Source organism: Vulpes vulpes, chromosome 4 (genome assembly GCF_048418805.1).
Source record: "Vulpes vulpes isolate BD-2025 chromosome 4, VulVul3, whole genome shotgun sequence".
Lineage (NCBI taxonomy): Eukaryota > Metazoa > Chordata > Mammalia > Carnivora > Canidae > Vulpes > Vulpes vulpes.
Window position 1 is genome coordinate 130,995,031 of NC_132783.1, and position 107,677 is coordinate 131,102,707.

At 39.5% G+C, this 107,677-nt stretch overlaps 2 protein-coding genes and 1 pseudogene across 5 annotated transcripts; 2 read left to right on the forward strand and 1 right to left on the reverse strand.

Annotated features, from left to right (window-relative positions):
- Positions 1 to 968: 968 nt before the first annotated feature.
- SKP2 (S-phase kinase associated protein 2) lies at positions 969 to 34,448 on the reverse strand. Its single transcript, XM_026016699.2, has 10 exons — positions 34,153 to 34,448; positions 33,414 to 33,685; positions 22,019 to 22,130; positions 18,973 to 19,116; positions 17,125 to 17,259; positions 15,518 to 15,616; positions 14,080 to 14,210; positions 7,753 to 7,804; positions 7,475 to 7,582; positions 969 to 2,860 (listed from the first exon to the last, which is right to left on the reverse strand). The coding sequence occupies exons 1-10, from the start codon at positions 34,194 to 34,196 to the stop codon at positions 2,647 to 2,649; spliced, it is 1,311 nt and encodes a 436-aa protein (XP_025872484.1). The 5' UTR covers positions 34,197 to 34,448; the 3' UTR covers positions 969 to 2,646.
- A 23-nt stretch (positions 34,449 to 34,471) lies between these two features.
- On the forward strand, positions 34,472 to 77,961 carry LMBRD2 (LMBR1 domain containing 2). 4 transcript variants are annotated; one of them, XM_072757093.1, is made up of 18 exons: positions 34,472 to 34,862; positions 42,871 to 43,107; positions 43,368 to 43,465; positions 45,243 to 45,338; positions 47,952 to 48,119; positions 49,106 to 49,316; positions 54,118 to 54,192; positions 55,364 to 55,477; positions 55,849 to 56,032; positions 59,565 to 59,746; positions 60,274 to 60,407; positions 61,150 to 61,255; positions 62,088 to 62,185; positions 66,129 to 66,232; positions 67,436 to 67,482; positions 68,829 to 68,934; positions 71,293 to 71,422; positions 72,336 to 77,961. In XM_072757093.1, exons 2-18 carry the CDS (start codon positions 42,934 to 42,936, stop codon positions 72,418 to 72,420), a joined length of 2,112 nt encoding a protein of 703 aa, XP_072613194.1. In that variant the 5' UTR covers positions 34,472 to 34,862; positions 42,871 to 42,933; the 3' UTR covers positions 72,421 to 77,961. The 4 variants fall into 4 exon arrangements, with proteins under 4 accessions (XP_072613194.1, XP_072613196.1, XP_072613195.1 ...); XM_072757095.1 differs by having other exon boundaries at positions 34,473 to 34,862; positions 72,360 to 77,961; XM_072757094.1 differs by having other exon boundaries at positions 34,473 to 34,862; positions 71,296 to 71,422.
- Positions 77,962 to 78,676: 715 nt separating this feature from the next.
- LOC112933543 (UDP-glucuronosyltransferase 3A1-like) lies at positions 78,677 to 97,452 on the forward strand (annotated as a pseudogene).
- The last annotated feature ends 10,225 nt before the right edge of the window (positions 97,453 to 107,677 follow it).

Consider the following 107,677-nt stretch of genomic DNA (forward strand, 5'->3'; position numbering starts at 1 on the left):
GATAATGTGACATATAAATGATATAATGAAAAAAATTAAATTGGTGGGCGGGAAGGGATAACAGTAATATACAGATGAACTGCTGAGCTACAAGGAGAAATGGTTTCTTTCCAATGCAGTATATTCTCGACCTTAACATTAAAAATAAGCATGAGGGGATTAGGGCATAAGTCAACAAGAAGGCTTATTAAGTTTTCTACGTTAAGGAAAACATGAAGAGTATTTGTTTTTAAGTGTCATGGACCCAAAGATACATTTTTAAGAAAATTACTGACAAAATAAAGAACTAAAGAGAAAATTAGAAAAGAATATTTTAATTTGAATATTTTATAGGAGTACTCAGTAAGGCATGGATTGGAACTAATTTTATTCCTCTTTTTAAAAAAGATTTATTTATTAGAGAGAGAGAGAAAATGCAGCAGGGAAGGGCAGAGAGGAGGGAGAAAGAGTCACAAGCAGACTCCACACTGAACATGGAGCCCAACCTAGGACTTGATCTCACTACCATGGCAATATTACCTTCAGTCTAGGGCTTTTTGCTGCTGAACCTATGGAAATAGGGAACAGATTAATGAGAGTAAGATATATAGTATGAGCTGGTCCCGTCTATATTTAAAAAGTCCTACTAGCTGCCTTTTATTAGTACTTTAGTATATTAATCACTTGAATTTCAAATGTTTTATAAATGTTACTATTTTAGAAGCACTTTAAAGATAAGAATAAACCTGTACTTAGTACCTTCTCAGAAAGCATTCACACTATCATTTTAATTTGACAAAAAGCAGATGATGTGGATGGAACAAAGGGGACCATTGTTGGGGTCCTTTTGTAGCCATAACCAGAGGGCTGGGACCAAAGACACCCCAGATGAAATGCTAATTTTAACCACAGTACTTAGGGAAAAAAAAAAAAAAAAAGAGAGAGAGAGAGGGAAAGATCAAAAGAATTCAACTTAGTGGAAGTACTCATTTTTATAAAAATGTGTTTTATTTTAAAACAGGTCTATAAAAGTAGAAATCACATACAAAAATACAGATCACTCTGACATGTTAGCAAAATAGCTTATGGCTGGACTTGAGTTTGGAAGTACTGTACATTTGAGGGCATCTGGAAATCACAGCCCAGTTGGGTACTATCATCAGCCCTTGTCTCTAATCTGTAAACAATAATTTCATGTAGTATATGTAGCACTTTTTAATCAGTACAAAATCAAAACATAATTATTTCCTGCATAAGTCCACTTTAAAATGTTCCTCCTTAGGTCTGGGCAGATAAGGGCACTTCGAATTGTTGTTTCTGACATTTGAAGAATCTGATTTAAAAACAATTAATAGAAATAACAGGTTTTAGCTTTTTTGTTCATTTTGAACATATGGGAAGATCATCAATTTAAATTAAAAAATTAGTGTTTTGTTTTAAAATAGAATTTAATCCTTTTTCTTCTAGACATTAAAAAAAAAAAAAAAAAAAAAGCACTGTTGCTATCAAAAGATTCCACACCTGAGTCTTAACCTTGATGTCATTTCAAGTTGTCTCACTGCTTAGAAACTGCATGGAACTCACACCTACTTCTAATGTGTATTTCTGAGTGAATGAACTCTTCTTGGGCAACTCCATGTCCAGTAACTTTAGAAAATAATGACTTTCAATTATTGTGGGGGACATTTTTTTTAAAAAGGCAATTGAAAATACTTGATTCCAGAGTAATATAAAAATAACTTCAAGAACTTGGACAATAAAGGAAAAATGGCGGGCAACTTCAGTTTGGCATTCCATCCAACATTTCAAGAATAAAGACTGACCAGCTACTAGCATCTGTCTGAAACAAAGCGAGCCATTTTAAAAGCGAAAGAACCCATGTTAACGTCATTTGATCACAAAGTTAGAAGACCACAATGATATTTCCTCAGCTAATTCGGAATTCTGTGAGCACAGGACATTATGGAAACTTCACTGATGTGTATGAGAAGATACTTCAGATTGACCTGTCATAGAAAACTGCCTCTTGAGCTTTCAAATTCTATACCAATTCTTCACCTCTGATTGGTCAGTCATTTGTCATTTAGTGTGAATTGCCCAGAGCTATTTGTTTCCATGAACCTAATTTCATATCTACAGGCAAAGCTGAAATGCGTATTTTTCTATCTCCAGAAGAGGTTGCCACAAATGCTACTATCCTATGATTCTCCTTTTGTTCCGTTCACAACACAAACACTTCTAGCAGTCTATGTCTCATAAAGCAATACTGAAAAATTAAATAGAAGTCACCATATAGATTGTGAGAACGATTTGCTGGTGGTGATTCTTACGCTTGATTCTAAATAGATTTAATAAGAAGGGCACTTGAAAGAGGTGGCTCAAATCTTGCTGCTTAAGGCATCCTGAAATTACAGGCTCTCCTAAAATTCCCAAAGGCCTTAAACTTAGGCTCCTAAGTGTACAAAAGCAGTGACCGAAGCTTTTCTGGTTATTTAGAAAAAGCAAAACTTCATAGTCTTCTCTCTCAAATGGCTGTCTAACATACTTGCAGAATGAAGGCAAAGGGAAAACCAAGAATAAAAACAGCTGAGTGCTCCAGCAAGCGGGCTTCCTGCCTATTTTCCCTGTTCCAAAGAAAAGAGGAGACACCATCTTGCGATAAATACTTCATAGACAACTGGGCTTTTGCAGTGTCAGCCGGCATCGGATGCCCCATATCTCCTGGTTCTTTTTGTTGCCGGTGGTCGGCCTGGCGATGGTGGTGAAATGGGAACCATTAATCTGCAGATGAGGAAGGGCTTCTTTTAACAGTTGAAGGGTACCATCTGGCACGATTCCAAAAACTTGCAGTGTTTTTAGTGTGGGGATTTCTCCAAGTTCACTGGAAAGGAAGAGAGACTTCTCAGAATAGCAGTATCTATGGTAACTGATCCACCAGAGTTACATGACCCAATTTTTACCATTTGTTTCATATTCTACAAAATGCAAACTGAAAACATAATTTGCAATCAATGATTTGAGAAAATAGAATAGATGAATCAAACCAGAAAGCACAGACCTTTCTGTGTTCGGACAACATGGCCCCAGGACCCACGCAGGCGCGTTTTGTTAAATGTTTTCTCACAACCTAAAAATGCTGAGATTTCTTTAACATCCAACCATAGTTGCTTCCTGTTTCTATTCTTTCTTTCTTTTTCTTTTTTTTTTTTTTTTTAAGATTTATTTATTCATGAGAGACATAGGGAGAGGGAGAGGCAGAGACACAGGCAGAGGGAGAAACAGGCTTCATGCAGGGAGCCCGACGTGGGACTCGATCCCGAGACTCCAGGATCCGCCCTGGGCCGAAGGCGGCGCTAAACCGCTGGGCCACCTGGGCTGCCCATCCTTTTTCTATTCTTGATCTAAAACTGAAAGGAGTTCAAGTGTCGTGAGAAGCTGGGAGCTAGTGATGGCAAAGAATCACCACAGGTTACATGTAATTTCAAAATATGGACTTGACCTTTATTTGAACCAGGCTCTTCCTCTCAAAAGAGGAGCAACAGAAGTTAAAGTAACTTCTTAGTAGGTCCATTACCTGTGATAACACCTAACAGCGACTTTGCTATGGTATTTAGGACAGGGCTGCATAGGTGGGTGCAGATGGGAGTAGTTGGGCACAGATGGAGAAAAGGAGTCATTAGTCACACCTTTTCTACGAGAGGCAAAAGCCATCTGACTTCTTTACATATTTTTTATTTTTTTGGTCACATATATGCCAATCCTCTTCTTAGCTATTTCCCATTAAGTGAAATACAACTCTGTCAACAGAGAAATTCTGGTCCACAAAAAAGAGAGCCTATTTCCCCAAAGCAAATACTTTTAGGTAATGATTCTTTCTTCTTAGCTCAGATCTATGTGCTTAGGAATTCATCTCTCTGATCTGTATTTGCTCCAGGTTGGGACACACAGTACAAAGTCTTAGGAAAGGGAATATTTAGTTTGGAATATCAACAAAATCCCACTACAGATCAATGAACACATCAATGACCTAGAGTTAGAAGCATCCTTTATATTTTCATATTGCCGATTAATTACTAAAAAAACCAAACGTTCCTCATAGTAACTGTAACCTGGCCTCCAATCTTTTCTTCCTTCCAGCCTATTCTATGTACCTATGTTCAAGGCATCTTCCCAAAGCCTAGGAAGATTATGTCACCCCCCAACCCCCTCCACCCACCCAAGCCTTTGATGCTGTCCTCTTGTTTACGGAACTCAAACCGTTCAGCTGGCCTTAGGACTTTCCACGTTTTCAATCTGCTCTCCCAGTCACCCCATTACCCTCTAAATGGATTTATTCTACATTCAACAAGTGTATTAAACACCACAGAGGCTAATAAATGTTAGCTGAATAAAGATGGAGGGTAATTTAGAAAATAAAAGTACTACCTAAGTAAAGCAAATATGCTTGGTGTTCATAAAAGGACAGCAACAAGATCTGGAGGTTACAACAGACAAAAAAGAAAATCAGGAAGAACAAAGTACTTTTCTTCTTAAAGTAAAGTAACCTCTGGAATATAGACACGGGAAGGCAGAGAAGGTCACAGCACATAGATGTTTATACTCACCATCACCTGACAGCAATTCTGCTTAAATCCTCTTACGTGAAATCTGAGTATTTGAGAACTTTATTGTAAGAATTTGGGTGCTGGGATATCCGAATTAGCCCAATTATAAGTCATCCTACAGTGGACAGTATTAGAAGCAGAAACTGTAGGTGGGAGGAAGGGAAGGAGGTACAGCAGACGGCAGGAGAGGAAACATTCTTGCCAACGGCCTGGGAAGGAGCCTAGCTGGGAGTAAGGAAATGGTGTCCTAGGTGACAAAGGAGTGAGCTGCATAGCATAGGATGGTCTTCTAAAAGTTTAAGGGGACTAAAACATTAAAAACACTGATATCAAACCCCTTAGTACATGCGCCATCTATAACACAGCGGAACCCATGTGATAAGCATCTCTTTAGACTGAAAAGCAACCAAAGGACAGGAAACAGAAATGAACAGTTGAAGAGCCATTATTTCCAATTTAAGAAGCATACGAGGACTCTGGTAATGTCTTGTGTATCTTTGTTCCCTCTTAGAAAAGAGAAGATTTCACAGGTTCACACCTTACCCCTCAACTACATAATCCTGTTTTCCTTATAAAATCAAGTAAATGCCTGACTTCAAATTCTCCTACCACAGACTTTTTCTTTAGTCTCTCCTAATCTCAGGTCAGTTTACAATCTCCAGTGTGGCTTTCTTACTTGAATGAGAAATACGGAATAATCAGAAGAAAATTTGGACACAAGAAATATGATCAATTCAGGCTGAAGGGAATACATACAATGCGGGCATATCCTGAGGAAGAAAAACCTACAGTTTCCCAAGATCATTATAGAAAAAAGGCACTCAAATTTTATTCTCCCACTTCTGAGATAATAAATAAAAATTCTTCAGCCTAAGTGGCTTTCTCAAAATTACTATTGGCAATCCTAGAATTCTTACTATGAATTTTGAGTACATCAGGTGCCAGAATGAAAGTAGAGAAAATAACACTTTATAAACTTCTAAGGATAAGGTACAGGCAAAGTCATCCTAATGGATTCATAAGGTTAACCAGTATATTGTTTATATAATGCCTGAAGAAGCATACTCTTTTACCTTAAAGTATAAAGAGAGCATCTTTTTTCCCCTCTCTGTTCTCATTCTTTTTTGCAACTAAACTCCTGATGCCTGGTTCTTATTTCAAGACAAGGTTTGGATAAGTCATAAGGCAGTGAAGGTTCAAACCTAGGTCCGTGCTCTTAACCATCAATTCACACTGCCTGCAGGCAGGACTAGGCAAGTGTTACTATCCTACTGGATAAAAATATTAAACTGTCAGAGCTCACCACCTTCCCCTAGCCTCTGCCTAAGAAAAGGCATTTGGGGATTACCTGCTTAGCTTCTTTCCCTGGAGAGAAAGCACAAAAGTGAGACATGTGCATAGAGTCTCTTGTGACAAGCAACCAAAGAAGACTGATCGCTGTCATCCCCAGGAGCTGCATGGGCAACGCAGCTGAAGCCCAAATGGCAAAGACAGGGGGGACGGATGACAGAGATGTCTCTCTAGGTGGATGCCAGAGGCTCTCAGGAGTTCTGGATACCAGAGGCTGCAAGACGTTAATAAAGGCTCCATGTATACGAATTTACACCCTACCATCTAAGAGCCATGGAAGTAAACACTGCCATCCCTTTTAGACAGTGCTTTTTCAAATGAAATATCAGCTGGGACCCTGAGCCCAAGATTGATTAAAGTGATTAATTAAAAACATAATTATCGGATTATCTAATACTACCAGTTAACCCCGTAGAGCTGAAGTATCTGATCTATTAATTGAAACTAACTTAGAAGATCCACACCAATCATTCGAGGATTACATAAATTCTTTGTCCAAATTCACCACCCTCCTTTGGTACGAACCAGTAGCCAAACTACCTTTGTCTGGATAGTGAGCTACACGAGGGCAGCAGCCTCAGTCAGGGCATCCGGACTGGAAAAACGTAAGAAAGAAGGGCACCTGACCAAATGCAAGATACTGACTTCCGGTGGTTTTTAATAAAATTGTTATGCATTTATATCCTACATGAGGATGGATTTTTCAGCCCTTTGGGGATAAAAGAAACTTTAAAAAAATAAATAGTGTTATTCCTAGAATGACTTCACAACAGCACTTTCTCAAAGAGAGACAGACTAGACTCTTTTTTTTTCTTTGCACTCCCTTGACTTTTGTGCAAGTTGCTGGGCAGGTACAAGATTAACCCCCTTAAGAACTGCTGGATTAGCTATAGACTATCTTCATCAGTCCAGAAAACCTAGGATGCAGACCTAGCTCAGCCATTAACTTACTTTATAGCTTCAGGTTAAGTCACTTCATTCTTTTAGACTTCAATTCTCCTCCTATTCCAAGATAGCACTGGACTCATGACATTTACTGTTGACACGATGCCATTCTTCCAATTCTTTGACCACCGTCCAGGACAGACATCACTAGTAAAACTTTCCTCTATGCCCAGAGGGAGCCTTTCAGAATCAGCTGGAGTTGATTTGAAAAATGTGGGGGTAGGGGGAGGAATGCCCCCACTGGGTCTGCTTCCCAGTTATACTCGGAGCTCCCTGGAGGTTAAAAATGGTCTTCTCTTTGCAAGACTTCCAGATACCAGAATACTATATTCTAATATTTAAACCTGCTTCTAGCTAAATAACACATGTTTATAGTAAACTATCCTAGTCAACTTCCCAAGATATTTTAAGCACAAAATTTTGCTTTGGTTTTTCTGTCTTTCTGGACTTCCCTAGCCTATTTGTGGTACACCACAAATACCGAATATTGTTGTTCAAGTTTTAAACATCTGCTATTAATAGTAACAGCTATTAACACCAAGTAACATCTCTTTTGTTCCCCATCTTTTCCTACTTTTAGAAAATGAAATACTTACAGTAAAGTTTCAGGTATTATATCATAGCACCGACTGAGTGACAGATGTTGGAGGTAGTTAAGCTGGTAAAATTCCGGAAAGCAGTCATTCTTCAGCATGACACTATCGCTGTAACAGAGCAGAGGGAAGATTCAAAACCCATCCATCAGTTCAGATGGAGAAAACAGAAATAACCAACTGCCTGGTTCCTTCCATTCAACATGCTAAGATCCTTTCCTCCTTCAGTGAGCAGTCATGATTTTTCAATTTTTGTTTTAAAATAAATTAAAAAAAAATACCTTAAGTCTAGATGCACAAGATTGGGACATCTTCCAACTAAGGTAGAGACATCTACAGGAAAAAATGATGGTCATTATTAAAATGAGGAACAAGATAAGGATATCTGCTATCAACACTATCATTTAACTTTGTGCTCGAAGCTTGAAAAATGAAGGCGATTGAAGTCACATTATTGGAAAGAAGACACAAAATCATCATCTTGGCATATAAGATTTTGAACCCAGAAAATCCCAGAGAAACAACTGGAAATTGTAAAAGAACTACGTAATAAGGTAAGTTAATAACCATGTATAGCTTATCTATGTATCTGCAATACCTAGCTGGGGAAAAAAAAAAAAAAAACCCATTCACATTAGCAAAATGCAAAACCAAACACCACCAGCTATAAATAAGCAAAGTATTATAAAGGTAGCACTTAAAATCAATATGGGGGGGAAATCATGGATTATTTTTAAAAAATAACATTGCTACTATGAGCAGAAAAAAACCTAGTTCTCCAACTCAAATAATATATCCAAATAAATTCCACACATATTAAAAAGTCCTAACTGCAAAAATATGGGTGATTATTCATTGGATCTTGGGATAACTAAGGATTTTCTAAACACAAGAAAACATAAAGGAAACCACTAATAATTTACTACATAAAAACGTTAAATCTACCCTGTTAAAGCAAAACAAAAGACAAACAAAACTTAAGTATCAGAAAACTGGGAATGTTTCCAACATACATTAAGCAGAGAGTTAATGGTCTTATATGAAGAGTAAAGAAAAACAGAAAATGAGCAAAGAATGTGAAACAATACTTGGCCTAACAGAGAAAAATGGAGCAAGAAAGATAAAGTAAAATTAAACTACTGCTTTTCAGCCATCAAATGAAAAAAATTCTATCATAATACCCAGATTTGATTAAATATAATAAAGCAGGTCCCACATATACTACGAGTGAATATTTAACTTTAAGCAGACTTTCAGGAGAGCAAACTGATTTTTTTTTAGGAGGAATGGATTTTTTTGTGTGTTCTGAGATTATACACTTGACTCTTTGGCTCAGTAATTCCACTTTTAGAGAAACAACTAGGTGTGCATGAAGATATTCATTTTAGCTATAGTTATAATAGCCCTTCCCCCAATTATTTTAATTCATTAACCTCCATCCATTCTGTGGAACACAATGCCAACAGTGGTCACTCAAGAGCTTTTAAATTAACATTTCACAACATGAAAATATGATATATTGTGTAGTGAAAAACAAAACAAAATACACACAATCACTATAATCTCAATTTAGTAAAAACACACTCAAAAACTCATATTTGCACACAAATTCACAGAGAGAAAAAGGTTCACGGGGTGGTGGTCTGGAGGGAAGGCTGGAAGGAAATACACCCAAGGGTGGTGGGATTACAGGTAACTCCAGAATTTGGAAGAGAGTCCCATGTGCTACTTTGCCATCAGAAAATGAATCAACAGGGGCACCTGGGTGGCTCAGCTGGCTCAGGATCTGGCTCTTGATTTTGGCTCAGGTCATGATCTCAGTATTTTGAGTTCAAACCTGCCTGCCTGCCCAACCGCCTCACCTCCAGCACCAGGTTCTGTTCTAGGTCTGGAGCCTGCTTAGGATTCTTCTCTGCCTTTCTTCTGTACCCCTTCCACTTGAGCCCCCTCTCAAAGGAAAAGGAAAGAGAAAAGAAAAGAAAAGAAAAGAAAAGAAAAGAAAAGAAAAGAAAAGAAAAGAAAAGAAAATGAATCAATAAATATTATTTGTTTTTAAAAATAAACAAGCTTCATTCACGGTTGGGGTTTTTCCTTTCCACAGTTCTGTCTTCAGCCCCCTCCCCTCCCCTGAATCCTAGACTTGCATTTTATTTTATTTTAAAAGATTTTATTTATTTATTCATGAGAGACACAGAGAGAGGCAGAGACGTAGGCAGAGGGAGAAGCAGGCTCCCTCTGGGGAGCCCAATGCAGGACTCGATCCCAAGACCCCGGGATCACGCCCTGGGCCGAAGGCAGATGCTCAGCCACTGAACCACCCAGGCAGCCCTAGACTTGCATTTTAAACTGTCTCCTCAACACGCCCACTGGGATGTGGGACAGACATCCAAAATTCAGCCTAAAAGCAAGTACTTCATTTGTCCTCTAAATCTGGTCCTTCCCGAATGCCTTCCCTGGCTCCGAGAAAGTGCTCATGTCACAGATCCAGCGGCTGAGGCCGAAGCCTGGGAGTCGTACCCAACTGTTCTCTCACATCCCACATCCAGTCTGTTGGCTTTTTAATGTCTGATCACTTCTTACCATGCCCAATGTCACCACCCAAGTCTTTTTACAGCCTTTTCTCAACACAGCACTAGAAGATAACTTTTATTTTATTTTTTTAAAGATCTTATTTATTCATGAGAGACACAGAAAGAGGGAGGGGCAGACACAGGCAGAGGTAGAAGCAGGCTCCAAGCAGGGAGCCCAACACGGGACTCGATCCCAGGTCTTCAGCATCATACCCCGGGCTGAAGGCGGCGCTAAACCACTGAGCTACCCGGGCTGCCCTGGAAGACAACTTTGAAAGGTGACTTAAATCATGTCATTTCCTGCTCAACATGCTACAGTGGCTTTCCATCTCACTCAAAAAAAATCTGAACAAAGCTTCTGTCTTGGCTTAGAGAACCCTGGGCTAGCTTACCTCCCATCACTGTCCTCCTCGCTCCCTCTCACTCTGGCTCCCATGTCAAAGCCTCTGCACTGGCTGGTTCCAGTTCCAGAATGTTCTTTATCTATATACCTCTTATACTTATCTATATACCTCACACCTTCACTCAATCAGGCCTGCGCTCAAGTGCTACTTCCAGGGACAGGCCCTCTGGCCAGTTCTCCGTCTGGTCACTCTGTTCCATTTCCCGTCCCCGCATTTCACCTCCTCTCCTCACTTTTAGCTATTTGTTGACTGTCTGGCCTTCCCCCCAGAATGTAAGCCGTGCAGGGGTGACTTCAGCAGTTCTGTTCAAGGCCACAGTTCCCAAGTCGGGAACAGGGCTCTGTGCATGATAGGTGCTCAATAAACATTTGTTTAATGAGTGGCTAAAAAAGTGAAGGCGTGCACAGTACAATTTTGAGTGACCTGTCACCTAGCCAGCCAACCGGCCATCAACAAAATCCCAAACTGGATACAATCTCATTTTGATGCCATGTAGGAAAGAATAAAACCCTGGCAGGTAGGACTGGTTAGTCTCCCCGGCATCCCTCAGTGGGAAGGTCAGGAAATGGTCATTGCTGCTAAGATTCCCTCTACCCACCGCCCCCTTCGTTTCCACGCGCTGGAGAGCCACCTGAGCCAGCAGGCATCTGACAAAGCCCCAGATCTAACCTGTCATTTTCAGTGAGAGGCAATTTCTTCTAGAGAAGTCAAGGTCAAATCCAAGACCAGGAGCTGGGTGCTCCAACACTCGGGGGCAGTGCTTCCCAAATGCCCCATGGTGGTGGCAAAGTAACAGCCCACAACCACTGCACCCTCATCAGGGTTAACGCGCTCCATGGGATTAACCCATTTCTTCCTTAGACTCTAAGAGATGCCTTCCTCTACTATCTCTGTTTTACTGATGAGGAAACTGAGGAACAGTGAAGTTTAGCAACTTGCTCAGGACTACCCAGCAAACGGCACAGCAGGAACTTGAACCCGGGAGGACCGGCACCAATCTAGATGCCCGTTCTAGAGCTAAGATGATGTTCGTATCACCTTCGGAATAGTGAAGTAGTGGGTGCCACTGTTAAAGACATTTAAAAAAAATCTCTGATTCCCACTGTAATACTATGAAAACACACACTTCAACTTAAACTCCAGACCTTTGTCCTTGGCCCGAATGTGTCTAGCAAGCAGGATTTTATTACCTATTATTATTGCCAAAGCTTGGTAAAAAAGACTCTCTATTCTTTTCTGGAAGAACAAAGAGAAGGGTTTTAAGCCAAACTTGGACAAATTAACAGCAGCCTGCTACAGCAGAGTTTCTCAACCTTGCACCCAGAACCTTGCTGCATTCAGAAAAACTCTCAATAAAGAAACAGGAAATTCAGATATGGAAAGGAAATGCAAATGAGGCACTGCCTTTTCTTGGCTTGGGGACGGACAGGGGAGAACTGGTGGTGGTGGTGGTGGGACTCCATGTGAAAGGCTGCTTGCTGGTGGGAGTTTAAAATCCTTGGAAGGCAATTTGGCAAGAATGACCCAGAGCTTCAGAACAGAGCCTCATCCTTGACTCAGCAATTCCACTTTTAAGAATCCACCCTTAGAAATGCACTCCATTTGTCTCTGTCCATGACAGGGTTGTTTATAAAAGGAAAAAAAACTGTAAAGACTCTAAAAGTCCACTAAAAGGAGACCAAGTGAAGAAATTATTATTAAATCAATATAAATTATTCCACCTCTATATGACGGAATATCACACAGCCACTGAAAATGATGTGATGTAGCTACTAAAAATGGGATTATCTGGGGGGGGGGGGGAGAAAGCAGCATATTACAAAGTATTTCATGCACTATGGCCCACTTTTAAAAGCACTTTTTTTTAAAATAAAGTTTTTATTTATTTATTCATGAGACATACAGAGGCAGAGATACAGGCAGAAGGAGAAGCAGGCTCCCTGAGGGGAGCTTGATGGGGGACTTGATCCCAGGACCCCAGGATCACACCCTGGGCAGAAAGCAGATGCCCACCACTGAGCCACCCAGGCGTCCCTTTAAAAGCACTTTTATGCAGGAAAAAGACCAGCAGGACCTTACTGAGATTACTGATGATTTGATTTTCTTGGTGCTTTCCCATAATTATGTATTTTTAAGAATGACTATAGAATACTACAATCAGATTTAAAATAGTGTTCAAAGGGAAAAAATATAAATATTGCATGTATGGTAGAGCAGGAAAAGAGATGCACTGTTCCTTTCACAGATGTCTAAAGAAAATATTCCCCTCTGAGAAGATGCAGGCAAAGGACTGAACACGCTGGCCGCTCCGAAGAACCCAGCTCCTCTTCTCCGTAGCCTGATAAACACATCTCGTCCTAGAGAGGCAGTTTCCAAATACTACTTAAATTCTAAGAAGACACAATCTGAAAATGTTTGGCTCAAATCTTTTAAAGTATAATAAAAACTATAAAAACAAAATACTCTTATGAGTCAACACCAAGGCCCGAAGATATAGCTGAGGCGTGCTGCTAGCTTAATGAGGCTCTGGGGAGCCCACAGCCTGAGATCGCATGGGGAAGCCGTTACAAAACCAAACCAAACCAAGCCATTGGCAAACACTGACCTCTGCCAATCACGATTCTGCCAATAAGACAATTAAAACAAAGCATAACTGAACACTGAGGCTCTTAACTGTCACACATGACCCCTAGCTTCAAACCCCGTGTTCAACCAAACTACCTCACTGTTCTTGTAGACTCAACAAGAAAAGAGCTGTAGATACGAACTTATAAGAAGAGTTTGTAACAGGGTTTTTCAACCTTGGCACTACTGACATTTTGGATCAGATTATCGTTTTGTGTTATTCTGCTGTCCGGGGCATTGCTTACCAGCATTCCTGGCTTCTGCCCACTAGATGCCAGTAGCACCCCCGCGGCCGTGGCAGCCAAAAATGTCTGCAGACCCCCCCCCCCCCCCACCTCCCTGCCAATGTCCCCTGGCAGGAAAACTGCCTCTGATTGAGAACCACTGCTCAACCCTGATCAAACACTGCATTCAACTATTTTATCTCTAACAATTTAGCTGATTAAAAAAAGTTCTCTTTAAAAATAAATTGGAATAAATAAATAGATAAATAGATAGATAGGTAGGTGGTTTAGGGCAGCCTGGGTGGCTCAGTGGTTTGGCGCCACCTTCAGCCCAGGGCATGATCCCGGGGTCCAGGATCGAGTCCCACATTGGGTTCCCTGTATGGAACCTGCTACTCCCTCTGCCTGTGTCTCTGTCCCGCACCCACATCCCCCGCCCTCTCTCTCTCTCTCTCTGTTTCTCATGAATAAATAAACTCTAGATAGATAGATAGATGATAGATAGATAGATAGATAGATAGATAGATAGATAGATAGATAGATTTAAAGTATAAAGGTTTCCAACTTCAGATTCTGGACTCAGGTCTTGATGCTACCTCACCAGCTGTCTACCTTTACCTAACCTTTCCGATCCACTGCTACCTCATCTGAACAATGGGGCTAAGAACACATGCACTGGATTAAATGAGACGAGTGATGCAGGGCAGGACTTAGGGGCTCTTCAATAAATCAGATCTACTATTGGCGTGGTTGCCGCGGAGGCCCCAGTGCCTAGACAGGCTCACCTGATCTCTGGAGATTCTTTCGATAGCCGCTGAGATTCAGCTGGGTGATGGTCTCTGACACATGCGCCACAGCCACCTGCACGTGCTTTTCAGTGAAGTCATAACACCAGGAGAGGTTCAGCTCATCCAATCTGCAGGCCAGAGGAGAAAGAAGGAAAGTATGAAACCATGACACAGGGATGAATCCTAGCAGCACTGTCTCAAGCTGCAGGGACAACACAAAGCCACAGGTTCCTTACCATCTCATGCAGAGAACCCCTGCTTCTCTCAGCAACTACCTTTGCTCACCTGAGCTGCCTTCTCCCCTCCTGACATACTCTCCTGCCCTGGTTTGCCCCAGAGAGTTGCCAGGGGATCTGAGCCAAAGTCTTAGTGAGTGATGCCCCCTTCTGGAAATGGAGGGAACACTCTCCTCTCCTCCTGATGGCTCAAACCTCATTACAAGACTCAATGGGGCAGTTCTAGCCTGTTTTCTTTCTGAGCCACCCAGGTTGTCGGCAAACAACCACAGAGACTGAACAGTCATTCAAGATGTTTTAAAAATTTGATGGGTTAGGGGCACCGGGTGGCTCGGTGGTTGAGCATCTGCCTTTGGCTCAGGTTGTGATCCTGGGGTCCTGCTTCTCCCTGTGCTTATGTCTCTGCCTCTCTCTTATGAATAAATAAATAAAATCTTGAAAAAAAATTTGATGGGTTATACCAGGGATCCCCAATAAAGAGAGGATTAAATAAATTGCAATCCCCAATTGCAAAAGGCCACTTACATGGCTTCTGTTGACTGAGCAAATGAAGAATTCAAATATCTAACCATTAAGCCCCACACCTCATTCCTGACATTGCTGAATAAACGTAGGGTTATACATGTTACCTCATGGATCACATTCTTATCCAAAGGCAACCTACTTTCAGCAAGTCATTAAAGAGACGCAGATACAACACTATAGCAGAAAGATCAGGGATATTAAAAAGGGCGCGCACACACACACACACACACACACACACACACAGTATTCTGTGAGCCACATCCTCCTCTCACTTAGTAACATCTGTAACTGTAGCCTGTACTTATATACTGACATCATCACATGATATAAAGATGTATTTAATGGAGTCACTCAAACTTAGGATATCTGTATAAGTTAGGTCTACAGACTATACCTGTATAGTCAGGTATGAACAGATTAATTTCAAATATACTGTTGATAAACACATTACTAAGTTTTCCTTATTTTAATAATAAAGAAAAGGGGGGGATCACTACCTAAGTATCCTCTGCAAACAGTCTGAACAGAAAGTTTAAAGGGTAAAGGACACTGCATATCACCAACAGCTCGGAGTTAGGAATAGCTCAAGAAATAGATCCAATTCCTCACTCATGTGGGGGACAGTTGTGGATTTGCAAAAACAGTTCTATAATCAAGTCTCAAATCTTTCCCACCTGGAACAGCTGCTCAGCAAGGTCTTCAGGGCAGACTCGGAGAATCCAGAACACCCAGAAAGATTTAGTCGCACTAAATTTGAGTTTTGTGCAAGATTACTGGAAAAAGAGAAAAATGTCAGAGGAAGGCACAGTTGTTCAATTCCTAAGCATTCTGAGGAAAGCAGGCTAGAGGAGTAGGTAGGTAAGCCCACAGCCTGCGAACCACAGGTGAGTTTCAGTTCATGTTTCACTCTCTGTATGGTACCAAGTGGGATGCTTTGCCTCAGTTTACTCATCGGTGCAACGGCAGAATCAGTACCTTCTTGGTAGGGTTGTTAAGATTAAATTATACACTGTGATAAAGAGCTCAGCATAGTGCCTGGCACAGAGTTAAGCACACAAGCAACACCTAGCAATGTAGTTTTTAAATTAAAAAAGAGTGCTGGAATAAACATTCTTTCTCTTTTACCATAATTAGAATTAGCTTCTAGGCACACTTCTACTTGTCAAGTCTCCAGGTTCTTCCAATGAAACATCGCTCAAATTTGCCCTCTCCTCTCCATTCCCAAATGCCTGTGTAGTGGAACTCCGTGATTAAGAGTGAGAGTTCTGGAATCCTACTCTATTGCCAAGTTCAACTCCTGGTTTTGTCACCTCCTAACTGTGTGATCTTGGATAAGTTATTTCAGCCTCTTTGTGCCTCAGTTTCCATATCCATAAAAAGGGAACAATAAGAACTTACATCCTGGGTTGCTGTGAGAATTAATGTGATTACCTTTGAAGAACTTAGTATTTGGGACATAGTAAGTGCTCAATAAATGTTGGTAGTTATCATGATGAGGATGATGGTTTTTTTTTTTTTTTATTTACATCAGGTTTCATCATTTTTCACCTGAATGAACACAACAGCATCATAACTAGTCTAGTTTTTTCTACATCTGATTAACATTCAAAGGCACCCAGTAAGTACATTGTCTTTCTAATTTTCAATCCTGACATTAGTGCTTCCATTCTCAGGACCACTCTCGTTATCATGTTTCCCTCTTCAGAGCCTACCACGGAGTCTGGACCTCTTACAGCACGGCAGGGGCCCATTATGACCTGCTCCACACCTCCTGGCATCTCCTCACTGCACCATATGCTCTAGCAGTTTCTAACTACTTCAGAGTTGAGAACCACACAGGCAGCTTTACCTAGACAGCTTCTTTACCTCATCATGTGGAAATTTCCAACCTGAATATCTTCAATACTCAACTTAAGAGTCACTTCCTATGAGAAGGCTGCCCTCCTTTAATTAATTAGGTCTCTCTGTGGGATACCACATATTCACCAAAGCATGTAACAAACACACTGTAATTATGTCTCCCCACGAGAGACAGGGACCAGGCCTTTATTCATCATCCTTGTATGTCTAGAATGTAGCATAAGGCTTGGCATATAGTTAGCATGCAAACTTGGGTTGCCTGGATGAGTCCTGCAAAGTATGACAGAAGCTGGGACACCCCACGGTTATGTTCTGAGTCCATCTGGATATGAACAGAAGGGCACCCCAGTCACACTGAGGAAACAAAGTTAACTGACATAAAAACAACTGCCTTCGTCACATGCCTCTGAGAGCCACTTACTTGACAATGGGGTCTGACAGCTGTAGGCCTTCCAGGCTTAGATTCTGCAACTTGGAGCACTGGGACAGAATGCCATGGAGGGTAGACACATCGATTACAGAGTTGGACAGATCCATGTGCTGCACACGGAAAGAGCTGAACAGAGGAGGGAAAAGAGAGGCTCTATGAGGTGGCTCCCACAAGTACCTCCAGATCAAATCCAATCCCCACTCCTCCCCAGATCAGCAGCCAATCATAAACATGACCCTAAATACACATTTCAAATAGTACTATAGTTTTAGTCTTACAATAAATTGCTAATAGGTAACTCCCTCCCCTCAATCATTTTAAAATTCAGAAGGATTTCAGGGGGCACCTGGATGGCTCAGTCATTTAAGAGTCTGCCTTCAGCTAAGGTCACAGTCTCAGGGTCCTGGGATCAAGCCCTACAACTCCCCCTCTCTGCCTCTGCCAACCCCACCCCCCAGTGACTTGCACTTTCTCATGCATGTGCCTCTCGCTCTCAAATAAATAAATAAAAATCAGGAGGATCTCTGCCAAGTCAAGATGGTACTGCCGATATGGTCCCACTTAGGAAACTAATTAGTGGGCATCAGGAGAATGAGCTAAATGTAGGTGACAAGAAGATTATGCCTATGAATCCTCTTGGCGAAGGCCAGTGAAAAAATTACTGAAACAGAAAGACAGTGGAAGAGCAAGCTAATATTGAGGTACTTGAAGGAAACGCAGGTGCAGAAGTTTCTAGGTAACTGGACCTAGGAGTTTGAAAGAGAGTGCTGAGCTAGGGGAGAGGATTTGAAAGTTCTGGCACATCTGTGTTTGTATAAGAAAGATAGCATGTCCAATGCCTGGGTATGGATCAAGAGAAGGCAGCCAGGGAGCAGGGACAGACCCCAGAATAGCAGAGGAAAGAGCACACATGAAGGGGACCGAGAAGGAACAGCCACAAGAGAAGGATAACCACTAGGGGGAGAGAAGTGCTGCCATATGACCATGGCAGGAAGGGGAAAGACCCAGGATGCATGTTTTGCCCTTAAGTCTGCTGTTTTTAGCTTATTTTTCTGTTCAGTATCTAGTTATTCCACTCCAGCTTGAGATGGCTCTAAACCATATTGCAAAACTATCAGTAACAGGGAAGTAGTTTTTCAAAATATTCCACAAAATAAACAAAAAAAGGGCATTCTCGCTCGGGCTGCAAATTTGTCCACCATAGGATTAGATACCCAGAGCTACAAAATCTGAGAAGATTCCTCACACTTTGTCTTTATCAGAAATGGGCAGTGTGGAAAGAGCTAGGCGGGCTGCCTTGCGTCTGCTGGTGAGTGCTCCACCTGGCTTCTGCCTCAGGGGACTCATGATGTCCATCCTCTGAGGACCCCACCTGAGAAGCAAAATGTGCATCCCTTACCCTCTGGAAGAGTCCAAGAGTAACCCTGATTTAAAGTGGGAATGGTGTCACTGAAAGCTGTGCCTTGTTTCAACACAAAGACGGCACAGGAAAATATGTAATTAACATTCCACTGCACAGGCTTGTCACAGGCCGTAAGGGTGGTTACAGGGAAAAAAAAGTTTTGATCTGTTTTTTCTTTTTTTTTTTTTTTTAATTCTATTTATTTATTGATGAGAGACAGAGAAAGAGAGAGAGAGAGAGAGAGAGAGAGAGGCAGGCAGAGACACAGGCAGAGGGAGAAGCAGGCTCCATGCAGGGAGCCCAACATGGGACTCAATCCCAGGTCTCCAGGATCACGCCCTGGGCTAAAGGCAGCACTAAACTGCTGAGCCACTGGGCTTCTCTTTGATCTGTTTCTACCTGAAGACTTAGAAAGTCTTTTCTGGCTTTTTTTTTACCTGAAATGTTCAACCAATGGTTGATCCATAAATGATCGTGGGCAGCGGAAGGCAACTACTCCTCGAGACAGCAACCGGCCAATCACATCTGGGTGCAGGTTTCTACCTGTGAGGTCTAAGGTCTGCCACAGAGACTCATCAAACCTGGAAAACAGGAAGTCCTCAGTAAGTTGGGGGCACCAGATCCTGGAGGGCCCCACCACTCAACAAGGAAGATACGGTCATTAAATAGCCCTGAACCAAATTCTGAAGGAAGCTTTGGTTTGCAGTGGACTAGACAACTAGCTATGGTATTTTTAAGACACAATTGTGTATTTCTTGCTCTATCACGGATAAGCTTCCACCTTCAGCTATACATGTGTGTACACACACACACACACACACACACACATATCTGTATTTCCTTCAGGTGGTTCAATGCTATCATTACAATGTAATGATCTGGAATTACAGAATAAAACTTTAGTGTTCAACACAATTTAATAATTTTAAAAATGACTGCTCAAATCATTGAATTGATTACTAAATAGGTAGGTAGGTTCAAATGGTCTAAATGATCCACTGGCTATTTTTGTTAAGCATAAATTAGTTACTACAATTACCCTAAATACCATATAAATAGAACAAAAAGGAGGAAAGGTAGCACTACAGCTGACCTTTGCATATGGGTTTGAACTGAGCAGGTTCACTTATATGCAGATTTTTTACAGTACTGTAAATGAACTTTTAACTCCTTATGATTTTCTTTTTTTTTCTAAAGATTTATTTATTTATTATGATAGACACAGAGAGAGAGAGAGAGAGAGAGAGAGAGAGAGGTAGAGACACGGAGGAGAGAGAAGCAGGCTCCATGCCAGAAGCCTGACGTGGGACTTGTCTTGGGACCCCAGGATCATGCCCTGATCCTGCCAAAGGCAGGCGCCAAACCGCTGAGCCACCCAGGGATCCCCTCCTTATGATTTTCTTTTTTTTTTTTTTATTTATGATAGGCACACAGTGAGAGAGAGAGAGAGGCAGAGACACAGGCAGAGGGAGAAGCAGGCTCCATGCACCGGGAGCCGGACATGGGATTCGATCCCGGGTCTCCAGGATCGCGCCCTGGGCCAAAGGCAGGCGCCAAACCGCTGTGCCACCCAGGGATCCCTTATGATTTTCTTAATAACATTTTCTTCTCCCTAACTTACTTTACTGTAAAAATAAGAGTATAAAATACATATACAAGATCTGGGTTAATTGCTTATGTTTTGGCTTAGGCTTCCAGTAAACAGTAATCTGTTAGTAGTTAAGTTTTTGGGGAGTCAAAAGTCCTAAGTGGATTTTCAACTGAGCAGGTGCCCCCTAATCCAGGCACCAGGTTGTTCAAGGGTCAACTATACTTCATTAAGAAATAGCACTATCAAATGTCTATTAGGAAAAATGAACCCTACAAAGGAGTTCGGCTATTATACCCTTTAAGCTTGAAAACAAATGTATATACATGCATAGAAATATATGTATATGTATGAACTACTGTGCAAGGAAAAAGGAAAAATATTGCTTAGATTTTAGACAGTGCTTGTAAAGTAAAAATGAAGTCCTCAAAGGTATTAAACAGGACACTAAGGGACCTTTAACAGCCACAGATTAATTCAACTTAACAAAAAAAAGAAAACATGAGATCAAGCACAGAGGGAACATTTTAAATGCCTACGAGAATTTTATTTTTTGATACTGCTTGAAATAAGCAGACAACTGGCAGGGCTTTGAAATAACTCTGCATAAAGAAACGGTCAATATGTGGTGTGACCTCTATTATCAAGAAGGCAGGGCTTCATAGATGCCGGCTATTACTTGTATGACAACTGAGATGAACATTAACAGACTCTGCGCAAGGAGGACGACTGGCTGAAAGAGAAAATCACTATGGGGTCACTGGGGGCGGGATCAGTGCAACCACCACTCCGTGTGTGCATACCTCCCCAGGGCTCTTCTCAGCAAAGAGCCCACTCCTGCAAATGCCTGCCGTGTCTTATGGCCCACACAGCCCTGAAAGGGGAGGGGAAGGAGCTCTTGCCCTCTCAGTGAGAGCCCTAGATACATGGAGGGAGACGAGAGACACATGCCTGTAAGCACAAAGGATGGCTAGTGGTGGGCTGGAAGATGACAAGTGGTACAGAGGGAAAAAAAGTTCAAAATGAAAAACAGTCTTCCCCTCAACCCCATCCCAGCTAGCCTGTTACTGCCTTCCAGCACACCGAGACGTTGCATATGCAGCTCACTGTGCAAACCTGAAAGTGGTGCCCCCAACCTGCCATGCGCCGCACGATTCCACGAGCCAGCCAGCATCTTCCTATTTCACCCTTAAACTGCCCTGTCTGGAAGGTACTATGATCTTCACGGTATATACGGGTGGATGGAGGCTCAGAAGTGTCAAGTACGTCCCCAGGTCACATAGAGCATTAAGTGGCAGAGAATGGTTCACAATGCCTGTGCTCCCCACCGTGCTCCCTGCCCTGCCCCCATGTGTGAGGACTGGTGTGAGGAGTGGCCAGGCCTTTATGCAGCCCTGTAGCCCCCCACTTCTAGTGCTCCATTGCCTGGTCCAGAGTCAGCATCCAATAAGCACAGAAATACAGAAAAAAGAAGTTGGCAGAGGTGGGTAAGTTTACACCTCCAGGGGCCTCCTCCCTTCCACCTGAAATGACGACATTGATGGTTAATAAAAATACGAAGACACCTAGTCTGCTCTGTGCTACTACATTTTTCTCGGTGTTTAGTTTCACTAGGCCCACATGAATACATACATAACCTTCCCCTTCTCCCACGTAAATGCCAAAAGAGGGCAGCCCGGGTAGCTCAGCAGTTTAGCGCCGCCTTCTGCCCAGGGCGTGATCCTGGAGACCCGGGATCCAGTTGCACGTCAGGCACCCCGCATGGAGCCTGCTTCTCCCTCTACCTGTGTCTCTGCCTCTCTCTCTCTCTCTCTGTGTCTCTCATGAATAAATAAACAAAATCTTAAAAAAAAAAAAAAAAACCACAAATGCCAAGAGAGGTGAAAAATACTTACGCTAGGTGATACCACCTCTTACAAACACTAGAGACCTTCAGGAGTTCAGGGAGGCACAGACAGGAAAAGATTCCTAAGAGCAGCTCATCTGGAAGTGAGTCCCAGGAAACACCTTTAAGGGAGGGAAAACATAAATGTGTTTTCTCATTGTCATTCTTTTACCGATCAAGTCTACTGAGTCTTTTCATGCAGGTCAAGGATACACAATATTAGAAGGGGAATGTAACACTAATCGAATGACTCATCCTACCATTGTTTTTCTGTTCATCTGCGGTCAGCACAGCACTTTCCCAGCAAAGGAGAAGAGACAAAACCAAGAACACTCTTCCAATCGTTTTTGCCTTCAGCACCAGCCAACCACCCTTAGGCAGACACTATGTTAACGGGTGGTCCAGAGCAAGTCCCCACCCCCTCAAGTAGCATACATACAACAGTGTCTAAGGTAGGATGCCTCTGGTGGCTGGGAAATGCCTCGTTTCTCTCAGAAGTGGATTCGGGGGGTGATTTCCCTGTAGTGACCTTATCTAAAAGGCAAATTCTCCTTTTTCTCCTTTTTCTTTCAGATTTACAGAAAGCACTCAAGTCAATTGGCCTGGCCTAACAAGTGCAATTCCCAATGGGAGCTTTCATGTACCTCTCTACTTACTATGCTGCCAGGAGGCACTTTGGGTGTTGGGGGGAGAGCAGGAAATCAGACAAAGCACTTTAGCTTCGTGGAGCTAGTGGCAGGAAATGATCACATATTAAAAAAACACATAAGTAAATTACATGATATGTAAAAACTGAATAGTGCCATGCAGAAAAACTGAGCAGGGTAAAGGAGAGGATAGGAAGTAAGGGGGCCAGTGTTCCAAATCTCAACACAGCGGTCAAGGAAGGCCTTACTGAGAGTGATCTCCAAGCAAAGGCTTGAGAAAGTGAGGGAGCCAGCCCTGTGAGTACCCTCAGGGTGTTCTAGATACAGGGAACAGCATGTCTGTTTGGGGAACAGCAAGGTCAGTGTAGAAAAAGAGCGAGCAGGAGGTGACAGAAGATGAGGTAGAGAAGCAAGAGGGGGCGGGTCACGCAGGACCTTGTACATCATGATGAGGACTTTGGCTTTGACTCTGAATGTCATGCGGAACCACTAGAGGGTTCTGAGCATAGAAAGTTCTAAAAGAACTGCTCGGGCTGCTGTGTTAAAAATAAAAAAACTGGTGGGGGAAAAAGGTAGATACAATTAAGATCAGGTTTTTTTGTCTCACAAAAGCAATTTCCAAATAGAATTCTCACATATGAACATACACAGAATAACCCACAAGAGCAGGATAATAGGACGATGGCCCTAAGATAAGAAGAGTAATTACTTAGACTAGTTCAGTAACTCGCCTTCCCACCCTCTGCCCCCAATTGCACTTATACACCAAGCCTAATGCTAGCCTCTCCCCTCTGTGATGGTTCACTTTACGTGTCAACCTCACTGGGTCGAGGGGTACCCAGAGATCTGTCTCGACACTATTCTAGGTGTGTCTGGGTTACTGCAGAAGATGAACGTGTGAGTCTGTCCACCGAGAAATGCAAATTCCCTTCTCCAAGGCCCGATGGGAACTAAAGGCAGATGAAGGGAGAACTGGCTTTTTCCCTGCCTTTGAGCTGAGACGTGGATCTCCTCCTGCCTTCAGAACTGGACTGGTACTTAACTGTCTGCTCTCCTGGTTCCCAGGCCTTTGGACTGTGGACCTTGGGACTTTTCAGCTTCCATAACTATGTGAGCCAATTCCTTGGAATAAGTCTCCCTATGTCTCCTACTTGTTCTACATCTCTGGGGAACCCTGATTATAACACACTGTCCCTTCCCAGCTAAAAGCTTGAGTCAGTATTCGCTGCACAGGTACACTGAACCAGGCTCTGTGGAGAACATGATGGAGAAAAGCCTTGAGGAGGGTGAAAAACGTAGCACTTGCTGCCTCTGGGTGGTACTCTTGGGCAATCTTTCTAAAAGAATCATGCCCTTCCCTCAATCAGAACCTTTCAGGAGTGCTCCCCAAACATGCAGCCTGAAGTCCAAAGTACTTGGCATGAAATTCAAAGCTTCCATGGCAGGGCCCCCACTCACTTTTCTAAGTTCATTATCTAGAAATATGTTCCAGCCATTTGGACCTACTTGTAATTCTCAGAATGAGTCATTCTGTGCCACATCTCAATGGCCCTGTACTCACTGTGCCTGCCTCTCACTGCTATTAATTTAAAATCAAGTTGCTGTTAAAGCCCCAGTGCCTATGGAAGGCTTCCCATGACATCACCAAGAGTAGGTCACCTTTTTTTTAAACCACAGTTGTATTATTGACTTACTCATCTGTTTAGCCTCTGCCCTTGCTGGGGCCCTGAGTTCTTGAGAACAAAAATATGATTTTTCTATTAATAATCTTTGTATTTCCAGGAACTAGCACAATGTCTGATACGTTCATCCATGCATGTTTTTATTGAACGTGTAGCATATGCAGGTGTCTGTTCTACAAAGATGAATAAGGGATGGCCAGCTCAGAGTCAGAGACACAAACAGGATGTTTCAGTAAAGTATCATAATGGGCTGCAAGAGGGTTCATGGTGCGGTGTTGTGCAGGGTATGATGGTAGAGCAGTGATCAGGGAAGCCTTCCTGGAAGAAATGACCTCTATTGAAAAATGAGGAGATACACAGCTGCTCAATGAATGCCCTGCTCTCTGGAGGACAAAATGAATCACTGTGGCCCTGAAACCAGGGGTAAACAGGTGAAGGCAGATCCCCCACGCTGACCCTGGACCAGATGCTGGGGAGGCAGCCAGAGACGACCCTGAAGCATGTCAGTGTGGCAACAACCCTCCATCACCACAACAAGACTCCTCCAAGGTTAGCTTGGAGGACGGAGGTTCTCAAACAGGGCTCTTGCCCTGCTTCCCAAACTGGGAAAAAGTTGATAGATATGCTTTTCTTGAGTTTTCCTTCCATTAATTCTTAACTCCCTGACCTCTGCTGCCTCTTGCCCCTGTAGATCAGATTTTAGCATTTGATTTGGCAAAAGATGACACAGTTATTTTGAGTCTAGTATGCTGAGACTGCACTACGATCCATAAGCCCATCGGGACACCAGGTGCTTGGCCTCTCCCAGTGAGAACTGCTGGAAACAGCCACAGCTTCGATGGGAATGTCCTGCGGGTGCCCTAAGGCTGTGAAGCTTGGGTAAGTCACCCAATTCCTCGGGGTCGGTTTCTTCATCTGCAGAGAATGGGAATAAAGGGATTTATTTTGCCAAGTTTTTCCCTGTGAAGACTAAACAACGTAAGGGAAGGGACCAAGCAGCAGAGTCAAACTTCCCTTCTCCTTCTTGACTCTATTTCTCTCCTCTCTTCATTAAATCTGCGCCTTCACCTTTTGTGAGGATCTCTTCTTTTCAGTGCTGCTTGGAATCTTCACCTCTTTGAAAACACACTAGGTTTTAACAGGGTTGGGACAAGGGCTATGTGGTGTGACTTCCCAAGAGCCCCAAAGAGCACTCTATCTAAGTTTAGGATCTCTAGAAGCAGATCCAGAGGACCTGAATTCAAATAGTTTATTGGGTAAGTAATCCCAGGAAGTATGGGAGAGTGAAGAGACATGGAAGGGAAGGAAGCTGACTTGGGGTATTTGAATAAGCAGGTTATCACCATGGCCAAGTGGAGTTCAAGTCTGTTGGGGACTCCAGGAGATGCCACAGCACCTGCCCCAGAGCTGTCCCAGCTAAGGGCACGGATGGTGGGGTATTAACCCACCAACAACTGTCAGTCACTGGGTGAAGACATCAGGGAGCAGGGCAGGAATGTTAACTCTCCACATACCTGCCCAGAGAGAGGTGTCAGGCAGTCCCATCTGCATGCAGGAGAAAGCCTTCAGTATTTTTTTTTTTTTAAAGATTTTTTTATTCATTCATGAGAGACAGAGAGAGAGAGAGAGAGACAGAGAGTCAGAGACACAGGCAGAGGGAGAAACAGGCTCCATGAAGGGAGCCCGATGTGGGACTCGATCCTGGGTCCCCAGGATCAGGCCCTGGGCTGAAGGCAGCACTAAACCGCTGAGCCACCAGGGCTGCCTAAGCCTTCGGTATTTAAGAGTGCTCAGCTTCAAGGGACTATGGACAGGGGGCCATGTGTCCACTCAAAATGGTGGGAAAAGACATTAGGGACGCTTGTAGTGAGGGGCAGGGCTGGAGAAATGAATTAACGCACCTTGTGCTTATTTTGTTGGGTACACATAAGGCATCAGAAACAATGAGAACAAGGGGGATCTCTGGGTGCTCAATGCTTTGGCGTCTGCCTTCGGTCCAGGGCCTGATCCTGGAGACCCGGGATCGAGTCCCACGTCAGGCTCCCTACATGGGGCCTGCTTCTCCCTCTGCCTGTGTCTCTGCCTCTCTCTCTCTCTGTGTGTCTCTCTGTCTCTCATGAATAAATGAATAAAATCTTAAAAAAAAAAAAGAAAGAAAGAAAGAAAGAAAGAAAGAAAGAACGAACGAACAAGATGAGCTAGGTAATTAAAATGCTAGGAGGAAAACTAGTCCCAGCGATGCAGGCAGAGGTTTGCAGAAGACACCAAAGCCAGGCACCGAACCCAGCCAGTAAGGTAACACGAGAATGAGGAGCGCCTTGTATTGCGACTTCCATCTTCATCCGTCCCAACTCCTACTCGTTCATCCTTCGGATCTCAGCTTAAACGTCACCCCCTCAGAGGAGTTTTCCCCGACCACTGCTGCCCCCAGATCCAGATCTGCATACCGAGCACACAGCACAATACCCGGCCCATAGGCTTCAATATAGGGCTAGATCTAGTATACCTTTTACTTTCCCTTCATGCAATCGGCCAATGTGCTAATTTTGTATTTGTGTGACTGGTCAACCTTTGCTAACCTATAACTCTTACACACCCAGTGCCTAGGGGAGAGCCTGGCAACGAGTATCAGAAAATGCTCAACTGATATTTCACAAAGGAATGACTGACACCCAAGAGAAGAATGCTGGCTTTATTCTATAGACAGTCAAGACTGCTGCCTCTTTGAACCAGCCAGCTTCCTCATTTGCAGAATGATAAGGCTGGCTTCAACACACATTCCTGGGTGCCTAATTAATGCGCTAGTGCTGGGAGCTGGGTGTAAGCCACAGTCCCTGCCCAGCAGCCTCACCTGGAAACAAACTAATAAATACATAACCTTACATTTAAAAACTGCCATTTGGGGATCCCTGGGTGGCTCAGCGGTTAAACGCCTGCCTTCAGCCCAGGGCGTGATCCTGGAGTCCCGGGATTGAGTCCCACGTCAGGCTTTCTGCGCGGAGCCTGCTTCTCCCTCTGCCTGTGTCTCTGCCTCTCTCTTTCTCTCTCTCATGAATAAATAAATAAAATCTTTAAAAAAAAATTAAAAAAATAAAAACTGCCATTTACTGAAAACCCTAAAAAGTCTCAAGCATTTATTCAAGCACACTGACTCTACATGCAGCAACCCTGTATACTCAGCAGGATGCCATTTCACCGATGAGGAAACTGGTCTCACCAAGCTGGTATCAACTATTAGGTGGCAGAGCCAGGAGGCAAAGTTGGGGCTGCTCTATGAGCACGCCAAAGCCCCACGCGCCGAGGTGCAGGTACAAAGACGCAAGAGTGGATGTCTGAAGGCTGGCCGGGTAGCGGAGGGCACTGTACCCACAAGGCAATGACATGGCACCGTTGGGTGTCCAGGGCGTGAGGCTGAAGACCAAAGCCCAGGGCACAAAGGTCATGTCCCCGGGGGTCAGTACAGAGTAGTCTTTGACGTGGGGTAGGGGCTTAGAAGGAGATGCGACTGTGACAAAAGAGACAAGGTCTCACAACCAGTAAGTGGCAGGGTGGGGACTCAACCCTAGGTCTGACTCCAAATGATGCCCTTCCGACCACAGGAGGCTCTAACATTCTACGCTCTCCCCTGTTCTGAGTACCTGACGTTCCCCAAGGTCAGGGAAGGTAAGAACTACACCTGGCTTGCTACGGAAAAAGAACTCAAATTAGGGCGAGGGAGGGCAGGCAGGGAGAGAGAGTAAAACAAAGACGCTGAGAGCCATCCAGGAGGCTGGGTACCAACGGCGGAGACAATGCCTGGCCTCAGCTGGCAGCCAAGTGCCCGGGGCTCCCTCAGTGGACCAGAGGACACTGATTGGCAGGGCCTGAGCCTGAGATTGGCTGCTGTCCAAGCAGATGGAGCAGAAATCTGTCTTCCAGCTCCAGTGGCTGGCATCCAGGCTTATGATATGCTTAATCTAATTTTACTTGCCATATTTAATTCTCAAAACATCAACCATCTGTTTCCTGGATTCCTGACTACTCTGTGGTCTGGTCTGTTTGCCTGAGTGGATGGGAGGGTCCAGAGCCTTCTTTCCTCCACTCACCTCTTCTAAACTCTCCAAGGGTGCACACCGGCCCCTCACAGCAAAGGAAACAATTATTCAAACCCACAGCAGCTGCTCTTCAACTACATGAAGGCAGTTAAACAGTCTTTGGGGCCGTGAACAGGGTGAACACTGGCCAGATTCACAAACCTGCTAGTCGTCATCCTTGGCCACTGTCACTTCCACTTCTCCCCTCACGTGCAATCCCAGCTGTCCACGTCTGTAACCTCACTGCTGCCTAGGCCTCAAACTCCTCTGGGGAGAGTGGCTTAGTGGAGAGTTTTCTATGTGGGAGATCTCTGTGATCTAGGGACCGATCTTTCTTATTTACTGCTTGGAACATCTCACCTACACTCAGATTCAAGTTAAAATTCCAAATCTTAATCATAAGCAAAAGTCCTCGACTCTTAAAACTGCTCCTCTTCTTAATCATGGATAAACAAATCATGCGTGAGGAATAAGCAGGCACTGGTGCTCACACTTACTGTTTTTCATGCTGAAGGGTGGGGGCTCTGTTTGCTCATGCTAGCTTGTTTCAAGTATTAACAATCTATGCTTCCTTTCTGGGAAACCACGAACGTTCTGCTTTGCTGGGATGAGTTTTCCTTCCTCTGCCCACAAATCATAAAAACACTAGACCATACTAACTTGGTATTTTTGGGTTTTGTTTTGGCTAAGTGGGCAAAACTTTTAAAAAAGCAAACCACAGCAAGACAAAAACAGAGTCCTCAATGGACCCCTTCAGTCTTTGTGTAAGAGACTTGCTCAACCCTGAAATGTGGGAACAGCAGTAGAGAAACCATGGAAGTTGTGATTTAGAGAATAAGGTATAATACACATGCTCTATATGAGATCGGAGAGCAAGGTCTTTTGTCTGATATGGTCACTGCCGTATTCCTAATCTCTACAATGCTCAATAACCACTTGTTGAATGAATAAATGAAAGGAAGCTACAGGACCGAGAAAAGAGGCCTCAAAGGGCCACATAAATATGGCTTTTACAAAGCTGAGCTTTGGGAGCTACAGGCTAAGATTCACTGGTGAGTCATGAAATCAATTCAGTTTGAGCAGCACTGTTTGATAAGAATGGAATGGAACAGGATAGGAAGTATCTTAGGGGAAATATAGTTTTGTGAAATTTGTGTTTCAGGCACACACCCAGGTCTGCAACCTAAAATACATTTATTACTGGTTAAGAAAAAAAATTGGAGGAAAAATGTTTGCCTGGGGACGTTAAAAAGCAGATTCTCAGGCTCAAGACAGGACTTCTTAAATCAGAATCTCAGGAATTTTGCACTTTGAACAAATTCCTCTGGGGTATCAGCAGACACTATACTTTAAGACTCTTGAGTCTGAGAACCACTGCAGGATCTGGAATGTCAAGCAGTGTAACAGCTATGGAAAAGCTAATCAACAAATTAGTTCAATAGTGTTTTCATGGCCATCCTGTTTGTAGGGGGTGGGAAGAAAAGGGACCAGGACAGGCATTTAATGATCAGGAATAGAATGCAATTGTCCTCTTTGTGTCTATTATTAACCTCACTAATGGGCCACTTACTTCCAACTCCTTGCATACACTCACCCCCGAGGGCCCAACAGACCTGTCCTGATAAGGCTCTGCCACAGTTTTTATCTTCCAAAATGAAAAGATGATGAGGATTTAGTCACCAGATGTGTGTGTCTGGCTTGGGGCCTGCAGGGAGGCTGCTGAGTGAAGAATCAGGAAAAACTCTCAGCCTAGCGCCACTGTCATCAGATCGCTGCATAAAGCAGGTGTGGCCTTTGCTACCCTAATCCTGGCAGAGCTGTCAGCCACCTGTCCTGACAACTGCAGACAAGACTCCCTGGAATGATGATCCAGATACATGGAGGCCTAGGCTCCTGGAGGCCCACTGGGAATTCTCTGCGCCAGCTGTCCTCATCCTGCATCAGTGAACCCACCTCTTCAGCTCTGCCCCGATGAACCAATCCATACTGTGTATAATTTCATGCACATACTATGTATCCTATTAGCTTCCTTCTCTGCCTCTCTCTCAGATAGCAACAAACATAAAACTTGTTTCTCTTCCCACTTCAGATACACACACACACACACACACACACACACACACACACAATCTAGACTCCTTGACTGAACTGTTTCTAGATCTTTCTCTTTCCTCAGAGCCTCCACTTTTGCTAAATAGGAGGAGAAAGATTGTCTATGTCCACTGGTAATCACCTTGGAAATCCTTCTGCACCTGGGAAGCCTCACCTGGCTCAATTTGGCAAAAGGGGTTCCCTTCCTCTGGCCTCCTAAGGCACTGATTCCCTTAACTACTCATCGGTTGCCACCATCTTTTGCTGTGGGCCCAACTTGACTCCTAACTTCCTGCAAACCAACAACCATCCCTCCATCTTCTGTAGTGCTTTACCTAAAAAATGATTTTTTTAATTTATACATCTCTCTCTGTGTACAACTATGGAAGGACAGAGGAATCACGTTCAACACTGAAAAGCAACCAGCATAAGACAAATTACTTAAAACCTGCCCCTCTTAGCAGAAAGTTTCTTTCACCACATTTGGCTGGTCAAGCAGCAAATGGCTAGTGCTGTATTGCAGATACTAAAAATAACATTAAATTCTTTTTTTTTTTTTTAAGATTTTATTTATTTATTCCTGAGAGACATAGAGAGAGGCAGAGACACAGGCAGAGGGAGAAGCGGGCTCCATGCAGGGAGCCCAATGTAGGACTCGATCCCAGGTCTCCAGGATCACACCCTGGGCTGAAGGCAGGCGCTAAACCGCTGAGCCACACAGGGATCCCCTAACATTAAGTTCTGAAGAAAAAAAAAAAAACCTACACTAACAAAGTCAAGCTAACCGGATTAAAGACAAAAGAAAAAGTGAAGTAGCTTCCCAAATGTGTGTCAGAAATTTTGTTGGCCAAGTTAACTAGGTTTATTTATTGTGTGTTATGAGCACACAGCATACTAAGAGCTTCATGTGCATTCTTTCACTTAATCTTCACACCAACCCATGAAGTGGGTATTATTATTCCATTTCACAAGAGAAACGAAGACACAGAGAGTTCATATAACTTCCCATGGCTGGTAAACAGCATAATTAGGATGTAACGTCAGATCCGTCTGACTTCACCACAATCCTTTATTGCCTAATTAATTCACCCCCTCTCCTGATGTAGATTTCCAGATCATAACCTGCCGGTTCTCTTTTCCAGTGAAAAAGTCAAAACCAAGAAACAATAGATTTTTTTTTTTTTTTAAAGCAAAGCAACCAACTAACCCTTCTTCAAAGAAAGTCTGGTGGGAGAACTGAGGAATATACTTATTACCGTGGCTCTGCAAGACTTCATCTTAATTTCTTTTAATCTGCCTCTTATTCTTCCCCTATCACCCACCCAATTCCTGTTTAGGGTCCGATCGCCTCCTCTACAGACGACTTCAATAGCCTCCTGATTCCGTCAACTCTAATGTCAGAATCCATCCAGATTCTGAGCATATTTCCGAAATATGCTCAGACCTTTTAACAAACCTCTAAGCTTCTATGCGTGACCCCCCCTATAGTTTAATCCATACACATCAGTGTGTCCTTTTAAAAGGTGACATCACAATTTTGCTCAACACCACCTCTAGCCCTATCTCCCACTGCTCTCCCTTTTGCTCAGTCTGCATATGGCTTCCTCCTTCCTTGAGCAAACATGACATGTTTTTGCACCAGGGTCTTTGCACTGCCTTTGTCCTCTGCTTAGAGCGCGCTTCTCCAAGATATTTGCGTGGCACGTTCCTCACACCTCCTGTATGCCTTTGCTTAAAAAGCTTGTGTCTAAGTGAGGCTATCCCTTAATATCTCTTAGTGAGGTTTAAAGTTGTAAACCATCTTCCAACCCCAGGACTTCCAATCTCTCTTGGCTTGTTCTCTACTTGTTTTTGGCCACAGTACTTATCACCTTCTAACATATTATACACCACATTTATTATGTTTATTGCATCCCCCCTCTCAAACAGAAGCTTCATGAGAGCAGGAATGTTTATGTTTTGTTCCCTGCCTTATCCCCAACACATAGAACGATGCCTCCCACATAGCATGTGCTCAGCAAATATTTGCTGGATTAATGTTTTAAATGACTTACTGGCAAGAAAAACTGATAACCCTAAGTCATTGCACTGTGTTTACCCTATGGCTTTTGTACTCTTCGGATTCTGATCCACTCTGGGAGACACTCAATGACATGTCTGAGAAGCCTGGGGAAATGATATGGTGAGTTCTACATCTGAGTCAGTTCACTCTAGCTCTGGGGATGGATCAGGGGAGGATAAGACTGGAATTATGAGTCCATGACAATATTCAGGCAAGAGATAATGAGAGTATGAAAAACATCTAGGAGACAAGAGGGAAACATTCAATGATTGGTTGGGGACTGGAAGATGGTGGGAAGGGACTGGCCCTCAGGTTTCTGGCTGAGTGACTGAACAGATAATGTGGGCAGTAATGGAGACAGACCAAACCAGAAAAATCCCACTTGGGAGGTCCGAGGGATATAAGGCCCTACTCCTAGTTTAACATTCACGTTAGTAGTCCTTTGACAAATAACTAAAGCAATTATGGCAACAAACTCGACCAAAGCTACAGAGCAACAGAATATAAATAACAACAAAAATCCTACAAGATTATTGCTTATGTTCCCATTTAACAATGGCACTGAGCTGGCCTTTGAACACGCAGATTCCCTTCAAAGGGAAGGAGGCAGGAAGATCTTCTGGGTTAAAATTTCACATGGGTTAAAAGTCAATTGTGCACCTGGAAAATATATACCTACCAAGATTCCTGTAGATTTCAGTGACAAAGGGTTGTCCCATTGCTTTGGAAATCGACTTCAGAAGTAGGCAATTTTAAAAGCGTGCCATCCTAAAGATCGCTTAACAAAGATTAGCAATAAATAGTTCAGTCCACTTCTTAAGTGACCGACAGTTTTACCCTCATACCTTACCTGGAAAGCTGTCTCGATTTAGCTTAGGCCTGCGGACTATGACAAAGTCCTTGTCATTCCCCTTGCTTTTCAGCCGTTTTCGGGGCGGGCTCTGAGGGTGGCCCAGATTTGAGAGCAGTTCCTGGGGGATATTCTCACTGTCCACCTCCTCCTTCTCCAGAGCAGAGACCCCCATGCCTGACAGCAGTTCAGAAGTCTTACTAGAATCCCATCCCCACGTGAAGCTGGTGGTAACGTTGCTACTCTGGTCTGGAATCTCCTGGAGGTGTTTCCTGCAGAAATGAACAGCCCCGGTTTCTTTCAAAAACACACCCGTAAATAATTCAAAGATAGGCCTACATGAAACTCTAAGTTATGCAATGCAGAAAACTTTAAGAATTGCATTTTTTTTCAAGTGCCGGCGGCGAGTTTCCAAGAAGGAAAAAAGAAAATAACCGAACAAATCAAAAAGGCTTTTTGATTTACGATCACGGAGAAGGCCTCAAGAATGTCTTAAAGTGGAGGGAACAGACAAGCGGGAGAGCAATCGTACACCGGCAGGAAAGCTCAATAAGGGAAGGCAAAAACCGCACGCTGATCACCGCACTACAGCATCCAGCCACCCACACTTTCCCAAAGAAGGGGCTGAGCAACGATTCAATTACAACATTCACAACAATATTAGCAAGTAGCAATATTCGCGGCCTAAAAGAATTGAGGCGGTTCATTCACTCTCAGCCCCCTTTTGCAATCGGTTTACCTATGCATGGCGTCCACAGCCTCTGGAGTTTTAAACGCGTGCATTAATTGCAGAACTGCACGCCCCCGGGATTCCCGCTTTGGCGCGCGGCGGCTCGAGGCGTGCAGCTCCGACCCCCAGCAGCGAGACCCGCGAACTCTAGCAACGTTCCATCCTCGCCGCGCGCGCAAGGGCTCTTCTACTCGCCCTCCTCCGCCGCCGCCGCCGTCGGCCGCCCCGCTGCCTGCCGGGAACTGTAGTTTCCGTCTTGCCTCGTAGTCCCGCAGGTTCTGCGCGACGTCCTTCCTCGGCTTACTTTACCCGCCTCGGAGATACCCACAAGCCCCCGCGCCCGCGAAGCGGGGCCGTCCACGCGGTAGGCGGGGAAGCGGAAGTGGGCGGCGCTCCGGCTGCCTGGGAAATGTCAGCCGCCTGACTGGGGACGGATTTTGCTTGCCCCGGAGCCTGCAGGCCTTTCTAGTGGTCGTCACCGCCGTCGCCCCGGATCGCCGGTCTCAGGTCCGGGACGGTTGTGGCGGACGCGGGGTTCCCGGTCCTTGTGCGGACGCTGTCTGGCCTGATGGGGAGGGCGTGAGCCCTGTGGGGTCTGCGGTCTGAGGCCGGGCGCTGGCGGAGATCGAGAGGACCTCGGAGACCCCGAGCCGCCGCCGCCACCGCGGGCCTTCGTTCCCGGCCACCGAGTGGAGGCGGCAGCCCGGTCCGCCGGCCAGGTGAGACGATGGGGGCCGCGGGCGTCCCACTTGCTGCCCCCCGCCCCCCCCCGCCCCCGCCGCCGCGAAGCTGCTTCCTCCATCTGGGAGACAGTGACCCTTAGCACTGCGGGTCACCAGGTGCCTGTCCTATAGGCACCTCGGCTTCGAGGTTCCTCCCGAGAACACGCTTGACGTGAGGGGCCAGATGACGCTTATGGAAGCGTTTTGTAAACTAAAGCGCGGTCGGAAGGAGAGGCGGTGGTTTAATTTTAGGGGAGCAGGAGAACACGGCGGTTGCCACGGTGTGCGGTGGGACAGCTGCGCAGCCCCCTGGCAGCCCAGACGAGCTTCGGAAATGCCAGCCCCGGAACAGCTAAGGGGACGGTCGGTAGGTCCGTGAAGGGCTGTGGAGCGCCGCTGGGCTGCTCGCGCTCCGCCGACGACGTCCGGCGGCGCCGCGGTCTGAAGGGCGAGCTGCTGCGAGCCTGTCCCCGCCCGGGGGATTTGGGGGCGGCCAGAGCCGGGAGTGTGCCGCCTTCCAGGTCGGATGACCGTGCGAAATCCATAAACGGTGGCCCCTGGAGAACAGTGGAAGGGAGAGGGGAATAAATTCCAACCTTCAATTAAAAAAAAAAGAAAAAAAGAAAAATGGAGAGGGTTGATCAAGTTCAGAAGTAAGCAGACCCGTCTGCTAAGTCATCACAAAAATAGAGTATTGCTTGAGCGTGCAGTACGACATACCTTCAAAAGCCAGTGTGAAAAATAATAATGATAAAAAATAAATAACCAGTGTGACAGACCATTAAAAATGATTCCCTTTATGCTAGAATTAAACCTCTCTTGCCCAGGTATGTGCTGGTTTCAGGCTCGGTGCTTGGCTTGAAAAGTGACCAATTCTCGATTAAGCTATTCACGAACCTTTAGTTGTTTTTTTTGTTTGTTTTTCTTGAAAATAAGTGGAATTGATGTACAGAAGGGATATGCTCACACATTGACTTTCATTTAAACGAGGTGGAAGTAGGCTGAATGTTCATGATTCATTGAACTGATGTCATGGAAAAGATTTTTAAATGCGATATTCTGATTTTTTTTTTTTTTTTACATAAAGTTACTTTGATGTTACTTTGGCTAAGAAGAAAGCAGTTGCCTTGGTTTGAAATATACATCCCTTCCCTTAAAATTGTAACTCATTAGAGAACATAATTATATATATATATATACATATATATATAAAGGCAGTAGGATGGAAGGTTATGTATATGCTAATGGAGAAGAAAAACAAGGAAAAAATATTTTAAATGCCACGATGAGAATTAACAAAGTTTTTAAATGTAAAGTAGATCTTATAGTTAGGAAGATCTAATGGGATGATTTTACTTTTATTTTTATTTATTTATTTTTTTGATTTTACTTTTAAAGATGAGAAATAGGGACGCCTGGGTGGCTCCGTGGTTGAGCTATGCAGGGATCGACGCCCACATTGGCCTCCCTGTATGGAGCCTGCTTTTCCCTCTACCTATGTATCTGCCTCTCAAAAAAGATGAGAAATATCCTGATAGCAGGATTGGTTTTTTTAAAGATTTTATTTATTTATTCATGGGAGACACAGAGAGGCAGAGACATAGGCAGAGGGAGAAGCAGGCTCCCTGTGAGGACCCATGTGGGACTCGATCCCAGGATCCCAGATTCACACCCTGAGCCAAAGGCAGACGCTGGACCACTGAGCCACCCAGTGCCCCCTGGTAGCAGGATTTAACAAGTAGTTTCCAGGAGCCAGGGAACATTTCTAGTTCTCAGAATACTTGAAATATCTGAATTGGACAGGAGACCCTCCATAGGACTTCAAAGAGAGCCTGTCAACTTAGAAAATCAGTCTTCAAATTCTAGAGTAGATATTTTACTAACAGTTTTCCCTGGTAACAAAAATACTTTAACTTACTGAAATCTTTACTGAAATAGCAATCTTTTTTTTTGTTCTGCATTATTCTAATCATGGCGATCTCTTTGTATAGTAAATAAAAGTTTACGTTGGTACATGGGAGTCTGTTTGATAAAAGGAGTTGTGTTCATTGAAGAGATTATCAGCTACATAGATATTGCTATCTGGTCTTTTCAAAAATTCATTGTGACTGCTACTGATATGGATTATTTTTTTTGCTGATTAATTTTATTTATTTAATCTTCACCCACTACACTCCATGTCCCATTTTAAGTGAGAGTTATATTATATATATTATATAATTATATAAATATTATATATATATATATAATCTCCAATAGTACATTAGTGTTTTTGAAAATCAAATAGGACAAGAGATTATATTTAAATAGAACAGTGATGTACTTTTTTGCTTAGTTCTATCATAGCATAAAATAAACCTTAAAGAACTCTTTAGGGTTTTTTTCATATTATTTAGCTGTGGGGAACAAAAGGCTAAGAACAATTACATAGTAAGAAGTTTTTACCTGCCAAATTTCAAAAGATCCTTTCCCTCCATTAATTTAGATCCTTAGATCTCTATAGTTTAATGCTGTGATGGACAGTTTGGAGTAACAGAAGGGTCCTTTTCCTATTCTAATTTGGTCTATGTTTTCTCTTCTAGCTTCCCCATGTAGGTTAGAGTCATATATTACCCTTAAGTAATAGCAATCTTACCTGGAAGGTTAAAAGTCTTTGCTAAATTCTATATTAAACACTTCTTTTCTAGCATTCTATCTTGATATATGTAACGGAATAACTAATAGAATGTTTTAAATTTGCTCACTCTGAAAACTGACCAAAAGAGATTGTTTAAAGAGTTTAAATTGGGTTAATAAAGTATGTCTGGATTCGAAAAGAGACTGTGTAGTATCCCAATTGTAGTGAGGTTGAGTAGGTTTGAATCCCAGCTTTGCCACTCACTGGCTGTAGGAATGTGGACAAACCACTTACTCTCTCTTCCCTTTTCTCTATTCAACAAGGATATTAATAGTCCTTTCTTATTGGGTTGTGTAGTCTAATTTGATAAAGTATGTTAAGTGCTAGCATAATGCTTGGAATCTAGTAAACTCATACTAAATGTTAGCTCTTCTTTTTTTTAAATTATTTTATTAAGAAAGATTCTAAGGATTATTCTTTAATTACCAAAGTAAGTCTTATAATCTCTTTACCTGAAATCTTTAAGAATCCATTACAATTCTAGTTGTTTTCTTCTCACTTGCTTATAGGGTTGCACGCTCTCTCTCTCTCTCATGTCTTAACAAAGGTTAAGCACTTTGTACATGTCTGTCTGTCTTCAGAAGGGCCTGTCACACTTTGGAATTCAGTTTACCTGGTTGGTTTAGCAACTCAGCTCATTTTTTGAAAATGGCTTCAAAAAATATTACGACTATTTTGTATTTTTAGAGTAGGAGCTACATTCTCTTGTGGTATTCTATTGTATACTAAGCTGAATTCTCCCTGTACCTGAAATCTTTAAACAGAATAATGGTGGTCATATTTGGAAGATTTAACATTTTATTGGTGGTAGAGAATTGTTGACTTTCACCATTCACATCTAGTTCTGACACTTCCAGTTTTTCATTATTCAGATCTTGAATTGTCTCCTAGTTTTCTATTTCACATTTCTGAATAAAGATACATAGATTATGCAGAGTCTGATTAATCACTGAGTTCTGGCTAGAAATTTTTCATTCAGTTTCAGAATCTTAGATTTGAACAGAATTTTTTTTTTATTTGAACAGAATTTTTGCCTGTGATCTCTTGTGGAGTTGCTACCACAAATCTTTCCTTCTGTCCTTTGTCTTCTCTTTCTCGTTCTTTTTGAAGATCTTTGGGATGCTTCAAGTTCCAAAATTACCTTACCTGTAAATTTTCCACTTAAAGAGTGGTTAGCCTAAAAAAAAAAAAAAACAGCAACAAAAAAAACACTATCAGCCATAAAATACTTGGGAAACAGTACCCCAAGTCAGTAACATTAACAAGCTAATTATGTAAGGCGTTTGAAAGGCATTGTATGATTATCTCGATAATTGGTAAGTGACTAAATTGGATTTTAAGTGTTCAAAGATTTTCAGAACTGATATTTTGAAAGATAGACTATATCTGGATATCAAGCACTAAAATTTGAATGAATGAATGAACTGGCATTTTTATTTTGAGTAAAATCTACATTTGCTGCTGTGGTGTTAATGCCAACCTATGGTAGCTCTAAATTTCTCTTTCAATTTCTAATCACATGGAACTGGATTTTGATTTGCCTCCAAATTTTTGCATGGTCTTCTTTCATTTTTGTCATCTAGCCTAAACACAGTATTTTAATATTTGAGGAATATTACTAGAAGGACCAGTTTTGCCATCAGAGGCATATTTCCTCTTTTGCCCTTGAGTATATTTTTGCACAGCTATACATGGTTGCAGGTCAGCAAATGATCCATTCTAATCCACCTCCGTTTTGATCATGTGCTAGAAAAATGGTATCATCTTTCTACATGACATCTAGTACATCTTCTTTTTTTTAATTTTATTTATTTATTCACGATAGAGAGAGAGAGAGAGAGGCAGAGACACAAGCAGAGGGAGAAGCAGGCTTCATGCCGGGAGCCTGACGCTGGACTTGATTCCGGGACCCCAGGATCATGTCCTGGGCCGAAGGCAGGCGCCAAACCGCTGAGCCACCCAGGGATCCCCTAGTACATCTTCTTGACATGGCTCTGAAAAGTGTTCTGTCTTTCCAACAGACAGTTGAAGGAGTGTTTGGGTTACCTTGTAGACCTGAAGAGGTAATCTCAATTTGTCAAGAGAAGAAAGGGGAGCAGTTTCTTGGAGCAAAGATAATTTTTTTTTTTTTGTAGGAATCAGGGGAGGCCCAGGCTCTGGTAACTGCAGAGAATGAGAACCAAAAAGCATTTGGTATCCGTTCATATTTTGGGGCGGGGGTGGGGGGGAGATGGTGGCAGAGGAGGTTTACTGTTTAGTGTAAACCTGTGCTTTGAGACTTTTGAAGCAACTAGTTATTTTCTAGAAGCACATTATATGAGGTGGTGGAGATTACCACCTAGCATTTATTGAGGATCTACTCTGTGCCTAGAACTCCCTATTTGGTGTTTCACTTTTGTATTTCATTTGATCTTCATAGCAACCTGTGTAATGATTATTTATCCTCACGTAACAGTTTAAATTGCATAAAATTACACAATTAAATAGAGTTAGGATTTGGAACCCAGGTTTCCCAGAGTATAACAAAACATTCGTATTTTAAAATAGTTGTGACTTTAGGCACTTAAAACCATGGCAGAATTTCTCATTTCCTATTTGCCATGTACTTTACTTTCGTATTACTACATTGATTTTTAAATAATTTTGAAATTACAAAATAACCTATGTTCATTATTTCAAATTAAAAACACATACACAAAAAAAAAAGAAAAAAAAACACATATACACAAAAGCACAAAGAAGAATATAGCAATCCTCTCTACTATTTTATGACAACCACTGTTAGCATTTTTTCTTTTTTTTTTTTTTAATTTTTATTTATTTATGATAGTCACACACAGAGAGAGAGAGAGAGAGAGGCAGAGACACAGGCAGAGGAAGAAGCAGGCTCCATGCACCAGGAGCCCGACGTGGGATTCGATCCAGGGTCTCCCGGATCGCGCCCTGGGCCAAAGGCAGGCGCCAAACCGCTGCGCCACCCAGGGATCCCCACTGTTAGCATTTTGATGTATATTTGTCCATGTGTTTCTTACGCATACTATACTCCCTTAGGCCCACTCCCATCCCTTTTGACATCTCTAAAGTGTCCTTGTGGATCTCACCTTTCTTCTAGACTGGGGGAATCTGGTGGCCTCCTTGAATCACTTTCTGCAATGGAGTTTTGCTGTTATGTGGTCCTTGACTCATGGGCAGGGAACTTGCATGCAGATCCCTGCTCCCATGAGTCATGGACAGGTTAGCAGGATTAGTGATTTATGAAACCCTTGGCTGCTTTTTTCAAAAAGGCAGTGGACAGTGATGAGACTAGAGGACATTTTTAAGACTTCCTGGACTATTTCGTACAAACATTTGTTTCTAGGTTTTCCTCTTTAAATAATGCTGCCATGAAAAAGAACATTATAGATAAATCTTTGTTCCCATCTTGTTTTTCCTTTAAGTTATTTGAAGAGGAATTGCTAGGACAAAGGATATGTGCCTTTTTCAAGGTCTTTGGTATGTATTGTCAAATTGCTATGCTCCCTGGTGATGAGTTTTTTCAGTAAGCCAAACCTGAGTTGTCTAATATTTATCTTTATTAGATTTTAATTGACAGTGATTTTATGAATTTAAGATACAAATAACTAGTTGAGTTAGAGAATAAGGTGCCCTTAGCTTTGAACACAAAATTATTCAATTGAAATAACTAAAACAGGCTAGGAATTCATAAGGAACCTTGGAAAATGCTATCATTCTGGACTGTAGAAAAATAATTCCTCACTTGAATTTAGGTACAAGGTCAAAGATACAGACTTTAAAACTATTATTTTCTCATCTCAGATTAGGAAAACCTCAATTTTCATCTCCAATTTAATGGGACCTCTAGGCCTAAACTTGTGTCATAACAAAACAACAAGAGTTCAGCTTGAACAGAAATAGATGGTGTTGTAAACAGAATAATAGACGCCCCCAAAGGATAGCTATGCCTTAATCATTGGAACCTGTAAATCTGACTCGATTATCCAGATTTTCCTGATGAGATCAGATGAGCCCTTTTAAGCAGTTTTCTCCCAGCTGAGGGTAAAACAGAACATCTGAGATTCCAAGCCTGAGAACAATTTGACAAGCCATTGCTAACTCTTGAGATACACAGGGCCACATGCAAAGACTGGAAAGAGGGCTCTGGAGCTAAGGGCAAATGCCGGCCTGCAAGGAAATGGAGATCTCAGGCCTATAAACATAACAAACTGAATTTTGCCAACAGCCTAAATGAACTTAGAAGTACATTCTTCCTCAGAGTCTTCCAGAGAGGAACGCTAACTTGCTGACACTGATTTCAATCTTGAGAATTTAGTTGAACCAAGTTGTGCCTGGACATCTGACCCACAGAAACTATGATATAAGAGTGTTGTTTAAAGCCTCTACATTTGTAGGAATTGTTTATAGCAAGAATAGGAGACTGATGGACTGAAAATGGGAAGAGATGTAACCAAATCATTTCTTTATTATTGAATGAAGGATCCATAATTCTGTTTATTCATCTACAAGATTTTAAAGTACTAAATCAGGTTAAAAAATTGACAACCATTATAAAAAAAAATTGTAGCTAATAGCAAGTTTATAACTGATCAGTCATAATTAGGCTACAAAAAAAAGTGTTATTAAGAAAATTATAAAGAAGAGAAAATACATTTATAGTAGTCTGTTTATCGAAAAATCTGTGTAGCAGTGGACCCATACAGTTCAAACCTATTTGTTCAAGGGTTAACTGTACTTTGTGAAGCAGTAAATAAATAAGAATTTCAAGTTGTTAAATTTGTTAGACAAGATTATCACAAAAAAATAAAACTTTCACACAAAGGAAATATTACTTTCAAATGGTCTTTTTCATGCTCTCTCCCTTTTTTGGAACATTTTAAATAATGGGCTACAGATGACTCAGAAAACTTTATTTTACAAAATACCTAGTTTCCTAGGATCTAGTCAATAGTATATTTGTATAAAATTTCTGTTGGGACTTAGAACTTAAGGAACCAACTCCAAATGACACGGTATTGAAACTATTCACATTCAGTATTCTTATTTTGTAATATTTTGAGAACAAGTGCAATTTTCATTAGGATAACCCTTTTCCTGAAGATATAATTTATGTGAATTTTTAAAGATCTGCTTTAAAAAATAAGATATATATTTGAGAGTAGGAATTATCCTTTTCCTTTTATTTGTAGTTCAATGTTAAGCCTGATAATTTTCTGAAGAATTTATTAATACATTAATAAATATTTAGGAATTTTCCAAGTGGCTATTTCCTTTGTTAATGCTGTTTTGTTTTGTTTTTTTTTTCTTTTCCAGCTTACAGATATGACCCAGACCTGTACATGAGTGGCTTTGGTTAGTCAGAGTGAACATTCAATAATGAGCGGTGCAGCTTTGGGACTTGAGATTGTTTTTGTCTTTTTTCTGGCATTATTCCTACTTCATCGATATGGAGACTTCAAGAAACAGCATAGACTCGTAATTGTTGGAACACTACTAGCTTGGTATCTCTGTTTTCTTATCGTCTTCATATTGCCTCTGGATGTTAGTACGGTAAGAGGTGAAACTGAGTTTTGCAATTCAAAAGGCAATTTTAATCATATAGCATGTTTGAGATATGTTAGTTCTTAAGAGAGCTAAGTTATATAAGGTTATATTTAATATTTTGTATTTAAATCTTACTGTAGGAATTTAATCATTAAAAAGCCTAGCCAGAAAGGTAATTGGTAGATAGGTTGGTACCCTCCAGTACCCATTAAGTACTTGGTAACCTTTTGATTTTTCACTTTTAAATTATGTGTTCATTGATTTAGACTATATACAATCGGTGCAAGCATGCTGCTGCAAACTCAAGCCCTCCTGAGAATAGCAACATCACAGGATTATATGCAACTGCTGCCCCAGTTCCCAGGTATTTGCTTCCTGTTTGTTTATTTATTTTAATAGGGTAGAGGAAAATTGCTTTAAAATTGTCAATTCTTACCTTTAGGATTTTGTATTTATAAAAACTGATCCTTGTTCTCTACTCACCCCACTACCCCACCTTCTATCCTTTGCTAGTAGACTTTTAATTACCTTGTATTCTATTTAAATTTAAATCTTAAATAAATTTTAAATATTTATTGGTACCCAAAGCCTTTCCATAGACACTAAGGAGAAATGTGGTGAAGACCTGATCATTTTTAGCCCTGGTTCTGCCTCTTACTAAGAATGTGACTTCCAATGGCTATTTTTCTTTTCAGTCTTACTCTGGTCTAAAATATGGGGCATTCATTTTCTCTGTTGCCTGATTTACAAGGTTGTATAAAGGGTAAGGAGCTTATTCTATATGTAGGATGTTCCTTTCATATTGTGCATCCTTTGAAATCATTATAGTTTAATTTTTTATTTTTGCTCTTTAGAAGATTTTATTTTTTTAAGATTTTACTTATTCATTTTTTTTACATATATTTTTTTAATTGGAGTTCAATTTGCCAACATATAGCATAACACCCAGTAATCTCTGTACCCAACATGGGACTCAAACTCACAATCCGGAGATCAAGAGTTGCACATTCTATTGATTGAGCCAGCCAGGCACCCTGAAATCATTTTTACTTTTAGACCAAGAATGAATAAAGTTCAAATTATTGAAAGGTTATGTAAATTCATATCCAACTTCCAAGTAAAAAACTTTAATAAATGTTGACTGTAGCTTTTACCAATGCTTTAGGTAGTGTCTGCATGCTTCTTTTTGCAGCTTTTATTTTTTTTTAAACTAACCTGAATAAGGGTAAATTTGAAACATTATTCCCCTTTGAAGCACATTAAAAACTGGATCTAGATAAGTAGCCATTATGAATTGTTAGAAGTTCCTGGGCTAAATGATATACTTAGGGTCTAGGAAGACTATTAATGGAAGATACTATGGTCAGATGCATGTATCTTCAGAAAATTCAAACAGAATTTTACAGATACTGGTCTCTCTCTATGGGAACTGTGCTGCAGTGACTGATTAGTTAGGGCTCCAGTTTCAGGAGTTAATCACCTAATGTCTTTTGCTTCTCTACCCCTTCTCCCTGGAAAATAACCAGCCCCTCAAATGGGGTATGTATTTCTTTTCTTTTAATTTTTTTTAGGGGGTATGTATTTTTTTTAGGGGGTATGTATTTTAAGGGCAATCAAATCAAAGATTTAGTTTCAATACACATTCCCTTTTAAAGGCTGTCACATTTTCAGTCTGTTAGGTGAGTATCATGCTGTCTTTTTACTCAAGAACTAAAAATACACTGGAAGTTGAAAATTTGTTATTATTATTATTTTTATTTATTTATTCATGACACAGAGAGAGGCAGAGACACAGGCAGAGGGAGAACCAGGCTCCATGCAGGGAGCCCGATGTGGGACTCGATCCTGGGACTCTGGGATCACACCCTGAGCCAAAGGCAGACCGTCAACCACTAAGCCACCCAGGCATCCCTGAAAGTTGAAAATTTAAATGGCATTCCTCTTCGAGAACAAACTATTTTGTTTCCTCTCTGTTTGTTTTTTTAGTTTGGTAGTTAGCTTTGAGTTATAAGTTTTCTATGAAATTTTAGAAGTTAGAGTCAGTAATTTGCATCTGAATATAAATGAACTTTGCCATGCAAAAATTAATTGTATAATTTAAGTAATTATTTATTAATTAGCTATAAATTGTTATTAAACAGCCAGCATCCATGTTTCAAGCCATGGAGTTACATTCCTGATGGAATCATGCCAATTTTCTGGAGGGTAGTATATTGGACATCACAATTTTTAACATGGTAAGTGGTAGTGAAGGATTAAAAATTCTTTAAATTTGGTTACAGTTAAAAAAAAAGATTATACTTCATGAACCTTCATATTCTAGAATTTATTCAAGTATTACTTTTTTTAAAATCTGTACATTCTACTTTTCTGCTCAGTTTCTCTCCTATCTTAAAAGAAATGAAAAGAAAAAAACAGACAAATGAGAAATAGAAAATGAAAACTTTTCCCTATCACTGTTCCCCTCTAGTTAACTTCCTTCTCTCTTGACCTTCAATTCAGTCTTCTATTCCCAGTTTTACATGAAACTGCTCTTGTTAAGGTCATCATTGTCTATTGGTTTTCTTTCTTTCTGCTTAGTCCAACCTGCTGCATTTCCTTCACAGGTTCTATTTCTGTGGCCCATTTTCATAAATGTTGATGTTTCCTGGGGTCCCATCTTTGGTCATCTTGCTACCTGACCCTCCCTATATGGCTCTGATTATTGCCATAGCCACAATGTATTCCAAATGTTTCTTTCTACCTACTATAGCTTTGTCTTTGTTTGCTTAAGAGATGGGGTGGTGAGAGAGGCAGGGGGAGAGAGACAGAGAATCTTAAGAAGGCTCCATTCCAAAAAAAAAAAAAAAAAAAAAAAAGGCTCCATTCCCAGCATCCCAGCATGGATCCTGTCACGGGGCTCACTCTCACAACCCAAAGGTCATGACTTGAGCCAAAATCAAGAATCGGAGTCTTAATGGACTGAGCCATTCAGCACCCCAAAGCTTTGTCTTTCTGCTGTGCTCCAAACACATTATTCATTATGTACTGAGCATTTTAGATATTCTGCAGGCAACTAAGCTCTAAAACTGAAGCTAGTGAACATGGCAAGAGAAAAATCAGAGAACAGAGTAGAGTAGTGCCCCTGTAGATTCATGTTCATTGAACTTATGTTAGCCCCCAGTATTGCCAGACTTTCCTCTGTGTCTCTAGTCTGCTCACTCTTCATCCATGGTAAGTCTTTCTAATGACTCCAAATCTCAAACTCTACTGTTCCCTTTGTGGCTCTTTCTCTCTCTTTTATGTCCTAGAATCAATCCCTTCTCCCCTTGCAGAGGACTTCACTTTCTACTTCACAGTGAAAATACAAGTCATCAGATGGCAGCTCTTTCAGCTTCTCACCAGCACACCTACCAACCCATCCTTTTTCCTTCCTCTCAAAGAATGAGTCACTCTGAAAGTTGACTTCAGAGTGAAATCCCTCTTCTTGAAATATGGACCCATCCCCTTCAGCTCTTGTTACCTATACTTGCAGCTGCCAGTTTCAACAAAGCATACACAATTCTCTCATCTTTTTGAAAAAAAGAAAGAAAAAAAAAAATCTCTCACATACAACCGTTTCCAACTTCCTGGCTTCTAACCTCATTGATGAGTACATCACAGCTTAATTTTTGGAGGGAGACTTGTTTATTGAACTATAAATTGGTATAGAATAATGACAAATTGTGTTTAGTTTGACTTTTTTCAAAGTGAATACACCTGGATAATTAGCACTCAGTTGATAATATAGAACATTGATAATGTATATGCTACATCTAGAAGCTTCCCTCATACCCCTCTGCCACTCCACCCCCATCAAAAGTAGCCATGATTCTGACATCTATAGATTAGTTTTACCATTTTTGAGCTTTATAAACATGGAGTTATGTGGTATGTATTTTTCTGCATTTTTTTGCCCCACATCACTCATACACACAGGTTCTGCATTAACTTGACTTCTTGGCAACATTTGATTATTGTTTTCTCTCCACTTTGAAACACTTCCTTCTCCTGTTTTCTCCTCCATTTGCTCCATGGTTTTCTTCCATACCTCTCTGCTATTCTTTCTCTGTCTCCTTTGCTGGCTCTTCCTCCTCCTGTGTCTCTCCCTCTCCTTTAAAATAGGATCTTCACAGGCTCAACCTCAGCTCTTTCCTTCTCCTTCTACATATTTACCTTTCTAAATCTCATCTGCTCATGTCATGTCAGTACCACGGATGTGGTGAGGACTCCTGAATCTATCTGTGTTTCTACTCCTTTCTCCTGAATTCTGAAGCTGGATGGCCAACTACCTCCTGTGCAACTCCTTTGAGATGTGTCCTAAGTACTTCACCTCAGTGTAGTCATAGCCAGGCTTCCCTCCTGCTTCTTACCATATCGCCACCCCTTACCTTCTCCTACATAGTCCCAATTTTGTTCCCTTTCAGTCCATTCTTCCTACTAAAGCCTTATCAGTCTTTAAAAGACTTAAATTTTATCATGGCTCCCTTAAAGAAAAAGGTTCCTCATTGTCTAAATGCAGTCCAAAGTCTTCATAATGACTCTAAAGGTCTTTTTTTCTTAGATTCATCTTATGTCACTCATACTGTCGTACTCTCTGCTGGTCATTGTGGCCCCCTTTTCTCCCAGAGATGTGCTTTGCTTTCTCCAAAATTTAATATTACAAAATACTCAGTCATGTATTAGAGTTTGTTCAGTATTAATAATTACTCAAATCGTCTTTATTTGTGAAAAGAACTACACATTACAATTGAGATTCACATAATTCTAGTATTTTGAGATGAGAAGACATATCAATTGTTTCTTTAATCATATTTTTTCCAAATGTCCAGGATTCTGTTACCTTTTATGCAGTCATATGCAAGATCAGGAGGGTTTTCCATCACTGGAAAAATCAAAACTGCACTGATTGAGAATGCAATTTATTACGGCACCTATTTGCTGATTTTTGGAGCATTTTTAATTTATGTAGCTGTAAACCCACATTTGCACTTAGAATGGTAAGAAAACTTGTCTTCTTAACATTGTTTCTATATATATTTGCAGTTTTTTTATATTTGCAGTTTTTAAAATTTATTTTTAAGTAATATATGCAGATAAATAGACATTTCATTGAGGAACATGTCAAGTTATGTGTTTTATAGGTTCCCCAGAAAGAAATCTCAGTAATCCCTCTTACTAAGAAGGAAAAAATGGAATAATATATTTAAATGTAGCTATTAGACAAAGGACTAATGCTTTGTTTAATAGCTATGTGTTAGAAGTGTTAACTCTTATGATTTTTAAAAAGTTTTTATTTAAATTCCAGTTAGTTAACATACAGTGTAATATTAGTTTTGGGTGTATAGTTTTGTATATGACAAAATAATTAGTTTTCCTTTTCATTGGAATTTGTGAATGTTTTTTCTTTTGTTCTATCATTTGAAGGCATATTTCTCTTTGATGATAGGTTCAGACATTTTAATACCAAATGTGCGTTATACTTGTGATCTATATAATATATGTGAAGAGATAGATCTCAGAAATTTAGTAATGGAGCAGTAATGAATCTCACTATCGCATTCCTGTAGGTATGCCTCAATGTAAGTTAAAATATTTTTTAGGCTTTAAAATTTTTTCAGGCTTCTCTTGGTTAATTAATACTAAGAAAGCACCTAATGAAAAAATTGTCTTTTCTTTGGACAAAATATGTATATTTTTTGCCAGGAATTATCCTAGACTCTAATTTTAACTATTATAGAAGCAGTATTTCCTGTGTTAAACTCTATTTCTGCAGTCACACTCTAACTTCCTCTTAGAACGTGCAGACTATCTGCTGTCACTAAAAAAGTAACTGAGGCTTGGAAGATAATTTTTTTCATATAGAATCCTAGCCATCCCTTAGGGCCATTTTCTGAAAAACGATTTAACACTAGTTAGCTTTATTTTATATTTTTCTTGGAAAAATAACTGTCACAGCTGTCTGCTTATGTTTCCTCCTTCTCAGGAACCAGCTTCAGACAATCGGGATAGCTGCAGCAAATACGTGGGGCCTGTTCCTTCTTGTGCTGCTGTTGGGGTACGGTTTGGTAGAAATTCCTCGGTCATACTGGAATGGAGCAAAAAGAGGTTATCTGCTTATGAAAACGTATTTTAAGGCAGCCAAACTGATGACAGAGAAAGCAGATGCAGAAGAGACTTTAGAAGATGTCATGGAGGTGAGCATATTTAAACCTCACATTACAGCTAATCACAGTTGGTTTGTTGCTGCTGTTGTTCTTAGCACACTGATGGGCTTTACGCTGAAAATTTGGTGATGTGTGATCCTTCAGAATGGTCCATCCATTAGCATGACTTCTTATTGGCAGTTCAGCTTCACAAGATGTCTCCTCCACCTTCCAACCAACAAAGATTAAACGAGAATATATTCAACAGTGCAGGGTTATGCTTGTTATTTTGGGATAACTTTGAATAGTACCCCTCTCCCAGGTTAGTTGATCAATTATATGGTTATGCTGACATGCATTCCTTGGTCCTCTAGACACTTAAATATTCGGCACCCATTTTTTTTTAAGTGAATGAATAAACGAACAGAAGAATATGTGTTGTCACTGAAAAATCTGGTGTGGCTTTTTTACATTTTTCCCTACAAAATGTAAGAATGGTAGAAGACAATTCAAAATGTAAGAGTAAGTCTACAAATAGTATTCTGTTACATTTCCTCAGGCTTCTGATGGCTACTATTACATTTTTCAAAATAAATAATTTATGTGTGACTAATTTTATGTTTATATCTTGTTTATTTGGAAATTTATATTTGAAAATTTGAGTTCTTGAGAAAAATATGAAAATTTATATTTGATAATATAATATTTATTTATTTAAAATATTTTATTTATTCATTCATGAGAGACACAAAGAGAGAGAGAGGCAAAGACACAGGCAGAGGGAGAAGCAGGCTCCCCTCAGGGAGCCCGATGTGGGACTCGATCCTGAACTCCAGGATCACACCCTGAGCCGAAAGCAGAGCTCAACTGCTGAGCCATCCAGGCGTCCCGATGAAAACATACTTAAAAGATAATTTAAATTTGATAGTGTTTCCCTTAAAAGTTGGTACTAGATTCAGTTTTTCCAGGTTTGAGGAATATGACTTATATCAGTTATTCAATTTTCCTTCAAGAAATGTAAATCCCATTAATTACAGCAAGACCTTGATTTGACTAGGAGGAATCATCAATGTCTGAAGAAAGATGGATTTTGTTGTTGTTATTTGTTAAGTAAGAACCTTCTACTAAGGAACAGGATGTCAGAAATTAGGACTGGCACTGGTGCTTTCTTTGTTACTTTAACACACATGTAAGGGATTTAAAAATTTTTAGAAAAGTGTACAAAATATTAACTTGATACATTTATATATTTATTTTGAGAAACCCTTCTTTCCCTAATGGATGATTTGAAAATAGCAGCAGGTCCACATACATAGCAGAACTCCCACCCTTTCACCCCCCATCAAACAATGCATGATTTGTCACATGTGAGTTTCTTTGCCCATTTGTTTCAAGGGAACTTGGGGTCTTTTATGTTTTTCTGAACATCTACAAATTTGTAAGCTTGAGAAAATGTTTTCATCATTTAATAAATACTTGTCTTCTTGATAAGTTAAGTGCCATGCAGAACTGGCCATTAGGATACTAACTGTCTAGAGTGGAAAATTATATAGTCTGTGGCCAATGTGATGTGAAGGATACAAAGGCACAGTGGTAGTAAAGAGAGGCTTGACTTCTGAATAGTGATCAGAAAAGGAAGTGAAGTGTGATCTGGGCCTTGAAGGATGGATAGAATTTTCATAGCTGACAGCATCCTGGTCAGATACCAGGTTTTAAAACCAAATTAATTGACCATAGGTTGATGTGGAAAAAACAAAGCTTGTAAGATTTAGAAGACAGGTTGTAGCCAAAATAGCAGGGCCATGAATGTCAGACCGAAAGGTCCAGACTATCTTTTGAAAGCAGTAGGGAATCATTAACACCCTGCAGTGGGAAGAGACCTGATCCTCTATGTTTTTTAGGATGATCTATCTGATGGAGGTGTGCAAAATAAGGCATGGAACAAGAATATGAATACTCTGAGCAAAAATGTTCATAATAGACTGGTTTTGAATACATTTTTAACATAACAAAAGTCAATCACCTTTTTTTTTTTTGTAATTATTAATTATATTATTCAGCTATCCATAAAATCTCCCAAATACAGTTTTGTAAAAACCAGCTTAATGTCTTATGTTTTTCTCTGAGGTGAATATATACATCTGTGTGTCTGTTATTTTTCTTTGGAGCATTAATAAACTTATAAGCCGTGTCAAACCATTCAAAAGGTATTTGCTATAGGCGTAAGAGATCATCCCTACCATTTGTCATTTTTTGAGGTGGAGAATTTGGGAGAGGGAGAAATAGCCACTATTTAAAATTGCCCATTAGCCTGACTTCATAGATGCTGTCTGCCCTGCCTAGTGATGAGGCACAGTGATGTCAGTGCTCTAAGTTACGTTATTTTATTTTATTTATTTTTTAAAGATTTTATTTATTCATTCATGAGAGACACACACAGAGAGAGAGGCAGAGACACAGGCAGAGGGAGAAGCAGGCTCCATGCAGGGACCCTGACGTGGGACTGGATCCCGGGTCTCCAGGATCACACCCTGAGCTGAAGGTGGCGTTAAACCACTGAGCCACCAGGGCTGCCCTAAGTTACGTTATTTTATTTTCTTTTATTTATTCTCTTTTGTTTCTTTTCTTTTCTTTTCTTTTCTTTTTTAATAATAAATTTATTTTTTATTGGTTTTCAATTTGCCAACATACAGAATAACACCCAGTGCTCATCCCGTCAAGTGCCCCCCTCATTGCCCGTCACCCATTCACCCCCACCCCCCGCCCTCCTCCCCTTCCACCACCCCTAGTTCATTTCCCAGAGTTAGGAGTCTAAGTTACGTTATTTTAGATGAAGAAAATAAGCAATATTTCAAATATTTTCCACACTTCATGGAAGTTACGAACTTTTAAAGGAATCTTAAATTTATAACAGATATAGTAAATATCATTAGTTAACTGTTTCAGTACTTATTTTTGTATAATATGGCTCAAAAATTTTAAAGGAAAAATACAGTATTTTCATGCATAATTTATAAGCAGACTATATGGTTCATATTCAAAGTTGTACTAACAAGTCAACAAAATTTGAAGGCAATTTAGTAATACAATGCAATGATGATTCGAGAGTCTTTTAAAAACCCAAGTCTTAATCCTGTCACACTCCTGCAGTTAGGCCTCACTCAACTGACCTCAGATGAACTGTTACCAAGGCCTTCTGGAGGGCTTTGGTTTTCTTCAGCCGGATCAAGTGCTGCTCAGGCACTTACTCTCCTTTTCTTCCCATGGTCACATTACTTCTTTCAGTTCCTTGAAACTCTTCATGCACTTCTGCTTGGAGGCCTTCATACAGGCTGCCCCTCTGGAATATTCTTGCCCCTTCCTTTGGTTGGCTGACCTACCTCCTACTCATTCTTTTATCTCAGCTTAAGTAATAAGTTTATCAGAAAGCCTCCCACACTGGATTACATAGTATTTTCCATACCATTTCTTTTTGAATAATGTGTTTTCTTCCTTAAGCTAAACTCCTGACAGGAGCAATGTCTACTGGTACAGAGTATTTATAAAGTCTACATATTTTAAATTTTGATAGTTATTGCTAAATTACCTTCCAAAGAAGTTATATAATTTTGCCAGAAAACTTATTTTTAAAATTTGTAATTGTTTTTAGTGAGCTTGATGATCTTACCGGACATTTCACAATAGAGTTTCTTATGTGTCTTCCCAATCTTTGCTTGATTTGTAAGCACTCTCTATATAATAAGGGAAGTGATTTTTTTTGTCATATAAGACATAAATATCTTTTCATAATTTTGTCTATATGACAGATGGTTTCCTTGCCTCCCTAGGGCCATTCTCTACGCTACAATCAGAATGTGCTTTTTAATACCCTGGTCAGTTTCTCTGCCTCCCAGCCCTTGAACATGCCGTTTCTTTTGCCAAGAACAGTGGTTCCAACTCTTTTTTTTCTTTTAATTCCATTAGTATTCTAGAATATTGTTGTTCTTTGCGAACTACAGGTTGTAAAGATTCCCCCCAACCCCTTTATACCTTTCATAATTCCTAACTTGTTTATTACCTCACCATCAGCCCATAATCTTTTTTTTTTTTAAGATTTTATTTATTTATGTGAGAGACCCGTAGAGAGAGGCAGAGACATAGGCAGAGGGAGAAGCAGCTTCTCATAGGGAGCCCAATGTGGGATTCGATCCCAGGACCCTAGGGATCACACCCTGAGCCAAAGGCAGATGCTCAACCACTGAGCCACGCGGGCATCCCATCAGCCCGTCATCTTTAAAGACCTGTAATGTCATGTCTTCCTACCACATCTTCCAGTATGGACTACGGTGACTTTCCACCTAGCACAGTGCTGGCATTAGTGTGCTCTTAATAAACAAATGTGGAATGAGTCAGTAGTTGTGACTGCTGTAGAGGACTCTCATTGGAAAGGGGCAGGTGCTTTGTGATGTTTGTTTCCTGTTGCTTCCTCTGATTTCTTCACCGTATTTTAGATGATGAGATAATTGAGCTTCCTGAGCCACGTGGAGGAGTGCAACATCGCAAAGTTTGTCTGATCCTTCATGGCTTTTTTATAATGCCTGCTCATCATTGTGTACAAGTCAGCAAATGATAAGGGAATAAATCTTAGAATGTAGTAAAAAACATGAGGATATAGGTATTGCTATTCTATAATTCTGTATTTTTACTTACATTCTCAATAACTTAATCAGTGAATGGAGCTTCATGTGTACGCTGAGTAATTTGGGTTGAAATTAAACTTGTGAGAACATATATAGTACCTAGGACAGTTTCATTTGAAGCATATGATGTATATAAATGGAAATATTTTTATTCCTCTTACTCTTTTTTATAGGAGGTTCGTAAAGTGAATGACAGCATCAAGTATAACCACCCATTGAGAAAATGTGTTGACACGATTCTTAAAAAGGTGATTAATTATAATCCTCATCTTTTTTCTTTTGACATACAAATTTGTAGAATATAATATTATAATAAAAGTATCAGAAAAGTATGAGAACAGCCTATGACTCAGGTCTTCCCATATCCTTTCCATTTTCAATGAAATATTAACCATAAACCGGTAGTAATCTGCACATAGAATTTGTTCAGTAGTTATTACAAGTTTAACATTGAATTATTGGCAATATTTTTCATTGAAATCTGGATGTAGAAGTTACGTTAATATGTATACTGATTGCTATGATGCAGCAATAGAGATGGACCGTCACAGTTTCTAAGTGTCATTGAATGTGGTCATTATAATAAACTAGGGCCTCAGTAATCCCTTTCACTCGCTCCCTGCATGTCAGTTTACAATATATGAAGTACATCGTAAAATGAATGACCCTATGAGATACTTAAGACAGATATTTAACAAGAAGCCATACAATTAAGGTTTTACTGCATTGGGATTGAATTGGGGTATTTGTATACTTCCAAAATGATTGTTCCAAAAATGAGCTGTTCATTGTCTTTGCAACCATAGAACCACTAAACTATTTCTTTTCGTCTATTTTAAATCTGTTATGCTGATTATTAGCTAGTGTTCCCTTTGACTAAGATGATGGTCATGAGAATCAATTCTCTAATCATTTCTCTTACAATGCTACCTTTTGAGACCTATTCAGAGAGGTTAAGTAACTTGCCCAAGTTCAGGTAAGTAATGAATAACTAACAAGACAGATGACCCCAAATCATGTGTTTTTCTGTTCCATGCCTTTTAAAAATCCAACATCTTGGATTTATTATGATTCTTCTTCATTTTTACCTAGGAAAATAATAGTTTCATCATGTGCCTACATAACCTAATCCTCTCAGATACTTGTTGCTTCATGTAGGTAACTCCCTTACCCTACCACAGCTAGTATATCTGATAATAAAGGTTAATATTAATAGGAGAAGGAAGACACTCAATATATCTAAAACATTTTCAAGAAAATGTCAGGAACTAAAAATCCAACTATATAGAGATGCCAATGAAAGAAGATGATGTTTTTGAGAATACTAGACATGCCCAAGAATAGAAGATTTTATAATAAAAATAAAATTTTTAAGTTTTTTGAAAATGAGACTTTAAAAAATCTGCTTGTCCCTTTTAGTGCCCTACAGAATATCAAGAAAAAATGGGTAGGAACATGGATGATTATGAAGATTTTGATGAAAAGCATAATACCTACCCAAGTGAAAAGAGTCTGGTAAAACTACATAAACAGGTAACTTTATTAATAATAGCTTTTTGTACTTACTGATAATTTTAGTTAGATTTATAATTACTGTCCACATAAAGGGAATTTGGAGTGAATGTGTATTTGAAACTTTCTTTGATCCTGTGCATTTTTCTTTTTGAAGTGTTTTAACTATGTGTTTCTTTAACAGGGTTACTGTTGGTATTTGGGGAAGGAGAATTATTCACTGAACCTAATTGTTACATGTGTTGTAGAATACTAACATCCTTGGCTCAACCCAGCAAGTGCCACTGACACTTCCCCATTGTTAGGAGAACCAAAATATGCTGTCTGGCAGGAAGATGAAACACTGCTGGATCAGAACACTGAAAGATGTATTCCCCTGTTCTCTTTTTTAGGTGATTTATTCAGTTCAGAGGCACCGTCGAACTCAAGTACAATGGCAGATTCTTTTGGAGCAAGCATTTTATCTAGAAGATGTAGCAAAAAATGAAACTAGTGCTACTCGTCAGTTTGTTCATACCTTTCAGTCACCAGAGCCAGAAAACAAATTTATCCAATATTTTTATAATCCTACAGTTGGTACGTAATTTGACATAATTTCAAAATTTAATGATAATTTTTCTAAGTGCAGAGTTAAATCATATTTGTATTATTTGATATATACCATGTGGTACTATATATCTGATAAACCTCCCCTCTAAAAATATTTCACTGGTTATATAACAGATTATCAGTTTCTGCTGTTACTTTACAGTTAACCAAAATTCTATCCAAAAATATATGCAATGCATCAAGCATATTATGTATTCATAATACATACTCTAAAAAATTAGAATTTTAAGCAATTTTATATCATAAGCTTGGGTCTCCTCTTCAGTCTTGACATACTACTAAAATATTTCCCTAACAAGTCTTTGATTATTTATATCTATTGTCTATTTACAAGACCTACACTGAGTATTTGTAATTATTTCATTCTCTCTTTTTTTTAAAGATTTTATTTTTTTTATTCATGAGAGACACAGAGAGAGGGAGGCAAGGACACAGGCAGAGAGAGAAGCAGGCTCCATGCAGGGAGCCCAATGTGTGGGACTTGATCCTGGGACTCCAGGATCACATCCTGGACTGAAGGCAGGCACTCAACTGCTGAGGCACCTTTTTCATTCTCTTTAATGATTGTTGGTCACACTCTCTTCAAACGTTATCAGATTTAGTATGAAGAACTTAATGAAAATATGCCAAAGTGTCATAGTGTTAACAATTCCATTTACCTTATTTTTCTAAATAAACCTTATATTCTCTTTCTCATATTTGGTCTTGAGTATGAAGACAATGCCCATAATGTATTTTGGAAAACTCCTTCAGCAAAGATCTTTTCTAATTAAATAAAAGAAATACTTATTTTCATTCATTTGACAAGTATTTGAGAACATATATGTTATCCATCGTTGGGCGCTTGGGTACTTACTTATCAGTAAGTGTGAAGATGAAAATTCCTCTTTATGGAGTGAGAAAAATAGACAATGTATACATAGAGGTGTGAAGAAAGTGCTGAGTAGGTAGCTGGCTGTAGAAATGGGAAATCAGGGGAGAAGTCTGGTCTACAAGTAAAAATCAGGCATCATCAGTGTATCATATCAGTGAGCTATGGGTCAGAATAAAATCAACAAAGAAGTAAATGATAAAAGCGAGAGAAAGTCAGAAGACCAAATCGAGGCATTCCAGAATGTAAACATTGGGTTGATAAGGAGGAACCAGGAAAAAGGCTAAAAGAGAAGTGGCCAGTGAAGTAGGAAGTAAATCAGGATGGTGAGGTGTTTTGAGGAAAGGGGTATGTAAAGCACCTTTCCAAATGTTGTAGATGGGTCTACAGTCACATGAAGCCTTGGCCATTGGATTTCAGAGAAGTGAGGTGGAGATTGAGGGGATAAGAAAGCTTAGTTGGAGTTTAAAAGAAATAAGGAGAGCAATTAAGAGGCAGAGAATAGAAAATGTAAAATGTTTTCCTTATAAAAGGGAGTAGAGAAAAGAAGTAGTAGCTGAAGGAGGATGGCAGGGTCAAGATCAATCATAGCATGTAGTTTGGGAACAGTGTCTTGGAGGAAATGTAATGAGAGAGGAGTATGGCTCTGCTGATGTTCATGAGAAGGAGCCATGAAATGGGAAATAGTGAAGTGCAGAGAATTCCCTTAGATTAGGAAGTAAGGCACAAATGTACCTGAGCAGGTAAGAAGAGGTGGTAGTGGGAACTTGGGGAGGCTCCCTTCTGCCAGCTTCTCTGTGAAATGCTAAGCATAAGTATAGGAGAAGAGATTTGGGAGATTTGAAGAGAGAAGGGAAGGTACAAAATAGTTGCTAAGGAGAGAAGGCCTGGGAGAAGATTGGTGAATTATAATCGGCTAGCCAGGCAGTGCTCAAGGTCCGCCTGAAGCTGGGAAGTAAGAGTTTAAGTGAGACCAGTCAGCAAAGTTGTGTGTCTCCCTTCTGCAGTGTGCAGCTCCATGGGTGCAGGCTCAGAGCAGTTGGATCTGACCAGGGTGTGGCTTCAATTAGCAACTGCAGAGAAGCAAGAGAGGGCAAAGAGAGTGGGATGTTGGAGACTAATTCTCCTCAAAGACTATAGAATCCGAGCTGGTAAAGAAAGCAATAGGGTACCAGGGCCTTAAGGGCAATACAAAGGTGCTAGAATGAATGGATCATTGGTGCAGGTAAGGTCAGTCAGTGGAATTGGAATATTAGATGAAGATATTGCTTGGAAACAGGGACCTAGTAATGAGATTAAAAGGAAGGGTGGGAGTTATTGGCAGTGAGAGGCTTAGGGATGACGGGTGTGCGTGAGTTGCAAAGGTGGGGTGGAGATGAGACCTCTGGAGGAAAGGAGGGCAAGGAAGTGAAAGACTCCAAAGAGACTAAAAAAAGGGATCATCAGTTTGGACCATGAGCTCACCAGGAATTGTGCTGAGAGTAAGGTTGCAATTTTTAGTGTGTGAGCTCAGAACTCAATACCTCAGTGAATGAAGTGAAAATACAGCCTTTTCAATTTGGGGAGCTTTTTTCTTTTTCTTTTTCTTTTTTTTTTTTTTTTTTACTTTTATTTTTTTTATACCTAAAATCAGACTTAACTGGGAATTGCCAGAATAGTACAAATAATTCTTGTATATGCTTCACCCAGATTCTCCACATGGTAATGGTTTACCCGAATTTATCTTTCTTTCTGTGTATGTATTTTTCCTTAATCTTTTCAGAGTTGAATCCAGACATGATGCCATTTTCTCCTAAATGCTTCAGTGTAGAATTTCTAAAAATAAGGACATTTTCTTATATAACCAAATACAATGATCAAACCAGGAAATGAACTTTGATATGGAACTGTTATCTATAGACCTTAATCAAATTATCCCAAAATATTCTTTGTTAAAAATCCAAGATTTTTTAGTGAAAGGGAATAAAGGGGAAAGGAGAAAATATGAGTGGGAAATATCAGAAAGGGAGACAGAACATGAAAGACTCCTAACTCTGGGAAACGAACTAGGGGTGGTGGAAGGGGAGGTCGGCGGGGGTTGGGGATGACTGCGTGACGGGCCCTGATGGGGGCACTTGATGGGATGGGCACTGGGTGTTATTGTATATGTTGGCAAATTAAACACCAATAAAAAATAAATTTATAAAAAAAAATCCCAGATTTTTAAAATGCAGCAGCACACTCAAGTGTCATGTCACCTTAGTTTCCTTTTATCTGAAACGATTTCTCAGCTTCTTTTTGTTTTATGACGTTGATATTTTTGGAGACTCTAGGCCAGTTTTTTATTGGGTATCCCTGAGTTTGAGTCTGATATTTCCTCATGTTGGATGCAGGCTTTACATTTTGGGTGGGAATACAGTGGCAGTGATACTGTGTTCTCAGTGCTTCATGGCAGGAGGCACATGATGTTACTTTGTCCCATTACTGGTGATTATTTGGTGAGGAGCCAAATCTGCCTGGTTCCTCCGTTGTGAACTTAACTGTTTTCCTCTTTGCAGTTATAGATCTTGTTTGGGGATATTTTGAAGTAATGTAAATACCCACTTACTCCTTTAATGGTTTTCCTAATTTTTTTCTTTTATCTTCCAGAATGGTACTGGGAATGTCTTTTGCGACCATGGTTTTATAGGATACTTGCTGTGGTTTTGTCCATCTTCTCTGTGATTGTTGTGTGGTCAGAATGCACATTTTTTAGCACTACACCTGTCTTATCCCTCTTTGCAGTCTTCATACAGCTGGCTGAAAAAACATACAATTATATTTATATTGAGGTCAGTTTATTTCATTTCTGTCATAAACATGTGTCAGTTCATAGTATAGTTGTCAACTGTTATTTTTTCTTTATTTATTTTACTAACAATGAAAGCAGTAAAGTTCCCTGCACTGTTATTATTCAGACTTCAAAAATGAGCTTCATCCATTTACCTAAACTAAGAACTGTGTTTGAAGGAAGATGACAAGGTGCAAAATAGTACAGAATCCTTTTATGAGAATACCTTGACCCTCTTTATGTCAGTGAAACTATATAATTTAGAGTCTTCATATGGAGAATTGCCAAGGGAGTGAGAGAATGGGCGCACTTTAGGAGGTAGATTGAAACTCATGGACAGGTTGTTGAACTGGTTGAGATGTAGATTTTTTTATAAATTCATTTTCTTAGATGGTTAAGAAAAACTGTTACTGTGTTTAAATTTTAGGATGTCAATAAATGTTAGCCGGAAATAAGGGATACTGCTTATGAAAAGTATATAAAGTACCCAAGTCGATTAGTCTTAAGCTGGTTTTGCTTCTTTTTCAGATTGCTTGTTTCCTTTCCATCTTTTTTCTGAGCATCTGTGTTTATTCTACTGTGTTCAGGATTCGTGTATTTAACTATTATTACTTGGCTTCACATCACCAAACTGATGCTTACAGCCTTCTTTTCAGTGGCATGTAAGTAGGACTGTGTATAGAGACAAGCGGGTGACTCCATTGCATGCATTCTATGGATTTCTCATTTATTTCTTGTTTATGGGTGTTCCACTAGCACCTGTATCTATGTGAGCTCATTGATTAGGTTCAAGCATTAGTTAGATGTTTGCTGACTAAATCCTGCTTGAAGCTTAAGGTTATAATAGGTTTGCTAGGTTAGAGAGGAAAAGAAAGACAGCCTGGATTTACAAATCAGAGATTCAGTAAATAGATTAGTAAATACTAGGATCATTTGAAAATTTGGGGGCTAAGTCAGACCTAGAGAGTTCTGAGATTTGGTGGCATCAAACTGCATTATGAGAGCTTGAGAAAACAAACAGGAATAATCTTTGCTAAGAAATTTAGTAAGTCCAGTTCCCCTTGAGGATATTGCTGTCCTTGCCATTCTGAGACAGATTACACAGATGGTAGACTTGCAAAAAAGTGTATATGTAGCACTCCACAAATTCTTAGGATAAAGCAGCAGCAAACACCATCAAAGCAGGCAGTCTGAGGCTGGAGTTTTGCTGTGTGGGTGTTGGTATTTTAGGGAGATGCAATTAATAGGATTTCCAGAATATCTCTCAGGTAAGGACATTTCACATTAAGAATTCAAGGTAAATATACACACTGATGGAAATAATAGTTATATTTCAATATAGTAAAATGTATTTTGCTACTATTTTTTTTTTTACATATTCTGTTTATAAATGCGTTTTTACAGGTTATTTTGCCGTTTGACTCCTCCGTTGTGTCTTAATTTCTTGGGTTTGACCCATATGGATTCATCCATCTCTCACCAGAATACACAGCCAACTGCTTATACATCTGTAAGTATAGTCAGAAAACAGTTTTTTAAGATTGTCTCTATGAGATGTATTATTGTGGGATTTTATTTATTCATGAGAGACACAGAAAGAGAGAGGCAGGGACATAGGCAGAGGGAGAAGCAGGCTCCACGCAGGGAGCCTGATGTTGGACTCGATCGCAGAATTCCAGGATCACACCCGAGCCAAAGGCAGACTGCTGAGCCACCCAGGTGTCCCATACTGTGGAATTTCTTGTAATGCCAGCAAAAAAGTTTTGTAGTGTTATTAGGATCTTTTTTTTTTTTTTTTTTAGGATCTTTTTTTAATATCAAACTTTCTTTTAAAGGTTGTATATGTAACTACTAATGACTGGATAAAAATTATTTTGCTCTCTTTTATTGTAAAAAAAGTTTTTTGGTTCACAATGCTTGTGCAACTGAGCAATATCAATAGACTTCATCTATAATATTAGCTTTTATATTTATGATCTTCATGTACACAATAAATTTCAGTAATATTTATAAAATATTTTCTTTAGATGAAAACCTCAATAAATAAGCAAATTCAGACATAATTTACATATAACATATTAGTTTAAAATATACAACAGAATGATATGATGTATGTATATATTTTGAAATGATTGCCACAGTATCTTTAGTTAACATCACACTCTTTTTTTTTCTTATGATGAGAACTTAAAAATCAATCCATTTAGAGCTTTATTTCTACTTTTCGAAAAGTCCAAATTTGTTAATATGCTGGGTTAAGAGTGAATTTTCTAAAGGTGGAAAGTAATGAAAAATATAGAACTGTACTAATTTAACTTCCTTTTTTTCCTTTGGATTGTTAGATTATGGGTTCCATGAAAGTTTTATCCTTTATCGCAGATGGATTCTATATATATTATCCTATGTTGGTGGTAATTCTCTGCATTGCTACTTACTTTAGGTAAGAAACTTAACATTGATAATTTTTCCTCCTACTCTTGTCCAATCTGGATATCCTGTCTCAAAGCTGTTTTTAAATATTTCCTGGTCAGGTTTTGGTTGTTGTTTGTTTTATTGTGGCTTTCGGGGAACTGTAGGTAGTTTAAAGGATTTGCTTAAGTGATGAGGACAGGTTTTCACTCTGAAGGTATTTTTAAGAAAAGAGAAGTACAGTCATTCTTTTACAAGTATTTAGGCTACAAGTGATAGGATTGATTACAGAATATTAACTCTAAGTCCTGGCCTTCAACACCTGACAGTTGATTTAGCTTATAAAATAATCCCATGCCCACTTTTTATCCAGTAACATAAATGAGTCTAAGGGTTTTCCCCACAATCATTGCTGGGTTTCTAGATGTCTTAGACCTTAGCCAGCACAAAATATCATGTGAGAAGTGATTATAATTGGGCAGTACATATAAGGCTGGAAAGGACACAGCCTACCACTTTTTATAGGATTAGAAAATAATTGAATCTTGGCAAGGGTACAACTCAAAAGGAGGTAAATATGCTTGGCTTTTAACACCCTGTCTTCCCTATTTCCACATGTCAAGAGCCATCATCCTGTACTGTGTCTGCCCTCTTCACCCAACTGCTTAGGTGTTTTGTGACACACCAAAAAGATTGTTCTTAAAAAAAATTTTTACTGGGGTGCCTGGGTGGCTCAGTCATTTAAGTGCCTGCTTTTGGCTCAGGTTGTGATCCTTAGGTCCTGGAATCAAGCTCCACATCAGGCTCCCTGCTTGATGGAGAGCCTGCTTCTCCCTCTGCCTGCTGTTCCCCCTGCTTGTGATCTCTCTGTGTCAAATAAATAAATAAAATCTTAAAAATATATATTTATTTAGTTTTAAAGATTTATTTATTTGAGAGAGAGAGAGCAAGAGAACACAGGTGTAAGGGAGGGAGGGACCCAGGGAGGGGAGAGAATACTAAGCAGACTCCCCACTGAGTGTAGAGCCTGACGGCAGGGCTTGATCCCACCACCCAGAAATCACAACCTGAACCAAAATGAAGAGTCAAACATTTAACTAACTGAGCCACTCAGGTGCCCCTGAAAAAATATTTATTGATGTCCATCAGTTTGCCTTTCTGATGAAAATGTTTCTTCTAACCACTTTTCATTTAAATCTTTTGATACCATTCTATTGCTATTACAAATAATATGTATATTCATTAAGAGGATTTTGAGTAAAGTCAAGTATCCTTTGAAATAAATTCTCTATTGAATGTTTTAAAACATTTATATTTTACCTTCTTATAGCTAAAATAAAAGATTATATTTTAAAATAAAACTGTTAATATGAACTCAGAAAATCTAACTTTCAAGATTTTTTTCTATAAGGTAGAAAAGACAATAGGTTTGTGAAATGTGTCATCATTGTGAAAATGAGGTAGTAAAGGAGGAAACTACACTTTGCATGTCTAAGACTTAATTTTGAGGGATCCCTGGGTGGCGCAGCGGTTTGGCGCCTGCCTTTGGCCCAGGGCGCGATTCTGGAGACCCGGGATCGAATCCCACATCGGGTTCCCGGTGCATGGAGCCTGCTTCTCCCTCTGCCTGTGTCTCTGACTCTCTCTCTCTCTCTCTCTCTCTCTCTCTGTGACTATCATAAATAAATAAGTTAAAAAAAATTTTAAAAAGACTTAATTTGATTATATGCTTATTTATTTTAAAGGTTTATAAAATTACTAATGAAACATTAAGAGCTTTTGATCTCTGTCTTCACATGTTAGTTTTGTTGGCAAAATTAGCATATCTTCCTACTTTATATTAGGGTGTTACACAGATCAAGGAATAGATGGTGGGATAGTGGTTTATCAACTATAAAATCGTAAATATAAAGAGTTATTGTATCTAAAAGGAAAATTATTAATCTGTTAAAGGTATTATTTTAGAGTTAATTGGGATAAACTTTGCGTGCCAGTTTGTCTTTTAGGAAAAGAAAGGTCAGATTCTTCAATTTTCAAATTATCTCTCAAAATAGATATTCTATTATAGAGATATATGAAACAGTGCCTTAGTGACATTTTAGTGATAACTTGCTTCATAGGTCCATTTTCTTTTGAAATGCTGCCATAATTAGTCTAATTCTCATGTTTTGTTTTTTAAGATTGATTGATTTAGAGAGAGAGCATGCACAGAGGGGGAGGGGCAGAAACAAGAGAGAGAGAGAGAGAGAGAGAGAGATTGAGAGACAGAATATGAGAATGAATCTCAAGCTGACTCCCTACTGAGCACGGAGCCCAACATAAGGCTCTATCCCACCACTCTATTCATGACCTGAGCTGAGATCAAGAGTTAATTTGTCACCGATTGAGTCACCCAGGCACCCTACTAATTCCCATGTTACTAACAACACAGCCATCCCTAGAGTTAATATTTAGACTTAACTGCCTAGAGAGTGTAAGGCTATTTCCTGACACTAGAAAAAGCTATGACCTTCCCAGAAATAATTATCTAATTGGGGTTTCTCATCCTAGAGTATTGTATTCCCACAAGGGTGTGAAGATAGTAAGGAAGTATTTAGTGTCACAGAATTAGCATAACCATCTATCTGAAACCCCAGTTTTGCTCAATGATAAATCATATAAAACATTCCTTATATATTAAAGCAAGGAGATATGTTATGAATTAGTTGTATTTCTTACACATCAGTTGTGTAAAATGGGAAACCTTTACTTTCTTGTAATCGCTCCACTGTTTTCCTCAGTGTAATGCTCACATGCACCCCCCCCCCCCCCCCACACACACACACAATCATCCCTCTTTCTCCTTCTTCCTCTCTTCCTCCCTTGCTCCATGTATGTGTTTGGGCTTATGCCATGAGGAGTACATCAGTGAAAAAGTCTGAAACTAAGGCAACAAAAAGTCCTTGGTCTTTGTTTTGTCTTGGATTTAAATTCTAGCTCTAAAATTTGTTAAATGATCATTAGCAAAGTATTAAACCCTTTGGGCCTCTGTTTCTTTATCTGTAAAATAATTATTTCTTAGGATCACAGTAAGAATAAGGTAAGAGAGTGTCTGTAAATTGGCTGATGAATAGCAGGGTCTTTTTTTTTTTTTTTTTAAGATTTTACTTATTTATTAGAGACAGAGAGAGAGAGAGAGAGAGAGAGAGAGGCAGAGACACAGGCAAGGGCAGAAGCAGGCTCCATGCCGGGAGCCTGATGTGGGACTCGATCCCGGGTCTCCAGGATCATGCCCTGGGCTGAAGGCAAAGCTAAACCACTAAGCCACCGGGGCTGTCCTGAATCGTAGGATCTTAACAAATATTAATCCTGCCTGTCCATCCATTGCTTCTTTCCTTGTGTGTCATATTTTCAGAGTACTCTTGTCCTATACAACAGTGAGGTTTAAAGTAAACAGCAAATAAGATAAAATAATAGCCTTCAGGTAAGACATAATAATAAACTCTGAGTATATAATAAAATCCATTTAAATGGAATTGACTAGCTTTCAGGTTATTTAAAAAAATTGAACAGGAAAATTAATTTTCATAATTAAGATTTTCTAAACCACATTGTTTTATACTTAAAAATGCTAGTTGTGTATTTTCAGCATTAAAATTGTGTGAATATAAGAAAAGAACAAATTGCGTTTGTATTAGAGCCATTGTTTTGTATTCTTGTGTAATAATTTTCTGAAGGTATACAAATAACCCAACTCAGTGTGTTTTTGTAAGAAATCTGGGTATGGTGCATGCCTTGTTAATGGAATACTGGCTATATAAACTTCTTAGAGAAATAAGTCCTTCTTAAAGAAAGACAAATTATTATAACTACATAACTTGCTGTGATAAGTAATAATAAAACATAGGCTTCTTTGGAATGACAATACCAAAGAAGAGTTTAAACATTTACAATGAGAAATAATGCTTGCCTTTTTAAAAATCTACTTTTATTAGTTTGGGAACTCGTTGTTTGAATCTACTTGGTTTCCAGCAGTTCATGGGAGATAATGATATGACATCAGACTTGGTTGATGAAGGAAAAGAATTAATCAGACGAGGTAAGATTTGTCTTTTAAAATAAAGGAAAATTCTAGGACTCAAAATACGAATTAGTGTTTGTATAATTTGTAATTTTTAATCTCTTAAGAAATTAATGTTTTTTAGCTAAAATTCTACATAAACAATCTTCATAACAAAAATGATTTGAAACTATAAAAAATAATTTGAAACTATAAAAATAATTTGAAACTATAAACTATAAAAAAAATTTGAAACTCTCATCTGTATGCCCTCAACTAAGTAATGCTCTTGGATGGCATTGGAGTTACTTTCATATTTTCCTGGAAATGGATTTGCCAAGCTCAGTACAACTATAAAATTCATGAATTCAAAGAATCATCAGTGTAATACCACACAGGAAATCATTCAAGCCAAGGCTGGTTTTGAGAATGCAATGATCATTAACAACCTATTAGAATACATTGCACTCTACTAAAATCTAATCCAGACACTGAATATATCAAATTTCCTGAGGTTCAAGTGATGGTAAGGAAAAAAGAAAACAAAACTTGAGTGTGGGGACATTGATTCCTAGACATTCTCCCTCTGTGAGTCTGGAGCTTTTGTGTGATCATTTAGTTAAATGGAAGCCAAAATATGTTGTGACTCCAATAAAAGCTGTCATAGTCTTCACATTCTGAGAAAGGTGGAGTCCAGTTGATGTAATGGTTCTGCTGCTTTTTGCATTAATTAGACCTCATGTGGAATATTGTATTCAGTCCTGGGTAAGATTTCAAGAGTTGAACTGATAAGTTAGAAGGTATTTAGAGAAGGACAGCCAGAATTATGAGTCTCTAGAGCGTAACTTATACAAAAACAAAACAAAACAAAAAAACCACTGTGAGTATATAGCCTGAAGAGAATAAGGGAAAGGACTTTTATGCAGAAAAAAATATCACCTTAATTTAGAAGATAAGGCAAAGAAAAAGAAGTTACCAACAAATTTCAGATCACCATGAGGAAGAATGTTTTCCTCACTAAAAACTATTTACACATGGCCTAAAGGTCATGTCCAACAGAAATATAGAAGATATCCTCTGTGGACTTAGGTGACCTCTAAGGTCCTTTCCAACAATAACCTATTACTTTTGACTTTGTAGTAATTTAAAGGAAATTGGTCATAGCCTGATACCTTTACTTCAGTTACTCTACGTCTAATTAAACCCATTATACCAAATTTGAGACCACTTTTCTGTCTCTAGAGAAGAGAAAAAGACAAAGGCAAGAAGAAGGTGAAAATCGAAGAAGAGTAAGTATAGTACTTAATAATTTGTTGTAACCTAAAGACTGATGTGAAATAATCATAAGAATTTTACTGATTTACAATTGGCTAAAGACCAAAGAGCCGTGGGAAAATGACATACGACACGTTTTTTTAAAAAGGTAATTTTAATACTTTCAGATGTACATGCTAAGCATTTTTTGGTCAGACCTGTTCTGAAAAGTCACTAGTTTTAAGTTACTTTGTGTCCAGTGTCTAGCAGTTTCTTGCCTAAGCTCAGTGCTTTGTGAATACTTATTGAATGAATTAATAAAATCATGCAGTCTTATTATTAAAGTCATTTTGATTGCTTTAAAATTGTTATGCTTTTTTATAATATGACATTAATTATATTCCTCTTCAGTTTTTCTTTAGCCCTCTGCTGAGGCAAACTAACCTCCTCCTATAGAGAGAAAAGGCAGAAAATCAGAAAAATTTAGTGTGGTTAACACAAATTACAACAGCTGGGGCTAATCTATACTGGAGAAATGAAGACTCAGAGGAGGAGACATGATAGTTGTCCATATATGTTAGTGTGTGGCATGTAAAAGGAGACTTGTTCTTTATTTGAGAAGACATAATTGGAACCAGAGAGTGAAAGATACTGCAGATAGATTTCACCTCTTGGTGAAAATATCTAACTTCCATAGTTTATCAAAATTGTGATGGGCTTACACACACACACACACACACACACAAAATTGTGATGAGCTGCTCACACATAGAAACTTCATGCCCTCTAATAAGAGAGCCAATGGCATGACTATTTTAGAATGAACCCCTACAATGCAGGGGAGGTCGAATTAGGTGACCTGTGAGGTTCCTTTCAGTTCTATGAATTGACTGAGTAGCATCCCACTTCATAAGGTTTGACTACAATGATCTAATCATCTTTGTATACAACTCAAATTTTGCTTTCGAAAGTAACTTTTCAGGTCTCGATATTTGTAGTTGATTTGTATGGGAAGTAATTTTGTTAACCTCTCAAATTATTAGGAGTTCTCATAATTTTTATGTGGTCAAGGTAAGCCTATCATAGCTATCATATCCTTTTGATGTTTTAAATAGAATTGAAAAGGTTAATTATAACTAGCGAAAATGTCTATAAGTGTTCATTTGGAAAAATGTTTGGAGACCGTATTAAAATCATGTAGAGACAAAGAAAAAATTTTTTTTGAAAATTTTCATGGTGCTATGCTAACATACTGATTATGTGGTGAATTTCTGATGAAAATAAATTATATTATCTCTGTGTACTATCTATTGACACTGATGAATTACTTTCTGCCTTTGAGTTCCTTTGCTACATATATTTATTTATGTTTCTGTCCTAGGAATGGAAAGAACGTTATGGACACAGTAGAGAAGATTCTACTAGAAACAGAAATGTTCATGTTGACCCAAAAGAGTCAAACCTCTCAGATCTTAGTACCAACCGATGTAAGTAGTTTATTTTCCAATTCCCTTAGAAATTGTTTCTTAAACTTGGTTGCATAGAGACTGAGGATTAAGATATCCATCCAAAAATGCCTTTAGAGGGGCACCTGGGTGGCTCAGCAGTTGAGTGTCTGGCTTTAGCTCAGGTCGTGATCCTGGGATTGAGTCCCACATTGGACTCCCTGTGGGGAGCCTGCTTCTCCCTCTGCCTATGTCTCTGCCTCTCTCTGTGTCTCTTATGAATAAATACATAAAATATTTTTTTAAAAAATGCCTTTAGAGAACTGTAGATGTGGTTCTGTCTTTCCTTTTTCATCCCTCAGTGTATAGAGGGAAAGGGAAACTCAAATATGCATTCTGGTAGGAGATGGAGAATTGGGATAATATACTACCTTAAAAAATATCAGTACTTATCCCAGGCATGTCTTAGGTACATGTTGGTTTCTACTATTTCCCTGATGCTGTTCTTTACTTTTTCTGTTAATGGGTGTAGGCAATTCAGTCATTTTTATAACCATTTCCTGACTGATCAATATATCAGGTACTTTCCCAGGTTTATAGGGATATAGAGAAACATTTCCTGTCCTTGGGATGCTAATTAGTTCAGTGAGGAACTGATAATAAGGAGAAGATGTTTGCCAGTGGGTTGAGCTAGGACACCTCCCCACATCCTTGTCCCTGCCATCTGCACCTGGGAAGGTGGCAAGAAACCTGTGTTTGCTCAGGACTCTGCCCAGAGTAGATGGCAGAGGATGTTTGTCTTTGGGGAAGAGGCAGGAATGCTGAGAGAGTAGAAGGGTATACTCCTGATGCTGAGGGAACTCGACTTAGGAGATAGAAAAAGAGGTCTTTATTGAGAAAGGATTTCTGTGATAGAGTAACGTCAACTTAACATTTGGAAATGAATAGTACTTATCCAGGTGAAGGTGTTTTGGCAGAAGGATGAATGAATGACTTAAGAGAACCTTTGGGAGAATGCAAGTTTGTTTCTGTGACAAGATCCTGAGTAGGAGAAGCCTGATAAAGAGGGGAAGCTGCAGAGACAGTTGGAAAGCAGGTATTACCATGCTCAGAAGTTAAGACTCTCTCCCAAGTTAAGATTTTAGAAAAGGAGCATGTGCACATTTTTGGTTTCAAAAGATAGTTTGATAGCAACATAAAGTATGATTTCCAGGGAAGTGAGACACAGAAATCAGTTCTCTGTTTTGGTAATGCGATCAAGAAATGATGAGGGCCTTTAAATCAGCAGTGACCCCTAGACATGAGGAAGAAAGGATGTGTTTGAGTGAGATTTATGGTCAAAGAAACAGGAGAGAGCTAAAGGTGTAGTCAAAGCGAAGAAGAAAGAAAGAGGATTCTACAAAGATTTGGAAGTTTGCTTACCGCGGTGTAGGAGTTGACACAGTAGAGATGTGGGAGTGTAGGAGAATGGTCAAGAGAAGAAGAAATACAACGCCTTTGGATAATGACATGAAGAGAACCCGGAATGCAGGAGGCAACCAATATTTGCTGAATGAATGAGAGAAAAGATGAAGGGCAGAGTCCAAGATGACAAATGTATAAGATATGATAGACTTGGCTTGCCTTAAGTTTTCAAAAAGAGCTGTATCATAAAGTTCTTCTGAAGTTATTGGATTACTCAGAACAACATTGTGAAAATTTAGATTGTTTATGAAGAAAACCCACCCTGTCCACATAGAGAAGGGAGACTTAGCTGTGTAAATCTGAAGTGATCAGGATGGTCGTCATTAACCACATGTGGCCATTGAGCATTTGCAACATGGCCGACGCCCCATGTTGAAGTGATAATATATTGGATATATTGAATTAAATTAAATCGGTTAAAATTAATTTCACCTGTTCCTTTTTACATTTTTATGTAACTACTGGAAAATTTAAAAGTAAATATGGGGCTTGCATTTTATTTCTGTTGGACTTAACTACCCTAAACTCTTACCTCCTGGGGAAAAGAATCAGGCCTTTCTTAAAGAGCTTGAGAAAATTCTAGCCAAGAACTGACATATGGGAGCCCCTGGATTCAACCATGAAACCATTTGAAACTTGATAATGAACAGTGACATAATTCATATGTTAAATGTTAATTCTGATTCATTTTAATTCTTTGCATTGTACCTGCTTCTGAGCTTAGACCAGTTACAAGACCAGTTGTTATTTTCTATCATACCATTTTTCATTTGAATCTGATTTTGAAGGAATCAAGTAATTATCTTTTCTTGCTATTATCTTCACAATCAAAATTCAGATCCTTTAAAATCTTGACTTTTTTTTTTTGCAAGTCCGTAGACTGTGACCCATGAGGACAATAGAAAAGTAGACAGATCTTTTTTTATTCCTTTACAGCAGCATCCAAATATACCAGGGCCAGTAACAGAACTGAAAGGGACCGAATAGAACTCCTCCAAGATGTAGAACCTTTGGATTTTAATGCAGAAACATTCACTGATGATCCTCTGGAATCTGAATCGGGAAGGTAAGCTCTGACTGTATTGTTTTGGCTCCAACATTCTGGAATTTTAATAACATAAAACTTGATGAAAAAACCTAAGGAAAATGTTCATCTTTACTGCTAATAATAATCATATTAATTAACCCTTGGTAGCTTTTTATACCTTCTAATGCTTTTATATTGTAAAAATTATAGCATCCAATGGTGGTAATTGAAATTACTATCTCCATAAACCACTAGTGGTATTCTAAATAAGAAAGAAGAATTGAAATTGTTAGTAAGACTATTAACAATGTTTATATGCCTATTTCTAATGATCCCATTTATGAAATTTATCATATTTAGCAATAGCTACATGGTCATGGCTAGGTATCGGATACTATTCTAAGCACATTACCAATGATACTATATTTTATGGTTATAAATCCAATTGGATTTGAATCCTGAGAGGCTTAGTAACTTAACTTACTTAGAGTAAAATAGCTTGCAAATGGCAAAAGTCAGGCATTCAAACCCCAGGACTCTGGCTATAGGGTCTGTGGTTTTGGCCACTCTGTGAAATGATTAAACAAAAGCAAAATATCATATGCATGAGATATTTTCTATAGTATTGTCTATAAATAGCAAAAACACTAAAATATTCTATTTATATTGAACAATTAAGAATGATTATTAAATCTTCAGTTTATATCCCCCTATCCCTTTCTTTTTATATCTCTCTTTTTTTTATATATAGAAAACAAGGTATTCTAGGCTCTAAAAAAGCTGTTGGTTAATTTATAATTAAGTAAGTAAATCCCTTTGGGATATTATCTTTGTAAGTTTCTGCCTTCAGCTACTGAATAGATTTTATAAATTATGCTTACAAATTATGTAGCCACTTCCTTTTAATGTGTCCTTGTTTTTCTCTCCTCCTTTGTTATTTTTGATGCCTCAGATCATTTCTTTATCCACCTTTCAGGTATCAGCCTGGTGGACGATACCTCTCGATGTCTCAAAGCAGAATATTTGATGATGTTTAAAGTCTGAAAATTTATGAACAACTAACCAAGATCAACGCATCAATCCAGTATTTCAGAACATATGTGTGCCCTAGAATTTATACTGTACTCTTAGTGAAAATGTCAGGACAAAAAAAGGCCCTGAAAGTTAATCACATCTTAGTAATAATAGTTTATTGCCCATTGGATAGTGTCATCTTTTCTTGTAAGGTTTATTACACACTGTTCCTGACGTGTCTGCCTTAGGAAGTACAGGTGTAGTGGAAGGCAGTTCATGGTAAAGATCGGTATATGTTGAGAACATGTAGTTCGGTTTGTTTCATATTAGTTTTTCTTGGGAAAGTTGTTTTAAAGATCCAAGAAAGCCGTAAGTCATAACTAAATAACATCATATGGTTTTATTATTGTGATTTACATTTTTGCTGTTTCTACAGAATGTGTTAATCCCATATTTCCCAAAGAGATGGAGACCTCAAATAGTAATGGTATTTACAAAACCCATGTCTTAAAACAAGGCTTACTTACCAGACATAACTGAATGTAGAAAGCTCTTTTTCAACTCTATATGCAAATCAGTGAGGTTTTTGCATGTATAATTAAGATTATACTTCAACTGATAGTATCTTTAGCATGTATACTATAGTCGGGTGATGTATTATTCTTTCAGTCTTTGCTAGTAACTGGAAATTACTATACGCTTTTGGTATTGCTTTGTAAAAGATTTTCATTTCAGGGAGAAATGTTCACCTTTATCATTCAGCGTATTAACTTAAGTGTGGATCGTTCCACTCAAAGAGAATCTGAAGCATTAATGGTAAATTGTGGGTTGTTTTTGTATTTGTTTTTTTTTAATAGCCAAAGAGTCCCACAAAATTCTCTAATTTTTAAAGGTGCCTCTTGATGCTTTGTGGAAAATAACATTTGGTTACTCTAAGGAAAAAAGTGAATCCATTTACTAATACTTAAATTTTGGTTTATAGAATGGAAATATGTGATAACTGTTAAACGTGCTAATTATTTTAAAATGACTTTTTTAATTTTTGTGTTTAAGCCAAAGTTGGGTATTATATTTTGAATCATCAGTGTTTTATTGGACAGTGAATATTGCACAGTTGAACACAATATGCTTCCGGAGAGTTTTTTGTGTCCCTGAAATGTTTGCAACTCAAAGAATCCCTGCTATGGATTCACCCAGTGGTGATTATTCTTGAGCTTGCCCACAAGTCTCAGTTTAACACCTATTATTCTGTATAATTTTTAATAGTGCTCGCTTTCACTCTGAAGTTTCCAGTTTAAAAATGAGTTATATGATCACCCTAACAATATGATTTTATGTTTTTTATGTTTCTTGAAGGTAATCTTCCCTTGAATCATAATTTTAAATTTTTTATTTTGCTTTTTACTTATTATCATGTAAATTTTTAAAAGACAGTTCTATGCAGATACTGAAAGGAATAGTATATCATCCTACTTACCTGATTTTGTTTAATTTTTATGATCTTTGAGATTAAATCCCCTTTAAATAATTATAAATGGATAGATTTTATTCTCAAAGGTCATACAGGCTGCCCATTTGAGAACCCACACAGAGACTTTCACTGTAAAGTGTGGTTACAGACTGTAGGCCAGGAACAGAGATCATTTGATACTGTTTGTCATTTCATGACTGACCATTCAATATCTCGGACAAATTATGTAACCTCTCAGTGCCTCAATTTCTTCATTCATGAAATGAAGATGATACTTGCTATTTACCTACTCATCTACCTCACAAAACTATTGTGAGGGTATTGAGTTGATGCTGATATGCTGGAGTTTAAAACAAAACAAAACAAAAGAAGTTGTAACCTCTGCTGTTCTTCCTAGTGGTACTTGAAGGTGTTGGATGGAGAAATGATAAGCTCGGAGAGGGGTTCAGTTTCTTTATAATTACCGAGAAGCTTTTAAGTCCCTGAAACAAAAACTGTTTTTGGAATAATTTATCACAAGTCCTCTGAAAATAGTATTGTGGTATATTTGGTCTTTGGGTTTACCTTGGAATATTTTCCCTAAGTATAATGTTGTTTCTCATCAGGTTTTATCATGAAACCCAGATGCTGTACGAGAAGCAGCAGCAGAAAAATTATTCACTTATAAGTCACTTTTGTAACTTATAATACCCTAAAGTAATTGCTAGGAATATGTAGGGGAATGTACTACTTTCCTTTATTATTTTTTTATGATTATAATAATTGAAGCGTATGTAATACTTCACAAACAACCTAGCTCCCTTTGTGACTTCTGAGTTATTTCCAAAATAATTTTTGGTTGTTTAAATGATCTAGAGTGTTCAGCTTTTTAAGCAGAATTTATCTTACAGGATTTTATATATGATCATATAGGAAGGTTACCTGGCTGGACAAATTTGAGTTCATAACATTTTAACCTCTGAAGAATAAAGAATTTATTGGTGGAGGAACTAAGTTAATGTCTGTAAAGCCACCTTGTGTAAAAAACTAAAGTAAGAACAAGTTTTCTGCTTGGGGAAGCTTATTAAAATGTAATGACATCTACTGCAAAATATTACTACTAAGTTCATACACTTTAAATGCAAAGTAATTTCCTAAACAATTACTTCTGACAATTAGCTTTTGATGTCTTTCTTATGTAATAATAGATATCCAGTTAAATTTTCTAAATTATTTTTCTGAATAATTATTAGGTAAGAATATTCAGTAAGCCAATAATTCAAAATAACCATTGCAGAAAGTGATAATAATCTGTTAATTTCACGAATCACCTGTAAGTTGCTAATTAACTTTTGTTACTACATCAGTAACTTGATCTTATCAGTAAAGCATTTTTATAAAAATCATTAGTAAAATAATAAAAAAGGTTTAAACCTAATTATTAGGATTTGCTCTCTTACCAAGTGAATATAAGGGCTTTCGAGTACTTTCAATACACAAGTCCTCACTTCACAAGAGTGATAAAAGCTAAGTCAAAACATTCAAAGATTTTCCATTTATTAAAAAATAGATCAGAAAATTTGACAATCAAAAATAAATACCATGAGTTGATCTGTTTTTGGTCTCTACTATTTGATTAGAATATCAGTTCTTAAATTTACACTGGTTGTGTACCCAAATGAAATTAAATGTGGATAGGAAAGTCAATTTGTGGGCTTTTAAAAGTATATTTCAGCATTCGGATAAAAGAATTTCATTTATGTACAATAGCAAACCTCATTTTTTGTCTTGTAAGAGATACAGGGAATGTTCTTGATGGTATGTTGATGAGCATCTTAAAAGAAAGAAAGCTCTCCCTAATTACAATTCACACTGTTCAGTAATAGGAGTTTTGTACTTGTGATTTGAGTGGACCATGCCTGAAAGTTACAAGGATAAGTATATTTGCACTAAAGAGACAAAACATGTCCCTGAGAAATCTTAACATACTTGAATCTGTAAAGTGTAATGGATCACATTACATTAAATTCTAAATGTTAAGGAGTAAATGGACTTAGAGTTCTATCTTTTCTTTGTTTTCTTCCTTCCTCGTCCTTTTATACTTTCTGAAACTTCTTTTTACAGTATGGTTTTTAATATGCTGACAGATTTTCTTTTTTTGTGTGTATACAGTTGTTTCTGATGATCAGTACACTCAAAAGGAACTAGTTCTGATTCCACATCCCACTACTTGAATAGTAATATTGCACCGAAAGTAGTGAAACATATTTTTCTAGACAACTAAGCAACATCTGAATGTAAATGTGATATATGCTGACTCAGTGTGTTGTCTGTAGGTCACTAAAGAGGACACTTCATTAATAGGAATTACTCTCAGTGTAATGTGTTGGCATAAAATGGATTTCCAATAACAGTGATTTTAAAAAACACAACAACAACAACAAATAAGAACCTTAAGATAACTTTTTATGAGAAGGAGTTCATAAATAACCTACATAGTTGTCAAAGTTTCATTAGGAGAGGTGAGAATAATACAAAAGGGTTATAGGAGGCGTTCTAAAATATGAATTCCCTCCATGAAAAGTACTTCTTCCCAGTGGACTTTTTCATGCCCAGAGAGCTAGAAGACCAAGCCCTGTCATCCCTTACCCCAACTCCTGGAGACCAGGCCTGATGAATCCTTTTCCCCAGCAGAGTGGGCACTAGCCCTGCCCTATCCTCAATCCCATCATTGGGAACATGACCTCACCTCTAATTCCTTTCACACTTAGTCTGGTCTTCCTAAAATTTTATTATCATTGTCAAAAGATTCGTCCATTGAGGTTGGTTGAAGCCTTTCTACAATTTTTAATTTATTAATAAAGCAGGAATATTGGCATGTTCCTCTTCTTATTGATAATCTTAAAAGACATTTATTTTTGACACACACCCTGGAAAAAATTAACTTTTTTTCCTGAAAATTTTTTCTTCGGTGGTTATCTTGATCTCAAATCATTTTATAAAAGATTTTTTTTTCTGTATACTCGGTGCAAAAGTGTAGAAAAAGTGGTTTAACTATGGCAGATATATGTAGAGTAAAATCATAATTTATGACTGTGCAACACCATATTGAGTCAATATAATTGATATAAATCTTATCAATCTAGTCACTTAGAGCTGTATTTCTCAAAAGAACGCTGGCTAGCATCTTCCCTACTTAGTACACCAAGTTGTAGGGGAGAGACTTGTATTTATTTTATTAAAAGCAATCCAATGGATTTGTTTTTGTCCATACTTTGAAATCAGCTTGAAGGATTTTTCTCATTTTAGAAGGTAGAAAACATGTGGACATGTCTTTTAAATTACTGTAATCTAATATATATTTATAAATTATAGCATTGAAAAAAGAGCTCTAATATTGATGTTGTTACTTTCTGGTATTTAATTTTTATAAAATTTTTTGTAGTAACTAATTGTAGTGCTTTTAAGTAGTTTAAAAAATCATTCTCAAATAACTTCTGCCCACATCCTAGTTCCTTGGGGCAATTCTAAAGTTCAGTAATCCAGTGTGAATTTGAAATATTCTTTGATCCCTTCAGTGTCTTTTTATATATATCAGTCCCCAAACGAAGTATACCAAAAGCCTAATTTCTGTGTTGCATTAATGAAGTACTTGTTATTTGTCTAATTCAGTGGATTAGGTGAAATAGAGGATAAGTCTTTTCAAATGTGCATCTGGTCATAATTTTTCTAAATGTTCATTCTGTTCATTTTTGGTGCATGATGCCAAATTTGTCTTTAATCAGCCATTACTACCTGATATGTAATGACAGATGTTTTCCTATCTGACCAATGGGTTAACTATTTTTCTCTGCAGATTCTCACTACATTTTCAAATATGTATTTGGAAAAAGCTGCAAAATGCTCCTATAAGTAAGTTAGCATCTTTGGCCTTATCTATGCATAATGTTCTCTCGGTTTGGTTTTGACAAACTCGTGGACTTGCAGTTGCTTTGTAGTATTTTAACTTATTGTGATGTAATGAATTTTTTGAAATGTTTACTTGATTAGCTATTAAAATATAGGAAATTATGTGGCTTTGCATGAAATAAAGAACATTTCTACAAGTTCCTAAGAATTTTGCTGATTATTTATGTGTTTCATTTGATAACATCTTTGAGATTAAACCCCTAAGGAGCCTGAAGCTTTCTTTGTTCTATTTTAAGATAATTAAACACATGTACTTTAGGTTCTACATTACTTTATCCAGTGTTTATAAATAAATAATTGTTATAAAAATTAGAAATCAATGAAATTTAAAGCTGGAAAACAATAAAGAAAATCAATAAAACCAAAGCCTAGATTCTTGAAAATATCAATAAAATTGATTAAATCATAGCCAGGCTAAGTAAACAGAGAATTGCTTTCCTTTATACCAAAAAGAACAATTGAAGTTTGAAATTAAAAACAATACCGTTTATATTAGTCCTAGCTAATGCAGTTTAAGAGAAGGAAATAAAAGGTACACAGATTCGGAAGGAAGAAATAAAACTGTCTTTGTTAGCAGATGACATGATTGCCTATGTAAACAACCTAAAAGAATTGGCCCAAAAAACTCCTGGAATAAGTAATTATGATAAGGTTGCAAGATACAAGATTAATATTACAAAAGTCAATCATTTCCCCATATAACCAATGGAAAAGTGAAATTCGAAATTAAAAACACCATACCAATGGCAACACGGCGGAAGGACAGGGGATCTCGATTCATCTGGTTCCCCCAAGTTTAGCAAGGTAACTTTCAAACCATCCTGAACACCTATGAATACAACCGGAGAGGTAAGGAAAGCATGGCTGGAACTCTACAAATAGAAAAGGGACCACTTCTTGCAAGGAGGATTGTGGAGAAGAGAAACGGGGGATCTATGGGAAGGTAAAGCGCAGGGGGAGGGAGCCTTTGTAGCCGGGCTGCAGGAAAGCGATACAGCCCTGGGGCTCAAAATCAGGACCTTTAGGAATCTGCTCCCGGGAAAGTCTTCCCTGCCTGAAAGGTGCTCAGTGGTGAAACGCAGAATTACAGGAGGGACAATGTGAGGTCTCAATATTCCTGGAGGAACAGAAAGATCAGGGGCGCCTGAGGGGCAGAGCTCCCAAGCATGGGATCAGGGAAACAGGTTTAGGTCAGGGAGCCCGGGGAGGACTCCCGCTTGTGCCATAAAACACGAACCGAACCGAGGACAGATCGGGTGACCTTTGCCTGCCGGGTTCCTGCAACGCTCTGCTTTCACCTGGGAGAGGCAGAGGGAGTGTGAAACCTCTCCCCACGGGAGTCCTGCTGCACAGGTCAGGGTCCGCCCACCTGCTCGTGGTGAGGAGGAGGAGGAGGAGGAGGAGGAGGAGTGAGTGGGCGCTAGAGGGGACTGCAGTTTGGCACCTGCTGGATCTCTTGGCTCCAGGGCTGGAGACCTCTGCGGGCCTTTTTTTTTTTTTCCTTTGCCCTGGGCCTTTTTTTTTTTCCTTTGCCCTCAAAAGAGGCACAGAAAGCCTCCAGGAATAAAAACCTCACACAGCAAACTGCTCCTACTGAGCCCAGCCACCCGGCAAGGCGCAGAGCCGCTCCACCCAGGCACCGACACCCGAGAATCCGGCAGCAGGCCCGGCCCACAGAAGACCAGCCCCAAGAACCCGAACAGCAAGTTACTGACCTACAGGGACTGAAGAATCCGGGACTAAGAGAAAGTAGCATTTAGCACTCGAGGATTTTTTTTTTCTTATGATTTATCTTTCAGGTTAAAATTTTCCAATATTCATTCTCTTTTCCCATCTTAACTATAACATTTTATTAACTCTGTTTTGAAGTTTTTTCTTTCGTATTTTACAATCACATGTTATAGATATATTCTTCATTTTTGGCTTCCTTACCACTTATTCAATATTTTATTTTTGTAAATATAGAAGTTTTTCTATATATATATATATATATATGAAAAAAATATATATATATATAAATTTGGAATTTCATACCTTCAACATACAGACCAAAATACACTCAAAACCAGGTGGATCACCATCTTGGTCCACCCTGTGAGATTCTGTTTTCTCTCATGCACCATTTCCCTCCCCCAACACCCCCTTTTTTAAAATTTCATTTTCTTTTTCTTTTTTTTCCTAACCCTAACTTTCCCCCAACTCCCCCCACCCCCTTTTTTTTAAATTTCATTTTCTTTTTCTTTGTCTTTTTTCTTTTTTTTTCTGGTCCCGGACCTCTATGGAAGTATCTAGTGTGTATTTTGCTTGGGTTGTGGGTGATATTTTGACTCTGCTCACTTGTACAGCCATTCTGCCCTGGACAAAATGACTAAAAGGAAGAATTCACCACAAAAAAAAAAAAAAGAACCAGAGGCAATACAGATTTAATGGATATGGATTTAAGTAAAAAGTTAGAGATAGAATTCAGGAATACAATGATAAAATTACTAACTGGACTTGAAAAAAGCATAAAACACTCAAGAGATTCTCTCACTGCAGAAATGAGATCTAATCAGGCCAAAATTAAAAATTTTCTAAAATGTACTCTAAACTGGATGCTCTAACAGCCAGGGTAAATGAGGCAGAAGAGAAAATAAGTGACATGGAAGACAACTTGATGGGGAAAAAGGAAACTGAGGAAAAGAGAAAAACAACTAAGAACCCAAGAGGAGAGACTCTGGGTGATAGTTTGAAAAAAAAATCCATATTATTGGGATTCCAGAGGGCATGGAGACAGAGAGGACCAGAAGGTATGTTTGAACAAATCATAGCTAAAATCTTCCCTAATCTGGGGAAAGAAACAAGTATTTATATCCAAGAGATAGGACTTCCTCTCCACCTTCCCCCCACCCCCAAATAAAACAACAACTGATCAACACCCTGACATATAATACTGAAGCTTGCAAATTTTGGAGATAAAGAGAAAATCCTGAAAGCAGCTCAAGACAAGAGATTCCTAACATAAAGTGGAAGAGAAACATCAGATTAATAACAGGTCTATCCACAGAGACATGGCAGGTCAGAAAGGGCTGGCATGGTATACTCAGGGTACCAAATGAGAAAAACATGCAGCCAAGAATACTTTATCCAGCAAGGCTGTCATTCAGAATGGAAGGAGAGATAAAGAGCTTCCAGGACAGATAGAAGCTAAAAGAATATATGACCACCAAACCAGCCATGCAAGAAATATTAAACAGGATTCTGAAAGCAAGAAGAGAGCCCAAGAGTAACATAGAACAGAAAGAAACAGACAATCCACAGAAACAGGGACTTTATAGGTAATTTAGTAGCACTAAATTCATATCTTTCAATAGTAACTCTGAATGTCAATGGACTAAATACTCCAGTCGAAAGACACAGGGTGTCAGGTTGGATAAAAAAGCAAGACCCATCTATATACTGTCTACAAGAGACTCATTTGAGGCCTTAAAGACACCTCTGGACTGAAAATGAGGGGGTGGAGAACCATTTATCATGCTAATGGACCTCAAAAGAAAGCTAGGGTAGTGATCCTCATATCAGGCAAATTAGATTTTAAACCAAAGACAGTAGTAAGGGATGAAAAGGAACACTGTAGCATACTTAAAGGGTATGATCTTCAAGTCCAGCAGAATATTTAATAAATATAAATATTCATGCTCCTAACAAGGGAGCAGGCAATTATATAAGCCAATTAATAACAAAAGTAAAGAATCACATTGATAATAATACAGTAATAGTAGGAGGACTTCAATACCCCACTCACAGCAATGGACAGATCATCTAAGCAGAAGGTCAACAAGGAAACAAGGACTTTGAACGAAACACTGGACCAGATGGATTTCACAGAAATATATGGAGCATTCCATCCTAAAACATACATATACATACATATTCTACTCCAGTGCACATAGAACATTCTCCAGAATAGATCTCATACTGTGTCATAAATCGGGTTTCATCTCCTACCAAAGATTGGGGTCATTCCGTGCATATTTTCAGACCATAATGCATTGAAATTTGAACCAATCACAAGAAGAAATTTGGAAAGCTCTCAGTTTTCCCCATAAGGTCAGGAACACTACAAGGATGACCATTCTCACCACTGTTGTTTGATACAGTATAGAAGTCCCAGCCTCAAAAAGAAATAAAAGGCATCCAATTGGCAAAGAAGAAGTAAAACTCTCATTCTTCACAGATGGCATGATACTGTATATGTTGAACCCAAAAGACTCCACCTCAAAATCCCTAGCACTCAAACAGCAATTCAGCAATGTGGCAGGATACAAAATCAATTCACAGAAATCAGTAGCATTTCTTTTTTTTTAAAGATTTTATTTATTTATTCATAGAGACCGAGAGAGAGAGAGAGAGAGAGAGAGAGAGAGAGAGAGGCAGAGACACAGGCAGAGGGAGAAGCAGGCACCATACAGAGAGCCTGACATGGGACTCGATCCAGGGTCTCCAGGATCATGCCCCTGGGCTGCAGGCAGCGCTAAACTGCTGTGCCACCGGGGCTGCCCATCAGTAGCATTTCTATACACTAATAATGAGACAGAAGAAAGAGAAAGTAAGGAATCGATCCCATTCATAATTGCACCAAAACCCATAAGATACCTAGAAAAAATTAACCAAAGAAGTAAAGGATCTGTACTCTAATCACTACAGAACACTTGGGAAAGAAATTGAGAAAGACACAAAGAGGTGGGAAAACATTCCATGATCATAGATTAGAAGAATAAATACTGTGAAAATGTGTATGCTACCCAGAGCAATTTACACATTCAGTGACATCCCTATCAAAATACCATGGACTTTCTTCACAGAGTTGGAACCAATAATCCTAAGATTTGTATGGAATCAGAAAAGACCCTGAATAGCCAGAGGAATGTTGAAAAAGAAAACCAAAGCTGGGCCATCACAATGCCAGACTTCAAGCTGTCGCACAAAGCTGTGATCAACAAGAGCATGGTACTGGCACAAAAACAGACACATAGATCAATGGAACCTAAGAGAGAACCCAGAAACGGACCCTCAACTCTATGGTCAACTCATCTCTGATAAAGCAGGAAAGACTATCCACTGGAAAAAAGACAGGCTCTTCAATAAGTGGTGTTGGGAAAATTGGACAGCCACAGGCAGAAGAATGAAACTGGACCATTCTTACACCATGCACAAAGATAAACTCAAAATGGATGAAAGACCTAAATGTGAGACAGGGATCTATCGAAATCCTAGAGGAGAACCCAGGCAGCAACCTCTGTGACCTCAGCCACGGTAACTTCTTGCAAGAAATGTCTCTAAAGGGAAGGGAAACAAAACCAATAGTGAACTACTGGGATTTCGTCAAGATAAAAAGCTTCACAGCAAAGGAAAAAGTTAACAAAACTAAAGGGCAGCCTACAGAATGGGAGAAGATATTTGCAAATGACATCAGATAAAGGGCTAGTATCCAAGATGTATAAAGAACTTACCAAACTCAACACCCCAAAAATAAACAATCCAGTCAAGAAATGGGCCGAAGACATGAATAGACATTTCTCCAAAGAAGACCTACACATGGCCGACAGGCACATGAAAATATGGCACCTCATCACTTGTCAGCAGGGAAATACAAATCAAAACCACAATGAGATACCACTTTTACATTGGTGAGAATGGCTAAAATTAACAAGTCAGGAAATAAGAAATGTTGGTGAGGATGTGGAGAAAGGGGGGAACCCTCTTACACTGTTGGTGGTTTGCAAGCTGGTGCATCCACTCTGGAAAACAGTGTGGAGGTTCCTGAAAAAGCTAAAAATAGAACTACCCTACAACCCAGCAATTGCACTACTGGGTGTTTACCCCAAAGATACAAATATAGTAAAACGATGGACATTGTACCCCCATGTTCATTGCAGCAATGTCCACAATAACCAAACTATGGAATTAGCCAATGTGTCCTTAGATAAGTGGATAAAGAAGATATGATATATATGTATACACACACACACACACACACACACAATGGAATATTACTCAGCCATCAGAAAGGATGAATATCTACCATTTACATCAATGTGGATGGAACTAGAGGGTATTAAGTGTATAAGTCAATTGGAGAAAGACACTTATCATATGGTTTCACTCACATTTGGAATATAAGAAATAGTGAAAGGGACTATAAGGGAAGGAGGGGAAACTGAGTGGGGAAAAATTAGAGAGGCAGAAAAACCATGAGAGTCTCCTAACTCTAGGAAACAAAGGATTGTGGAAGGGGAAGTGAGTGGGGGGATGGGGTGACTGGGTGATGGGCACTACAGTGGTCACATGATGTGAAATGAAGAGCACTGGGTGTTACACTGTATGTTGACAAATCAAATTTATTTATTTATTTATTTATTTATTTATTTATTTATTTATTCATTCAATCCTGAGGTCTTTTGTTTTCTTTACATTTATCATGCCATGAATTCATAGGGAATGGGTTCCAGCAGTTCAGGCTCCTTTCCATTGGTTCTCACAAAGTGTGCTTCTCTGGGTGGGGCACGCTGGCACTTCAGATGGACCCAAGTGCCTTTCTCTTTGGTTTCCTTCTTTTTCTGATCATTTTCCTTCACATGCTTCAGGAAGCTATCTTGGCTCTTTGAGTGTTTAATATGCTCAATGCGGACATTAATTCTCTTGGCAAGAATCTTGACCTTAACCTGTTTGTTTACAACAATGCCAACAGAATGCTAAGTAACATTGTAGACTCTTCCAGTTTTGCCATGGTAGCATTTGTGGGGCATTCCTTTTTGAACAGTGCCCATTCCCTTGATGTCCACAATAATCACCTTTCTTATAGATTCGCATGTATGTGGCCAAAGGAACAACTCCATGTTTTCTAAAAGGCCTAGAGAACATATAACAGGTACCTCTCCGCTTTCCCTTTGTGCTCATTTTGGCAAATTACTGAAAGATGGCGGTTCCGGCCAAAAGGAAGGCGGCAAATTGAATTTAAATTTAAAAACACACACACACACACACACACACACACACACACACACACACACACAATACCATTTACAAAGGCACCCCCAAAAGTGAAATACTTAGATCTAAATCTAACAGAATATATGTAGAGAGAAGATGTATATGAGGAAAAGTACAAAACTGATTAAAGAAATTAGATAACCTAATAAATGGAGAGAATCTGTGTTCATAGAAAGACGCAACATTGTCAAGATGTCAGTTTTTCCCTACCTAATCTGTAGAGTCAATGCAATCCCAGTCAAAATTCCAATAAGTTATTTTGTGGGTATTGACAAACTAATTCCAAAGTTTATATGGCAAGCTGAAGACCTGGACTAACACAATTTTGAAGAACAAGAAAAAGAGAATTGACACTACCCAGCTTCAAAACTTACTATACAACTGTAGTAATCCAAACATTGTAGGACTGACAAAAGAGTAGACAGTGAAACAGAATAGAAAGTCCACCAGTAGGCCCACAAACAGTCCATTGATCTTTGACAAAGGAACAAAGGCAATTCAATGGAGAAAGGATAGTCTTTTCAACAAAGGAGGCTGGGACGAATGAATAGCCACAGGCCAAAAAGAAGGGGAAAAAATGGAATCTAGACAGTGCTGACTTTACATCTTTCACAAAAAATAACTCAAAATGATTCATAAATGCAAAACTATAAACCTTCTAGAAGATAACAGAGAACATAGATGACTTTGGGCTTGGCAATGAGTCTATATATCACGCAAAAATGTGTGTGTATGTAAGAAGACATATACAAGAACGTTCATAGCAGCATTCTTCATAGTCCATGAACAGCTCAATAAACAGAATAATTTTACTTATTCAACATGATGATATATACATGTACAACTAAATGAAAATTAATGATTTGCAGCTATGCAACAGCATAGATGAAACTCACATAATGCGTATCAAATGAAGCCACATGTGAAAAAATAATATAGTGTGGTTACACTTAAAGTCCAAAAACTGGCAAAACTAGACTGCCTAGTACAAACGTTGATGCTTTGTAGTAAAACCATAAAAATAATCAAGGAAGAAATTACCATACATGTCAGGCTATTGCTTACCTTGGAGGAGAGGAAGGGATCAGTGATTAAAGTAAAGCACAAGAGAAGTTTCAGCACTGTGGCCTGTCTTCTCTTTCTCGGGGGCTGGTTTTCTAGATGTTCACTTTGTAATGGGTTGTTGAGAACTACATGCTTTTGCGTGTGCTTTCCTGTATGTGCATTTTATTTTGTAGTAAGGGTAAAATCTTTAGGGAGAGCATTAAATTACATAATTTACCGCATAAATTGGGTGTGGAGGAAGTTGCATTATAGTATGCTAAGGTCATGATAACATAAAGGAGGAATAAAGATATTGCTTAAGCTAAACTTTGTGAAGGATGCGTGCTGTAATCTCTTTAGTAACTATTAAAAGAATAAAAATGGAATTTAGCTTCAAATACAGGGAAGTTGGAATGACCCCCCCCCCCCGCAAAATGATCCAATTCAAAACAGCAAAAGAACAAAAACAGCCAAAACCCAAATTTTATTGTTTAGAAATGCATACATAGTTGGGCAAACTATAAAGTCATATGAAGCAATTTAGCATTTAAGTCATGGTAGTGCTTCCGGTAGGGATGGACATTCAGGGGCATCGCTCAGAGAACCTCTGGGTTAGTAAGGGCAACGTTTCATTTCTTTGGGTGCTTTTTCCAAGCATGTTTCTACTTATTAACTAAATATTTATATTTTATGCTCTTTTGGTTTTTTAAAAAGATTACTTATTTTGGGAGAGAGAGCATGTGCAAGCAAAGGGAGGGACAGGGACAGGGTGGCTCAGCAGTTGAGCACCTGCCTTCGGCTCAGGGCGTGATCCTGGAGTCCTGGGATCGAGTCCCACATTGGGCTCCCTGCATGGAGCCTGCTTCTCCCTTTGCCTGTGTTTCTGCCTCTCTCTCTCTCTCTCTCTCTGTGTCTCTCATAAATAAATGAATAAAATCTTTAAAAAAAAAAGAAAAGGGAGGGACAGAGGGAGACAGAGAGAGAGAGAAAACCCCTAAGCAGATTCCCCGCTGAATAGGGATACCAAGTTAGGGCTTGATCCCAGGATCCTGAGATCATGACCTGAGCTGAAATCAAGAGTCACATGCTCAACCGACTGAGTCACCCAGGTGCTCCTGCACTTTTCTGAATTTCTGTTTGTATTTCAAAATGTAAAAGGTTTTAGGGGATCCCTGAGTGGCGCAGCAGTTTAGTGCCTGCCTTTGGCCCAGGGCGCAATCCTGGAGACCTGGGATCGAATCCCACATCGGGCTCCCGGTGCATGGAGCCTGCTTCTCCCTCTGCCTGTGTCTCTGCCTCTCTCTCTCTCTCTCTCACTGTGTGTGCCTATCATGAATAATAATAATAAAAAAAAAGTAAAAGGTTTTAAAAAGAAAAATCAACTTCTATAAATTACATTAATAGTTGAAAAGAGTAAAATCTACATGATCATCTCAAATAGATGTTGAAAACATTTTGATATAATTTCTTTAGTGTTTTTAAAGTCTTGTTTTTTTAAAGAAAGATAGCATTCTTTTTTCCGATAAAGGATGTATATCTATATATGTACCTAGAGACATATATCTATAAACAAGAACATAAAACTATGGAAGAAATCATACTTAATGCTATCTTTGAGATCCAGAACCAGCCACGAATGCCTACCATCATCACTTCTATTTAACACTGTATGTTCCATAATCATAAGAGAAATGAAAGGCCTAAGGATGGGAAAAGAACAAGCATTTATCCATCTTGATTTTGATGGTCATGTATATGGAAGATCCAAAAATACACAATTTACTGAAAAGTGTCATTTTTTAATATGGTGTTTGGGATCCCTGAACCCTGGTTAAGTCAGAGACCCTCAGGGACACTTGGGTGGCTCAGTGGTGGAGCATCTGCCTTTGGCTCAGGACGTCATCCCGGGGTCCTGGGATCAAGTCCCTTGTGGGGTTCCCTGCGGGGGGCCTGCTTCTCCCTCTCCTGTGTCTCTGCCTCTCTCTCTGTGTCTCTCATGATTAAGTAAATAAAATCTTTAAAGAAAAAGAAAGTCAGAGACCCTCAACAAACCTGAACCTCAGACTCATTTGTTAGAGAGAGAGAGGGGTGGGGAGTGGGATGGTTTATAACATTACCTGTGAGGGTGGTTGTGAGGATTATAATCAAATAATGCATTTGAAAATGCCAAAAAACACATGATAGTACCTTAACACCAAAGAAGAAGGCAGGAAAGAAAGAAAGAAAAAAAAGTAAGGAAGCAAAGGAAAGGCCAGGCCAAGCATAATGCTGCCCCACAGACACTCAGTTGTTAAGAAACAGCAAGCATCCTGGTGGTGAAGCTCATCCTTTTCTTTCAGAGCCTTATCAGGAAGTCACATCTCAGGGCGGGGGGGGGGGGCACCCCTGCTTCATTTTTTTTCTCCTAAGCACTTAGCACCACCTAACATGATAGATGAGCTAACATATTAGATGAGCTAATGCTCATCTCTCTAACATGAGTTCCACGAGGAATGATTTTTGTTTCGTTTGCAGAACCACTCTGCTCTGACCCACGCTAAGGGTCCAATAAATTGGTGTTGAATGGGTGAGATTGCTCAGGCGTCCCCCCGCCCCGACCTGCGCTGCTGCATTATAGCAGGTGCCAGGCTGTGAACGCCAGGCTGTTCCAAGCTCCGCCCCCTGGGGCTCTTCCCTGGGGGAAGAGGGGAGAATCGGAGGCTAGGGCTGTGTGACAGAGATAGTGAGAAGGCAACGGGCACCCAAAAGTCCAGAGAAAGGTCCAGCAAAAGGCAAGGGAATCTGAACAGCAGACCCAACTTGGCATTCCAGGCTAGCCCTGCCCTGGAGTTTCCCTTGGCCGCTGCAGGGACTGGCCTGTCCTCGCAGGATTTTCGTTGAGACTCTGCAGCCCTGGACTTCCAGGCAGGGCCCAGGTGAGAGGTCGGGGCCCCAAGAGGTGTCAAAGGGCCCAGCAGGGGTGGGGTGAAGACACCGGGCCTGATGCTTGGCTGCCACCCAGTGAGGGCAGGCACGCCGCGTAGGCCTGCAGCTTGCCCCCCCACCACCTCCCCACCATCCTGAGTCTCCCTCCACCTGTCTCTCCTTCCTGCTTGATGCACCTGGGCGGGGCAGGTGCCTGCGGGGTCCTGAGGCCCGGCCTGGGAGCCCGGGTTGACTTAAGACAGAGCAGAACCATTTGACTCCAGCAAAAAATGAGTTTAGGCGGAGAGAGCAAGGGAACTGCAATTCAGGCCAAGCAACCGACGGAGAATCCCAAGACACCAAGAGAAGGTGAGCTCTTACCAGACCTTGGGAGGAAAGTGGGGAAGGTTACTCTGAAGACATATTTCTAGGAGAGCAAGAGTTTGAGATTGGGGCGGTTCCTTGTTGGTCAAAGGTGATGGTTAGTGACTTATTGTTGGGGAAGGGAGGGATCTCCCTTCCTTTTCTTTTTTTTTTTTCTCCAGACATTTAAAAATTTATTTAAATTGAATCAATTAATATATAGTGTTTTATTAGTTTCAGAGGTAGAGTTTAATGATTCATCAGTTACATACACCCAGTGCTTATTCCATGAAGTGCCCTCCTTAATGTCCATCACCCAGTTACCACATCCTCCCAACCCACCCTCCCCTCCAGCAGCCCTCAGTTTGTTTCCTATGACTAAGAGTCTCTTAGGGTTTGGCTCCCTCTCTGATTTCATCTTGTTTCCTTTCTTCCTTCCCTTCCCCTATGATCCTCTGTTTTGTTTCTTAAAGTGCACTTATGAGTGAGATCATATGATTAATTGTCTTTCTCTGATTAATTTATTTCGCTTAGCATAATACCCTCTAGTTCCATTCAACTCCTAAGTGAAAAGTGCCTTCCTGTGTTGAAATAATTCTTACCTTCCTTTCCCCTGCTGGCTGTGTGGACTGTGTGGTACCTGCTGAGACCTCTTCCTTCAGGCCTTCCCTACTGCATTTTTAAGGTTTCCTTGATTTTCACACCCAAGATGTCTGAATTTTGAGTGGAGCCAAGCTGGGGCTTGGCTACACAAAGCATTTACACTTTAAAGGAAGTTTCTAAGGTTAAAGATCAGCCCTCCACCCCATGACTGTCTCCTGGACTCATTTTCTAGTCACTTTGTGGTTTTCACTGTAGCAAAAATTGCCAAAGAGAAGGCTCCCAGGATACTCCTGGTCAGCTGTCTACTATAAGAAGCCATATGTATACCACCAAGTGCAGTTATTTTTTAGAGCTTGATTAAGGAGGTGGGTGGGGGGTGGGGGTGAATGGGTGACGGGCACTGAGGGGGGCACTTGACGGGATGAGCACTGGGTGTTATTCTATATGTTGACAAATTGAACACCAATAAAAAATAAATTTATATATATAAAAAAAGGGACACGACCTTTACTAAAATGTAGTTTATTTCCAAGAAAGAGGAACGCTTTCAACTCTAAGTAAGTCCTCAAGAGCTTATCACATTGACATGGATAGAGGCTCTGGGTCACAGGACAGGGAAACCATAGAGAAAAGTTGCTCTAGGTGAGGGTTCAGAGAGTCAGCGTGAAGACTCTGAGGGTCCAAGGCAGGGTTGCCCATATAGGAAATGAAGAGATGGATGAAGCTTTCCTTCTGCTCATCATCCAATGAAGGCTTATCCTGAAGCTTCTCTATATCCCCACCTTCCCACCCTGGTTTTTCTCTTCGTGGACCTCACAAAAACGAAACCTTGTTTTGAGGGGGAAGTCATTATCTAATGATGGACCGGGTATCTCAGATTCTTTAAGACCATGGGCATAATGTGATATCACTCCAACAGAATGGACTTTTGTTCACATCACGTATCATATCTTTCTATTCTGTGGACTGGTTCTGTCCAACAGAAATATAACAGGAGCCACAAATGCAAGCCCCATGATGTAATTATATTCCAGGAGCCACATGAAAAATAAAAACAGGTCAAGCTAATTTTAATAATATATTTTATTTAACTCAATATATCCAAAATATAATTTCAACATGTAAACAATATAAACATTATTAATGAAATATTTCATGTTCGTTTATACTAAATCTTTGAAATCTGGTGTGTATTTTACAGTTCACACTAGCCACATTTCAAGTGCCCAACAGCTACATGTAGTTAATGGCTGCCATACTGGACGGTAGTGTTTGGACCCTTCTACCATAAGTGATAAGCTATGAGTGCCTTGGTGTGTTAAATGTTCAGCAAAATTTCATTTGAGTCTACTGAATTATTATTATGAAAAAAGATATGTGTGGTATGTGTGTCTACTTCAAGGTCCAGCTTAAACCATAACTATAGCGTAAGAAAATTGGAAACATTGTTTGGCTCTGTTCATCATCCTCTGCACTCCTCCATCTCATATCCTCTCACCTCTATCTTCAGCCCATTCACAGGAACCCTTCATAAACATTTCCAGATCGATTTGATAAAACGCTACTTTGTTTATATTAAATCTTAAGTATCATTTGTGAAGACTGGATAAAGATGATTTTTCTGATTACTAATGATTCTAGAAAAAGAAAACAGTAAAACTGCAGAAACTTATCAAAGAGCTAATACAAGAAGAAATTTCAGAACTAAAATACATGAAACTCCACAATGAAAGGTTCCCATCCAGCACTCAAGACAAAGAATAAAAAAATGATCTACACTGAGACCAATCATAGTGAAATTTCAGAGTAGTAGTGATTAATAAAAAGCAACCTAAATGTTTTACTACACTTCAGTGGTGAATAAGACTCAGAATGGCATCAATCCTTTTAGCGTTGACATTACAACAGTGTTCACAGAAAATCAAGAAGATTTGACAGTAAAATCATCTCAAAGGTTTTCCTTTTCATATACTGCTTCTTAAGAATTTACTGCAGCATTTAGTCCCAGCAGAACAGTGGCCTAACCAAGAAAGAGGAAGACAGAGAGTCAGTCAATAGAACTGGTGAAAGAAGAGAGTGTTAAGATTTGCCCTAAGACATCAGCTGTGCAGTTGGCGTGGAGAGCAGTTAGTTCAGACTGAATCAGTGGAAGAATCCAGAAAGAACATATCCTAGGAAAAAAATTAGTCAATAGGTTGACATTACTGGAAATTGAATTAGAGGAAATTGAAAGGCTGAGCAATACACACAGAAACAAAACAAAACAAAACCTAAACAATTTTTTTAAACAGGCAAAATTAACTCCAAGGGGGAGAAAACTACACAAATGAAAACCAGATAATAATATACTATTTAGCTAAAAAATAAACAATTTTTACATAGTTATAAGAATATGAACTTGGAATGTTTGAATGCTTATATAACTCAATATATTGTGGTATAACTAATTGAGAAGATGATTCTTGGATTTGAGAAGCTCTGACCTATTCCTGGGAATCTAGAAGGCCATGTGCACATTCAGGACTGTGCACATGTTGAGGAAAGACCTGAGAAGGCCCTAAGTGCTCACTTTTGATCACCCTTGAGGCTCTGCACAAGCAGGAAGTGAAGGCTAAGGTAGTGTCATAAACTGTTTGCCCTTTTTTTTTTTTACACAAAAATAAAGCAATTATTATTTGGGAAATCTGAATGAGTGAATGAATTAACTAATAAATCAAACAATTCTTCCATTATCTCTGAACAAGTCAATTCAGGCAGTCTTGGGAATATGGTACTCTGGCAAACATTCCCAGTTTGTTTAGCTTCCAAGCTTGAATGAGTAAATAGTACCCTTAGAAATTGGGGTGAATCTCACCTTATGAACCTCGCCTACTTCTCTCCTTGCCTTCAATCTCTCCAGCTTAGGGACAAGGAAGCTCACCATTTCATTGTTGGATAAAGTCACAGTTACTCAATTTCACTTCTTTCTCTTTTCATAAGTTTTTTGATGATGAGGTCACTTACAAAGATTGATTTTTTGCAAAACTTGAACCTGGCCATTAAGATCCACTCATTGCATAACTCACTTGCTTTCAGCCTGGCAGACGGTAAGTCATGAGGCTGACTCTTGGAAATTCCACTCATCGGAAACTCAAAATAACAAGAAGGTACTCATCTTAACTATGAAATCATAGAGAGGAAAATCATAGTGTCTGTGTTAAGTAGAATGTCCTTGCTGCTCCCTCATTTCTGAAAATGAAGCTACTCACCAGTCAAGGCATTTCTTTCTTTCTTTCTTTCTTTCTTTCTTTCTTTCTTTCTTTCTTTCTTTCTTTCTTTCTTTTTAAGATTTATTTATTTATTCATTCAGAGAGACAGGCAGAGACACAGGCAGAGGGAGAAGCAGGCTCCATGCAGGGAGCCCCAATGCCAAACTCCATCCCGGGTCTCCAGGATCATGCCCTGGGCTGCAGGTGGCGCTAAACCTCTGCACCACCGGGGCTGCCCAGTCCAGGCATTTCTTAAATACTGCCTCCTACATAAAATGTGTTTTATTTATCTCATTTCTTCTCTAAACTTCTCTATACCCCTGACTTAGCACTTACTTTTGTGCTGTATTTTTTTTTCATTAGAAAGACTTATTGGGTACTTAATATGTGCCAGGCAATGTAGGAGTTGAGATAGCAGAGAACGAAAGCTATTGGAAAACAAACAAAAAATCCCCATGTCTTCCCTTTGTTCTCCCATCCTCCAACTAGATGAATCAGGGAACATACACTTTTAGAGTGTGACCTATAGAGCTTAGCACTGTTTCTGCCAGTTTTTTCTCTCTCATTGGAAGTTAATGTTTATATTTCCAAGTGTTAATTTCTAAAAGTTTATAGCTGCTGTCTTGAATTTTTCAAGACTATTCCATGTGTTACCTTAATTTTCTTTCTTTTTCTTTTTCTTTCTTTTTTTTTTAAAACTTGAACTCAGGACACTGAGATCAAGAGTCACATGTGCTATCGCCTGAGTCAGCTATTGCCTGAACCAGCCAGGTTCCCCCTTTAAACATTTAAAAAAATAGGGGATCCCTGGGTGGCGCAGAGGTTTAGCGCCTGCCTTTGGCCCAGGGTGCGATCCTGGAGACCCGGGATCGAGTCCCACGTCGGGCTCCTGGTGCATGGAGCCTGCTTCTCCCTCTGCCTGTGTCTCTGCTTCTCTCTCTCTCACTGTGTGCCTATCATAAATAAATAAAAATTTAAAAAAACATTTAAAAAATACTTAATTTTATGTATTTATTTATTTATTTACCAGAGAGAGAGAGAAAGAGAGAGAGGCAGAGACACAGGTAGAGGGAGAAGCAGGCTCCATACAGGGAGCCCAGCTTGGGACTCGACCCCAGGTCTCCAGGGTCACGCCGTGGGCAGAAGGCAGTGCTAAACCGCTGAGCCACGGGGGCTGCCCCCCCAAAATACTTAATTTTAAAAATGTATCTCCACTGATGTATTTGAAATTGATAGTAGTGCACAGAGAGAATCACTGTACTAACTGCTATGCTAACTAAGCTGTTTCAACACTTTCATAATGCCTAGCTTTTTCTTTTGAAACAGTGAACACACTGGTACTTTTTTTATTTGTAATGACTTGCTCAATATCTGTTTTCCCTATCAAAGTGTAAGCGCCATGAGGGCAAAGATCATGTTTTCTTTGCACATTACTAGGCCCACAAAACCTACCATAGTGTATAACACATAGTAGGCAGAAGATAAACCTTTATTACAGAAAGATCAAGACTTCTAAAAATACTAGGTTGAATTATAAATTACATCTTCCTTGACTAGCCTTTTACAGTTATTGAAACCTTTGATATTATCCCAGATATAATTAGGAAAATTATCCTGATGTGATCATTGAATTCAAGAAGCCTCCTTGGACTGTTCTTTCTCCTGCTTAAATTTTTTTTTAAAGATTTTATTTATTTACTCATGAGAGACACACACACAGAGGCAAAGACACAGGCAGAGGGAGAAGCAGGCTCCCTGCAGGGAGCCCAACGTGGGACTCGATCCTGGGTCTCCAAGATCATGCCCTGGGCTGAAGGCAGCACTAAACCACTGAGCCACCTGGGCTGCCCTGTTCTCTCTCCTGCTTAAAGTAGTTATCTGCTTTCCTCCTCCTGTCCCTGATCCAATCAGAACAACCTCATCAAACTTACTACACTGACTGTCCATTTAGTCCCATTTATTTTCTCCTCATAACCTTGTGTCCTTTTGGAAGAAGGCTGTCCTACTGATCATGCCACTGAAATGACAAAACAACTTCCTCTCTCTTGTCCCCAGTGATTATCAGTAATTATTCTCATAGAAAGAATTTTCTTCATGGAAACAGAACTTCTTACAACTTTTGTCCCCAAATTAGTTCATTCCATCTTCTTTCTCCTGAACCAATTATAAAAAGAGTTGAACCAGTGGCACCTGGGTAGCTCAGTTGGTTAAGGGTCCGACTCTTGGTTTCAGCTCAGGTCATGATCTTAGGGTTGTGAGATGGAGCTCCACGTCAGGTTCAGCACCCAGTGCAGAGTCTGCTTGAGATTCTCTGGCCCTTTTCCATCCTGTCTGCCCCTCTCCACCCCACCCCCCACCACTCTCTCTCCCTCTCTCAAATAAATAAATCTTTAGAACATAGTCGAACCATTTAAATATACATGAATAGTGGTATACCCTGTGTCCTTATGTTAGGATAAATGCATATTTGCCTTCTCTTTCTCTCAGGATGGCACTTCTCAACCCTGGCTGCATATTAGAATCACCTGAGGAGCTTTAAGCAAATACTTATGCTTGGGGCCCCACTTTCAGAAAGTCTTATGTAAATTATTAATGGTGAAGCCCAGGCATAGATGTATTTATAAACCTCCTTAGGAATTATAGCAAAAAGTCAGGGTAGAGACCTTCCTCCTGGAGCCATGTTTCTATCTCCCCCTTCACCGCTTGCCAGAGGGCATAGGGCAGTGCTCTTACCTAAGGGTTCTCTTTAAGTGTTGTGCCTTCACTTTAGCAAAAGTAGATCAAGTACCTGATTGCTGATCTTTGGTTTATAAGTCAACTGCCTGAATCCTAATTAGAATCTAATTTTCAGCCTATTTTGTGGATCCTCAGTTTAGAATCACCATAGCAAAGATTTAAACATTATTAGAAAAGTAAATGAATACCCCATAAAACAAAGTAAACACTCAAGTAAAAGCTTACATGGATATTAATCTTCAGTAAGGCTTTTTAGACTTTGTATCACAGAAGAGGCCCTGAGAGATAGAGAAAAGTGCAAAGTCCTTATTCACTGGCCCTTAAGCGGGGAGCTTAAATAATAGTGACCGTTTTTGAAGGATTTTTTTGCCAGTGGAGTGTGAAGGCCTCTATCTGCCCAGTAGTTGAAAGCAAAAAACTAGCAGCTGTCACTGGCACACAGCTTCTACAGTGGTTTCTCCAACGGAAAATGCTGTTTTTTCACTTATGTTCATAGGACCCTGTCATCGAGATGCTTACAGCCCCGGGAAAATAAGTCCTACACACATGTACATTCGAGAGCAAAGTTTACATATAATTGAAGATCATATAGAGCATCATGGATGAACTTCAGCATTCAGCCAATGGAGAGAGGTCATAGGCTTCAGCTATAGCTGGTAACATCTCAGGGCAGGAAGAGCATTGAAAAGCGGGTAGGAGTTCCATGAGGGGAAGGAAGGAAGAGGAATATTCGAAGCATTAGGAAGAATTATAGCAAAGAAAAAACAAGGTAGATTTGGAGATCATGAAAAGACCAACAGCTAGAGCAGAAAATTCTTAGGAGAGAACAATAGAAGGGATTATTGCCAAAAGTGCTTTCTAGATTAGTCACTTCTGGTGGCAGGATTCTTTTGTGTGTTCCAAGATTAACACTATTTATGAATATTGAACATTTCTCACTTCTTTTTTCTTTCTTTTGCAGGAACTCATTTAAAGAACTTTTAAAGGTCATGAAGCTCTACATGCAACTCAGTGTAGTCATTGATTAGGAAGACATTGTGGGCTCCTTCAAGAATGAGAGTTTCGAGCCAGTGGTGATTGATGCTATAGATCACTACACTCCCCTGGTTGTTGAGAAACTTAGAAGGCCATTTGTGACCATCCTTACTGGCACATTTGGAATTATGAATTTTGGGATGCCTGGGTGGCTTAGCAGTTGTGCACCTGCCTTCGGCTCAGGGCATGATCCTGGAGTCCCAGGATCGAGTCCCACGTCGGGCTCCCTGCATGGAGCCTGCTTCTCCCTCTGCCTGTGTCTCTGCCTCTCTCTCTCTTTGTGTGTCTCTCATGAATAAATAAATAAAATCTTAAAGAAAAATAGGAATTATGAATTTTGGGCTGTGTGAGCCTGTGTCTTATGTTCCAGCATTCTACTCCTCCATGACAGATCACATGGATTTCTGAGGCCTAGTGAAGAACTCTCTGATGTTTTTCATTTCGACCTTGAAGGAATGGTATATTTATACTCAGGTTGATGACTCTCATGTCAGGGAACATTTCCCAGAAGGCTCCAGGCCAGAGCTCTTTAATCTTCAACTGAAAATTAAAGCAGAGCTGTGGTTTGTTAATTCTGACTTTGCCTTTATTTTGCCTGACCCCTGCTTCACAACATTGTTTACACTGCAGGTTTAATGGTCAACCTGTTGAACCAATACTCAGGTAAATAAAACCTTTGTGCCCCATTTAGATGTGAGGAGTCACCCTCATGATGGTGTCTTTAGTGCACAGATAGCAATTGTTCAAAAGTTAAATCAAGGTGGGTTTTTTTAAGACTTTATTATTTATTTATTTATTTGTTTGTTTGTTTATGGGGGGAGAGAATAGAGGGAGAACAAGCAGGGTGAGAGGAAGAGGGAGAGAGAATCTCAAGCAGACTCTGCTGAGTGCAGAGCTTGACACAGGGCTTCATCTCATGACCCTGAGATCATGACCTGAGCTAAAATCAAGTCAGATGTTTAACCAACTGAATCACCCAGGCATCCCATAAAGCTAGGTTTGTTTGTTTGTTTGTTTGTTTGTTTGTTTTAAAGAAATTGCTTTATAACTTTGCCAATGTACAGATAAGGATATTCTCCAATGCTTTCTTTTTCTGTAGGCTTTATAGTTCTGGATTTTATATTTAAACTTATGATCTATCATGAATTAATTCTTGTATATAAATTATTTAGAAGACTATGGTTCTTTAAAATATATATAGATATTAAGTTATTCTTTGGATCTCAAAAGAACCTGCTGGGATTTTGTTTTGGGATAAGCTGAATCTATAGATCAACTTGGGAGAATGGAGATCTTAAGAATATTGAGATTTCAGATCCATTAACATGGTAATATTTCCATTTCTTTAGAGTCTAGTCTCTTCAGTTTAACTCAATTATGCTTTGTAGTTTTCAGTTTCATGGGAATTTTTTGTTAGATTTAATCCTAGGTGTGTGAACTTTTTGAAATCTTTTATATTACAATTTTCAATCACTTTTGCTATTACATAGAAATATAATAACTTTTATATATCAACCTTGAGTCCTCTAATTTTAATAAATTCACTTATTAGACTCTAGTTTTCTTTTTTAGACTATAGCTTTCAAAGGTTTTTAATTTTTTAAAAAGATTTTATTTATTCATGAGACACACACACACACACACACACAGAGAGAGAGAGAGAGAGAGAGAGAGAGAGAGGCAGAGACATAGGCAGAGGGAGAAGCAGGTTCCATGCAGGGAGCCCAATGTAGGACTCGATCTCAGGACTCCAGGATCACACCCTGGGCCAAAGGCAGGTGCTTAACTGCTGAGAGACTCAGGAATTCCCTTTTTTAAAATTTAAATTCAGTTTGACAACATATGGTATAGCGCCCAGTGCTCATTACGTCATGTGCTCTTCTTAATGCCCATCACCCAGTTACCCCATATCCCCAACTACTCCTCCTTTGGGAACCCTCAGTTTGTTTCTCAGAGTTAAGAGTTTCTCATGATTTGTTTTCCTCTCTAATTTTTACCCACTCAGTTTTCCCTCCTTTCTTTATGGTCCATTCACTATTTCTTATATTTCATATATGAATGAAACCATAAGATAATTGCATTTCTCTGATTGACTTATTTAATTCAGCATAATACCCTCCAGTTCCAGGATGCCTGGATGGCTGAATGGTTGAGCATCTGCCTTTGGCTCAGGGCCTGATCACAGAGTCCTGGGATCAAGTCCCAAACAGGGTCCCCACAGGGAGCCTGCTTCTCCCTCTGCCTAAGTCTCTGCTTCCCTCTCTGTGTCTCTCATGGATAAATAAAATCTTTTAAAAAATACCCTCCAGTTCCATCTACATCTATGTAAATAGTAAGTATTAATCCTTTCTGATGGCTGAGTAATATTCCTTTATATATATATGCCACCTCTTCTTTATCCATTCATCTGTCTAAGGACATTGAGGCTCCTTCCACAGTTTGGCTATAGTGGACATTGCTGCAATGAACATGGGGGTACAAGTATCCATTGTTTCACTACATCTGTACTACTGTTTCACTACCCAGTAGTGCAATTGCTGGGTTGTAGGGTAGCTCTATTTTTAGCTTTTTCAGGAACCTCCACACTGTTTTCCAGAGTGGATGCACCAGCTTGCAAACCACCAACAGTGTAAGAGGGTTCCCCCCTTTCTCCACATCCTCACCAACATTTCTTATTTCCTGACTTGTTAATTTTAGCCATTCTCACCAGTGTAAAGTGGTATCTCATTGTGGTTTTGATTTGTATTTCCCTGCTGACAAGTGATGAGGTGCCATATTTTCATGTGCCTGTTGGCCATGTGTAGGTCTTCTTTGGAGAAATGTCTATTCATGTCTTTGGCCCATTTCTTGACTGGATTGTTTATTTTTTGGGTGTTGAGTTTGGTAAGTTCTTTATAGATCTTGGATACTAGCCCTTTATCTGATAGGATATTTGCAAATATCTTCTCCCATTCTGTAGGCTGCCCTTTAGTTTTGTTAACTTTTTCCTTTGCTGTGAAGAAGCTTTTTATCTTGATGAAATCCCAGTAGTTCACTATTGGTTTTGTTTCCCTTCCCTTTAGAGACATTTCTTGCAAGAAGTTACTGTGGCTGAGGTCACAGAGGTTGCTGCCTGGGTTCTCCTCTAGGATTTCGATAGATTCCTGTCTCACATTTAGGTCTTTCGTCCATTTTGAGTTTATCTTTGTGCATGGTGTAAGAATGGTCCAGTTTCATTCTTCTGCATGTGGCTGTCCAATTTTCCCAACACCACTTATTGAAGAGCCTGTCTTTTTTCCAGTGGATAGTCTTACCTGCTTTATCAAAGATGAGTTGACCATATTGTTGAGGGTCCGTTTCTGGGTTCTCTCTTAGGTTCCATTGATCTATGTGTCTGTTTTTGTGCCAGTACCATGCTATCTTGTTGATCACAGCTTTGTGCGACAGCTTGACGTCTGGCATTGTGATGGCCCAGCTTTGGTTTTCTTTTTCAACATTCCTCTGGCTATTCAGGGTCTTTTCTGATTCCATACAAATCTTAGGATTATTGGTTCCAACTCTGTGAAGAAAGTCCATGGTATTTTGATAGGGATGTCACTGAATGTGTAAATTGCTCTAGGTAGCATAGACATTTTCACAGTATTTATTCTTCTAATCTATGATCATGGAATGTTTTCCCACCTCTTTGTGTCTTTCTCAATTTCTTTCCCAAGTGTTCTGTAGTGATTAGAGTACAGATCCTTTACTTCTTTGGTTAATTTTTTCTAGGTATCTTATGGGTTTTGGTGCAATTATGAATGGGATCGATTCCTTACTTTCTCTTTCTTCTGTCTCATTATTAGTATATAGAAATGCAACTGATTTCTGTGAATTGATTTTGTATCCTGCCACATTGCTGAATTGCTGTTTGAGTGCTAGGAATTTTGAGGTGGAGTCTTTTGGGTTCTCTATACACAGTATCATGCCACTTGTGAAGAGTGAGAATTTGACTTCTTTGCCAATTTGGATGCTTTTTATTTCTTTTTGTTGTCTGATTGCTGAGGCTAGGACTTCTATACTGTGTCAAACAACAGTGGTGAGAGTGATCATGCCTGTAGTGTCCTGATCTTTTTTTTTTTTTTAAAGATTTTATTTATTTATTCATGAGACACACACACACACAAACACACAAAGAGAGAGAGAGAGAGAGAGAGAGAGAGAGAGAGAGAGAGAGGCAGAGACACAGGCAGAGGGAGAAGCAGGCTCCATGGAGGGAGCCTGATGTGGAACTCGATCCTGGGTCTCCAGGATCAGGCCCTGGGCTGAAGGCAGCACTAAACCACTGAGCAAATGGGCTGTCTGTAGTGTCCTGATCTTAGCATAAAAATTGAGAGCTTATCCCCATTGAGAATGACATTTTCTGTGGGCTTTTCATAGATGGCTTTTACGATGTCGAGGTACGTTCCCTCTATCCCTCTCCTTTGAAGAGTTTTAATAAGGAAAGGATGTTGTATCTTATCAAATGCTTTTTCCTGCGTCATTTGAGAGGATTATATGGTTCTCATCTTTTATTAATGTGATCTATCAAATTTATTTTCAAATATTGGACCACCCTTGCATTCCAGGGATAAATCCCACTTGGTCGTGGTGTATAATCCTTTTAATGCACTGTTGGATCCCATTGGTGAGCACCGTGTTGAGAATTTTTGTATCCATGTTCATCAAAGATACTGATCTGTATCCCCTTTTTTGATGGAGTCTTTGGTTTGGGGATGAAGGTAATGCTGGCCTCATAGAATGAGTTTGAAAGTTTTCTTTCCACATATATCTTTTGAAACACTTCAGTAGAAAAGGTATTATTTCTTCTTTAAATGTTTGCTAGAATTCCCCTGGGAAGCCAACTGGCCCTGGACTCTTGTTTCTTGGGAGGTTTTTGATGACTGTTTCAATTTCCTTGCTGGTTATTGGTCTGCTCAGGTTTTCTATTTATTCCTGTCTCCGTTTTGGTGATGTAAGTTTCCAGAGCTGCTTCCATTTCTTCCTGATTGTCTAATTTGTTGGCATATAGTTGCTTATAATATGTTCTTAAAATCATTTGTATTTCCTTGGTGTTGGTTGTGATGTTGCCTCTTTCATTCACAATTAATTTGAGTCTTTTCTTTCTTTTTAATAAGTCTGGCTCGGGGCTTATCTATCTTATTAATTCTTTTAAAGAACCACCTCCTAGTTTTGTTGATCTGTTCTACTCTTCTGGTTTCTATTTCATTGGTTTTTTGCTCTAATCTTTATTAATTATCTTTTTCTCCTTTAGTTGAATCTTTATTTGCTGTTCTTTCTCCAGTTCCTTTAGGTGTAGGGTTAGCTTGTCTATCTGAGATTTTCCCACTTTTTTTGAAAGAGGCTTGTATTGCAATGTACTGCCCTCTTAGGGCAGCCTTTGCTGTATCTCAAAGATTTTGAACAGTTGTGTTTTCATTTTCTTTAGTTTCCATGAAATTTTTTAAGGATTTTATTTATTTATTCATGAGAGAAACAGAGAGAGAGACAGAGACAGAGAGAGGCAGAGGGAGAAGCAGGCTCTATGCAGGGAGCCCGATGTGGGACTCGATCCTGGGTCTCCAGGATCATGCCCTGGGTCGAAGGTGGTGCTAAACTGCTGAGCCACCCAGGCTGCCCTCCAAGATTTTTTTAAATGGCTCTTTAATTTCCTGGTTCACCCATTAATTCTTTAGTAGGATGCTTTTTAACCTCCAAGTGTTTGAGTTCTTTCCAAATTTTCTCTTATGATTGGGTTCAAGTTTTTCACTCCATTGTGGTCTGAAAATATGCATGGAATAACCCCAATCTTTTGGTACTGGTTGAGACCTGATTCGTGACACAGTATGATATCTATTCTGGAGAATGCTCCATGTACACCAGAGAAAAATGTATATTCTGTTGCATTAGGATGGAATTCTCTGTATGTATCTCTGAAGTCTATTATTCAAAACCCTTGTTTCTTTTTTTTTTTTATGATAGTCACAGAGAGAGAGAGAGAGGCAGAGACACAGGCAGAGGGAGAAGCAGGCTCCATGCACCGGGAGCCCGATGTGGGATTCAATCCCGGGTCTCCAGGATCACGCCCTGGGCCAAAGGCAGGCACTAAATGCTGCGCCACCCAGGGATCCCCTCAAAACCCTTGTTTCTTTGTTGATCTTCTGCTTAGATAATCTGTCCCTTGCTGAGAGTGGAATGTTGAAGTCTCCTACTATTAATGTTTTGTTATCCATGTGTTTCTTTACTTTGGTTATTAATTGGTTGATATAATTGGCCTTTCTTTAAATATGCTATAGTATATATCCCTCTTCATCTCTTACTTCAGTTTTTGATTTACTAATTCATCTGAAATGAGGATTGTTACCCCAGCTTTCTTTTGAGGGCCATTTGCATGCTAAGTGGTTCTCCATCCCCTCATTTTCAGTCTGAAGGTGTCTTTATGTCTAAAATGAGTCTCTTGTAGCTAGCATGTGGATGGGTCTTGCTTTTTTATCCAGTCTGATACCCTGTGTCTTTTCACTGGAGCAATTAATGTTCAGAGTAACTATTGAAAGATATGAATTTAGTACCATTGTGTTACCTGTACAGTCCCTGTTTCTGCAGATTGTTTGGGTTTCTTTGGGCTCCTTATTTGCTTACAAGATTCTTGCAGAGCTGGTTTGGTGGTCACATATTCTTTCAGTTTCTATCTGTCCTAGAAGCTCTTTATCTCTCCTTCCATTCTGAATGACAGCCTTGCTGGATAAAGTATTCTTGGCTGCATGTTTTTCTTATTTGGTACCCTGAGTGTACCATGCCAGCCATTTCTGTCCTGTCAGGTCTCTGGATAGACCTGTTGTTAATCTGATGTTTCTCTTCCATTGTATGTTAGGAATCCTCTTGTCTTGAGCTGCTTTCAGGATTTTCTCTTTATCTCCGAAATTTGCAAGCTTCACTATTATATGTCAGGGTGTTGATCCCCACCCCTGCTTGTGTTCTCTTGCTTTCTCTCTTCATCTTTCTCTGTCAAATAAATAAATAAATAAATAAATAAATAAATAAATAAATACTTGAAAAAAAAAGAAAAATATTTTAAAGGATAAACTGGTCTCATAAAACTCGACTGAAATGGCACCCTCTTGTATTTCATGAGGTTATGTTTCTAGAGGTTTCTTTTTGAAAGCTTTTTGATTCTGAATTCAATTTTTGTAAAAAAAAATAAAATAAAACTTTAATGAGCTATTTAAAGCTACTTAAAATTTCTAATTTTTTTAGTGTCAGTTCTTAGAAATTGTTTTTAGTCAAATAATTTGCTCACCTCACATATCTGATAACCAGATATTTCATTTTTCATAGATACGAAGTGATACATGGGAACTGGGAGCTCTGGAACAATTGGTGCTCTACTCCAGGTATCTTATCAGTTACATATGCTGCCTTGTCAGAACCTTTTTCAACCCAACCCCAGGATATATAGATAGCTCCAGTGAGGTGCACCCTTCCACATTAGTGCTTCAGGATTATGCAGGTCACACCCTGCATTAGTCGTCCTTAAAGTGTGGTTCTTAGCCCATCTTTGTCAGGTTCACTAGAGATACTTATTAAAAATATAGATTCTAGGCCCCACCCTAGGGTGAATCAGAGTTTCTAGGTTTGAATCCTAGTAATTTGCATTTTCAACAACACCCAAACTGCATTTATATGGACTCAACATTTGAGTCTTTAAGACTGACTGTGAGACGACCACTATTTTTTATTCTTTCCCTCCATAGTCTCTGCTGAATCCCAAAGTGAACTAACAAACTGAAAAACATTTTCACTATCAGTTCTGTCTGTGAATATTCTAAGAGAAAGATGTAATAATCATCATTCTTTTCAAATATTAGTCCACTTTGATGTTGTATAGTAGAAAAAACATGGACTTCAGAGTCAGACACAGCCTGAATTGAATCCTGGTTCTGCCATTTATTTGATATATTCTCTTCAACAAGTGCTTTTTCTTCTCTAAGCCTCAGTTTCTGGGAGTGTAAAAGAGCTATAATCTTAGCACTCAGGATTGTTCAAAGGATTGGATATATGGTTTTTAAAAATTGCATTTTAAATTAAATTAATTAACATATAATGTATTATTGGTTTCAGAGGTACAGGTTAGTGATTCATCAGTCTTATATAATACCCAGAGCTCATTACATCATGTGCCCTTCTTAATGTCCAATGCCCAGTTACCTCATCCCCCATCCCACTCTCCTCCAGGGACCCTCAGTTTGTTTTAAGAGTTCCATTGCAGTACCTGACACATGTTGGGCATGACTAAGTGGTATTTGTCTTTGTTATTACTATTGTTACATCTCAGTTAACAAGGACCACGAAACCAGACACATGCCCCTCAGTTGGTTAACTGGGAGGCAAAGATCCAGCTGCTTCTGTATTTTTGATGTTTCACATTACAGCCTGGCTTATAGCTTTCTATACATTCTTGAGAGATTTACCATCATATTTTTCATTAGGTCCTCCCTTATCCCATAGCAGCCACTACCATTGGGAAAGCAATGAGCTCAAGCACATGAGAAGTGGATGACTCTGGAAGCACAGAAAAAAGGAGAGAGAAGAGATGACAAACTCTCTCAAAAGTATACCCACAGAACATCATTTAGAGAGAGTGGTGGTTGGGATGGACACAAATACCCATGAACTTAACTTGCCTTGTGGCAAAGCCCACATAGGTCACTGGAAACCTTTAGAAAAATGAGAATTTGAGATCATATTGTATCGTTTTGCCACATGTGTCTCTCTGACCATCTTCTAGCACTACATATTTTTGCTGCCTCCCTAGCAGTGGTAGATGATATCCAGCTCCTCCTAACCATTCGGAAATCCTGCTTACTTCCCAGTGTCCTCTGGGGGAAGCCCATTGTGCAGGATGGGGGAAGCTGTTGACATGGTCCTCTGGAGGATACTATCAAAAACTTTCCCTGTCTTCCCTCCTGATCCACAAGAGACAAATTTGAAATTCACCAAGTTATAAAGCCTGCAGGGAGAGGATATACCATTCCTGTGATCCTGGAGAAAAAGGATAAATCAAGGCTCAGAAAAACCTCTGTCTTCCAGGCCATCCAGCACAGTTGATGTTAGCCTACGGAAAAGAAAGGTTTCCATTTATCCTAAACAAGAGAAACACAGAGAGTTCAGATGTGTGCTTCATGAATGGTATAACTCTTCTTTTTGTTCTCTCCAGGAATTTGAGAACTTTATTGCCAAATTTGGACATGTATGTTCTGTTCTTAACACTGGGCTTCATGATGTACAAACAATAGGTTGAGGAAGACCTAATGGAGATAAATGCTGCCTTTGCTCCCCTTCCTCAGGGTGTTATATGGAAGTGTAAGCCTTCTCATTGGCCCAAAGATGTCAAATTGATAGCCAATGTGAAAATTGTGGACTGGCTTCTTCAGAATGACTTTGTGGGTAAGGACTTCCTCCTTCTACAGACAGAAGCCATTCTGCCCTTCTCTCTCTCCACTTAATTTTTCTTTAGGGTTTATTGCACCTGTCACTCCTACCTGGGCACTCCACCATCATTGAAAAGGAAAGCATCTGTTAGCAAAAGGCAAAGCACCAGAAAAGATGGTCACTTTGGGTTCACTTCATTCATTTGTAACCCAGGACCATTTATCTGTAGCACTAGTGATTTTCAAATCCTACTTTATGCCTTGGACTTTCCAGTGTGTTCTTACAACTGCCAGAGGTCAGTGTCTGCAACTCTGGGCATGAGTGAGTGATCCTTTTCCCAGAACTGTGGAAGGCTATGCTGCCCATGCATAAGACAGTCTGGAAGTTGGGACACCTGAATAGCTCAGCGGTTGAGCGTCTGCCTTCAGCTCAGGGTGTGATCTCAGAGTCCAAGGATCAAATCCCACATCGGGCTCCCTGCATGGGGCCTGTTTCTCCCTCTGCCTATGTGTCTGCCTCTCTCTCTCTCTCTCTCTCTCTCTCTCTCATGAATAAATAAAATATTTTTTTAAAAAAGTGTGGAAGTTCCAGTTAATTGAAACTCTTGAGAGCGACCCTCAACCAGTGGTTATTGGAATTTAGCATGCAAAAAATTCCTTTCCTCTCTTGTGGGATAATTCTGAGTCATGTCTTTTGCACCGTTTTGCAGTTTTTCTGTGGAATTAAACTATTGTAGCTGTTTTAATGACTAACTATATAAATATTCTCTGTATCAATTTCCCATTTCTATGCCAGTGTTCCCAAGTATTTTCCAAATAAACAAATCGTACTCAATTCCTTGTCTCCGTGTCTGATTCTGGAACTGCAATGGACTGAGCATTTCCCCTAAATTCATATACTGAAACCCCACCCCAATATTATGGTATTTGGGAATAGGACCTTTGATAGATAATTAGGTCATGAGGAGAGAGTTCCTGTGAATATTAGTACCCTTATAAGAAGAGGCCAGAGAATTAGCTAGTTCTCTTTCTACTATGTGAAGATACAATGAGAAGTCAGGGGCCTACAAGCCAGGAAGAGTCTTCACCCAAAGCCAACCATGTTGGCATACTGGTCTCAGACTACCCAGCCTCCAGAACTCTGAAAATTTTCTTTTGTTTATAGGCCACCAGATTTATAGTATTTTGTTACAGCAGCCAGAGCTGAGTAAGACAAACCCAAAATTGTCTCTTCTTCTGAGCTCTCTTCAAAGTTCCAGAAAGCGGCCCTCTAAATATGTGCAGACCCTCCCACCCACAATCTTCCCTCCCAGAACTCCATTGCAGCTACAGTATCCCTTCCTTCAGGGCGCACCATCTCTGTTGGCTACACATAGGGCCTACAGGTTGTTCCACAGTTTCTACTTTCATGAAATCTTTCCATGACACCTGCTTTCTAAAATAGGGTTATAAGCAAGTCAAATGGGACCATAAA

Coding starts and splice junctions, on each gene's coding strand:
- SKP2 (XM_026016699.2), bottom strand. CDS start 34,196: ATGCACGCGTTTAAAACTCCAGAGGCTGTGGACGCCATGCATAG. Junction 14,211..15,517: donor TTGCTGAGCAGCTGTTCCAG/GTGGGAAAGATT, acceptor TCTGGCCTGCAG/ATTGGATGAGCTGAACCTCT. Junction 7,583..7,752: donor CTTGTGCATCTAGACTTAAG/GTATTTTTTTTT, acceptor GCTCTGTTACAG/CGATAGTGTCATGCTGAAGA.
- LMBRD2 (XM_072757093.1), top strand. CDS start 42,934: ATGAGCGGTGCAGCTTTGGGACTTGAGATTGTTTTTGTCTTTTTTCTG. Junction 43,108..43,367: donor TGCCTCTGGATGTTAGTACG/GTAAGAGGTGAA, acceptor TCATTGATTTAG/ACTATATACAATCGGTGCAA. Junction 56,033..59,564: donor TTTTTATAATCCTACAGTTG/GTACGTAATTTG, acceptor TTTATCTTCCAG/AATGGTACTGGGAATGTCTT.